The 112618-nt window shown below is 41.2% G+C and overlaps 3 protein-coding genes across 9 annotated transcripts in view; 1 reads left to right on the forward strand and 2 right to left on the reverse strand.

Annotated features, from left to right (window-relative positions):
- Nucleotides 1-6301, reverse strand: part of braf (B-Raf proto-oncogene, serine/threonine kinase) — an 18809-nt gene extending 12508 nt beyond the window's left edge. For both annotated transcript variants that reach the window (XM_034112384.2, XM_034112383.2), the window contains exons 1-9: nt 6128-6301; nt 3737-3838; nt 3361-3648; nt 2568-2671; nt 2150-2252; nt 1895-2043; nt 1101-1220; nt 871-1021; nt 225-264 (exon numbers count right to left, since the gene is read on the reverse strand). In XM_034112384.2, coding sequence (XP_033968275.1) covers nt 225-264; nt 871-1021; nt 1101-1220; nt 1895-2043; nt 2150-2252; nt 2568-2671; nt 3361-3648; nt 3737-3838; nt 6128-6277 — 1207 coding nt within the window. In that variant the 5' untranslated portion in view covers nt 6278-6301. The remainder of the gene's footprint in view (nt 1-224; nt 265-870; nt 1022-1100; nt 1221-1894; nt 2044-2149; nt 2253-2567; nt 2672-3360; nt 3649-3736; nt 3839-6127) is intronic.
- A 3565-nt stretch (nt 6302-9866) lies between these two features.
- mrps33 (mitochondrial ribosomal protein S33) lies at nt 9867-13747 on the reverse strand. 2 transcript variants are annotated; one of them, XM_034074849.2, is made up of 3 exons: nt 13581-13747; nt 12558-12777; nt 9867-10372 (listed from the first exon to the last, which is right to left on the reverse strand). In XM_034074849.2, exons 2-3 carry the CDS (start codon nt 12770-12772, stop codon nt 10267-10269), a joined length of 321 nt encoding a protein of 106 aa, XP_033930740.1. In that variant the 5' UTR covers nt 12773-12777; nt 13581-13747; the 3' UTR covers nt 9867-10266. The 2 variants fall into 2 exon arrangements, with proteins under 2 accessions (XP_033930740.1, XP_033930741.1); XM_034074850.2 differs by having other exon boundaries at nt 12558-12774; nt 13581-13746.
- A 6109-nt stretch (nt 13748-19856) lies between these two features.
- Nucleotides 19857-103770, forward strand: tmem178bb (transmembrane protein 178Bb). Of its 5 annotated transcripts, none has more exons than XM_071201814.1 (6): nt 19857-20066; nt 20724-20852; nt 21115-21762; nt 60740-60853; nt 100515-100652; nt 102620-103770. In XM_071201814.1, the coding sequence occupies exons 3-6, from the start codon at nt 21381-21383 to the stop codon at nt 102868-102870; spliced, it is 885 nt and encodes a 294-aa protein (XP_071057915.1). In that variant the 5' UTR covers nt 19857-20066; nt 20724-20852; nt 21115-21380; the 3' UTR covers nt 102871-103770. The 5 variants fall into 5 exon arrangements, with proteins under 5 accessions (XP_071057915.1, XP_033930850.1, XP_033930851.1 ...); XM_034074959.1 differs by lacking the exon at nt 19857-20066 and adding an exon at nt 20378-20586; XM_034074960.1 differs by lacking the exon at nt 19857-20066 and having other exon boundaries at nt 20378-20881.
- Nucleotides 103771-112618: the final 8848 nt, after the last annotated feature.

Here is a 112618-nt window from a genome sequence, read left to right on the forward strand (position 1 = left end):
TGCTGAAACCCTGACCCACAGATCTGAGTAAACACGTGTGCCCTCCAGCTACCGCTCTCACTGACCGATAACTAAAACAGAACAGACACAAATTATTGGGTCTGAACTTCACACACACACACACACACACACACACACACACACACACACACACAAAAGACCAAGAGCACGCAGACGCGGGATGGTGGGAAAAGTGCACAGAAGTCTCCGACTGTGATCCTTACCTCCATCCGACCTTGGCAAGCACTGATCTCGAATCAGGTCCTGAAAAAAAGAAGGGAAATTAATAGTATTTTCACAGAAACAACATTTACTGTACTGCATTGTTGTCCCTTTAACCATTATCACAGGAAATGTAGCAGCTTGAGGTGTGTTTTCAGAATGAATGCAAGAACTAGGTGTGTGTTCAAACTGAATGTGAATTGATCTAAAACCGACTTCACATGGACATTCCCAATTTGAATGGGCCAAAATGTATCACACAAGTTTTTTTTATTCTTCTACTTTAAGAACTTCCATCTAGCTCGTGTTAAAACGAGTGTGACACAACACACAGTAGGGCTATCAATTTCTAAAAGCTACATTTCCCATTTTGCACAATAAACCACATTTGTATTTATTGACAGTTTTTCACTGGCATCACCTTTAAAGAACCGGTGACACAAGTCTAAGGGATTTTTTGAGGATTATCTGGTTGTTGTTGTTGTTGTTGTTGTTGTGATGAATATGTGTGAATGCAGTCACTTCAGAAATAACAGCTGCTAAAATATAATGGAAAGATGGGGGCTAGATAGTATAAGTGCAGCTTTGAGTTGGCTAGCTCAATTCATAGTAAATGGTTGAGAAGAGTTGAATTGGGAGCAGACTCACGTCGATGTTGACAGGCTCGATGGTGTTGATATGGACGTTGGGGGCCGAGGACGAGCGGTCCCGCTGGCCAAACTGGTTGCGGTGGTCCTCCTCACTGGGCCGGAAACTGGAAGGGATGGGTATGGACTTGGACGGGGAGTGGCATATCGACCTGGAAAAAAACAATGTCGTTGAAATGCTGCAGTAGCACATGTGAAGGAGAATGACTGATGTGGAGGTGGAGGACTCACCCGGTGGAGTCAGATGGGGGAAGTGACGGACAGGCCTCAGACACGGGGGTGGTGCCCTCGGAGCAGACGTCCTCCTGGGTGAACGGGTGATGCTCGAAGAACTTGGACACTAGCAACAAGCTGCAGAACACACATCAGGGGAGAGTCTTTTATCTTGTACGTTTTTGGATAAACACCCATCACAAGCCAGCGTCTTTACATGCAGTGAAGATATCTTTAGTTAGTGTCGTTGTGTCCCTGGGCAAGACACTTCACCCCAAATTGCTCCTGTGGGGATTGTCCACAGTACTGAATGTATGCAAGTCGCTTCGGATAAAAGCGTCTAACAAATGACATGTAATGTAATGAAGTGAAAAAACGTGGCATTTTTAACAAATTCCTTAATTCTGACAGACATGTCACTTAATAACAAGATCATAGTATGGTTTGGCGACGCTGAATAAATGCGAAATGTTGTGCCATTTTTGCGGTTTATTTTGAAAATTCAATTGTTTGCCTTGTCGAGATATCAATTAGTTAACAAATTAGTTAGTTTCATTGAGCGGGTGGCATCATGTATGGCAGCCCCCGTCTCTGTATGAATGTGTGTGAATGCTGAGTTGTATATGTAAAGCGCTTTGAGGGGTCGCAATGCTGGAAAACCACATTATAAATGCTGTTTCCTGTTTAACCTGAGCTAATATATAGACAATCAAAATGTTTGGGCCGACAGTGGCCTGAAGCACTACATTGTACATCAAGTTTGATCTCAATCTGGTTGCTGCCTCATGCCCCCCCCTGTGTGTGGGACTTACTCTAGTTGGTCGTAGTTGACACACATGAGGGGGACCTCAGTGCTGCACCGCTGGTGGAACTTATAGCCACAGGTCTGACAGCGGAAACCCTGGAACAGCAGCTTTCTACAGAAGTCACAGAAGGCCAGCGTGAAGAAGGTCTTCCTGACCTGTCAATCAAACACAGAATCAGAACAAGCACAGAGTAATACGGATTAGATTATTCAGTAGATAATATTGGAGTCATGATCTGACATTTTTTCCAACAGTACTTACAAAGTTGTGTGTGGTGAGCGGCACATTCTCCAACACTTCTACATGTAACTCCTCTCCTGTCAGCCAGGAGATGTCTGTGTCCCAGCCAATGGGCTTGTTCTCTCTGAAACAGGAAGTGGAGATATGAGGGTGAAGGTCTGCACCTCAGACTGCAGCGTATTGAAATGTACGCTTTTTTATCAATCTCCAAAAAAAGCCTTTTGAAGCCCGCTGCTGCTGTGTCTATATGTGTTGGGTATATTTCTGACACTGGCCAAAAAAAAGGAAGTATAACGGACATGATCCAAATCTATTCAAGAACGTTTATATAGTAGTAAATTATGTATTTAGAAAGACCAATTTATAGAGTAGTCATCGAAAACGGCCACCATTCCAGGGTGACAGTTTTAAATAGATGATGAGTTAGCTACACACTTACCCGTCCTGCACCCTGTAGACCGCACAGCACTCTGGGATGAGGCCTCGCATCATCAGAGCTTTCTTCAGCGAGTCTCTCACAGTCATCCCACAGCGGGCCGGCACCTGAACACAACACAACAGAACTCAAAGGAGGAGCCAAACACACCAAGTCTAAAACTTTGACTGCAAAGGTGGCGTGGAAATGTTTCTTCTTCCATTTATACTGGTTTAATCACAAACCTGCAAAGAGACAAAAAGCTTAGACTATAAAACTAATGTTGGAATATGCAGGGCTACTCAGCTCCAAAACTCCAGCATATATACTCCTTAACCCAGTGAACCTATACTTTACAGATGTTAACTTTGATTTCTCTAGCCTGAACAACATCAATAATAAAATGATTCCCCCAAAAACACCTGGGCTGTGCTCAGTACAAAATGACTTTCTTATTCATATGTGTGTATTAAACTCAACAGGACATCAGTATAGGAGCCTTTTGACACAGATAGACACACACGGCCAAAGCTAGCCATGCATTTCTTTAAAAATGGTTAGAGAGGAATACATTTGGTAAACAAGTGGTAAGCATCTATTTGTGTCTTTACATCGCCAAAAAGAAAATCAATAATATAAAAAATAACAAAAGGATCAGCTATATCATTTTCTGTTTTCAGAGGTCTTTGTTCAAGATAGATTAAGACCATTTAAACCAACACTAATTTATTTTCAAATTAAAAATAAATGTTGTTTTAGCTTCAAATAATCTTGCACAATACCAATTTTTCAAATCCACATATGAAATCCGACGTACCACTGTTCTCTGTTTGTTGGGCAGGAAGACCCTGACGATGGGCTTCTGGGGGGAGCGGGGGTTAGCTCTGCTGGCGTCGAAGGGGGTCTGCAGGACAGCCAAGGTGTTGGGGGCCGAGGGATAGGCCTGAGCCCCCCCTGTGACCCCACAACCTCCCATGGTGACCTCCAGAAGGGATGGCATGGGTTCAGGAGAGCAGGATAAGTCTGTGCCGTTGCCCATGGCCTCCAGCAGCTGCTGCTCCCTCTGCTGTAGGGCGTCCAGTTTACTGGTGTACTCCTCATAGGCCTGACAGAGATCACACACCACAGATTGAACAACCTCCATACCTGAAGTGACACTTACAAGATGTACTGCATTCATTAACTCGTCTTACCTCGAGATATATGGAAGGAGGATTGTGTTCACCCCCAAACTTGTCCAGAAGGGCCTCTAAGTGTTCTTGTGTCAACTTTATCATCTGTTTGATATTCCAGATCTGTGAGGAAAGAGACCAAACAATATTTAGAAAATTCATATTCAAATTATGTGTGACCTTATGCCAAAGCAGACACTTCTGTACATCATTTGAAATGGTCACTGTGTCACATTGGACAGTAGTCAATTATTGCAATGACGTGGCCGAAATCAATGGCAAACTAGACGTTGTACCTGGACCAATAAGAGCTTTCACAACTTGAGTCCAACAGGTGAACAGGAAGTAGACGTTGATGACCGGTGAGATCTTTTATGGACCGATCCATCTACCCAATGTATTGTTTTTTATATTTAGCACACAGAACATATCTCTTGACACATTTTACATAAAGCAGGTCCAGAGCATACTCTATAATATGACCCACAATAGGACCTGCTAAATGAAACAAGAGAGGAAGCTGAGGTAGCTCCGCAGCTAGCTGTTAGCTGTTAGCCGTTAGCATGACAGTTTTATCTCATACATGACACTGTGTTTGTTTGATTTGATGGAAAAACAGATTGGCTATCTAGACTTTACTAAGTATGGGAATCAAAAGTCAGAGGCATGCAATTCAAAGTAATCAGAGAACTATGAACTGGTTTTTGTTTTTGATGCTTTCCATATGAGCAAGAACAACGACGTAAAGCCATATATTACAAGTAAATATAAGACCCATTTTTCGAAAGCCATATTTTTTGGGACTTTCTGACCCTTTAGAAAGTTGAGAGCACATGTGTCAAACTCAAGGCCTGGGGGCCAAATCAGGCCCTTGGTAGATTTAATTTCGGCCCGCAGGATAATTTCTAATTACTATTAGATCTGGCCCGCCGGTATATTGCATGCACACCTTCACTCCATCCTGAGGGTCTCCTCAGCTCAGAGCCTGACCCCAAACATTGATGAACTTGCACCCGAGATGAGATGCCAAGTATCCGGCTTGAACTAGCATCACAGAGCAGCACACTGAGTTTACATGGATGTTTCCTTCTGTACTTTTTTTCTTGCGATATCAGGGCATGTTTGGTTTTTTCTTTGAGGGAAATTGTTTTTTTGAAGCTGTTGTTGGCCTGTGGAAAAATGTAATCATAAGAAATGACTCGGGAAAAGCTGCAGATAGAGCCATAAGACATGAATACAACTGATTATTTAATGTTTAATGTTGTTTTTATTGGCAATGATTTAAGCATTGTTAGTTGCAGGTTTAATATGTGCAATAAGTTCATTTCAATAAGTTCTGCAATAAACATTGAACCAGTCCGGCCCTCGACTAGTACCCATTTTTTTTTTTTTTTGGCCCACTGTGTATTTGAGTTTGACCCCCCTGCTTTAGAGTCATCATGAATGATCCAGATTGACTGTTTTGATACTGCATTTCCTTCTGTTTTTATTTATTTTAGGACATCTGACATTACGTTATTTAAGATATCATTATATACAAACTTTTGCAAATGATGCTAAATGTGACTGTTAGTATTCTGCTAATGTGATGGTCCATCAGTGAGGCCTCTGACCTGCTGACTGGAGACAGATATCAGGCTAGGCTACATGGTCACTGTGTATCAAATGATGAGGTCACAGCCTGACTGGTGGTTCCGCCTGTGCGTGTGCGTGCGTGTGCGTGTGTGTATGTATACCTGGGGGCCGTGATTGTAAAGCCTGTAATATAAATAAAAGTAGCATGTGTAGCTAAATTACACCTCGAAAAAAAAAACACAAGCACGACTTGAGGTAGCCTCCTCCACCCCCTCCATCATCATCATCCTCATCATTATCACCATCATCACCACAACATTGAGGTAAAGGACCTCAGAGGATTTGTGATGCAAACTTTGGCCGCATTAGAATCCAATAAAAAGGCATTAGTAGCAGTGTAATTGCGTGTCTTTATTGCGTCAATAGCGGTGTGTGTGTGTGTGTGTGTGTGTGTGTGTGTGTGTGTGTGTGTGTGTGTGTGTGTGTGTGTGTGTGTGTGTGTGTGTGTGCTGTGTTGGCGCACCAGGCTACAGCTGCAGTGAGCCTGGAAGACGGAGCCAGGAGCGAGTGGAATAAAGCAGGCCCGAAATAAACACAGGCTCCGCCGAATGAAACCTCCTGTTCACATTAATATGTCGCATTTTCTCGGAAGCTGTGAAAGCATAGTGCTCAAATTAGTGGTTCATATGTCGCACATCGTTTTCCCCCCTGCACTGCATCCCCCACGAGCCATGTTACAGCCGGTGTTTCCTGAAGATTTACATCCAATTACCTCCGCTCGGAGCCCGTGCCCCATTCCCCAGCTCAGAGCCGCTACCCCGCCGCCGGAGCGCTTACCTCCTCATCCTGCGGACCTCCGGGGATCCCCTCCGTACAGGAGGAGGCCAGGCCGGCACCCAGCTCCTCCAGGCCCGGCTCCCTACCCGGCTCCGCAGAGTCTCCGTTAAAGACGGGCGGTGGGGACTCGGCGCTGCTCAACGCCGCCATTTTAAACTGCGAGGAACTGAGTGGAAAATAATAGAGGGAAACGCAGGATGGTGCTGAGGACAGGAGGGGGAGACAGAGAGACAGGAGGGGGAGACAGAGCACAGGACGGGGCTTCGAGCCTCTGGACTGCATGGGTAGCGCAACACTACTACAGTTGACTTGGCAAAACAAATATTTTATCATTTCTTACCAATGGTCAGAGGTGGGAAGTAACAATTCTGAGATATTTGTACTTCCATTTGATGCTACTCACTTACTCCACTAGATTTATTTTGTACCTTTAGTTACTTTACATATTTGGATTAATATATTGTGAAATATAATCAACATTTAAATAAGACTTAAGATACACCTGGAGTAAATGCACAAGCTACCCTGCAGTACAAAGTCATTAAAACTAGCTTCACCTTTACCAGCTTTGATAACACTTTAATGCATCACTAATTATAATCAAAACATATCAATATGATTCTGAAATTGACCAATTTGCATAATAAGTACTTTTACTTTTGGTACTTTAAGTATATTTTGATGATAATACTTTTGTGCTTTCACTTGAGTAACATTTTGAATGCAGAACTTATACTTGTAACAAAGTATTCATACACTATTCATTACCAGTGGTGGAAGAAGTACTCAGTATATCTTTACTACTTTCCACCACTGTTTATTACCATGCCCTAGATAATTTTAGGTCACTGATACATAGGCTATCAATTAAGGTTTCAACAAACACTTTCAAAATGGCCACAATGTAATACAAGAGATACATTAGAAAGAAAATGTTTTTTAGAGATTTCAAGAAGCATATAAACAAACAATGGATGTTTTTTTATATGAACCTCTATCCATGATGGAAGTAGATTAAAACAAATGAGTTAGATAAAGATTAGAGATCAAATGATGCATCCCGTATACTATAGCATTGAATCGATTTAGAGGCTGCTGTTGGAGCGGCCTTAAGGTGCTGATCCCAGTGGACATGCGTAAGGCAGAGGAGCTTGGATTTAATGATATAAAGATAGGACCCTCTGTATACTGGCCACCTGTCCCTCGACGGCTGTGGACAGATATCAACGTAGATCTTTCAATCAAAAAGTGAAATAGGACATGTATATAGAAAATCACCTAAGGATAGAACAATTATTTAAGCATCTCAAAAGATCCAGAAAGTAAAAGAGTGGGATTTGGCATTATGTACCTCATTTGAAAATGTGCCAGAGCAGAAAATTACCTGATGAGATATGATTGTGGGCACTATAGTGGGTGGAGGAAAGGGGGTTGGAACAGGTAGTTATATGCTCTGACTTTGTTTCTGCTTTGATGGCATTTAGAGGCTGGGAGGGGGGCAGGGCTAGACCTGATAAAGTAGGGGAGGTTTTAATGATGGTTTGTAAATTGGAGAGGAAGGGATGCAGTGTGGGTTTTTTATGGGTGCCAGCACATGTCGGGATTTGGTTTAATGAGGAGGCAGAAAGGGCAGCATAGTTTAGGCCGAGACAGGGTGGACGTACAGGTATCATTTGGAAGGATGGAGATGGAAAAATCAAAGACTTACAGACTGTGGGAAAAGTGGGCCAAGCAGAGAATGTCTGCTTAACTACCTGAGAATAACAGGACTTATAAGAATATGAACAATACAAATTGTAGGAAGTAAATAACACCACAAGATAGCAGTAAAGCAACATCAAAGGATGTAAGCTGCCGTTAAATACAAAAGAAGAAGAAGAAGGAAAATAAGAATAAAAAGACATGCGTAAGGGAATAATATTCCACACAGCCATCAGTGTTTTCTTGTATTAAACCCTTTGTTATCGTATTTAACCCAACTGCTCTTAAATTACAATCACTCGTGTAACACACCCTTAATACAAATGCATTTAAAATAATTGACTGACACTTATTTTCAGTGGAAAAAATGTTTAGTCACTAGAGCAGGGGTCACCAACCTGTTCGAGACTGAGACCTGAAAGATAACAAACTCTATGGAGGGCTACTTGTTTGATATAATCCTTCTGAAGAATATACATTTGCAGTTTTCCTTTAAATAATGAATATGTACTTAATAGGCTACATCATATAAGAACATGATTTTGACTTATTACTGTTTCCAATGGGCAACACTTTGGTTTGAAAAGTGGTGGGGACACTTTTTCTTCCAAAAATCAAACTGCATTGCTTCCCACCCTTTTTCTGTACACACTAGTTTCCCTGTTTGTCAGCAACACCTGTAGACACAGTATTTATAGAGCCAGGCTACACAATATTGTACACGGAACCATTATATATGTGGGGGAAATTATTATTTTTTTTTTTTAGGAGGCTTGCACATGCCTGTTCTCCTTGACTGAATGCTGAACATATTATAGTGTGGGGGGGATGTGAAGCAATCTCAGCTATTGACCTTATATCTAGTATTAGATGTGAAACACAAAAATACTTACACTGATTTATAATCTGAAATTTCAAACGTTCAATATTTCTAATGATTTTCTTTGTTTTACAGTTATAAAAAGCAACAGGCTTCTGAACCGCCCATCGATTACCTCTGCAGCTGGACAGCATGACGGCTCCTCTGATTCCTCTTCAGAGGAGCTCGACCCACAGAATGAGAGAGGCCACGGTCACCAAGACTTAAAACAACTATTTTCTGATATCAAAAGTTGTAAACTACTTTTAACTTTTTGAATACATTTCTGAGTGATAACATTTTCGTCTTGTTTTTTCTTTTGTATTTACGTCTCATAACTATCTGTACATGCATGTGACATCGCTGCAGCCTACATATGCTGATATCTTAGCTTGTCATGAAAAAAAAACATGGATATTACTTGATTATATCTGCTGTATGATGTCCTTTTGTTGTTCTGTTTATGCTTTTATGTTTCATGTGGAACTACTTGAACAGGTCTCCCTTGGAAAAGAGATCAATGATCTCAATGGGATTTTTATCTGTATAAATAAAGGTTTGAAATGAAATGAAATGATTATGCAGCAAAGGTTTAACGTTTTAAAAGCATTTTTGCAGCAAAAAAAAAAAAAAAAAACCCACACGAGCCAAACAGGAAAAAAGTAACTGGAGCAAATGCCTCATGTTAGAATGTTTGTCTTGTTTGAGACCTCAGCAAATGTAAAACCAGTTAATTTGTACACAATTCAGTTATAAGTAAGAACATATTATTAGTTTTCTTGTAAGAATAATAAATGTACTCAAAACCAAGCAAGCTTTTGTAGGTACCATTTAGTGCTGCGCTGCAGTTGGTCATCCAAGGCTTGAAGTTTGTAACCGTGAAATCCAACCACTGAAAGTTTTTCTAAATCCATTTATGTTATGCCCTGTAGGTTAGAATGTTGCCAAATAGGTTCCATAGCTGCTATGTGAGACCTCGTTCATACATCCGTTGCCAAAATGTTTTACCAGTCATTATTTAATGGCTAGAAAGAACACATGATGTTTGGCAAAGCATTACATACAACCCCATATTGACAGGAACAGGTAATACGATATGAAATGTATAAGATAATACCAATATGTTTGTTTTTGATACAGCCAAGTTTTTGAAAAGCAGGCAGAAAGAGCTTCGCTGTCTTACTGTACATTGATTTTTATTTTCAAAACACACAAGATGCCCGTTTCGTTACATCTTTTTCCAGTCGTTCCAATAACAGTTCTATCAAACATGGACATAATCTTCTTCTCGTCACATGTGTGGTCACATGATCCTTACCATAAACATGTTGAAGTATCTTTAAGGAAATATTTGAAACAATGTTCAACAATAAAAGCATGGAGTTCACTTCAGTACAACTGACACAGGATGATGTCATGCCGAGCTAAGGTATTCCCAACATAGAAAAGTTTGTGACAAAGGAACTGCATTTCCGACCAAAACAATGGAATTATTTCGGCATCGACATCCCGCAACAGTAATGTCCAAAGACAGCATGCACAGCGTCCAAAGCTGTCTGCCCAAACCAAGATATACTTCTCATTTCCTCTTGCTGGCTCTCTTCCCCTCTCCTTTCTTTGGCTTCCCTTTTCCTCTCAGTTTCCTCAGGCGACGCATCTCCTCCTTGAAGTCTTCATGCTCGTCTCTGAGAAGGAAGAGCACACATTTTAGTTAAGCTTTTATTATGATTAGTATAGGGTCCGGTAAAACACTCTAATTTGTTCTGATCACTTCCTGCATTGAGTTTCACATTCAAATCCTTCCAGCAGCTCTTAGGGCATAACATTTCTACATAGGCCTTACATTTTAAATGTAAGCATTGTTTTTTCATTGGCTACTTTACATGGTCAAATATTGGTTTTGAAAGTAAGGCTAATAAAAATGAATAATCACCAATATTCATGTTTATATGCAGCGGTCAATGTGGAATTTTGACCGTGCAAACACAGCCTCTGCTGTTTCTTATTTTAACCAAATTGAAAAGGACGCAATTGTATCATTTGCCCAAATCGGGAATCCTGTTGAAATCCACGTTGTTGTTTTTTTAAAAGGTGCTGAGGGGGGTGCAGCAGCCCCATCTGCGAGGCTCCACTAGCAAAAGCATGACATGGGACCTTTAAGATTTCTTTGGACCAGTACTTTTTATTGTGGAGACAGAGTTGAAAAAGGGAGAAGCCCCAGTTCATGGGCTGCCAGGTCTACCAATTGAGTGTGCAATACTGTTCAAAAGTGACGGTGTTACTTTTTTCAATGACAATTAAAGGTGGGGTAGGTAAGTTTGAGAAACCAGCTCGAGATACACTTTTTGTTATATTCCATGGAATGCTCTTAACATCCCGATAGCAATGAATATCTTAAGTGCTTTGACAAAAAATCCATTAAAAAAAAACGTCATCTGTGGAAGCCGTGGCGCTGTAAAAAGCACGACCAATCATTTTAGTCGGCCCGGCTAAAATAACTGGATGGCCTACCTGCCTGTCAGCCTTCCATCTGTGCACAAACTTATCTCGTGCCCTCATTGGTCATGTGCGCGTTCGTGTGTGTTGGAGATGTGTTCCGGCTGTGTATTTTCAAATTCTAGCGCACTCGAGCTGGTTTCTCCAAAATTACCTACCCCACCTTTAAGGGCTTTTCCTTTGGGCATGCATCTGTAACCCAGTCTTGCAAACTGGGACAATCTAACACAGTGGTTCTCAACTGGTGGGTCGCGACCCAAAAGTTGTTCGCAGACCCGTTTCGAGTGTGAATGAAGAAAAAAAAAATCAAACTTTTATTTTAAAGGCCCAATTTTCTAACGCTGTGCATGCAGTAGGCGTTGGACTGGAAGTAGCGGAGACCAGTAGTCACGTAGTGGTCATCTTCTCAATAAAACATCTTTGCTGATGTTTTTTCGAGTCTTCTGGCCAATCAGAATCAAGATTGTTGTCGGAAGTCCCCACGGAGAATAACTTTGGGGTAGAACTATTCTTTATACATCCATGGTTACAACTTCAGATAAAAATGAACAAATAATGAAATATGACCCCCGGTTTGATGATTGACAGGTCACAGAACAATGGGGGCTATCTACCCTTACCCACAATTTAAAGTAATTCACACAGACTATCTCCTCTTTGCTCTTTTCTATGTGAGGAGCAGCAAGCTGTCAGAACTAAGTGAAAAACAAACAATCGCATAAATTATTATTAATATGTCGGGTAGTAATAGATTTATTTATTTCCTTCTCAGAGTGTACCAGAATGCGTAGTTTATGTTAGTATTTCTAAAAATCTCCTGGGGGAGAATCCCCCCAGACCCCCTTCTGGAGATGGGTTTTCAGCATGCGTGCCTTTTTATACAGTTCAGCTTTGATTCCATCAACTTATAAACCTTTTTTAAAAGCATACTTTAGTTCTGTGAAGGGATATATGCACTGTACTTCACTTTAATTAATATTGTATGCTGAAAAGCGTATATATTACAGCACGATTTTTGTTGAATAGATTTGAGTGCTTCAAAATGTTGGGTCGCGATTTATTGACCAAGTAAAAAGTGGGTCCCGAGGCCTGACCAGTTGAGAACCACTGGTCTAACATATCTAAAAATACTCCTAAAACCTAATTAAAATAGGCGTTAAGTTGTAAAAGAGGCGCAAATATACAACTATTATAAAAAGATTATAACATTTAAATTAAAAAGTAATGATTACAAGATATATAAAAATACATATCCAAAAACAAGTATAGTAGTAATATAGTAAATCATTGATAAGTAAGAAAATATAAGAGTTTAAGAGAGTTTTTTAAAAGTGTGGTTTCTTTACTAGAAGATGTTGTGTTTCCAAAGCGTACCTGAACAGTCCCATGAACCGGAGCTTCTGGGTCATGGAGTAGTAGATCTTGTGCTGTGGGTACCAGTCATACACCTCCTTCCTCTGGGCCATGGGAGGCTCCTGGAACAGCTGCACCACCTTCAGCGATCTGGAGTCAGTTGGACGCGCCACCTCTCCGAAGATCTGTGCGCTCAGTCTGGCCATGCGCATGGCATAGCTGGACAGACTGGCCATGACTGCTGAGCAAAGCAGAGAGAAGACCTCAACCCTGAGACAGGTAGAACATTTATGCAGAAATACTCTGGTTCAAGCATCTCAAATGTGAGAGCATGTCATGTTGGCTATTAGAAATGTTTTACATATATATATATATATATATATATACTCTTTATAAAATTGTGATCCTATAGGATTATTATTTTATCAATACAATAATAATTGTAACCTTTATCTATTATCATTAATATTATTATTAAAGTTGGTAGAGCAGTTGGAGGACATATCTAAAGAAAGAGTAAAAATACGAGCTGTGAATAGTGTTACACTGTGTATTTCTAAAATATATGTTTTAAATTTAACAGTAGATATTTCTTTCAACCAGCTAGCCCTGCTCAAATAAAAAAACATGTTTTTTTAAATTGATTTCGTTTATTGCAGCAGTATTGCATTACATAAGGAATATTGAACATATTTGTTTGTACTTATTGTGGTAAAATGATCTTCAAGGAGCAATGCAAAATGTTTTTTACATTAAACAAAACCCAAGTACCCTCTGCAGTACCCCAACGTAGTACTCTACAGTATTAAAGAGACCATCTTGTCAGTATAATGAATGCTTAAACCTTTAAACAACCACACTGACTGAACAATGTGAGTTCATGTGGATGGATATGATTTGAGTGTATTTGAGTGTAATCTACTGGTTGTATTTAAGCCAGAAACCTTGATGAAACCCCCCTGGTCCCCTGTAACAACACGATGAATAACATCACTTCACATGTGTCCAGTTAGTCTTCTTAACAGTGATAACATGGTCTCTTACCTGAAGCCTGTGCGATAGTAACACCGTTGTAAAGTGACACAATGTGTAAACGCTAGTAAAACGAACCAAACTTTAGTTAAATGGCAGTAATAGTTACGTTTACTGACGTTTAGCTGGCATTAACCTTCACACGCCATACTGCCATCACAAGCTCTACTGCGCATGACTAGTTTTTCGTGAAGTTGATTGGTTGGTTGCTTTCACTTCCGGTTCAATGGTAAAGCGGCGATTTTAATCTACAACATGAAACATAATTTATGTAAAACAGATATATGTGTCAAACGTAACGTCAAATGTAACTAGTCAACGCTGATAGTCTGTCCTTATTGATAAAGTCTGATAAATATCGAATGCAGGAGGTCCGTCCTCCTAAGTGTTCCGACAGATGTGACAGCTTCTACTCAAAGTTCCAATTAAAGCCATTCATTATCTATTATTTTACACACAATAAATATTGTTCTAGTGTTATTGAGCTGTATGTGTTTATGAAAATAACCAATAGTATTTGTTTGCAGCACGGTGGGCGCGGCTCATTGACGTCATTAAGGTACGACAGGTAAAGCAACCTAGCTTAAAGGTCCCATGTCATGCTTTTCCAGTATTACCCGTCCCATTGTGTGTTATGAAGGTTTTTATGCATGTAAACGGTCTGCAAAGTCACAAACCCCCAAAGTACACCCTGTAGCGAGTAAAACTCTAACACAGAAAATACTTGTCTATGCTGCCCCAGAACGCTTCTTCTTCTTCTTCTTCTTCTTCTTCGTTTAATGGCGAATCGCTACCACTTGGAGCATGTATCGCCACCTACTGTTGATTTATTGAATCTTCATGTTACATCCTTGTCCTCAGACCTATGCCTCAGACCAGTGTTTTGAGAAACTTGAAGATCAGTTTGTGAACTTCATTTCTTGAGTTCTGGTATTTCATTTAACATATAAGTCTTGAATTATTGTCCATTTGCTATAAGGCTTCTAGCATTCCACTACAGAATGATAGAAACCATTAAGCTATTCACTAATCTGTTAATCATCATTATTGGAGCCTAGCATATCATGTAACATCTCAACAGTTATATCCTTTACCCCCAAACATTCACATGCTGCTTCCACTATTGTTTTCAGTCTTGACCTCTTTTTTGTACCACTTTTCCAATGAAGGCCACACATTTGTACTTAATGTAATTAATGCATCCTCTTCTATCACACACTTATGTGAACACTTTGTGGAGCTTTCCTTTGCCTGTGGGAGTTTGGGAAAATCTTTTGAAGAGAATATACTTGCTGCTACTTGGGATTTCCTAACTATGTTTAGTGATACCTGTTCTGTTGCTTCAGCATATGAGACTTTGTTTTGTACCTTGTATCTCTCTACCTCCTTTGCCTTTTTCTGCACTCCGCAGCCCTGATACGCATCACTATGTTCCTCACCACAGTTACAACATTTCAGCTTAGCTTCTGCAGCACAACTACCATATTCATGTTCCCCTGCACATTTTGGACACCTAGGCTTTGTTGCTTTGCACTATCTGCCACATGCCCAATCCTTTGGCATTTAAAGCACCACAGAGGTTTAGGGATGAATTCTCTTACTGGAAAGCTCACGCAACCGATCATTATCTTCTGTTGAATTTTTTCCTCAAACTGAAGAAGAACAGACAAACTATCCAATAGCTTTACACTTTACCCCCTTTAATTTCTTTCTTGAGTTCTTCAATACTGATTTCAATGGGAACTCCACTGATCACTCCACGCATTTTCCGATTTGCTCCGGGAACATGGCATTTAATTGGAACTTCATTCAGGGTCTTCATTTTCAATAAATGTTCCTGTTGTCTTGCGTTTATCATTTCTACCAACACCCGTCCTTTGCTCAGAAATCTTGCTTGTTTTATTGATCCAATTTTTTTGTGATTCGCTTTAGTCAGGGCAACTGGGTGTAATTTAGTTGCGGATTGTTCACCAAACTCCACAATCATTTTCCACTCTTCATTCTCAGTCTTTTTCTTTGTTCTCTTCATTTCATTCTGCGAATCAGACTCACTGAGACTGTCACTTGACATGTCTATCTTCGTCTAACTCTTTGTTCTTACTTCATTCCATCCTCTTTATCCTTCAGATGCACTTTCCATATCATTGCTTTCAATATTCACCACTCCAGGACTCAAAGACACCATTCCAGGAGCTCCAACAAGCCGTTTAGGACAGAGAGTGAATACACATAGATGCTGTATGAGAAACCAATGTGAGTTTGGAAAATTGCACGGTATAAATCTATTCTAGAACTCAACAATGGAATTATGATCAGTAGAAATGGCCATGACATGGGTCCTTTAAGATGTGATGTTAACAACGTGCTTGGCCGAATAAAGACTCACTTTAAATATAGTTGAACTCGCGTGTATTAAAGGTGGGGTAGGTAAGTTTGAGAAACCGGCTTCAGATACACTTTTTGTTATATTCCATGGAATGCTCTTAACATCCCGATAGCAATGAATATCTTAAGTGCTTTGACAAAAATCCATAACAAAATGTCATCAGTGGAAGCCGTAGTACTGTAAAAAGCACGACCAATCATCTGAGCCGGCCCGGCTAAAGTAACTGGATGGCCTACCTGCCTGTCAGCTTTCCATCTGTGCACAAACTTATCTCGTGCCCTCATTGGTCATGTGCGCGTTCGTGTGTGTTGGAGGAGGGGCTCTGTAAGGAAGTGGCAGATTTTTTCCGGCTGTGTATTTTCGAATCCTAGCGCACTCGAGCTGGTTTCTCCAAAATTACCTACCCCACCTTTAATTAGACAACACGACAGAAAATTCCAAGAATATGATTTTTTTTCTTCAAACCTTTCATATTTTAAATCATGTTCAAAATGTGCTGAAAGTAAAGCTCATCTGAGTATATAGTAAGTTGTATTCCTTTCTTTCATTGATCAGCCATAGACCACCAGAGTGTGTACTGTACATTAAATGTGTATATATTGCAGTTACAAATTATTAACAGAGGAGGGCGCCAGATATGAAGAAACAAAAAACTGCTACCATAGATTTTTCTAGACATTTTATAAGCTTCACCGGCCTGCACAACAGAGTGATGCGGCCTGACATGAAACACATGAGATATATGGGCCATGAGCACATAGTATCTCAAGGAGAGGTAATTCTGCAATGAGCACACTTTTGGGACTTGTCTGCTGTTGGGTTACACCAGAGCAGCTTTTAATTGAATAACCCTTACTGTTATTTTTAAGCATTTGTGCCCAGTGGCTCATTATCTCATAACCTGCCTTTCCACCAGTGGGGATACAAGTGTGAAGTTTGTCCAGAGATCAGAATTTGATTTATTGCTGGTGAGTATCAATATGATACAGAAAAGGCCATGGGGTCATTAAAGCCACTCATTTTGGCCACTTGGGGCAGCACAACAAGAGGTGAAGGCTAATATAATATCACCTCATAAAGTTGCTAAATTACATTTAGCCATCTGGGATTATACACTACTTTTTTCTTTCTATTAAAAAACGTTATTAAAAGGTAAATAAATGTGCCATTGAAAAAGGAATCAAGTTTTGTAGGACTTCAAACTGCAAATGAAGGCAAAGGAAAACCTTAATAGTAATAGCAGCGCAATAATAGTATAAGGAATAGTTGTAATTATAGTTTAGTAAAGTTAATATATAGCATTAACTAATTTTGCATAGAGCCCTGCCTAAAATGGCTCGGGCAAGCACTGCTCTAAAATGGTGTAGGCCCAGGGGCGCCGCCAGGGACTTTGGGCCCCATGAAAATATATCACATTGGGCCCCACCACCAGGCACAGGCCACTTTGTTTATAAATTACCTCGAGGGCCGTACCAAATGGTCTAGTGTTCCGTATACGGCCCGGGGGCCGGAGGTTCCCCACCCCTGCTTTAATATAAGTATTAGTATTAATATCATAACCAAAATGTCAGTGAATAACATTTTGTTTACAGACTGATCACTCAATGCTTCAAACTGTCCATCATCCTAAATAAACTAAAAGCAGTTTTTTGTTTTATATAGATCATTGGCTATGTGGGAAAATACTATGTTTGAAATGTATAATTTAAATTAGATTTAAATTATATTTAAATTATACAGCTAGATTAGTTAGCTTTTTTGTTATATATATATTGTATTCCAGTCTCCCTTGAGATATGTTAAGTGGCATGTCATTCAACACAATGCTGCTCACCTCCTTCAGTTGGGAGAAAAGCTGGTTCAGGTTCAGCCTTATGGGGGCACAGGGCTGCTGAGCCTAAAGATGGATCTGTTGGACCTGGCACCAGGGGGAGGGACAACTGATTTAGTATGAATAGGCGCTAAAAATGTGCCTGTATTTATTAAAGGTAGGTAGGTAAGAATGGAGAAACCAGCTCAAGTGCCCTAGAATTTGAAAGTACACAACCGAAAAAAATGTGCCCCTTCCTTCAGAGTTCCTTTTATGCCCCTTTCACACCAGCGCCTTTTCAGCTCCGGCTCGGAGCTGGAGCCTGAAAAGCGCCGGGTTTTCCTGTTCACACCGCAGCGGCGCCGGCTCTTAGCTCCGGAATCCGCTTCATTTCCAGCTCCAAAAAATTGTCGGTCCAGAGGCAAGAGCTTTGGAGCTAAGAGGTGGCGTCGCTTACGTCTCTCTTACGTCGAGGCGTGCAGGAAACTAAACCCACCTCCCATGGGTCGACTGTCATGCCTGCCTACAAGCAGTGTGCTTATAAACACACTTTATAAAGTCAGGCAACACTAACCAGGCTTCGTGTGATTCTGTTTATTTGTGCCTTACTTTGACCATCCGTTCACTGTTATCGATCATTGTGGAGAGAGGCAGACGTGTTGTTTTGTATTATTGCAGCTATCGGATGCAAGTAGTCAGTTTAGCTTCGGTTGCTATGCTAACATCACCCGTTTTATACCAGAGAAACTTTCATAACAGCGTTGTGATACCAAACAGTGTCAATTCAGACTGACACACATTCACACGCTAAGGGGAACTGGGGATATGCATCAGCTGCTTGTGTGAGTCGGACAGTGAATACTTTAGAGCGGCCGCTGCAGTGTGAGCTAACCGGGAGCTAACGGGAGAATACACTCCCGTGGAAGAGCAGCCAGCACTGCAGCGGTCGGTAAATGCTGCAGAAACACATTAATAAACAATGAACCACGGCACTCTGGAGCAAAGTATAAGGTTGGAGAAGTCGTTATTCAATTTATTCTGGCTTCGTGTGATTAAAAGCAACACGATCATCGACCCGACGCAGTTGTTGTTGTTGTTGTTGTTGTGAGCGCCGTAATGGCTTCCGTTGGGGAGCAAATCAGCGATGTAAACGGTGACGCCATGACTCAGCTCTGGGGCGCCAGTGGGCGGTGTGTACAGAGCGGGAGCTGAAAAGGGAAACCGGAGCTGAACCAGAAAAGCTCCCGCTCGGAGCTAGAAACTGAAAAGCGCTGGTGTGAAAGCCGCAACAGAGCCCCTCCTCCAACACACACGAACGCGCACATGACCAATGAGGGCACGAGATAAGCTTGTGCACAGATGGAAGTCATTTTTCCAAAAGTCCAGTCATTTTTGCCGGGCCAGCTCAGAGGATTGGTCGTGCTTTTTACAGCGCCACGGCTTCCACAGATGACATTTTTGTATGTATTTATTGTCAAAGCATTTAATATATTCATTGCTATCGGGATGTTAAAGGTGGGGTAGGTAAGTTTCAGAAACCGGCTCGAGATACACGACTTTGTGTTATATTTCATGGAATGCTCTTAACATCCCGATAGCAATGAATATCTTAAGTGCTTTGACAAAAAATCCATACAAAAATTTCATCTGTAGAAGCCGTAATACTGTAAAAAGTACAACCAATTGGATGGCCTACCTGCCTGTCGGCCTACCTGCCTGTCAGCCTCCCATCGGGGCACAAACTTATCTCGTGCCCTCATTGGTTATGTGCGCGTTCGTGTGTGTTGGAGGAGGGGCTCTGTCAGGAAGTGGCAGATTTTCTTCGGTTGTGTATTTTCAAATTCTAGCGATCTCGAGCCGGTTTCTCAAATGTACCTACCCCACCTTTAAGAGCATTCCATGGAATATAACAAAAAGTGTTTCTGAAGTGAATTACCTACCATACCTTTAAATATCAGCTAAAAGAGCAGTGAAATTAAAGACCTCTGAATTTTCTGTAAAGATATTAACAGTACTTAATGTCAGCTTAGTAAACAAAAAAACATTAGCTAACAGACTAATGTCCACCACTCATGGACCACACCCACCTTTTCTTGTGAAAAACTGGGTGACATACTGTCACCCTTTAGTCCCTCTCTCTTGTCTTTCTCTCCTTTCTCTTCTTTTCTTAGAGCCTGACTTTGTTGGTCGTTGAAACATGGTACAACACATGTATGTAGGCTAGCATCCCTCCTCACATGCTTTCACTCTCTGCAAGTGCCGGTGCCGCACCGCGTTTGGAGGCAGGACCAAACCATTACATGTAAATAGAAGGGGGTGTACAGAGGCTTTGGGTAATTAACTTTTGGAAGAAAATAAGTTAAATGAATCGTAAGTTTAGTGAGTAATTTATCAATATAATGTTCTATTAATGTTAATTATTGAGGATTGATGAAAGGTTACTTACATTTTTTTTCTTAATGTTCTGAACATTTTGGGCCCCCTGTCAGTCATGGGCCTTTAGAATCGTCCTAACTTTTCACCCCCTTACGGCGCCCCTGTGTAGGCCCATAATTGACCCAAACAAATGAAACAATTTAAGTTACTTTTTACAATCCAGGGTAGATACTGCATCATATTACACGAACATATCATGCTTTTTTGTATTTACAAAGAAGCTAGAGACTATATTAGTGGCTCGAAACTAGCTAAGTGGATAGTAACTAGCACTCAAACTTGTAGGCTATGTGTTGAATTAACGTAGCGGAGTTTTACGTTATGGCTACAACATTTGCCTTGGAAATGTATTGGAAGAACGAAGAAGTCATGGTAGTTGCCAAAATGTGAGCACAAGTAGTCAAAAGAGAACTTAAGTACAGTACTTGAGTTAATTTAGCCCACTTATTTTAAAAATGCCACCACTGTTAGTTTGTCAAATCAAATCTCATGTAGCATGTAAGCTAACTCGGTGCTCCTCCAGACAGCTGGCCGTTGATTGGTCCACGGACAGGCCGTCATCCTATCAGACGTGCTGGGGATGCTGACTGATCCCTCTCCCCTCTCCTGCTGATGGACTGCGGTCTGCATGGGCTCAATTTGGATAGACCAGGTAGGCTATATCTAAGCGGTTCCCGCCATGTAAGTCGTATAATGCTACTGTTTTAGTAGGCTATGCCATTGTATTGTAAATAGGCTTCTGCTAAATCCTGCTGCACGATTTCCTCTAGCAGTTTCTAAAGCTGCCCCCGTGTTTGTCCATCGTTTGATTTAGTGACGGTTTTGCAGTGAGGGTGCATTTGGTGTGAATGATAATATGCTTGACTAGACTCGAATGCTGTGCTTAGTGTGTTTGTTGGTGTCGCCCTGCTTAGACGGATGGATGCTGAAGATGAGATGAGATAAGCGTCCTCTGTCTCCGCCGAGCTGCTGCAAAGCCACGCAGGAAGAGACGTTGTCACCGCGAAGCCCACACCATCGGAATAAGAGGAATAAACTGTGTCCGGCAGTCAATGAGGTTTGCCTTCTCTTTCCACACCTCGATCATGGTGCTGCTCTCCAGAGGTGATGTGAGCTGAAGTCGCGGGGAAGCCGCAGAGGAGCTGTCCGTCTGTCGAGGTGCTGATGCGGCTGTGACAGCATGGCTGCCGGGAAGTTGCTGCTCTACGCCGGGCTCTCTCTTTCTCTCTGCGCCCTGGGCATGCTGGCTGTGGCGATGTGCTCCGACCACTGGTACGAGACCGACGCCAGGAGATACAGGGAGCGGTGCCGAAGTTTTTCCAGCCGCCGCAAGGACCCGGGCTTCATCTACATCCCCAACAACAGCCTGCCTCTGCGGGCCAGCCGGAGCACCCTGCCCCGCTGGGAGGAGAAGCTGCTGCTGGCCCGGAACCGGCGGCAGCTGTTCGCCATGAGCGCCGCGGATGAGTGCAGCAGGCAGTATAACTCTACAAACATGGGGCTGTGGAGGAAATGCCATCGAGTGGGCTTCGACCAAGAAATCGAAGACCAGATCCGGAAAGGTAGGAATGAATTAAACAGACAGATAAATAGTTATTGTTGCAGACATATCAGACACAATAAGGATGTGACATGTATCCAGAAAATGAATTATAGATTGGTGATTGATTATGTGACCAAAGGGCGAACAAGGGCATGGGGCTATTTTCTAACTAATGTTTGTCCACATCTTCACTGTCTATATGAGTGAGTGGAACGTCCTGTGGTATAAGCATACAGACTGTTTGGGCTCATGCTATGTTGCAGGAAAGGGGTGCATGTTAATTGTGACACTGGCTAAAAGTAGTTTTAGTATACGTGATCTTATTGTAGAAGTGGTGCTCGACCCTACAACTGCAAGTAATGACATAATCATTTCAGGGTGTATGGGCTTGTCAGTAACTCAAGGTTGTTTCCTTTAATTAGGTCATATATTGTCCATTAAGAGTAAGTTGATTTGTCCCAGAAGCCTTTGCTCTGTGTCTAGAGACTGACTGACAGAGGTCTAAATGTACAGTATACAGGCCTGTGGCTGTATTCACTTGCTCAGGTCCAAAAGTGAGATGGTTTAACTAAAGTAAATCCCAATTTCCCCCCACACTCTGACATGTGTAGCCTATAGTATTCTTAATGCTGGAATAATACAAACTTTACACAGATTAGTGTATCTGCTCAATACCCACAGTGTTAAAACTATATTTCTGACATAGAAGAGGGCCTAAGGGCTTGTTTTTTTATCAGGTAAAATACATAACATCTTCTGTTTGCATTTTCAAAACATTTAAATAATTGATTTATGGTGTTTTATATTGTTGTCCTCAGCAAACACCTTCAGTTTCTTTGTAAAGTCTTATTTATACATGTTATTTGAGATAGAAACTGATAGTTGGGAATAATAAGTCTGCTTATTTAACCTTTTAAAAACCTGAACACAAACAAACAAACTTGATGGATTTATTAGATTTGTCATTAACATTATATTATTGATCTATAGATGTTTTCCTTATGGCCATGAAACCTACTGAGCATTTCAAATGTAAAAACAATGTTTTAAGCCGGGTCAATCAAGTGGTCTTTGGTGGACAATCTATAAATTGGGTACACTGTTTGGATTACATCTGAATGATCGGTCTCGTTTTAATAATGGTCCAACAAAATGAGAAGTCGTAAGACAAAACCACCTGTCATTATTTTATACATGCTCTGAAATAAACATTTAACCCTGGGGTTCCCAACATTTCAGGAAACATGATGAAATATTACTGAGCTGAGCCAGGATACGAGGGTCATCATAGCAATCGCAGTATGAAACATGACAGTTAATCTATCGTTCAATTGTCGGTAAATCCTAGAGTTCATTCAAACAACCTCCGTGATTCCTGTTTTCCTGACCAACGTTAAAAGTAATCATATCATCTGAACTCAAATAGAAGTTTTGTTGTGGGTTCCCGGTGCTGCACTGACTTGTGTTGTGTTAGAAGACAGTCATGTTTCTGATGGAGGCTGCTGCATGAGGCGAGGGTGTGTGTGCTCTTTGAATACGTGCGTGTGTGTGCTGCAGCTGTGCTTTCCTTTGAGGACGCCTCAATGGTCTTGATGGCTTACCATCTGCAGTAATGGGCAGCCCACAGTGAGTGTGCTCAGTGATCAGATGAATGCCTCCATAGAGGGGTTTGATCTGTTCCAGCTCTCAGCTCCATCAGCATGGAAAAGTACAGCGCGGTTTGTGATAATGATGCATTTGACAATAACTTCACCTTGATGGGTCAATAAGGATGCAACCGTGGAGATTATATATGTGTGTGGGTGCTCTACATGAGCAATAGTGGAGTCAACTCTCACTTACAGCTCACATTCAGCTATAGTGACTTTCCAGAAGCCGACCGCAACGCCTACCAACATCAATTACACCTGTTAGCACAATTATTGTTACTATACTTATCTGCTCTACTACTGCCACACATCCCGCCACTTCTACTTCTATTCCTTCTAATACTACTGGTCCTGCTTCTTGTACTGCTAACGGTTCTACTTCTATTGCTACAACTGTTTCTACTGCCACTGCTACTGCTATTACGCATATTTAGCACATATATAAAGGTTTATCAAACACCAACCACACACACAACCATGCACACAATGTCAACAATCAGTCCATTACCATGGTTTCACTGGTTGATGAACTAAGAGAGGAAGTGTCCTTTTTATGTGTTAAGAAAAAAATCTTCTACAGCAAATAATTTCAGCAAAATGTAGGTCAATTAACGTGACATAACATTCCAGCTAGCAACATGTTGCCAACATGGCATTAAAATCAATCTTACATTAGATATTGTCCTAGCTAAACCTAGCTCTAAATTCCTTTAAGATAAGCTAATGTTAATATGATAAAAAACGCATCATTTCATCAACTCGGCAGTGAATTTGCTTGGTCGCTCCATGACATTTAGATTTCAACAGAAGTCTATGCGAGTGTCGTTACTCTCTTTTAAAAATGGATCCAGTCTTGATCAAAGTCACAATTGCAGTGTTAGTAAACAGTGATAGTTACTTTCTATCGACTACTTAATCTCTCTTTCATACTCTCTAACCAGATTTGCTCATTGTTGGATCAACTGAAAGAATAACAGTGATGGTGTTAATGACATTTATTGTTTTATTTGCTTTTGAAATATGTGTGTTTTACGATCATCAGGAAGTTCAATTGCTTTTGTCTGACTAGGGCCTGGTGGTTTTAAGGAGAGCATATTAAGTGTGTGTATGTTGATACATTATAATAATTGTCAAAATCGTTGAATTTCTATTTGTTAAACATTTCCTTAAATGCTCTTCATCAGAGCGTTGGGCCAGATATTCCTTCCAGGAACAAATGCCAATTGCAACCTTTCCCACTGGAAACAAAAGCCAGATTTAGTGGGTTATTGAACCAGGTGGGCAACTGGAAATGGAAAACCTTTCAACCCAAGCCAAATGTACAGTGACTTTCAGTGACATATAGCATTATGAGCCTTGTCTACTGTTTACATGTGTTGTAGAACGAACATAATACTAGTTTTTAAGGGATTTTGGGAGGTCAAAGGTCACTGCAAAGCCTTCCCCGCCACATGCTGTTTCACTTTTATCCATTTTAATCCCCACAGTCAAATCATAGCTTTACAAACGGTACGTTTTCTGTATCTACATCCACTTACCGGCCCGATTCTGCCTTTTCATAATGACTCTTCTTCTGTCTTACCATTTATGTCGAAATGACAGAGAGTAATTTAACATCTGTTGGAATAAGATAATTCAGTTTTTATATAAATAAACCGACACTCGTTTTTTTGTATGTGAGGGATGATTCATAATCCAAAGGCCCTTGATTATATCTCTGTGTGCAGATCAATACTGATTGACGTTTACCCTCATATGTTACAATTCCGATACTTCCAATTCCCCGTCGTCATCCATCCATCTAGCAACAGACAGATTTATAGAAGCTGGAGGGGGAGGGGGAAAGCCCTGGTCTTTATTTCAGTGTCCCAGTTACAGTTAGAGTAGCTGTGTGTTAGATTATATAGATTGGGTGAGTATAGTTTATTTGAACAGTGTTATACAGAAGATGACCAACTCATCCCATATTCAGACAACCGATCAAGTATTCCGCTTTATCCAACTAATATATAATATTCCTATGTGAGAAACATTTTAAAAACACATCAATGAGCAACACTAGGAGACATTTTCCTTTACTCCCAAGAACACATGGTTGTTTTGAACTCAATCCCAAATAAACCGTCCTTCCTTATACTTATCTTTGGAGCACTAAATGTGGAATATTCTGGAACCAAAGATTGTTCCCAACAAATGCAGTATAACCTTCTATTAGACTATGTTTTCTGAAAGCTACTGGCCCGCAGTACTAGGACGTACTGAGCCTTAAAAACATTTTTATTTGTGAGGCGAGATTTACATCTTAAATGGATTCAATATTCATGAAGCTGGGAGCCATTTTTACAGAGAATTTGTATACAAGAGACATACAAAACTCTTGTGTCCCACAATGGCTTTGTATTTACTTACTTATAACAGTGTAAAAATATTACTATGTACCATTTTTAGCTTCTCTTCCACTACACTTCAGAGACAGCTACATATATTACCAGGCATTACATTACATGGTAGCTATCATTTTAAATCACTTTCCTTATTGAGATTTTTCTTGAAAATGGTATGATCAGTTTGAACTATGGGGGTCATTGGCTATATAGAGTATTTATACTGTTGTTACTTATTCGAATGAATGCTTCATTGTGTATATAAAGTTAAATAAACATCAGTGTATATGTACTTTACTATGAGCTGCAGCAATAAATCAACTAATTGATAAATTGATCAATTGACAAATAATCTGAAAGTATTTGAGAATTGATTTATTTTATTCCTAAAGCAGAAATGGGAAAAAAATGGTTTTCTTGAATATTTTTTAATTTGGGTTTTTGGCTGATTAAAACATTTAAAAAACCAAAACCTTGATTTGAACGAATTGGGATTACACATTTTTAATGGGATTACATTTTTTTTTAGGAAAAGATAGATTGAAATAACTATTGACAGATGATTCGATAATGAAAATAATCATTACTTTCAGACCATAGTAAATACAACATATCTGGACATATTGATATTCTCACAGTAACTATATTATAGTAGCAATTCAACGGGACCTCATACTACAGAAACAGGATCTAGATATGTTCTGAGTTGACCTGCATGTTTGTGTGCAGTCATCCCCTCTTCTAAATAGGTCACTGCCATACAAGCATCTAATCATTGTTGTTAATTCACCAGACAACTCATAAACTGAACAGTTGGCATATGTCAGCGGTTTCTGATGCCGTGGCGTGAGCACGATATGTGACCTCCTGCTGTTGGAGCAGCTCGCTGACTCGTATTCTCTCTGTCACGTAGTACAAACCTCCTGGAGAGAGAAAGGGAGAGATACAACAGCAGCAAAGTGGTTAGGGATAGAGGATGAGGAGAGCCAAGGATGGCTGTGACGACGTAGATGTCAGAGAGAAGAGGATTACATAGAGAGGAGGGGGGGGGGGGGGTCTACTCATCTTACGCCATCTGTTGTCGCTCTTTGAGGAAAAGGCCTTTCAGGTCCCAAACAAGACACATTCACAGTCCCGTTCAAGCAGAAAGAGCAGGGAGAGGCTCCAGATTGGATTACCTCGCTCCCCAGGGGCAACGCATCATGGGGAGGGTTAAATTAGACACAACAGGAGTCCAAAGGTGCCGTATAGGTGCCCTGCCAATGAGCCTGCTGCCAAAGCTGCTCATTTAATATACACATGGGAGTGGTGAAGGGCAACGGGGCAGCTGCTTTCATTTCTAGATGACCGACCGGTGGATGATTATTAGGGGAAGTAAGCTGGAAGAAGATCAGCTTTCGATCTTTAGTTCCAGTGACAACAATGTAATGACATTTTTTCTAAAAGACTATATTGTGCTGTAGATGTTTTAAAAATGATTATTTCTGTGCAATGCGACACATAAGGGATGTCAAGTTTGATAACAAAAAACTTGGTGGAGTTAGTAGCCTGCTCCTCATCTCCGCTGCATGCTAGCAGCTTAAGGCTACATTAGTTGCTGCTAGCTTTATGGATTTTTATCTAACTAAAAACAAATGCACACATTTTTCTCAAGCTTATTAAAGTTAACCAAAATCCCTCAATGTTTGTCTTAACGTCAGTGTCGAAGACGGTCTGACTATTTTTAGGGCAGTAGCATTTGCAGAGAAATTAGTCGGAGGAAGGACAGCTAGTAAGCGCTAGCTGTTAGCTGTTAGCAACAGGTTGGCAGCACCTCATGCTTGCTAAATAGCAGAGCTAACTGTTACATTATGATACATGTATGCCCTTTTCAGTAAATAATAGTTTTGGGAAAAGCTAAATTAAATAATAATACTTATTAATTATTGTGATATGTTCAAATGTTATCTTATCACATCTAGCTTTGTCAAGACATTTAAATAATACAGTTGTTTGAAGGGTATTTCAAAAGGGAATTATTTTATCGTATCGTATTGGTTATCGGAATTTCAGTATTGGTATTGACTTAATCTTTCGGTGTCCTGACATTCCCCAGGCAGAAGTTTTAGAGTGTCGTTATTTATGTGTGACATGGTTTGTTGTGGCCACAGCAGCAGACACAGGGGTTCTCTCATCTTCATGGAAACACTTAAATTATTCAGACATAAGTGGCAGCCCTCCTCATTAGTGCCCCTGCAATCTGCAACCAGATCGAAAAGACAGCCTGACTAAGCCTGTTATGCTGCTCCAGCCATTTATACCTCCTGACTTACATTGACACAGTACATCCAAATAATGTATTCTCACTAGGTTTCAATGAAGCAATCCACCAAAGTATGATTGCCAAAATATTAACGAAGTATGTCAAAAGGCTGAGCCCACTTAAAATACTCTGAAATGCTTTTGGATTTTCTGTTCTAATCCTGATGAAAAATAAACTGTAAGCTTCAGGCACATTCTCACTTCAGGATGAATCAGATGTACTGGCTAGTTGTCTTTCTATAAATGAGTGGTGTTTTAGGTCTTCTGTGTGAAAGTCCTGTGGTTGTTGGACGCATCCCGGCACATCTTTTTATGATGCCAGAGTAAATGGACGGCCAAACACTTGCTTATCGCATCTAATATTGCTGCAGATGACTATTATAGTAAGTCGAAAGCCTGGTGCCTCTCGTACAGAAGCTAAAGGGTGCCTAGTGCCAGCACCAAATGCCGTGAGGCGTTTACAGAGTGTCGGTAGTGGAAATGAAACTGATAATACTAGAAACACTTTGCATACATTTGTAAAAGCTCCTGGGGGTTATGAAAGAGAACAAGGAACCCATTAGAACAGCTAAGGGTGGCATATAGTAGAAGGCTATGCAGTTTCTGTGGTCTGGAGTAACGGGGCAGGGATGGAGTAAAATCTCCTTTCATCAGCAGTTTATTTGCTGAAGAGCTGTTTCTTTGAATGATTGCCATTTTGGAAACCAACATGAGTTAATAAAGACAGAGCTGAGAGTAGCTTAATCATCAGTATGGTGTTCATTCAGTCCAGCACTCTCGCTTGTGTTGTTCTGACTATTTAGTGCAAGGGTAATTTTGTAATATGTGTACAGTACATTTGACTTCTGTTAAGGTTTAACTTTGCCTGTTTGTAAAGGCCAGAGCCCGAGAGCAGCGAGGGGCTGGGAGACTTACTCATCATGAAGTCAGTATGACTCCTATAACCACAGGCAGAGTAAGGAGAGGGGGAGAAAGAGAGAGATGTGGAGGACGAATGTGCTTTGTTTCCCCACAGCAATGCAAGCCAACATCAATGTGTGATGACCTCATGCTCTCTCCGACAGTCCAGCCATGTCAGAACACAGCTCCAGCAGCCTCAGGACATTCACACTCCCACACATACAATACACATGATACCTACTTGGATGGGTATACTGTACACACCACAGCACATGTAGAAAAACCATTATTTGCCCATCATAAATAATAAATGATGCCCTCAATGCACTCTGATACTGTCTCTTGACACACAACCATTGCCTCAGACTTGGAGATGCGGACTCATCCCGAATGCAAACCGCTCCAGTGCGTGCTGGAGGACACAGTCTGATGAAGCGAACAGAACCACATCACCTGCGTGGAGCAGAAGCTACATTTTGAGGTCCCCAATGACGCGAGGGTTGTTCATGGGTCCATCATTTGGGAGATTACAAACTAAAGGGAGGTAGACACAATGGTTAAGGAGACAAAGAAAGGAGCAACATAGAAACTTTAAGTGAGAGGCAGAGGAATATTTCAGAATAATGTTGTTCATGTGTAAAAGTCCATTTAAATGAACTGAGCCCACAGAAATGTCATGAGAGCAGTGGGTGGTGACATAAACACGCATCAGCCCTGTTGACTTCTTTCAGTACGTTTAACACAAACTGCCTGGCATGTGTCACGACAGCGTGAAATCCCCATGGAAACAAAGGTGTCCTGGACTTGTGATTGGCAGTCAGAGGCTTAATGGAGATGAGTGGGCTGGAGCAGAAGGCACATTTTTGACAGAGTGAGGAGGAGTTAACCCCGTCTCTTCACTCACGAACACACTGCCAGCTTCATGTACTCACCCTGCACCTTATGGGTGACAAGTGGACTTTAAATGTAACGCCTGTGGTTACAAACTCAAGGTTTGATGACATCGTGAGGCTTTCCAAGTCCAAGTTATACTTTTCTCTAACTTGCACCATTATATAAAGAGAGATTTTGACTGTCAATTTTCATCAGTAACATTGTGGGAAGGCCGAGAAAACGAGATTGCAAATACCGCTGCTTCTTTCGTGTAGAAAGGACCCAGTTGAGGTGGAGCTGAGGTGTTTTGGGCACCTGGCAAGAATGCCACCTGGACGCCTCCCTCCTGAGGTGTCTCAGGCACGTCCAATGGGAGGAGACCAAGAGGCAGATCCAGGACCAGGTGAAGGGATTATATCTCCATGCTGGCCTGGGAGCGCTTGTAATTACCCAGTCAGAGTTGAGTTGATGTGGCCAGGGAAAGGGAAGTGGTGTGGCCCTCTGCTGGAACTGCTTCCCCCGCAACCTGACTAGCGATAAGTGGTTGACGATGGATGGATGGATGGGTGGGAATTGTGTGAAGAGTTGGTCACAGTTATTCTTTTTGAGTCAGTTTCGCCTCGTCTTTGTCATGGAGAAGGTAGTTGTTGAATTTATTCTCATGGAAATGGAAATGTTGGTAAACCAGCCCTTTAAAGCACTTTACCTATAACCATTTTGGATTATAACCTAAAACAAAGAGCTGTCTATGAGCAACCGTTTGACTTTATTATCTAATAAATCACAAGTAAGTGCAGCAAGGAAAATGCTGTTTGTGTGCATCAGAAATGTGTGTTTTGTTTTGTTCATTTTTTTCCTGTTAATTTACTCATGAGCCCTTGGATTTGTCTTGCAACCCGCTGTTGGGGTTCTAATCCCAAAGTGGGGAAAGACTGCTCGAAAGCATTTATTCCCTTAGATGTAAAAACACCCCGATAACTAAACACAGTACAGTCAAGTTCAAAGAGTACAGTGCCGTTCCCACAGTGCCTGAAGCACTGCTGGGACTCAGACTGGGGGTAGAAACCCTGATTTGATTTCACATCAGTGGACATTTCCATTCTTCAGAAGGCAGATCCCTCTCCTGCGGCGCCTTTCCAGCCTCGTCTTCATCTGGCCCGTTTAATCAACGGCTTATCAAGTCAAGAGAGCGCTGTGGGTCTGTAGGAAGAGCCAGCATCAATCAGATCCTTATTCTGCCTGCCCAGAGAGAGACTGGCTGCCTGTGTGTGAGGGAGGAGAGCAGATGAAGGGAGCTCTGTGGCCACAGCTGCCTCCCCTCACAAGAAAGGCCTTTTTACTGCTCTGGACCGCAGGACAATACAAGAATTATGTCCCATAAAGGGGCCATTATTGTGCAAGTGGAGCATCCAGGCTGGATGTTAAGTGAAAAGTGGTAGTTATCTTAGCTCTGCCCTGCTCATAACATCGTCTCACACTCACTTAAAACATTGCTCATTTGCAATCACCGATTAAGGCTGGACGGATAGAGTGTGCTCGCTAAAAATGTAAAAAATGAACACCCTGCTCATCCCCTGGGTTGTGTTGTCATGGAAACGTGCGAAGTGTTTGACAGAGGGTGTTCAGGGAGATTGAGCCAGCATCTGATCTGAAACGAGGAAAGGAGCGATCACGACCAGTGTTTCTCTGAGAGGCAGGAGGTTGGACAACAAGGCTTCCTGCAACACATGACGATACACGTGGAAAAAGAGATTGGTTCCCACGGTGACACCTTCACTGTCTGGGTGTGTTTGCTCTGCGTGTTGTCAGGCAGGAGAATGAAAGGGATGGATTTCGTGGGAAAATATCTTTATGAAAAATACACTTTTTTATTCACATTGTGATTCAATTAACGGTGGGAAGGTCAGTATGAATCACTGATAGAGAGCAGATTATCTGCAGAGGGACATTTTCTGTTTCTTCAACTTTCTTTGAGCTTTTCTTGCTTTTTAAACAGCATCTGACATTAGTTTCCATAATATGTCAACATCATGTAAGTAAAGAGAATTCAATCAATCAATGTTTATTTATATAGCCCAATATCACAAATGTTACATTTGTCTCAGTGGACTTCACAGTTTGTACAGAATATCAGTATGACAATACGACACCCTCTGTCCTTAGACCCTCACATCGTACAAGGGTACATTCATGGGTTTGTTCATGTATGAAGCCCTTAAAGGGACCCTGTTATTCTTTTTGGGGGGTTCCCCTCTCCTGTGGTGTGTTCTGTAGGTTTCTGTGCATGTAAATGGTCTGCAAAGGCTAAAATCCCAAAGTTCCTTCCAGAGGGAGTTTCTCCCCCACACACTCCCCTATTGCCTGATATGTTTCATTGTAAATCCTGTATTAAGTTCAGAAACATCAGTGACATCACTATGTAACACTTGCGCTTCTATTGGTAAGCGCTCCAACACATTGTACGTGATAGGCTAAGGGGCGAGGCATCTTTAAATGGTTGACCACTCACAACAGAGCCGGCCAGCTAACCAATCAGAGCAGACTGGGTTCTGGTCTCAGACAGAGGGTGAAAAGAGGTGCTGCAGCACAGGCAGCATGAGAAAAGTAAAGACCTTTTTGAACATTAGAGCATGTAAACATGTCACAGTAGAGGCAGAACATACAACAATAAAACCCGGAAAAAAAGTCGTCATAGGGCCCCTTCAATTGTCCATGTGGCATGTGGGAAAATGCAGTGTTGTCAGTGGATCTTTTGTCGGATTGCTGCCACTGGTTATGGCACATTGGAAATGTTTCGATCTGACAGAATAATTGGATCAGCGCCTTCTCTAACTGTTACAAGAACACTCATATAATTGTGGTTATGGTTGGAGTTATGAGCTATGTTTGATTTGCTTGCATGGAACCTTCTCACTCAGCATGCAGTACAATAGGGTTCAGTTTGATCAAGCAGTCAATGATGCACAGTGACGATGCTTGCTTCTCATCACTACAGAAAGAAAGGCCTGAATACTTTGCCCCCTTGTAACCCTGTTTAAACCCTCACAAGGCCTTCGTCTCATTCTGCTTAACTGGTTGTTACCTTGAATAATCATCAAGCCCTCGGCTCAGCCGGCTTCTTTCATCTCTTTTTACCCCCTCATTTTTGCTCAGTTCATAAATACAACATGCAGAATGATGGGAGATTAAAGGGGTTTAAATGCAGATGGAGGATCAAGGATCTCAATTGAATGTTACTACGGATACAAGTATGTAAGAGTGACTAAAGTCAAGGCAATGTGCTACAATATAATGCAAAAGCATGTGTAAACTATATATTTTGTTTCTTATACCACAGTTATAACCGGAAACTTTAACACATCAAACAACATGCATGTGTTCAATCGCGGGACCTTCATTTTAGTGAAAATAAAAAGCATCCATGAAATGCATTGTACTCCCCCACCCCCATATTAGTTAGATATTACCTACGTTAGCATTAGCCAAGTAAATATACATTTTATTGCCTGAAATAATTGACATATCCTAAAAAGAAAATGATGTTTATAATGGAAAATATTTAAAAAACACTATCCTAAATGTATAAATATCTTCTGGCTTCCGGCTGACATGTTAAGGTAGTACTGTTCTTTGGACATATGAGTATTTGTCAAATCCTGTGAATGGTCCTGCTTACAGTCGGCATTACATCACATTGTAGTATTTTCCTTTGAAGCTGAAGCCACCTCTCCATTCTCACAGTGAGGTTAAATGAAATGGTGAGATATAAATATTCAGTGCATTTACAGTCATTATGGCCTTATATATATACAGCTATACCGCTGTGAGTGTGCATCAACAAACCGTCAACATGCCTACACAGGCACATTAAAACATGCAGCAGGCCTGATTCATGCAGCCTCTGAGATGCATTTAATTAGCGGCCCTGACATGTGGCTGAGGCTCAGCAGGCCAATTGAATAGCTTCGACATTTGAATGACATCCATTTCCCTCTGAATAATTGGCTGAGGCCGGCTGACAGGCTGAGATAGGTGTCGGGATCCAGAAAGCTGCCTCTGCTCACCAGGACCTCCTCAGCAGATACAGAAAAGACACACAGCCACAGGAACACACACACACACACACACACACACACACACACACACACACACACACACACACACACACACACACACACACACACACACACACACACACACACACACACACACACACACACACACACACACACACACACACACAGCTTTGTTTCTCTTGTCTTCACTCCATTATTTTATTCTGCAGTTGCTTTTGCTCTTTTGTTGCCTTTGTTTGCCAAATAGTTCTTTGTTTATTCAGGCAATTATACACAAACAGACACGGACATGGTGTATCTTTGTAAACCAATGCAATCTCGCTGTTTCCAAAAGCCTTTAACAAGAAGACACATAGTGTTGAAGAAGAGTAATACTGTAATACATTTGGTCCTGACCCAGATGGGGTTTGCAGCACAGCAGAGGACAGATGTGAAACAGCTGCTTCATTTTGTATAGCATACTTTCTGCTTGTGTTTGCTGGGTAACATGAGGCGACTTCTTTCATCATTATCCTCATCTGTCACATTTGTATGGACACTTGGATGTTCAATGTTATGCTATAGGCTATGTATGAGGTGGCTGCTAACTTTCAAGGTTTTAAAATCTTAAAAATCTACCCATATTTTGCTATAAAAGGTTGTGCTTACAGTTTTTCTCGATTGCTAACACACATTTTTTTTTTAAATTGCTCAGTTTCTCAGAACACTAAACACAATTCACAAAACCACACACCCAAAGTGCAAAACACCAGAACTGCGCTCAAAACTACATCAACACTTTTGCACCAAATATAACACACTTCATTCATAACACTAGATTGTTTGACCACCCAGCTACACACTGCTGAGCATACTCTAAAGCACTTTCATCTGTTATGGGCTGTGCTCTGTACATATAGGTTTCTGCAGAGATTGCTTGAGTTTACAGAAATACAGTAAATGAAGAAATACAAATGAGTTGTTGAAAAAAATCACATTGTATTAAAAAATAACATTGTGCAACATGCATCTCAGCACATAGTTACTATGCTTCGGATCTCTCTTAGGGTGATGCATTGTTTGCCAAAACCCAGTTTGTAACTGCTGCTTCCTGTGTCTCATTGAACATCCTTAGCCTTCCACCTACACCTCCTTGTTTCTCAGTCCTTCAGATAAACAACAAAGACATAGTGGTTGGTCAGTGTCTGTGTTGCATAAAAGTAAGTTTACCATAGTACATTATGCAGGATTTTTGTTATAGTATGCAACATGCCAACAATTCAATTACAGTAATGAAGTAAATACGTTTCACACAACGGATATAAGCACTGATATATCTGGTAACTAACCTGTTTTCAAGTCGTGTGTCGCCGCCGTGCGTTGCCGCTTGGAAGTGGGCGTGTCTTGAGCTTGGGGAGTTTCCGCGACCAACAACCAATCACATGAATCTCTCCTGTCAATTGCATAAAATGTTTTACATGTCACACTTTATATGATGAACATTTATGACATTAATGTCTATGGTGCTATTTTTCGCAACATTCCATGCCGGCTAAATACTGTCTATGCCTGCTAGCTGTCCATTCAAATGAAGTACACTGGATATAAACTCCCCAAACAGGCGAAAACCGACCAGTTTCACCCACTGTCTCTGCCACCTCCCTCCATGCCTCGCTCCTCCGGTTTGTATCCCGGTAGGTGAAGAGGGACTGATCATAAAGCACCGGGTGATTCCCTACCGCTACGATTATTTTCTCCTCCATTTTTTGGCATATGAGGAAATGCGGTCTGGCTCTCCCAGGCAGCATACACGCGGTTTGATTGGCTTTTGCGCTTGTACTGGCAGATTTGCATAAGCGGGATTTGATTGGCTGACGCCTCCGTCGAAGCATCAAAAGTAGAACATTGCTCTACTTTTGCAGCGAGCACCACAAACTAACCGTAACCCTAAAACTGCAACAAAGTTGAAGAACTTCATCTAGAAATACAATTTGTAACCAAATGTATGTGGTCGACACCCATGGCCATTAATCTGCGGCTCTAACAGCCTCCAGATGTTGGCACCTCCTGTGGGGATTTGCCCCCATTAAGAGAAAAGAGCATTAGTGAAGTCGATTACTGATGTAATAAGGGTCTGGCTCTCAGTCTGTGCTTCAGTACGTCCAAAAGATGTGATATAGGTTTTTGTGCATGTAAATGGTCTGCAAAGACTAAAATCCAGTTCCCTCCATGGTAGTTTCTCTGTAACACAGGTTCAGAGCAACACAATTACATTTTTCAGTTCCAAACTAATATTGACAATAGTAAACTTTTAAATAAACAAAACATAAACGGTTCCATCTGGGTTTCTAGTTCTACTGACACTAATTTCTGCCCATACAGCTCTCTCCCTTTCCCCCTCTGCATTCTAAGACTCTTTATCGTCAGACATAGATGATAAAGCTATATCATCAGGGTGGTGAGGAAATGTGGCCGTCTCGGATCAACTGCTCTGCCTTCCATAATCTTTTTATTGATGCCTGTGGCTCCAAGCGACGCAGTCAGGTGTGTAGGATGAGATAAAGAAAGTGGAGATTGCTACCTACATTTTTTCATGATGGAATGTCAAACATCAAGGTGATCCAAGCCAGGAAAACAACTCTGGTAATATCAGGAAACAAGGCAATTAAACCAAACTTGGCACTAATTTAAACTGACATGCATCGAATCAACTGAATCAGCTACAGTAATTAATTATCTGAAAATGACTTCCATTTATGTTCGCACGAATGGGATTCATCCAATAAACAATAAGCGAGGAGGAAAGGCTTTATAATACTTAAAGTTCCTTTCATTAACCTCCCTTTAACCTCCATCAAACTTTTCCTTGTCTTTAGATGTGTGGAAGTCAATGGCTGCCAATGTTAAAATGTAATCAAAATGAAAATTATGTTTGTGTATGTATTTAAAGGGAGCATATTATGCCAATGTTCAGGTTCATATTTGTATTTTGTGCATCTACTGTGATATGTTTACATGCTTTCATGTTCAAAGAGGGAACTCTGGGATGTTAGCCTTTGCAGACCATTTACATGCACAGAAACCTATTTAACACACTACAGGAAAATAAAAAAAGGGCCCTTAAAGTATGAAGATAAATGTGTTCCTCCATGATCACTGAAGAAACTCCATAAAGGTCAAATAATTTTTTTGTAAGGTTGCAAAACTTGTGGCAAACTACGGTGTAGAAGATCAACATTGAACTCTAACTTGTAATGTTAAATGCAATAAAGTTTAGTATTCACTACTACAAAAGAAGAGCCACCTAAATGAAGCTTGTTCATGTTTCTTGTGCAATTAACTTTTGTACCATCATATCGACTTCTCAGCCCACCTCTGCCTAACTGTCGCCTACAATGTTTTGTTACGGTATTTAAAAATGCCATTATGAAAAAGGATACATGTACTTATTTATCATCACCTCTCCACTCTGTGCAAACATGACTCTGCTGGTGATGTGACTCACTGCCAAGCTTTCGATCACATCTTAAGTTCAGTGACCTGCTAATGTAGGAGCTTAATTCTGAGTTTCCATGGCGATGGATGACTCAGTGTGGGGTTGCATGCTGTTGTTGCACACTTAGCCTTCCTCTGTTGAACATGAGGGTCTAATTGTAATTTGATAACACAATTGGGAGGAACATTTCATCACTAAGGTGGACCCAGGTGACACATTAGACCCTTTTTATTGTCTAACCTTCAGTGACTGTATGGGTGTGAAGTGGTATTACATTTGAATGCCTCTTTCACTTTCCAAGAATGGAGAAAAGAAAGAGAACCCACATCTGATTCCACAGTTTCAGAGAAGTAAGTATATGAGTTACCTTGGTTGGTGATTGGCTAATGGTTACACAAGCCAAACAAATCGTTATGACATCATAGAGTGGCCAAAAGCTGATCAAATCATTTTCAGACAGGTTTTTATAGAAATGGATCGGGACAAAAAGAGATTTCATTTCAGACTACAAGAATTGATTTAATCACATTTGATAGGGCTCCATGTGCTGGAAATAAAGTAGCTGGAGGTCTGTTTCCAGCCCGTGGGCTGAGCCAGAAAGACCATTTCCCTCTAATTCAGTGATCCAGCACAGCCCGGAAACTTCCATGTGAACCTTCCCATCGTCCTGCTCACGGTAGTTGTGTTGCGTCTGATTTTTTCCGACCTTTTGCAAACCCCCAACTGATTACTCATTTGTTATTCCAAAGCAGCGGCGGGGTAATCATAGTGCGGGCGATGTGCAGCCGATACGCCGCCTTGCCTCAGTATGCGGCTCTCTTTGTCAGCAGGCTCCCTGCAACAGGCCTGGCTGGGAATATCAAACAGGAGGGAAGAAACAGGCACACAGGAGCAGCTGCAGTTCATTTATGTCACATTGAGCACAGCCAGGTGCACGGGCCTCAGTTTTACAAACACGGGTCAATAACAAAGTCTAGTCTGCTATCAGGCCTGCAGGCAAGTCTCAACAGGATTCTAACGTTCACACAGATCCGGTATCAGATGTTTTCTAAAGAGCAAGGTCAATCTGAGTCTGTGTTTTTCAGTTAGCTATCACTGAGTGAGGTGGGATTCTGAAGGTCAATAATGCAATTTCTTGGGGATATTCGGAAATAAATTATGAGTAAGGGGTAGTTTTAAATATTTTGAAGAGCATTCAGTAGACAACCTTAGTAGCATTGATCAATTCCCTCAAGAAATGTGGAATAAAATGTGATCAAACTGCTTCATGTTACTGTATAACAGATACATTGGGTGGACCAATGTCAATCAACAATTCAAGGCCTGTACAAAAGGCTTACCTATGAGAACATGGACGTATAAATAGAACTATGAAAGTGAGCAGTATTTTCATTCTTTCAGTCAGTCTGGGTTGTTAAAGTTCGATTGCAGCGTGTTGCAGTTGCAGACTTAGCCACATTCAGAGTGATACAATCCATTGCATGCTCTCTGGTCGTGAGATTGGTTGGCGCTTTTGCGGAACATTCCACAGCGCCACACTGTGCTGTTATCTGCCATTTTAGGAGCCCTCCTTGTGTCGCTGCAGCTGGCATCCCAGCGCATGGCAGGAGATGTATGACTGCTGCTGTGTGCTCGGATCATCGCTCTGAAGCCGCACCTCCCTTTAAATCCCAGGGAAACAAAGGGATACATTGAGGCCACAGTGTCTTGATTAATGAAAATGGCACGCTCCAGAAAAGCGTAAGGAAGCATATCATTACAAAAAAATAAGAGACGCTTTCCCACTCCATCATCCCTCGGCATCTTATAAGAGCTGTACAGATTGGAGCACAGCAGCGTGTGTGTGTGTGTGTGTGTGTGTGTGTGTGTGTGTGTGTGTGTGTGTGTGTGTGTGTGTGTGTGTGTGTGTGTGTGTGTGTGTGTGTGTGTGTGTGTGTGTGTGTGTGTGTGTGTGTGTGTGTGTGTGTGTGTGTGTGTGTGTGTGTGTGTGTGTGTGTGTGTGTGTGTGTGTGTGTGTGTGTGTGTGTGTGTGTGTGTGTGTGTGTGTGTGTGTGTGTGTGTGTGTGTGTGTGTGTGTGTGTGTGTGTGTGTGTGTGTGTGTGTGTGTGTGTGTGTGTGTGTGTGTGTGTGTGTGTGTGTGTGTGTGTGTGTGTGTGTGTGTGTGTGTGGCAAAGAAGTGCTGATGTTATTTTGTCCTGACAGAGGAGAATAGTATTAACTGTTGCCCTTCAGGTTAGGTTAATGAGGGGTAAGTCATTAGACTCACACTAGCTAATTAATTGGATAGCTACAGGGGCACACATGGGGACATTATCACAGTTGGGATTGTTAGGATTTCAGTTTTTCCCCCACTTTGTTCTGCAAAAAAATGCATGCTTAAATCTGACATCGACAGTGTTATCAGTAAATCCTGTGTTGGTCCGTTTGATAGAGTGGCGAAGTCCCTCCCTTTCCGGGGGGCTCCATGGGACCTTATTTCGGAAAAAGTATGTATTGAAGTCAATGGAGAGAGAAAGATTATCTTTCGATCCCGTTTGAATTGTTCCACGAATTACAGATATGATGTTTGTCAATTTAAAAGGGTTAGGGTTAAAAAAATAAATATGTGTTGTAAAAATGTGAAGTAACACTTTTTTTGTATGAAACCGCTCAATGAACGACATCTCCAGTCTCGCACCACACACCAAGACGGCCGTCACATTGAAACATTTCACTCCTTTCTTTCAGAATGAGGTGAAAAGTATTAAAAGAGGTGAAAATCACTACTCTAGTTATTCGGTTCCGTAAGAGCCAGCATGCGGGACCGGGATTCTGAGATTTGTAGTCTTTCTCGTAGCGTATTTTTCATAGTCTTATATTTCAACAGTTTTACGACAAACTGTGACTTTTTTGACATGGAAATAATTTTTTAAGATTGATAAACATCATACGTGTAATTCGTGGCACAATTCAAATGGGATCGAAAGATACGTTTTCTCTCCCCATTGACTTCAATACATAATTTTTCCGAAATAAGGTCCCATGGGTCGGAAGTAGATGGGCGGGACTTCACCTCTCTATAAGGCTGCCTTTGTCTGATTGACAGCTGTCACTCTGGCCCAAATGACCCAAACACCAAAGCCAAACTGGTTTAGTAAAACTTAAAGATTGATATTGTTGTGTTTTGTGCTTGTCGGCTGCATTGCCATTTTCTGTTGACCTTAATATTACTGCAGTTCCCCCCCGCCTGAAACGCTTCAATTGGACTCCTTTGTTTGCTTCCGTAACAAAGTGACATCAATTTGTAACACTTGTGCTTCTATTGGCTAGCGCTCCCAAAACTGGTACCTGATAGGCTTAGGGGCGGGACATTTCTAATACATCTCTAAGCAGTTGACCAATCACAACAGAGCCGGCCAGCTAACCAATCAATGCAGACTGGGCTCTGGTTTTAAACAGAGGGGGAAAAGAGGTTCTACAGAACAAGCAGTATGAGAAAAATAAAGTGCTTTTTGAACATTAAAGCATGAAAGCATGCTCAGTTGAAACACAATATGTTAATATAAACCTGAACATGAGCATAACATGTCCTCTTTAGTCAGGGTTAGGTTTGTTAGTAGAGTAGAGTTTAGGGTCAGAAGTAACTATATTCAGGTTTAAATAAAAACATCTGCAATATGGTCAGCATAGGGACTATCTGATGGAGTATGACTACAGTCAGTGGAAGGCGCTTACAGCTGTGATCAGACCAGATTGTGTGCTTGTGTGTGTTTCAGAAGAGGCAGCTCTCATAACATATTCGCTCCAGAGATCTATGACGAACATGGCAATCTGACTAATTAAATATAGTCCACCTGTCCGTCACACCTATACTGCTTCCTGCACGTCTCTTCCTCACTGAGCTGCTGTCTGTCGGGGGGGCCCCAGGAGACCACAGGCTGCCTGGAGCTGCTCTCACACTAAGATAGCTTGCTGTGACAACATGAGCCCATTATGTTGGGAGGAAATGGGATGAAATGTCAGACACATGCTAAACTCAGTGTCCTCACTCGAGCCCAATCCTACAATACAAACATTGCCTGGTTAAAGATCTCGAGACTTTTTCTTGGTGGAGCATTTTATGACAGTCTGATTGATATTAAGATCTTTTTTTCATCAGACCTGAGGACAATAAACGTTGATAGGAACACATTCAGCTAAATAAAAACTACACAGAACTGAAAACAGTTACAAGAATCTGAAATGAGATTTGATTATAAAGCTTTAAAATATCCCACATGGACTCGAGTTTGAGGGCGGTTTGCGGAGCTATTCCATTTAAAAGACACCAGTGCTGCTAACATTACAGAGGGATGTCTGTGGCTAGGAAGAAGTTACTGGACTGTGTACCGGTACCATTAGATTTAAATGAGAGAAGAGATGTCAGGTACTTTGGAAGCTTCAACAGGAGAGCTTTATAATTGAATAACATGAAATGACTATTCCTTCTTGACTGTAATGAGCTTTATCTAACCGCTTGCTACAGAGAACAATGACATTTGTCATTTGTAATAAAGCATAATGACACACAGTGTTAAGTGTTGATGCGGCCGTATGATAATGCTGAATAGTTCCTAAGTCAAGGACAGAAATGAAGGTTGAGTGCACAATATTTTTACGGTTGGAAGAAGACAAATGTGGGGGGGGAGGATGTGGCTCAGTGGATAAGTGGCCTGGTGTTCGGATCAGGAGAGTACTGGTTCGATCCCCACTGCAGTCAGCATGGCGTTGTGTCCCTGGGCAAGACCCTTCTCCCCAAGTTGCTCCTGTGTGGATTGCCCACAGTATGTTAGTCGCTTTGGGTAAAAGCCTCTAACAAATGTAATGTAATGTAGACGACTGTTCTTTATACAAGAAGCCGAATTGGATTTGTAACTTTCGGGTGAAATGTTGAACATGAATCCTGGAAGACTCTTTGCTGTCAAACCAAATAAAGCCAATACTGAGTAATACAATAGTATGTCGACCTTCATAACAGGATATAAAGTCAAATACATTATGCTCCAATCCATTCCCAAGGCTGCTCAGAGTAGCCGAAGTCCGTGGTTCTTTTGTGAGTGAAACTGCAAAGAAGTTACAAAGGAAATAGTCGTTTTTACTACAGTAGTAAAAGCAACGGCTTATAGGGAGTCAATCTAAATGTCATTATTAAATATAGTACAATTTGTAGTCAAAATAATATCATGGCTCTACAGTCTCTACCCCTGATTATTAGAAACATAGCTCCAGATCAAATAAACAAGGTTTTCTTTGCGTGTATTTTATCCAATTCTATCTGGATTACTGTGATCAAATGTTTACACGTGAGCAATCTCACTGTAATTACGAGCTGAAGCTTCAGGCTACGGAGGACACACAGTCATGTTGGCAGGAGATATCCGTGCACATATGCTCACTCAAATGTCAAAACCACTGTCAGCCCAGTGATAGGGACCATGTGTCAAAATGTGCCAGCAGCCTCCAGGATCTGCTCCTCCTCCTCCTCCTCCTCATTTTGGAGTACTGCATGCTGGGATTACAGGGTTTTAAATAGTGCCAGGCTTAGACTCAAATCCGGTGTCGACACAACGCTTATTTTACAAGTCAAATATGATGGAGTGCTGTCATCATTATTTATTTATGATTCTAACCGATTCCACACTCTAGGGACGATGCAAGGAAGGGGAATAAGAGAACCAACATCAAAAGAAGATGAAGCTAATCAAAACAGAGCCAGTGACACAGAACCGACCTTATCTCAGAGACAGGGCCAAAACCTTTTTATTGCTGATGAATTCACTTTTACTTCCAATTCCCATCTTTCACTGCTCATGCAGTTTCGATTGTGCACGCCGAAGGGCACTGTAATTGGACTTGGCCATTCAGGCTTGAAAATCAATTCCATCAATATGTGAAATAACACTCCCATCTTCTCTCGTGGTTTAGATTATCTACCATCACTCCACTATTTTATACTGCTATGCTCTCTGTGGGAAAGCCAAGGGAGATTTACACAACAGCATGCAGAGACATCCAGAAGCCTGAAGTCTGGGAGACTTCCATATGTCTTGTTATTCCTCTGGGTGATATGTATGTCCCTCGCTGGATGGTGTTGGCCAGTTGGTCACTGTCAGATATGTCTACAACTATGACGGATTTCACTGTTCGCTGCAGTTGTTCTGGGTCCTCAGGGTTGTTTTCTCACATGCCAACTGTTTATTGTAAAGAGTGGTTCAGAAGGAATCCTGAAGCCCCCAAAAAACCTAGCATTTTACCAGGGGCGCAGATACAATTTCATAGTGACACTGATCCATCCCCCCCATTAAAAATATATATATGTTAAAAAAATATTCTTTTCAATATATATATTTGTTCACAAGATCGTTATAATTAAATCATCTTAGATAATTCTGATGTGCCCACCCAGGGGTTAATGTTACTTATGATTGTAAAACAAACCGTGATGTAGTTTGTGTCTAGCATCACGTAGCTTTTCATTTCTGCCTATTACATTTACGATCCTACAATCTTACAAACGTGTGTTGGCCACAACGCTTTTTTCTGTAATATACCGATATCCAATGGGTAAATCCCATTGCTTTTTGTCGAGGCTAGCATCATGGCTACACAATGACCAGCAGTGTTACAGTATAGAACAGCAGGCAGATCAAGGTAAAACATGTGAAGGTGTTTACCACAGAATAACTGCAGGTTACACCAGGGTTGCCAACTTTGGGTACCTGGCTGGAGTGAGATTTTGATATCATGGGTTTAATTACACATATGCGCACTAAATGACAGCTATCGTGTCAGCAGCGGGACCTTAGCATATATATATATATATGATATATATACAATATATACAGTGTTTCCCCTACCATTGTCTTAGAGCGGCGCTGCGCCCCGCCAACGGAGCCCCACGCCCCCCCTGAAATTGAAGGTGTAAAAAAAAAATTATACATTTTGTATATACTGTATATGTATATATAGCAACTAATCTATATCTACTGTCACTTTTCACATTGAACATGTGCTCTTTTATTAAATAAACTAAACACTTTCATTTTAAGTTGTGAGTTTAGTGTTTTTGACCCTAAGAAACACTGATGCATTAATCAATAACAATAATCCACAGCTCCTCTCTCTATTAATTAACGCACTCTCACTCTCATATACTCTTTGACTCTATTTTGCCCTAGTAGAACAATAAGCAGCAGACTTTTACTTTTTATCATTTCTACTGGATCTTAGATCTGCGCATGCGCAATACGGGTCGGGGATTGACCAACCGGCTCCCACTGCTCTGCTGTCTGTTAACGTTGTTAAGAGTGGTGGGGGCGGATCGACAGCTTGAGCAGCTGTCAACTCAACATTGTAAATAACCAACCAAAAACGATCGCCGGTTCATCTTGTTTTTGGAGTGAGAATAGTTTGGGCAGCGTGAGAGCGTGACATTGAGTGAAAGCGTGTGTCACACGCCAGATGCGAGAGTTGGCAACCCTGGGTTACACTGTCTACACGAACACAGAGGAAAAGGATCAGTGAAGGACCATCTAGGCAAGTATTTGTGTAAAGGTATAGCACTCACTGCTCTCCATTATCAAAGTGTAAAATGAACCGTAGGCACTCTGCATGTGGGCCAGCTCTGTGATGTAATTCTGGGTTAGCTCGCTGCTCAGAGCTCTCTTCTCTTGGCTCGAGCTGTCTCACATGTGTAGACATGATGGCATGACACACATTCAGGAGACTGGCCAGAGAAATGTGTGGACATTCATCTCCCACATGACGTTCAACGTCTGTACCTTGCATTGGCATGCGTAAATAAAACATGTTTCTCAATGTATCTCTTTCAAATTCAAACCAAACATATTATGTGTGAGTGTCGTCTATGATATGACTACCCATGATATGATATGAGTTGATACATTCAAGTCAGTTGACTAGGTGGGTGTTTTGCTGAGTTTCCCTCGTTTGAAGAGTGTTTCTTGTGGCGATGCACTCTGTGGTTGGGTTGAGGTGACAGTAAGAAACACACTTTGACACAGCACAAATCCCTGAGTTACCGACTACATCCAAAAGATAAATAAAGCAATGTCATCATCCAAATCAATGCACACTAACTGTTAGCAAGCTCCTTAGCTGTTTTGGAGCCTCAAAATGGATATTGGGGAACTATTACTGCTGTTAAGGCATTTATACAAATCTGGCAACATTCTCAAAACCACTTCTTTGTTAGTGAGGGCTACAGTAGGTGCACATAAGGAACACATTTGTCCATGACACACATTGTCTCGCATGTTATTAACCTTAAAACAAAGGTCTTGCCTGTGTCAATAAATGCTTTGTTGGCGTTGAATATATTTATATCCGTTTCTTGGTTCCCAAAAAACAAAGGTTAGCCGCACCTGAGGGCTACCTCTGACATTTATTCATGAAAACCTGAAATTGTGCAAAAGCAGCGTGAAAGCAATGAGACTGTTGGTTTGCTTTCTACTACTGCAGCGCAAAGCACCCTGCTGTACATTATTAGACTATTAGCACATTATTTGCGGGATATATGTTAGCATAAGTGGGCTTAGTAAAGTCAGTAAATCTTAAAGGGATAATTATTTCTGTCTGATATGCAGCAGAAGGGCATTAGCCCTCTGTACACTCACCAGCCTCTTTGCTGCTCCAGGGTTACGGAAACATGCTGTGCTTAATGAGTAATTTGTTTCCACAAAAGGAGCAGCCCTTGCTGTCATCATTGAAATTAAATAGTTCTCAAATTAACATAAAAGCTCATTTGACACAGCAAGAATGCAGACAGCAGCCAGTCATGTCAAAAGCTGGACAATGGCCTAAATGTTAAAAAAAAAGTCTGTCACAACCTTGCAGCTCCTCCAGCACAAATCAAAGTGAACCAAAACACGAAGAAGATCAGCAACTCCTGGAGAATAATTGACTAAACTTTAAAGCTGAATTCAGCAAGATTTTTCCGTTAAAGTGCTTCCAGCTCTCTGTGGCTGGAACGAAGAGGAGAAGCCGGTCCCCACTGACTGTCACACTGCAGATTCATTCAATGAATCCCATTTAATTCTGCTGAGGTACTGCCACTGTTGCTAAATTGTCTCTGGAAAGAGGAAGCATTCAATACTCCTCGACTACAGGCAGCTGCCTTCACTATCCGGAGACTTTGATGCAGAGCTGACCAACACTGTAGTGGGGTCAAAGGGAATACATGTTTTATCGTGAGGAATGATCATGGTCAGGGTTTAAATAAGGTAATGTTAACTGTTGCTAGGAAACAGGATGTGAACAGCGGTCGGCTGTTTCGAGGTAGCACCCTTTTCCACTTGCTTCCATTCAATTCAATTAATAAGTCTGGTCAATTGACAGTTAAATGTTAGCATGTGTCGTAATAAGACATTTTGACTACTGTCCTTTTCGTGGGCAGCAAACAACATATTATAGATATACCTGCAGCCTTACCAGCTGTAAGCCTAACAAGCTATCCAGATGCAATTCCTCCGTGCTTATCATCTGTCTGCATCTCTTGGAATGGAAGATATTAATACAGATATGAATCAATACACATATAGTCTATACACACATCCTGTGCAGCCGTTGATGGAGAACTCAATGTACTGATGGACATGTCTATTCAACGTTCCACTGCACTTTGTCAATTAGACGGTTTAGTTTTGCATCCTGAAATAAAAACAAATCTGGGTCAAGTTGCAGTAGACCGTAGTTTGGGTTTGTGCAGAATGCCCCTGTGTTTAGCTAGCTACGATTCTCTCTTGTCTATCAGAAGTCTGCAATGATTTTGGCCAGCGTGGAATATCGACTGAGGAAGGAGTGGACTAAGATAGAACCTACCAGTACTATCTAGGACTCTAGCTAATAGAAAACCAGTAAAAAGCAAGTCCAGTTGAGTAGGGGAAATGCAGCAATGCGGCTATGTGTTTAGTAGCAACAGCACAAAGCATAAGACAAGTCTGTCAGAGACTATTGTTTTACATCCACAGTTTTGCAGTGAATTACTATGCAACCAGTTGGGTCATTAAGAATGGAGAATTGGTCTGTTTCAAACTAGGGTTAGGGTTCACTGCATTTAAGTTCAAATGAAGCCATTTTAGTTTTGTAGTTGGACAGTTGATTATTATTTTCTTAGTCATTTTACCTCCTCTGTTTTAATTCTCCCTGCTGTAATACATGCACCAACAATTACTTAAAGGACCACTTTAAAAGCCTGCAGTTGTGTTGTGTTCAAGGTGTGTTTAGAAGCTTCCCACTGAGCTTTGCAGTCGACGGCGCCAGGTGTTCTTGTCTTTAATTGGTTATTACTGAAGAAGTGGGTCTGGCATTCCTGTGTGAGGCAGAACTAGGCCAGCGAGACGTTGACAGGTACATACTGTGATGGACTCAACAACCTGCAATTCATTTGGAGCCAACAACACATATGGAACCAACAAAACTCATTTGTAGATGGGATTGGTATGAGTGTCGTCAAAACATATATGATCGAGGTGTAGATTTATGTTGCGAGGGTATCAATAGAGGTAAAATAACAGCTGGAGTGTGTAAATACAGGGTGATAAGGATGTGGTTCGAGCCCCCTTTGCTTTACTATTTTAAAGCCTCCAGCCCCCATCGAACCCCTTACATCGTCCCAGCTGGGAGAATGAAGCATCAATCCACACCATTCTGATCCCATTTGTTTTAGTGTGGGAGCAGGGAAGAGGAAATAGGGAGAGACGAAGTGGGTCACACAAAAAAATGAGGCCACGCAGGGCTTGAACTGTAGCAAGACCTCCCATCTGGCAGAGAGCCGGCCAACCTATCTGACATGGGCACGCATGAAACAGGAGAAGGCAGCTGGCTCAGGTTTCCATTTGGGATGTTTCCCAATCTGTATACAGCTTTCCCCAAATGATGAGTTTTATAATCCTCAATTTGTTCTGTCAACTTGAGAAAACTTGTAATCTATCACAGTAAATATATCATGATTTATATATTTTGATCTGTGGAGTTTCCCGTTATCCCTATATGTCGGTGAGATGTGAGATATGAGAATAGGCAGCTTGACAATGTAACTTTAATGAGCTACATAAGTAAAGAATGGATGTGGTGAAAATGAGAGTATGCAATAATATAAATATTCACAATGTTAAAGCAAGATTGAACACATTTCTTCTCTGACAAATTGAAGGCAAACCCTGGTTTCGTAGCCTAGGGTGACTAATTTAAGCAAATGTTAACCGTACACACTTTAAATACATATTGCTGCATTAAAGTCTACGTTTAAGCCTTAGTAATATAAATAAAATATGCTTATCACTTGCTTAAAATACTGTGATAAGCTGCATTGTTTTAGGTTAGGAGGATTGGAAAGGACAGTTGAAGGTAAAAGGAATTGTTATAGGACGTATGCTGTGCCTACACTCACCATCCAAACTGGAAGAAAGCATGCATTGCATCTGAATTTGCATACAGTTGGCAGCATGTATGCAAATGAAAATCGCTCCATCTAATGCTTGGGTGTTTCCAGCTCTATACCAATAAAGCAGCACTGACTGTTGTTTTCTGTTGCCTCACTAAAGTCATTTTGTTACGCAGTTTTAAGCGTAATGAGACTGCTAGCTGTGTTTGGAAAAGGATGCAAAATATAGTTTGAAGTGAAAGGAGGACCCGATTGATTTCGTAACCTTCATTCATTATTACTGCCAATGGTTTGTTTGTCTGTTTGTTGGTTAGTTTGCTCTATTATTCAGCAAGATGATGGGAAAACGACTGGCCTGATTCTCATTCAACTTGTTGGAAGGGTGAATCATGAACCAATAAAGAAGCATTGCTTACTATTATTATTACAATGCAATGCCTATGAGGCCGGGTACTTACATACATCAACATATTGCTAAATATCAGCATCAGATTAGTCTTAATATTGGCAGATACAGAACCTAACATTTAGGTCTCTAATGAAATCAGGGCAAAAAGAAAACGTGAATGGGACACCCCCAGTTCATGACCATTGTCACGTGGCGGTTATTGTGAGCTGCAGAATGTTCTAGTACAAATAGAAATGCAGGTCCTGTGTATTTTCAAAGCCTTAAAGACACATTACCAAAGGTCAAGCAGTACTGTGGGTTCCTTCTTTACCCTACGCTAAAATACAGCCCTGCATAGCCTACATCCAGGAGGCAGTACAGAAAAGAGCAAAGATACACACACAAACAAACAAACACACAGCCTCGCTTCTTCCGTGCAATCACTTCCAGTCGCAATCAGCAGCAGAAAGGAAATGGTGTCTGGCTCAGAGATGTTTGCAGAAGGCTGAAGGGCAATTTGGTTCAAATGACTTAGTTAGAAATCCATTTGGGAGAACAGGAGCAATATGCCCTGGTCTCAGCGCTGGAAGGACTGCTTCTCTGCGTAGGGATGTTGGTCTGTTGTGTAGTATAATGTGTATGTTGTGTAGTATAATGTGTATGTTGTGTAGTATAATGTGTCTCCCGGTGCAAAATGCAGTGCTTTGGGGTCCCTGGGAGCTGTCATTTGCAGAGAGGTAACTCACTAGTGAGGAAATAAAACGATGAAGGTGCGGAGCAGCTTCAGGAAGAAGGGAGCAGATGGTGATTGATGTCGAAGGATATTGAATCTATCACACAACCCCGGCATCAGATTACTCCTCACCCTCGTTCTCTGCTCTCACACACATCCCGACACAGTGTGATCCTACCCAGTCGACTCCTGTGGTTGTGTGATTTTACAAATATTGATCCAGCAATGAGATTATTGTCCCAGAATGATATAGTGCTGCATATACTCACATTTTGTCAACAGCAACTGTGTCGCCTCTAGATCAGTGGTTCTCAACTGGTCAGGCCTCGGGACCCACTTTTTACTTGGTCAATACATCGCGACCCAACATTTTGAAGCACTCAAATCTATACAACAAAAAATCGTGCTGTAATATATACGCTTTTCAGCATACAATATTAATAACAGTGAAGTACAGTGCATATATCCCTTATATCCCTTCACAGAACTAAAGTATGCTTTTAAAAAAGGTTTAATGAGATGATGGAATCAAAACTGAACTATATAAAAAGGCACGCATGCTGAAAACCCAACCCCAGCAGGGGGGTCTGGGGGGATTCTCCCCCAGGAGATTTTTAGAAATACTAACACAAACTATGCATTCTGGTACACTGAGAAGAAAATAAATAAATCTATTACTAGCTACCCGACATATTAATAATATTTTATGCCAGATTGTTTGTTTTTCACTTTGTTCTGACATCTTGCTGCGAGAAGAGTAAAGAGGAGATAGTCTGTGTGACTTACTTTAAATTGTGGGTAAGGGTAGATAGCTCCCATTGTTCTGTAACCTGTCAGTCATCAGACCGGGGGTCATATTTCATTATGTGTTCATTTCTATCTGAAGTTGTAACCATGGATGTATAAAGAATAGTTCTACCGCAAAGTTATTCTCCGTGGGGACTTCCGGCAACAATCTTGATTCTGATTGGCCAGAAGACTCGAAAAAACATCAGCAAAGATATTTTATTGAGAAGATGATCACTATGTGACAGAAGTTTTCAAAACCGTTTATGGTCTCCGGTACTTCCAGTCCAACGCCGACTGCATGCACAGCGTTAGAAAATCGGGCCTTCAAAATAAAAGTTTGACTTTTCCCCCCAAAAAAAAAAAATTACAATTTTTTTTTTCCAATTTTGTTTTCTTCACTCACACATCCGGGACCCACTTGAAAGGGGTCCGCGACCCACTTTTGGGTCGCGACCCACCAGTTGAGAACCACTGCTCTAGATTATAGTTATAAATTGATAATAAATATTACACCTGCATCCAAGCCTCCCCCATACAGAAGAGGATTATGGCCACATATGGAAAAAAAGTGAGATCTGACCAAAAGTCTAATTATTTTTGGAGTTCTAAGATTCAAGTCAGAATTCTTAGAATAAAATATTTCGGACTTTTTCCAAGCAAATCTCGGAATTCTGAGAAAAAGAAAGAAATCTGACTTTTTAGCCCTCTTGCATACCCTCAATTATAACCACGTTTGCAAGGGAATATCAAGCTGTGAGTCTGTTTTAGATTAGATTCCAATCTATTGTCATTGCACATACCTTTCATATTTAATTTTACATACATATGGTGCTAAATGTTTGTGGTAAGAGACCTTTAATACTTGGTTTTCTATAAATTCAACTTCATATGATTCTTTGATTTGCCTGTGTTTCTTTTAAATTTGAGCTATATCATAAAGATGTCAATGATAACAATTCTGGTTGAAGATCCTCCATGGTCAAAACTATCTCGGACCAATACTTATAGTATTGCAGCTTTGAAGCAAACACATGAAGGTTTTAAATATTGGGGTATAACAACAGTTATACCTCTCAAGCCTCTCTTTGGTCAGGCTCAGTAGTCACGTGCCACTGTAGGAACAGCTGTTCAGTGCTGCAAAAAAGCTGTTGACCCAGTCAGTTCACATCCTCAGTGACCCAGACTTGTTGAGCTTGTTTTAGGGTGAATACATGATTGCTCCGCACAGGTAAAGATTTGAAGCTGGTCGAGACTAGGCTGCTGATTTCTGCTTTTTAAACGATGTAATGAACATTGTGTGAGTCTTATCTTTTTATAGATATTTAAATTGGAAGACGGGATTTCCTGAAGCTAAATATATTTGAGGAAATGCGCAGGGATCACAGGATGTGCTTTTGTCTTCACTCTCCAACCTATGTTATGTTAGTCACTGCTTTACAACTAAGAGGATTTATGTAAATACGGTATACCAGCTCATTCAGAAAGAACATTTTGTGTAGTCATAGTTGGACCTGAAGTTATTTACGAGGCTGTAACTGCTACATTTGGCAACACAGATATAAACATAACTAGAGACAATAATGGTAGCTGCAAAATTAGGGAGCCTACTTTGTGGTTATACTGCATTGTTAAAATAAAATCACAACGTTTTAATGGTAGTAGAAGCAGGTGCAGTGGAAATGACTGTATTACATTTTAGTACATTATACTGAATGGCTCAAAATTAAACAAACGGGAGCAGTTAAGAATAAAAAAGAAACAAAACCGCTTCTGTAGCCGTCACCGTGCATCATGTAATTATCTTGTGTGTGTTTTCGCAATTAAAATACAGTGCAGGATCAGTTCAGTGTAAGGACATAGGTTCTTGGTCACCACTACCATTGAACACGGGCGCTACAGTGCTGCACTAATCAACCCTGAAATCCCTTATCAGTAGCTAGTCCCAGCCCATCTGATATTGCATCTTGTCAGACAAGCTATTGACAGAACGTCTTCTCAGCGTAATGCACATGCATGTAGCGCTGCTATCTGACACCCAGTGTTCTCTGTGAAAGGGTTTGGGGGGAGGATAAAAGCACAACATCTGCACCCTCCTCCCCTCAGAGAGAATGATGTGGTTTTCAGCTCTGAGTGTGGTAACTTAAGCCTCTTTTCTATTAAAATCGGTCATGGAGTAAACAACAGGTTACTTCAGGGACATCATCAACGGCTCTGCAGAGGAAATAAAGCAGACGCTTGGTAATTCAGTTCTGCAACATTGCACTAGAGCACTTTTCCAAGTTGGCATTGCTATAAAGGGACTGCACATTGTACTGTGGCAAGTTTAAGCTCTATTCTGGTAGAATAAAGCAGTCTCCAGCCCACCGTCAAGCTTAGTGCGTACTTATCCAGCACCTCAGCTAGAGGTGACTTTGCATGAACATTCTGAAGTATTTCTTAATCGTTACTCGAAAACTTGCGTTAAAACTGTGTAGTATGGTATTGGCTGTGGTGTCATGCATGCAACTTAAATGTGGCATTATGTGACATGTATTTAATATAAATAACTTCCATATCCTTCTATGAATAATATCGATAAATAAATTATTGTCCTGGAAGCAGATTCCATAATGAATTGCTAATTAGTGAGTCCATTTAAAACTTTGTTCCTCAACAAACTATTGGAATAATACCATACAATCTGGTATGGAAGTTCATGGTCTTCAGAAGATGGTTCGACTTACATTTGGTGACTCCCCTTAACATTTTGAAAGGAACACTCTTGTCCAAAATTATCACTTGTCAATATATATTGTTTACAAAAACATAAATAACACGACTTTATGCGTATTGGTAACATAATATGGGTGGTATTGCTTCCAAAAGCTATCTCAGATATTTAGAAGTTGGACAAAGTGAGGGAATTCAACCCCAACATCCCAACACTGAATCTGAGGGAACAGAAGCCTCAGATTGCTTATCATAAGAGGAAATAGGAAGGGTATATTTCAAGGTTGTTATGTAAATAAGTTATTGGGCTTTTTTCTCAACTTAGATTTGTTGGAACATATTTTAAACTTGAATTGACTGAAAGTGGGTTTATTAACGCATGAACACTAGTGTGTAATATGTTTACAGATATATTTAAGAAGTACAATACAAGCTCAAATTTGAATTGTGGGCCGCATTCCATTATACTTTTTTAATTAGCTGATTCAAAATGGCCCGCGGCCCGCATTTGGCCCCCAGGCTGTAGTTTCGACACCCCTGGTCTATTCTATAATTGAACCATTATCAAATTGTTTGGTCAATGTATTGAAGCTGTTTTGACATTCAAAGGCTGTTGGTTGTCTGAGGCAATAAAAAGCCAATAAAACTTCAAAATCTGCTCTCTGACAGAGCTCACTACCGATGGGGATTCCCACATTTCTTACAAGCTAGAGTCTTTGGTCCCCTGCATGATGTGAAAGCACGTTTCCTTTGAAGTATGAGAGATGTACCACAGCACCTCTTGGCGTGTCAATAACAGGAAGAAATGGTTGTTTGCTCCTTTCATCTGGTAAAAAACTGTCGAGTTAATGGACTCCAACTACTTGTCAGGACAGGGCCCGCAGTCCCCACTTCCCACTCTTTAAACCAAAGTACTTTTTCTACGATACATCCAATCCTGTCCTCATTGCAGCAGAGGAACAGCCTTTTAAAACCCTACAATGTCAGTGCACATAAATGATCCTGTAGATGTTATCCCCTGATGGCTTCCGTAACGTATATGTGAGCAGTATGGAGTATCAAGCAGTGGTGAGCTGCTTTCAAATGAGCGCTTGGGCAATAGAAGCTCTTTGCCAAAATGCTTTGATGAGCCTTTTGTTAGGGTCATCAATTTTATTGGCCCATTCAGAATCGCTCTAGGTCTCATCAGGAAAATCAATACCAGCTTCTGCTACAGACAGATCACCAGAGCCATCTTTCTGCTCAAGCCGTAATATCAGCAGAGTGTTTTTTTTAAAGCCAATGGGATTTCACAGAGTTAGAGTTTAGATCTTCCAACAGTAAACAGGGAAAGCAGCTCTGAGGCAACATGAGACGTCCTCTGGGAGCCTTAAGGCAAGCCTTCACTGAGTACATGGATTACACTTAAACCTCATTGATTAATCAATATTACATTATGATGCCAGGGACTAAGGTCAATGAGGGTAAACATTTCTTGGAATGTATTGAACAGAAGCATCAGCTGTGAAAGATGAAGAGGAGGACATTTAAAACCAGAGGACGTCCACTACTCCTGTCCACATGTCATAGTGTTAATGAGTAGTGCCTTGCATGGTGTGAATGTGTGAATATGAGCAACCATTTGTAAACTGCTTTGTCCATAAAGGCAGGTAAGTGCATTCCATTTACCATTTAATAGGATATCGGAAGGGATATTTTGAACCCTATAGTTTGGATTTACTGCTTACTGGACATATTAGTCGAGATATGGGAAAACAAGAAGTTTTGGAGAGGTGGAGCTCGAGGGATGCGTTTCCAGTGAAACGCATCCCGCGTTTCACTGGAAAAATACATAAATCAAACAAAGGGATTTACAACAGCTGTACTCCTTTTGACACACTACTATCTTTACAATAGATCAAATATTACAAAACCACAACCAATGGACACATTTGAAGTGATCAGTGAAACTATTGAAATTGGTTTCCTTGGATACAGCCGTCATTATAAACAAGTGGTTACCATCTACTGTACTTCAGCTTTGGTTTCAATAGTGGCTTTGCTTGCTCACACACTTTTGACAGGCTAGATCTCATCAGACAAGCTGTTTATACTCTAAGCATAACTGCTCACTCTTTTGCTTGCACTATTCAAGCCTAAATGTGACTCAATATATATTTTTGACCTCCTGTTAAGACAACTTCTTAGCTACCAGTTTATTAAATGAGGTACTACACATTTTTATGTTGGGATCCTTTTTAAAACCTGATCTTAAGGATTAGTACCGCACTGTAGTAAATACACATTTTAAGTTGAAGTTATTGTTTTAACATAAATATTGTGACAGCAGCAGTTATGTTGTGAATTACGAGTTTTAAAAAAAGAACCGCTTTTAGTAAATGCACGGTTCTAAATTAAAGTTGGCGTGTTTCAAGTGGTCAAATTGCAAAACAGCAAAAAACTGTTTCCATCAATCTATACCCTTTAATTTTAAATTAACTGTTGAAAATATGTGAGGCTATTACGGTGATTAAAATTAGAGGTTATTTTGGTTTTTATTAATAACTGGCAATCTCTACTGCACAAGCCTACAGTTTGCACCGTGGTTTCATCACATAGTCTCTTTGTGTGAGCAATGGGGTTCCGACTGCCTACTGATAAAGATAGAGTCATGAATGGATCATTACCATTGTCAGCAGTTATGGTTTGCTGTGTGTGTGTGTGTGTGTGTGTGTGTGTGTGTGTGTGTGTGTGTGTGTGTGTGTGTGTGTGTGTGTGTGTGTGTGTGTGTGTGTGTGTGTGTGTGTGTGTGTGTGTGTGTGTGTGTGTGTGTGTGTGTGTGTGTGTGTGTGTGTGTGTGTGTGTGTGTGTGTGTGTGTGTGTGTGTGTGTGTGTGTGTGTGTGTGTGTGTGTGTGTGTGTGTGTGTGTGTGTGTGTGTGTGTGTGTGTGTGTGTGTGTGTGTGTGTGTGTGTGTGTGTGTGTGTGTGTGTGTGTGTGATCCTGGTTGTCTCCGTTAGTGCAGTTCAAACCTCCAAGGACTCCGATAATGCAATTTTCAGTAAGCCACGCAGCCTTGCCGGAGATAATTAGAGCAGATATGCAGTAACAGTGTCAAAAGGGAAGCAGCTCATTCTCCACCAGCCAGAATATTACAGTCGACATATGAACATACAGTATTAGAGCATGTACAAACATTGTAAAATACCATTAAAACGTTTTGACGCGCGGCTTTGTCAATGCGCAATTCAAACATGCTTAGCAAATAAATCATGATGTACATGTTATGGATCCGCTCCACTAAGGAGATAAAAATAGATGAAGACATCGATTTGGGTGGCTTGATGAGGAGGCTGTAACCTTTCGAAAAAAACAGTGTCATATTTCCATCATGTTTTCCACATCATTTCATTTGTATGTTGAGTTGAGCTCTTTTAATCACATACTCTTTGTGTGTCCTCTTCCTCGATGATTAGATGGAATTCAATTGGAGAAATAGCGCCACAACTGGTAACCACAAACCGCACAACTCATTCCATGTGCACCCATATTGGTAGTTGGTGAATCCACATTTTATTTTCCCCATTATCTGGACATTTAGTCGAATTTTGCATCACATTTGCATTGAAACTTAGCTATAGGAGCAGAGTTGGCTGTAATCTTAGGCGCGTTCACACCGCAGTACTTTTCCCACTTTAGTTCCGAAATAGTTCCGAAATGTTGCGTTCACACCAAAAAGAGCCGGAACTCAAATTAGTTCATGAGAACCTTTTTACCCCCTTTTCCGTCCTTGCTAGAGAGCAGGGGCTTTCGTGGGAGAAAAAGGTTCCTATGTCTGATTGGCTGGGCGGATTGCAAACCACGCCCCGTAAAACTCCCAAAAAGTTTTGTGAAGCCGCCATTTTATTATCCTCGCATTAGCATTAGCCCAGCGGGCGGCAGTATATGCCGTGAAGTTGTTTGCGGCCTGCCAGTAAGCCCAAAGCAGAAGAAGAAGAAGTGACGTCAGCGGCTTCATTTGCCTAATCCACCCCCAGGGACTTATTCCGGTGTGAACGCGATCTGTACTTAGTTCATGAGAACTAAAGAGTTCTCATGAACTAAGTTCTCATGAACCTTTGTGGGAAAAGTACCGCAGTGTGAATGCGCCTAATATTACTTTAGTCGGTAACGGAGTAGTATAACGCGTTACTTTTATAATTCAGTAATCACACTACAGTTACTAACATTGCCCCGACACGCGTTACATCGTTACTTTTATAAAATAATCACACTCACTGACAGAAAAGAGGGGTTTCCGCCGCAGGTTTATATGCATGTAGGCCTATGTAATCTGCGCGACTTGCGAGACCACATCTCCACGTGCAGTGCTGCATAAACATGGAGAGTCTTTTCATCTGTAAACTCCCTCAACGGGGCCGCTCGCTCTCTTTTGTTGATCACCCTCTCACGGGTGAACAGTTCAATGCCCCGCTTCATTGTAGGAATTCTGCCATGTCTCTACCACTTTAGTTTGACCATCTCTGTTACTAAGTTATGGAATACTAAATAAATAAGTAATTAGATACCTTACCGTTACTGCGCTCATAAAGAATGATAAGAATAATGCGTCTTGAACTGGTTTAATTAATTAGTGTCTTCTTTACGTTTCACAGACTGTTAGCTTGTTGTGGTAGACTGGTAGCCTATTTTAGAGCATATAAAAAGAAAGACTTGTGTTATGTCTTCCTTAATGCAATAGTAATTGGGGGTGCAAGTGGAGTCTCGCAGACGCAAAACTGTGGCGCGCTTACAATGTAGGTGCACCGCAGTCTGCGTGATCTGCCTGTAGGGAGGGGCGGGCCGGCCTTGCGAGTAAAGTAACGAGTAAAGTAACGAGTAAAGTAACAAGTTACTTTATGTAGAGAGTAACGAAGTAGTGTAATTTATTACTTTTTTTTTAAAGTAATATGTAATATATTACTTTTTTTTAGTAACGACCCCATCTCTGTATAGGAGTCACCAGGTCAATTATATCATGGACATTGCAGTTGGACAATATGGGTTTAAGACCATTGAGCACCAGAATATCCCCATCACAAGTAGTAGTTTCTTTAAATAATAATAACTTTACCTTAGTATGCGTTATTCTAGGTAGGAAGGAAATCCAACAACCGGACCTTTTTCAGCTGTTTATTACTGGACGTCAACATTTTAAGGTTTATTCTCTTATTGGCTATATAATATGAGTTAGATGACTGTCTTCAAACTACTAAATGAACTAAAACTTCCACTGTGTTTTCATGAGAGGGTTAGCTGTTGCAGAGTCCTGCACGGGTCTGATTTTCAAGACCCGCTCCCGCCCCGCACCTGCGACGTGCAATACCGAACCCGCCCCACCACCCGCACATATTGCCAATTAATTCCGCAATCCGACCCGACCCGTCGGCACAAGATCCGCAAACCGACCCGAACCCGCATATCCTATATGAGCAGTGAAAACGTGCAATTATTAACACACGCAGTTGCATATTTGGCTCAAAAAGCGTGGGATGTTGGTTATTTTCTCCATCTAGGATGACACCAAAAGCCTCCCAGACGTTGGATTTCGCTCTTGAGGAAGTGTTATTGACAATACTGTATTCTCCGAGCTCCGCCTTCACCTCAGCCATTTCGAATGTGGCGTGCTCAGCAGCAGATTGATGCGCTGCAGAGGTTATGATTATGCGCGGTCCCGCGGGGGAGAGGTCTGAGGATTTAAATTATTATTTTAAGATATTTATTATGCAACACCCGCGACCCGACCCGCATCATCTTTGTTTTACCCAGAACCGAACCCAGAAAAAAGTGTTTGAAAAAATACCACCCGCGTATCACTTTTTTTGCAGGACTCTGAGCTGTTGTACTGTTGAACGCTGCTAGGGTTAGGGTTAGGGTTAAATATCAAACATAAGTCTGTTTTTTCTTAGTAGATACATTGACATAGTGGAGCCAATAAGAGAAGAGCCATCAGAATGGAAAAATACGCTATTAAGATCTGGTGGTGGGATCTATGATTGGTCATGTATTGACGTACATATACTGAACCCTGGTTCGCGGAGGACACCAAAAAAGTCCTGGAAAGACGAGGTAAACTTAACTAATGTGCATTTAAAAAAGAGGAATAGATTTGGCGAAAACTAAAAGGTACCACCTTTCATTTAGCATGAAGCACTGAAGGATAATTTAAAAAAGAAAGTCGAAACTGAGGTCATAGAAAACTATTTCTGCTAAAAAGTTAGCAATGATTGAGAGTCAGACCTAAACATTTCAGCTCACACTGCTCTGTAACTTTTATTCATGTGCCTTTTGTTATTCATGTTTTATTATCTTTGCTTTTAAATGAGTGTCTTTAGATGCCATTTTATAATATGTTTCTTAATGCTCTTAATGTCTTTCATTTTTGTAAAGCACTTTGAATTGCCTTGTGTTGAAAGGTGTAAATAAACTTGCCTTGCCTTACATGTGGGACCTTTTGCACAAAAGTTAAGGCACCTTGGAGAGACCGGTTGTTTGTCATTGTCTTCAAAAACAACCATAATGAGTGGTTTTTAGTCACGCTAGCAGTGGGGATCTTAGTATGGCTTCATCAGTGGCACTTCAACGGTCCTGACTGGAACATCTTTTGGATGCCATACATGTTGAATCACGCATAATAAAACAGAGAGAGCAGTCATTACTCACACAACCTCTTGTCAGGCAAGTGTAAACCCAAGTGGTTATAAGTGTTTGGCCAAACAATCAATGCTGTCTTTTTGCACCTTAGAAAACTTTGATTGTTGTTCCACCATTGTGCTTCAGTATTTCTACATCTCAGTGTGTCTCCATTCATTCAGACATCTTTGTGACTGTCAGTTTGACTCAGGTCTACATTAGCAGTGAGTAATTTCATCTATCCTGCACACATCACCCAGCCAGGGGACTCTTAGAGGGTTTTATAATTATACACTGAACAGCTCCCTTGACTGATTCGTTAATAACTTTTGAAGAACACATCATTTCTCTAAAAGCTTTGTGTTAGTCACTGTAATAGAAATACGTGTTGGAAGGGTTTTTCAGACCCCATTCAAAAGAGACTCATACAACAGCAGATTGCTATTGTTTCGGGAAAGAAGAGTTATTTGTCAGTGTCAGTGTATAATTAATATCTGCAAACATAGCCTCGTCAGCTGATGACACTGTGGAATAAAGCTATCTTCATTCTTGCTCTGTGTGTCACCAGTGGGGATCTTATGTAATAACTCATGAGTCAGTGATTTTTCTCTATTGAAAAGTAAATTGTAAATTGTTTTTTCTTTACAGGTTCCATTACAAGGTGCTCCTACATCAAGTATCACTACTCCTCGGCTACGATACCTAAAAACATCTCCCCCAACATCTCCAAGACAATAAGGCAGGACGAGTGGCACTCCCTCCGTAAGTCTGCTACGATTTAATTCTTTCTTGACAGCAAATTACTTTTTTTATACCTGGAAATGCATTAGACTGATTACATTTCATTTCTCTAACAGAAATACAGAATGTTTTTAAATAACCAAGGAAGATACATAGGAATACATTAGCCGCAGAATTATTCAATGCTCTGTCCTATCTTCAAATGTAATTGACTTTCCTCCCTTGAGCTTTCAGTGCCAGCTGTTAATCTTAAGTAGGAACGTGTCATTGTGTTCAAACATAGAGCACACTTTAGCCTTCATTTCATGTGATTTCTTCATTTGCTCTGGAAGTGTGCTGTACTATTTCATTTTCACTGCCCTCCTGGGGTTAGGGTTAGCCGCAAAGTGTTTACTTGATTTAACTCTTTGTTGTCGTAGTTCATTTAGGGAAATTGTTGCAGGAATCAAACCAACCACATTTCCAGTAAGGTGCAATCTCTTTAAGTAGTATGCCATTCTGCTGGTCAATGATCAATTATCGTTGATGGTACTTTTATTTCAAACTGCATTCATCCATACAACCACTTCCCGTTCCTCTGCAAAACATTTCATGTGCCATGTGTTACAGACAATAACCACCAACCCTTTTTAAAGAAATGCAGTTCAAAACTACATATAGGAAGTATGACAATAACTGAAAAACTAATTTAGAACTGGAATACTATTAAAAATCCTTAGATATTGTGTCCATCTTGACTCTGTAAATCTAGCTGCTCTTGGTGACGTGACCTTTTTTTTACTGGATCAAATCCTTGCTCACATTGGGTAGAGGCGGGGTTCAACCTGGACCCTAAGTCACCACCCTTAGATGTTAAATGTCACAGATGTTAGGTATCAAATTTAATGTAAAGTTTTTCATGACATGTTTTAAACCCATGCATGGTTCCAAGGGCACACATGCTTATGGAGGCTCTGTGGCAAAGATCGTCAAGTTCAAGGACTAACAACATTGACATGGTTTTGCAATTGACTGTGCAATCCAACCTAGGCTTCCTCAATAATCTTTGATAGTTTGGTTAGTGAGTTAATCAGTCTATTCAACCACCTGGTTATGTTTCCAAGGATTAGTTCCAGAGCAAAAGACTGAAGACTCAATTCATCCTCATGTCATTGTATACCTTTGATTGACACTTTGTTCAAAGCTAAGTTGACCAACTGACTTTTTTTTTAGAGCCATTATCAGGTTGTACTGTACATTGAAAGAGTTCAACAGTCAAAAGCATCTTGATATGAAATTCACAAGGATTAATTCTCCATTTTGGACGTTTACTGAGTTTTCCCCTTTTCATCCAAACTCAGTTTCAAATGTCAAATTTGCACATCGTATATCTCAATTTATTGTAATGACATTTGCTAAAAGCAATCATGTTCCTCAGGGCATACATCCTTTTTAGTTTACAGTTTTTACACCAAGGGCTTTTCCTTTTGTAGCCCCTCAAAACAAAAGTTATATTTTGTACTCTTTTACTTTCAGTTACGATATAGGTTGAGTCATACTAACTGCGTGTTTGTGTTTTATTTGTCCATAAGTCCTTCACCTGTAGAAAATAGGCTTAATAGTTGAAGGGCTTCCTCTCCTCAGCTCTGTGTGCCTGTTAGATATCAGCAGAAGTGCTGTCAGAGGAATCTAACGAGAATATATCTCCTTTAAGATACCTGCCATTCATGTCCGTTGTAGCTCTGGGCTTGTTGTAGCTGAGTGGAAACACACTTTGACCTCAAACTGTCACTGTCTTGGTCTCAATAGCTCTCGACTGTCAAGTGACAGGCTTGGGAAAACACATCGTCTCTCTCTCTCCTAACGTCAGAAGACTGCTCTGTTTCTTCTGCCTTATTCCCACCATGCATCTCTGTTCTACAAAGAAGAAGGAGAAAAAGGTTTCCGTTTAATGGCTTATCAGCATCAAATCCATGGTAGATGATTATATTATGTTTGGATTATTGTATTAATTGAAAGGTTTATTTCCAGGCATTTTATTTTATTTACCATCCATTGAAATAGACATGCCTGAGCAGAAGCCACTGTTGCTTGTCTGCTGTTGAGGCATACAGTAGGCTTTCAGAGGACCTTTTTTTCCTCCAGCCTAAATTGGCTAAATCAGTGAATTGCATTTGTTGAACCGTTTATAGCATTACACTCAGCTCTAGACCAAAAGTTTCCCACCAGGAGATCATCGACCTCAAATAATCCATTGTAGATGGGCTTTTTACTTTCAGCCAAGGACAAAAGCGATAACATTATTGTGCTTAATGAAGGAGCTGCTGTTGTGTATGCAAATGCTCTGAAAATACTTAAGTTCTTCTTCATTTTCTACTTGGGTTGTGACTCATATTCATCGGGACAGAAAGAATGTGTTATATCTTCACTATCTTGGCTAGCTCTGGAAAACACATAGCTTATATTTATGGCTGGAAGGTCACCCCTCTCCAGTCAGAGATGTTTAATGTCCTTATTACCAGGCCTATCCACACAGCATCTTATTGTGAGATAACTCCACTCCTCTAACCGATGGCCCTGTCACTACGATGTGGGTATGAAAAGAAAAGGAAAAAAGCAATAGGCAAAAGGGTGAATAAACAATGCCCTGTCCACTGAGTGAGCCGATGTGTTCACTGCCGAATCAATGAGAAGGGCCAGATTAAATCACAGCACTAAATTACCCACTAATTAGAAATTGCATGTAGGCTTTGAACTGACGAGTCTCAGTGGATCTGATCTAATACACATTCAGATGGACCGTCCTGTAAAAGCTGGTTTCGTGACTATCCGTGACACACGACTAAAAGTTTCAGCTCTGTTCACTCCAGCGGAAAACCTATGTCTGATGTTGCATGGCAGCTGGATTCCCATAATATCTCGACATAACACAGATCGTGAAATCACACACATTTCCATCTTGTCAGTCTGTGTCCAATCCCACATGGCTGCACAAAAATCAGCGTTCTACCAGGAGCCACTGACAGCGAATATAGTTACACTTGATAGGAGTAAAACAATACGTCATGGAAAGACAAATGCATTTACATCTTTTTGACAATTGGCCCATTTGTCTAAGGTTGCATTTGATCCAAATCAGGCATTGAGGCGATAAGCATAGGCTCGTAAGAGTGTACCTATAGGCAGGGACGGTTCTAGGGGGGGGGGGGGCAACAGGGGCCAGTGCCCCCGTAACACTGACCAGGGACCCTCCTGTGGCCCCCCTCCAAAAAAAAGGTTCGAATATTACGATTTATTGGGACTAAATCAAATCAGAGACCCGGATGTACAGTGGAGATTCAACTGTTCATAACCTTATAAAAGCAAATATTGTTTATGTTTTTTAATTAAATTGTCACTTAAAGTTACTAAAACAAATACTCTAAATGAAAAAAACTACTGAAACAAAGGACTGTAACTTAAATGTACTAAAACAAATACCTTTACAAAAACAAATACCAATTACTGTATTTTATGTTTATTTTACACAATTACTTTATACTGTCTTTGTCTTTTTAACCCGCTTTTATTATGCCTCTCTCATGAAATAACTGGCCCCCGCCTGGCCCACCCAGTAAAGTTGGTCTAGGACCGCCACTGCCTATAGGCCACAGCAGTGTGACGTCGCATCGCGTTTCTTCAAAGGTTAATTCTGTTTCAACTTTGGGGCACATTTTCTTTTTCGCCGCACTTCCCATATTCAAATAAAAAGGGAGGACCTGCGTTTTCACCGCCTGATTTGGTCTAAATAAGCCTAACACACTCTGTGCAGCAAGACCTTGGAAGTGGAAGACCAACTACTGCTTTTCACGGATGAGTAACTCCACTTCAGCTCAGCCATTTAAGACTGTTTGCTCAGCAGGCAGCAGAGTTTAATAGTTTGCTGTTCAACTTCAGAGATGTCCTGGACCAAATCCACCCACAGAGCCTCAGGCCTTATATGGATTAAATAAGAATGACAACCTAGTCTTGACTTTCATGAAGTGTGTGAAATTGAGCTCAGGCAGGCCTGACAATTCTTCCCTCTCCCATTACATAGATTTGAGGAAACCGTGGGGTGACATTGACACCGCTTCAAAGACTCAGATATGAACACGATACTCATTTGTTTCCGTCAGTCAAAAAAGCTGCAGAGGCACCACAACCAAAACCCTCTTTTCTGTTGCTGCTGAACATCAAAGCAACAGCAGAGAGTACACAATATCCCTTCTGCCACCCCCATTGTCTGTCACAGATGCAGACAGCACAGCAGTGAGGATGCACACATTTTTTGACACTGGCTTTTAGAGAGGAAAGGATGAAAGGAGGTTTTCTCATACTGCAGCTTAGGGATTGTGTTACTTCAAAAGAAAGCATAAATTGTGAGCAGGGGAAAGCTGTCAATGAGTGACAGCGTATAATCCAAGGTAGCAGCTAAAGGTTGTGGCTGAGGCTAATTGTTCACCAGGCAGCCACTCCCACTCAATCTCATCAAGCTGATGTGGCTGCTGCAGTCGGTAGATTATGCGCTGAGCGGGCCTGCATGAAGATGACAGGGATTTAAATCATTGTGAAGCATTGATTCATTGCCATTTAAAATCGTTGTCGCTGCTTTAATACTGTAAACCTGATAAGGTAGATCCTCCAGCCTCCACCCCATCACAGGCTCTTTCACACTTCCAAACAGCACAAACAGAGAGTGTGTTTTTGGCTTTCTTGGCTTCAACTAGTGTGATTCGTCAGTTGGCCAATCTATGTTGTACTTTCCGGAGTTTTTGTGGCATTATTTAAGTTTGGATAAGCTGATTTGGAGAAAGCAGCAAAATAAAGATTGATTTTGAAAGTATCTAACTAGGAGATTCAAGCCAATCGTATAATAATTTTGAAAAAGGAACTTTGAAGATGCAATAGACTGGTATGCTGAGTAAATGTTTGTTTTTTCTGTATGGTCTTGTATTTTGGCAGAATAACAAGGACCTAAAGTCAGAATATTTTTAAAGCTTCAGTTCTGACTGTACCTTTTTTTCTTGCTCTCCAGAAACTGAGTACTAGAAGTACAAAATAAATGTGTCTACATAACAAATATAACATGTCTATAAAGGAACAAGTGTTACTTCAGCTGTGGCTCAGGAGATAGAGTGGGTCGTCCACCAATTGGAAGATCACCATTAACTAGGGGTGTAACGGTTCACAGAATTCACGGTTCGGTACGTTCCTCGGTTTGGAGGTCACGGTTCGGTACGAGTTCGGTACAACAAGAAAAAGTAAAAAAAAACTCCCAAATGCATAATTCCAGGTTTGTTGTTATTTATTTTTGAACAGTAGTGCAAGTTTCAGTATAAAAATAAGGAACTCAAACATTTTGAATAATTGTACTGTACCACACACACTCAGATGGCCATATTATCTATAATGGCTGATGTCAAACAAAAAAGAATGTCTTGAAAATATTGCACAATAAATAATAAGAAAGTGTTTCAAGGGCGCATAGCCGTTGAAATATGTCAATAGCTTCCGTTATTTATTTTGGTCTCTCGGCTTTCATGTCTATTGGCTTCTTAAAAACAGCAGTTCAAAAAGCTGTTGAACTGCTGTTGTCTTCTGCCGGGCTCCGGTGATTGGCAAATCTGGATGATGCCTTCTGATATGATTTAGCATGTTTGGCGTGTGTTACCATTTGCATGCCGCACCGCTGTCGAACAACGCCGACACACCGTCCTCGTCCGATCCACCACTCGCACTCCATCGTTATTGTAGTCCACAGGGAACCCGAAATGTTCCCACACAGCTGATTTAAACGAAGAAGGTGGGTCTTCTAGCTCCTGTGTCTTATCTGAAATCGTAAGGAGCCCCCTAGGGGACATGGAGAAGAAAAAATAATAGTATTGCGAGATCTCGCAAAACCCCGTTGCAGTTTGTAGACGGTCCCTAAGCACTCCTCTCCCTCCTCAAGCTGCAGATTGTGACCAATTATTGATGTTTAGCTCGGATGACGGCGCGTATCAAACTGTTCTGATCAAAACGACTCTGTAGCTCGTTGTCTACATTGCTATGATTGTAAAGTAATGTTGTTTGCATTTTTACAACGTAAAATCTCGTCAATCTCGAGGATTCTGGCTTCCAAGCCAATATTTCAAGGATACTACGTCATTGAGTGCCGCCGAAGTACTGTTCCAATCTCCAGTATACTTGGAATTCCACCGAGGCCGCGTCCTTGGTTTGGAGGAAATTTCGAGGCTGCACATGGGTAGACTTCGCGTCCTTAAAATCCCTACAATGCTTTGCGCATGGACCAATTTCGAAAACCCTTGCGGAGAATGGCTGAACCGACGCAGCACACATTTAAATGGAAGTATGTAGTGGCGTAGAACATGTGTTGGTAAATATGTTACTTTGTTACATTTGTTATCACCAAAAATGTGTTCTGTGAAAGTAAAGCAAGTTCATAATTAGATAGACATCGTGAGGTATTTATTTTCAGTACAGTTTATGTTGAAACCGTTAGAGAGAGTGGCACACTTGTTAGCCTGTTCCATTCCTCTTTGTTTTCTGAAGCCGTGGCTTGGAAGTATACTTGCTTCGTTTCTGAAGTAAGTGACTTGGAAGTACGCGACTACCAAGCCAGCATCCTCGAGATTGAGAAACGGCCACCGACAGTGTTTTCTTCTTGTTCTTCATTTGTTGTTTAAGGGCGGCTGACAAACAGCTTTTAGGCGCAATACCGCCCCCTGGATAGTGTAATGGATACTGCCCTGAGTAACAGACTTGTTTCCCACTCATAAGCCTTAGCCTTAGCCATTAGTTTATGATTGTGTGTGAATGGGTGAATGATGAAATGTAGTGTAAAAGTGCTTTTAGTGGTCGGAAGAGTAGAAAGGCAAGTACATTTCCCATTGTATTCAGAAAATCCTCCATTCACATGCAGGTAATTGGGCACTGTTAGCATCTTTCGCTGAAATAGCATACAGCTGTATTTGCACTTCACACACTACAGTCATATGTTTGAGATTTAAAAGTATAGCTTTTGCTTTGCTCCAAATGGGCTATGGGCAAGTTAGCAATTTCACACAAAGCAATGTTCTTTATCATTGTTGTTTGGAGTTTTTTTCAGTAGCGTTTTTAGGTTGAGAAAGAAAAGGTAGTTAGAGAAAACTTCGGGCCCATGCAAAAGTCTTGGTGTGGAAGAGATGTTAGGCGAAACTAAAATATCTCATTGGACACAAAGAAGCTTAGTGTGTTACCATGGTATCCCCATAGAACGCTTGGTGAAGACTATTTGCTACATCCACATCTGTAACATTTCTACAAGGACTTATGTGATAATTAGGGTTAGGGTCTGAAGTCAGTCTGACATTCCCTCTGCATTTCCTTTATCAAATTTGAAACCCATTGTACCGCCATCTACATTTAACACAGTCGGGTATCAACTATATATACATTGTAATTATTTACGTCTGTGTCTGTGCTTTTGCCTCTCCAGTGTGTGAGTTGGTGACGGCAGGGCCTAGTTTTTGCAAAGAAATCTTCAAATGATTGGCCTGAGGGCATCCCTTTGATGTAAGGCATATCGAATGATCATCACTGTGTGTACTGTGTAAATTGCTTTGGAATTGTTGGGAGGAATATTGTTGCAGATTGGACAGAGGCTAGCAGTTTCCTCTGCTTACAGCCTTCAAGCTAAGCTAAGCTAAATACCTCTCTCTCAGACTGTGGGACATCCATCAGCTATCAGCAGCAGGAATATGTGTAGTAGGCCTATCCAGTTATTGATGCACAGCCAACACAGAGTGGAAACCTCTATTAAATATTTAGAGGGGCAATCCACCAATGTTAAACATAAGGATCAGTTTACTATAATTGTCAAGTACAACCTGGATGATTTCGTAGTGATGTCCTCATGTTAGTTTTAGAGTATTGAGACTACTTACTGTTAACTTACCTAAGTGGTGCAGACTCTTTAATGAGAGCTTAAGATTGAAATGCTTATCAATAACGGACAGTTTACTCGGTAATATAAAAAAGCAGATTTTTGCTAACGATTTTTGTCTATTTTACCACAGATTTTACGCTACATCTCAAACTTTTTTTGCACTAACAAACCCCGAAAGTTGAATACAGCTCCAAAAGGGCTCAATCCAGCATTGGTTTCATTATATACACATTATTTTTAAGTATGTTCCAATCCAGAATTGACCGCGATAAAAACCGAATTGGCTGTTGATGATTACAAACTGGGCCAAATGTCTACAGTCTTTTAGGGATATTTACTTGCAATAATAATAATACACATTTATGATCACAACATAACCTCTTTTGTTTCTGTACTGACATTTCTTATCAGTGGACATATACTTCAAATTCACTGTGAACTGTATCTAGGATAGATCAGCTTGTAATACAGTATCAACCCAGTCAACGCATCAGTTGGTCTCCATAGGACAATTACCTTCTCAGCTGCATTGTATAGTGTCCTATTTGCTGAAAAGCAATGTACTATATGTTCAGACGTGACTAGAGAATGGTAAACAGATACAATTATTTATGAGGTACAAGAATCACCGAGCTGCTTTTAGGAACATCCTGTATCGAATGTCTATGGGACACATTCTGCTGGTTCTCCACACCATCAGTCTTTCCTAGCCAGAATCCTCATGATGTTTTCCTGCCACGTCGTTCTCTCTGTACTTTTGACAGGGACAGGTGTTGAAAAAGTTTCCTGCACGTTCTCTTCGGCGTCTGATCTCAAGTTAAAGAAATTATGCTAAGCAGCAGGCAATTATGGTGATAATAATTAGCGGAGAAATCAGTTTGTTTCCATATTTAGACATGGTGAAGGGCCTTCTGATTGGCATGACGAACTCACAAACACGCTCACACACTATCTCAGTGTCTCTCATACATAATGTGGATCTGAAGGCATGGGTGGAGCAGCAGCAGCAGACATTGGTATGGGTTCACTCCCTCTTTTTGCTGATGATTGATGGGAAGTACAATTACACTTAATTAATAGGGCGGAAACACTGCGGAAGCACATAGCTGGAAGTCCTAGATGCACATCATTACACTTATGTTTCAGGCACTCTAGATTAGAGGAAATCATATGTGCCCAGCCATGTGACCGCTGTGTCCGGAAGCCCAGTGATTCATCACTGCTCCTCCGTATGAAGCTTCAGTCCCGAGGGAGGAGCTGTGAACTGTCTCAGTCCAGCAGGACAACCGCCGTTTCTACTGCAGAGGTTGAATAGAGAGTCTGATATTTGTCACAGCACAAATAATGTGCTCTGAACTTGGTCAAGTCATAAGATGTAGACATATGTTGATGTCATTTGACCCTGTTCTGATTGGGCTCATTGCTACCTTGTCAAATATGCCAGTTCGGTCAATGAGACAAACTATAGGCACGTACCACTATAGTTAGGCTCGTGCTGGGCTACCTCTATTGGCCAAAGTATTTAATTATGATGAGAGCAAAGAAGTTACTCAGTTGACTAAAGATTTAATGAAAAAGTCTACAGAGGGATGAGGTCCAGGTAAATCAATTGGTCCAACAAACACAGGACTTTCACCCAGTAGACCATGAGTTTGTCTTAAGTGAAACCAAATGTCAGTATTTCCTTATTTTAACTTACGTGACATACTTGAGTCACAACGTGAAAGTATTTTAATACCAAAACCATTAGCGTAATTTACCAAGTACTTCAGTTGCCTAAAGCTTACAAAATAAGGTGCGTGATTTACACAACGTTAAAAGATTACATTAAGGGGTTCTGACCAATTGTCTATGTGACACTAAATTCGAGTGATAATCTGTTGGTTAAGCATCTACTGTGCATAAGAGGGGGGCTATCCCTGCAGTGCAGAACCTGTATGGGGAACAACCATAGACTGTATATATATAAAGGGAACAACACAACTTGGTTAGGTTAAGATTTTGATTTCAGTTAAAATAAGTATGTTTGAAGTACTTGGTTGGGGTTAGGAAGATATGTGGTCTGGGTTCAACTCTGAGGACTGCGATGATAGACTGTTAAAGCCATGTTGAAAGCTGGCTCATTAATATTCATAACAATCTGCCTTAAGAAACTATGATTATCCTCAGAGACAGCAGGGATGGGATCTTTGTGGAAGAGGAAGGATTTAAGTGGCACGCAGTTTGATTCTTCACACAGAGCACTGACGGTATGTTGAATGCAAACATCATACAGTTTCCTCCACCTCTAACTGGACCTCAGAAACAGAATTGTCCTCATCTGGACCTGGATTACGCGATGAGGGCGGAAGGCTGACGTCAGACCTATCACATGGCTAAAGGATCTCATCCTTTAAAACAGCTGTGGATTATGAGACTTGCTCTTCTGCAGTCTAAGTTCATTTATTGCTCCAGCGGGGGATAATATTTCTCTGCTTCATAGCTGTGATGGATTAATCATAAAGGAAACAGGAAATTATAAATTGAGGACTAAAGAAACTTCTCAAGAATATTCTATTTTTCTCGAAAAATCTGAGTTTATGTTTCAGAAAAACTATTTATTTTGGAAGAAATATGGTCTCAGAGAATTGGATTTTACCCTTGTGTTTAGTTTATTTGATGTATTCTATCATGTTTCCATTTTGAATGCACTGTTGTATTGCAATATAGAAAAGCAAATTAAAAACCTTTTTAATATGGCTTTTAATTTAGGTTAACTTTAAATTCTCACTCTCTCATTGTCCATGTCTTACTGTGTTTTTTCTGTTTTGCTTTTATTCTACATTTTACATTTTCTTTTTAAAATTGTTTTATTTGAACATATTTACATTTCTTAAATATCAGCTTTAACTCAAGGAGATTTCATTAGGATCACTGTAGATGTTTTATATTGTTCTGTATTTATTTGTATATTATTTTAATAGTGTTGTTATGTAGCACTTTGGGCTGCTTTGTGCATGAAAGGAGCTATTCAAATAAAGTTTATTATTATAAAGTTTATTAATATTCTGAGTTGGTATGGTTGGAGCAGTTGGTCAACAAACATGGTGTGTATTCGTGGAAGAATGTTCTTCTTAAAAGTGTGGCCCCATTGCATTGGTTTCATTTACATCTATTATATTCCCAACCAGTATGTTACTTGGAGACAGAGAGCAACGGTGCATTCTCAAGTTTCTAGGATTCATTTCATTTCCCAAGTTGCAAGTGTCGTTATGTTTCGTAAACACATCTGGCACATAAAGTTAGTATAAAGATGCACAAGATCTATAATAGACAGGGTTTGATTCAAGGTTTCTCGCTTCACATACAGTAGTTCATGATTTATTACACCCTCGGCTTGAATTTATTTATTTGCAAGATGTTGTGAATTGAAAAATATAAATGACGTTTCCCAATCTATGTTCCATATTTGACTACTGAGTCATCTCAGGGTTTGCATTGATATTTCGGTCAATAATGAGTTATAATATCACGTTATTTATTTCTATGGTTAGATTTCAGGACATGTATTGATTGTTTTGTAATCAATACATGACCTTTTTATTATTGTTTATCTCATCCATAAAAAAAACAATATAAATGAGTGCTAGCTGCATCTCTGCTGATGAAATGTAAATGTGATCATGCTTTCTGAGCCCGTGTATCATTACTTGGTAAATAATGAGCGAGAATGTTACACAAGGACAGCTGGAATAATTAACTGAACTGATTAAAAATGTATTTAAATTAAAGTAATCATATATTTCACATACTTCTGCTGTCTCTTCGGTGGTGCATTTAGAATATAATGCCGGTGTTAATCCTCTCTTTTCTGCTCTATATTGGTCCATGTACATAATCCTTTTCTGCATGTGAGCTTTTGCTTCAGCTCCTGGAAATAGCACTCCCTACCTCCATTCGAAGAACTGTGCCACATCTCCAGCACACACAGTCAAGTGCATGAGTCATGGTAGCCCATGGATCAAACTGGCAGAGCTCTGGGTTAGAGGATTTGTCTATAAAAGGCACCCTTACTCTGTAATAACCTCACCCACTCACAGATAACTCTCTTTTCGCTAGATCAGTCAATGGGAATGAGGAGGACTCTTGCTTTCACGGAGCCTTTGTAGCCACCCTGAGTCCATTTACTTTGACTGCCTCTGTCCTTATAGCCATGTTATGATGGTTTCACTTGCCTGACTGACTGTATATTAATGATAATATATACAGAAAGTCAACCGTGAACTGTGTACATTTTTAAGGCTTGAGCCATGGTTTTTTGGGCCATTCCTGTCATTCCAAATTCTTATGTCTATGTTTAAAGTAGCCTTCGAAGCTAGAGTCAGAACATGGTTAGCCTAGCTTAGCGTAACCACTGGAAACAGCTAACCAGTAGATAAAGCACTTCCTGCATAAATGTTACACTATCCAGTTGTTCCTTCTAATTTTTTTTGGAATATAGGTACAATACTTATCCATATTTATTGATTTGCAGGTCAAAGGAAAACTAGTCCTTCCCGTTTGAACTTGGTTCTTTGGTCAATGTGAGGCACTGAGTAGTTAAGCAGGGTATAGCACATTTGATTCTTCCTATATAATTAATGGTTGAAAACACAATTGTGGAGGTGTCTTGTTAGCATCAGCAGTATAGGAGGTCTGGAACAGAGCCAGCCTTGGCTCATATTGCTTGTCTCTAAAGACAGTATGTGTAGATGTACTGTACAGTTTATCAACAGTTCTGCTGCTGCCAAGTTTCAGTGCTGCAGTGTTTATACTGTGTGGCTGTTTTTCCAAAGACAAAGGATGGAGAATAAAGGTATTCGATTTACATTTGATCAAAAATGGACTATGAGTTATTACTTAGTACACAAAACAAAGACAAAATTGTACTCACGCTCTGTGAGTAAAACAATGATGCAACATACAAAGGTGAACAAATCCCTTTAGCAATATTATCCATGTGTGTGAGTCAGACTAGAAGTCTGTGTAGTCTGGCTGTGTACAGCTCAGTGTGATAAGCACTGTAATCTAACTTAAGTAGTATAGCCTGGCTAATTACTATTGTAAACAGGCAATGAGAATCAGAAGCTAAGAGATACTCTGTGTTCAGCATCAGCTGCAGTAGATATCACAAGTGTGGGACACGTTCCATCTATTTGTCCCTTATGTGTTCATTTTCAGGTTTGATTTTGGAAAGTAAAATAACGCATGAATCCCAACCCTAACTCCGAACACATTGGTCCTTTTAGTTTTCTAGGAGTTAAAATATTTTTGTGTAACAAAAGGCCTTATGTTTGTAGGCTAAATGTCCTAATAATAATGTGGCGCTTTTCCGGTCTTTGCGACCCCTCAAAGCACTTTTACACAATCAGCATTAACCCATTCACACAAGGTAACACCTGGGCAGGGAGACTCACATTCACAAACACTAACATATTGTGGCTATCAGGAGCAATTCAGGGTTAAGTATTTTGCAAACGGACACATCACCTTGATGACTGCAGCTGCTGGTTCTGAACCACCGACTGACCAATGGCAGGATGACCTTCTGAAAAGAATAGGAGCATCTATTCTCTTGTTTGTCCATAGAAAACACACCACTGAAACGGCTAAGATAATCAAGTCACGAAGCACATGGAAATACAACATGCTCAACTGATATAATATGCCTTATGACACACAAACAAAATTGACAGTCGTCAGCTTCTCATTTACAGCATGGGGCTGACTTCACTTGCCGGCTGAGGGAATTTAGTTTCCTCATGTTCGCACAGAGCCACGAGTAATTGGAGAACTGAAAGTCCCATCTCATGGTTGTCTGCTGCAGAACTTCACAGACTTCAAAGCACTGCTAGGCTACACCTAACAGAGACCCCCCCTCCTCTCTGTCTCCATTCAGACACTCTTCTCTGTGACAGAAAACATCTTCCTCCACCCCCCACTGACTGTACTGCACAAAGCTGTGTATTTATGATCAAGTGATAGGCTAAACATTGCCCTCCGTCGCATCATCTGTCCTCTATTTTATGCTCGGAGCATTTGCATGGGTGAACTGTAGGACAAGAGTCCACAGAGGCTAAACATTTAAAGTACAGTAAACAGAGCCACAACATTTAATTTAAAGGAGAATACTCTGGAGATAACCATTGAACATAGTTCACTTCAGTTTGTAGGGAGGAAAAGATGCATACACACCTGCTGAACTGATCATCGTAATGAACACTAAGACCTTGATGATATTTAGACATATGGTAACCAATACTCTTTCAGTCAAATGGATGAAATGGATCATACACCGTGAAACGTGGGGTAACAAAAAGTAATCATAATACGCTAACGCTAATATGGTATTGTCCTTGATTTGCTGTTGTTATGTAGTATTGCTGATACTGTAACTCAAATAGTCCTTATAATTACAGTGATAACCCTAACCCTATTTGCTTTAAGTATCGCATAAATGTAGCATTTTAAGGGATTTATTTGTATTGGACTGCATCATATACGGTAGAATATATCTTTCTACATAAAACAGCAGCAAAAATCTAAATCAAAACAAGGAACCAACCGAAACCTTAACGACAACAACAGCAAATCAGAAACCTGTCTTTTAAATCAAATATTTTTGGAAAGCACTGAGAGAAATGTTTGCCTGTCACCAGGGGCTATAGCCTGATGGGAGAACTTGATTTGTCGGGTTACGATTAGGGTTAGAAAGTACACCTTTCTTCCAAAATGAAGCCTACATGATTTCTGGTAGGTACCTACACTTTTATATACATTTGAGTCGTTTAGATGTTTGGGTTATCTTTGTCTGTAACAAAGGTCAGACAAAGTGTAAATCGGTTGCATGCAGTGATCATTTCAAGTTATACAAGGTAATGAAGCGGCTACTTTTTCTTCTTCTTAGAAGGTAAAGTTGTGTGTGTAGTTGTAGCCATTGCGGCAGAGGAAGATGAGTACGCACTGCATTTTCCTCCCATGAAGTCCCAGCTAACCGTTAATCCTTTTAGTCACATCACAGAGCTTCTGTATGCACCGGCTCAGAAATCCTCAAGTCACTTACCCTGACTGAAAAAAGAAGAAAAAGAAGAAGAGAGAGAGAGCTTAGCTTACTATGACAGAGTGCCACACAAGATTTCACTGTGCAGTGCTATTCTGCTAGTTTACTGCAATTAGCTCAAAGTTAGCCACCTAAAGAGCTGCTCTTTTCTCTCCCTCCATCATATGATGCGTTTACTTTCGGTTAAACTCACAACTTTGTTGAGTAATCTCTCTCCAGAGGAGCACTTGAGAGATTCGCTCGTGTTGAGGTCTTTGTGTTTTAAACCATATCAAATCAAGTTTTATTTATATAGCACATTTATAAACGATTTTTGGTCGAGCCAAAGTGCTGTACATATAATAAAAATAGCCGACACTTTACAGCAAATACAACAGCACAGATTGTTCAGAATATCAGTATGAGAAAAACGACACCCTCTATCCTTAGACCCTCACATCGTACAAGGAAAAACTTCCAGAGAAAACCCACAGTTTAAAGGGAACATGGGAGAAACCTCAGGGAGAGCAACAGAGGAGGGATCCCTCTCCCAGGACGGACAGACGTGCAATAGATGCCGTGTGTAAATCGAAGAGATAATACATTTGACAGTATATAGACCGAATGTTAGGAAATGCATGTGTCTGTAATGAGAAGATGAATCCACGAGGATGTCAGCTACAATCCTGTGGAAGCCATCAGGGAAGCAGCATGACGAGACCCAAGGCAGGACCGCAGAGACAGGTTCAGCCACGACCCGAAGTCCACGACTTAATCCAGAACTCAGGATAGAGGATCCAAGACACAGGACTCCGACTCGACTCCAGATCCCGGCGTAGATATAGATACAAAACAAGAAAAAAGATTTGGCTGGGTTAATCGGAACAAGAGAATACACAGACAGAGGGAAAAGGTCATTGGATAAAAGTTATTCTTGATAACCCTCTAGAAAGATCTCATGAACTTCCCCACTCAATCTATCAAGACCCGAGCAGTTCTATTAGAAGTCCAAGGTAAAGGCACAGGCCGGCGCATACCGCTCATGGAATCCCTCACCATATGAACTCTGACCCCTCAAGTGTACAAGTGAAGAGACACCATGTGTCAGCTCCTTTTTAGAATAGTATTTCTTCTCTTCTCTGAGAAACAAGGGTATGAAAAGAACAGCCAGAAACAGAGGAAGAGAGGCACAACGTGACTACGTAAATGCACTCTCCTAAATATTAAACGAGTAAGAGGTGAAAAATCACAAAGCCAGAAATTGAAATGAAAAGGCACCATCATGCTTCCCCTTAGAATAGGGTGGAAATTATGAAGACCCAAATTATAAAGAGGGGACATGGGATACTAGTGAAGAGGGACAACAGTGAAAAGGCCCAACGTATCCAACGTACTAGCACTCTCCAAAGAGACAGAAAGTCAAAGTATACGCCGAGAGGCACAACGTGACTACGTAAATGCACTCTCCTGTATAAATTAGTTCAAGGGAAAGGGGGTGAAAAACTAAACTAATCAAAAGAAGGAAGTAGAGAGGCCTAAATGCCCTCTCCTAGATTCAGTTAAAGGAAATAACTGGGGAACAAACAAGTACAGGAGGAAAGGCCCAACGAGTCAACGTCAACACACTCTCCTAGAATAGTTCAAGGTAAACAGGGTAGGAAGAATATAGTAAGAAACAGAGCTGAAAAGGCGTCCAAGAACGCTTTCCCTCTAGTCCAGGGTGAAAATGTAGGATAAGAAACCGAGATAGAGAGCACAACAACAACCTATCTCTTCGTCAGATGCACTCCCCCGCCTGGATAAGCGACTCTGTGCCCCATCCCCCTCTACCGGACCTTAGATCCGCAGAGGGAGAGGGGAGGGACCAACCCCAAGGGGGGGTTTAGGATTTTAAAAGAAAACCCAGCAGAGATCCAAAAATGGATGAAGAAGTAATTACAAAACATAAGTTATGTTATTTTACAATTATACATATCATTTAGTGACAATGTACACAACTACTGAGAATTGAAAGCATGGTGACATTGTTGTCTGACAGGGAAAGAAAACTTCCTTTTCAATTGAATCTCAACCAATGACATGACAGCTGTCCATAATATAACCTGAAAGCATTTCATGATTAACTACAACTCTTGATTTTCAGTTGCTTTTTTAGATGTATTTTGTATAAACAAATGCAAGTACATGCAACAACACAACATACATATCCCGTGACAGCATTTTTGTGATAAAGTTGCTGTTCCAAAAGGATGGGAAACAGGAATTGCACATTTAAACAGCTTGGTTAAAACTTTGAGGAAAAGATGAGCAAAGACCATGCCTTAGTAAATCCACCCATCTTTTCATGTAAACAGATTCCCTCTTAGGGAATGCTTTTGATTGAACTAGGAGCACTAGGTGAAACAGAAAGAGATTGTCTGCCCCTTTCCTTTGAACTTGAGCTTTAAGAAGAAAGCTTTCCCTGCCATTATTGGCCATATCCTCTCTAAGCTTTACATTGTGCGCTGTTTACCGGCGTAGGGGCATGTCAGTTGGATGAACAAACAATGCAACCGTGCCTAGGCAGACTAAAATAGCTTCAGTACATTCGCTGTCTCTACGTCTTTTTAAGCTCTGTGCACCATGCAACTGTAATTAAAGTTGGTTTAAAATGAGTCACTATATAGGGCAGATAAGAGAGAGATGTGTGTGTGGGTGGACAGATGTTGAATGGAAGCATCACATAAGCCAGTCCCACAGCATTGCTGTATACACACTATTTCAGTGCAGTGGAGAGACTGTCCGGCTTTAGAGCTGCGTGGCATCAGGGTTTGTCAAGTTGGCTTTTCAGCACTGCTGCTTATCTCCTCATTGCACGTGGGCAGGGATTCACAGTCTGAGGAACCAAGGTCACATCCCTTCTTCTCTCTCTGTCGCTCTCTTTTTCTATCCTGTTCTCTTCTTCTTTGTCTCTGGCTCATGAGAATAGAAACAGTCCTTCTCACATAAAACAAGTGCTGACAAAGGACAAGCTCCTGGGAGCTGAAACAGAAAAGACAGAAACTGTTGTGAGACATGTCAAGATGTCACTTCCTACCTCAGTTCACCCCAGTACTGTTTGATTTACATATATAAAGAAAAATCTTTATCCATCCTGTAAAAAGTCAACATTTCTAGCCAAATCCTTCTTGATAATTTTCTTCATTTTACCCCTCTCTGGAATGCCTTCACAATAACAGCCTGTGTATGCGCAATACAAAATAAGATATCAGTCTTGCCTTCTTCAAAAATGTTTAATTGATGCCTCTATTGGACATTTAATTTGTAATATTACTGCCAACAACCTCACCAATATGCGATGCCAACTGAGGATAAACGTACATACATGGCAAGCAAGGGGACATTCTGAACTTCATTACTGTAAGACTACACATCCTATAGTTATATATTCAATCAAAATGTATGTTAGAATTGGAAATGTGTTTTCAGGATGTGGTTTAAACTAGGGTTGCCAGAAACTGACCATGATCAAAATCGATTATTCGGCAGCCCTGGCGAATAATAATCGATTATTCGACCCCCCCCCCCCCCCCCCCCCCCCCCCCCCCGGGAGAAAAAAAAAAAAGGACGGAAAAAAAAAAAAAAAATCAGACAAAAGGAATTCCGTTGTTGTCTTTACTGTAACATGTTTAACAGCACAAACAACAAACAAGCATGTCATCACAACGACGTGGCCTTGAAGTGAAGTTGGTAATGGCCAGCTGTGCTGCGTCTTTCTCTGTAACCTCTTTGGCGTGCTTCGCACTCAAATGCGAACGCATTGTTGAGGTTGAGCTGTGATAGACCAACGTCTTTTCGCAGAGCTTGCATTTAACTTCCTTTGGACTTGTAAGTTCGAAGTAGTTCCACGAGGAGGAACTCTTTTTACCTGCCGCTTTGTTCATCTTTAGTCGCACGTGTGAGGGAGAGGGGGGGCGGGGTCGGTGTGTAGCTGCTGCAGCAGCAGTCTGCTCTGCATGCAGGCTTCCTCCAAGTTTACAGTAAAACAAACTGGTGGTGTGACCAATGGCCATTTACAATTATTAATACTATTACTATTATTAGCATATATATATTTATATATATATTTTGGTTGAAACTAAGCCAGAAAAAAAAAAAAAAAAACATAAATAATAATAAAAAAAATTTAAATAATAAAAAAAATATATATAAATAAAATCGATTTTTAAAAATAATATTCGATTATGGAGACTGTAACGAATATTCGAATAATCGAATAATCGCTGGCATCCCTAGTTTAAACACAACACTATTATTAGTTGGTAAGTTGGATTTGTTCATTATCTGATCCTGATTTTTCGTATGAAATGTAATTTCAAGTCCTTACTGTTCAATTATCATTTATAGTTTATTCATTATATATTTAAGTTTATTAACTTTTACATGGATCAGGTATGAATGGTTTTATTGTATGGTTGTAAGGTATAAACATTTAAGTAGTTGGTTGGTTGGTTGATTTGTTGATTTGCTTGTTTTTTGGATGGAATCTCATTTTACATTTCGGTAAAGGGGCTTGGTTGAGTTTTACCATATCATATCTGTCAACAGACCAGATCACAAGGTCCTCCTGAATAACAACGAAGCGTTGCTCAAAGAACAGGAGAATAAACTCTGTCAGTCTGTTGAAGTGACTTCAAACAGGAACTGGCATACGGGTGGGAGTCTTCCGTCATAAAGCTGAATCTTTTCCTCAATCCTTCCCACTCACATCAACTCTCTCCGTCTGGCTTCCCCTCCTACAGTTTTAGTCTCGCTCTCACCCTCTCTGCTTTGGGAAAGAGACAACGTCCTCTGTAGTGATAAGAGAAGCAGATACAGCCAGACATCTCCGGAGACTAAGTAGTTTTTGGCTTAGCGCCAACAATCAATTGTGCAGGATCATGGGTTGTGGACATTTTGCCATACAAAATCTACTTACTTAGTCCTTGAACGTAACAAGTCCTACCACAAGTGTGATACGTCCTTCACATCATCAGTTTATCTCTCCTGGAGCTGCGAGCAAAAGTGTATTTATTGCCCTCTGTCTCCTTAATCTATCCCTCACAATTTAAGTAGTAATTACTTCCACCATCTTCCACTGCCGCTCACTCTGCCACTGTTCCTCTTCTCTCCGCACTCATGCTAGTGCCAGCCGGCTTCCTATTAAGATAAAATCACAGAGTATTCCAGACGTTCTTCAGTGGCGGAAATGGAAGCACTTCAGGACTTTAGGTTCAGCATAGATTAATGCCAAAAGGATGAGGGTCCTCGATGTAACTGTAGAGTGTGTTTTCTTGTCCTTGAAGACTAGTTTGAATTTTAGAATCTCTTGTTTAAAATGAAGGCGGTCTGCATTTGTCGTAAATGACAGTAGTAGATTTAAGGTTGGCAAATGGCAATACAGCAATAGTTTAATCAGGTGTTGACTTGGGTCAGGGGTTTTGTCATCTAGGGGATTCAGGTATAAACCTTGTCCAGCAAATATGGCAGCTTATAACAGGACCACACAGAGGCTAGTGTTGGGGTTTAGGGGATTTGAGGCGGGACAGAAGAAGGGTTAGGGTTAGTTTATTTTTGAGGGTTCAATTTGCATACGGAGGTTATGTCGAATGGCATTCAGTTTTAGTTATGGAACAGAGTCACTTTGTTTGGTTTTGTAGTGGTTTCTTTTTTACATCATGGTGGTATCCATTTTGTCACATTGATTTGGCTTCTTGTGTGGTTACTTCTCATTCTTCATGGCAGCATCTTAGTTGGCTTTTTTGGATTTTCTGAGTAGATCTTGTTTCTTCCAAAATGATAACCAGGTCTACTCCTTTTGCCAACAATTATCCCAAATCTGTTCTGAACAAATTGCACCTGTTTTATATTGAGGCCTAAAGAGTGTATAGTGTGTAATATTGAATGTTTTAGCATTTCTTATTTACAACAAATAGCCTTGTTAAGTGGTACTCAATTTAACATAAAGGTGTTCATTTGTCCATTCATTGTTTTAAAGGGGACCTATCATGCAAAATGCACTTTTTGATGTATTCTATACATAAATATGTGTCCCCAGTGTGTCAGGGAACTCACTAAGTGTCAGAAAATAAAACCCTCTCTCTTTTCCTCCGTACCCAAATCTCTAAAAACGGGGGAACAACTAAGCTGATCCAGATTTGCGTCCGATATGACATAATATCGGAAATGTGGATCGACGGCACTATCAGAAACGTTGCTATCAGAAACAATGCCCGATTTGTTTACATTAGCAAGCATCGCTAACACTCAGAGATAACCTGTACTGGAAATAAAAAAAAGGGACTCACCTTGTAGTAAACCTGCAAGAGAAAAAGCATTTGAGCTCCATACTGTTTCAGAAACAATCCTTGATGTGGTTTGGAACATGATATGGCCTTTAATCACGGCAGCATTTAGCTTTATCTCCGGTATAATTCTGAGCAGGCATTAGCTCCCCCTCCTCCCCCGAACCTGCAGTTCTCTAACAGGCCTGAAATAGAGGGATATCAGGGATGTCTAAAATGCATGATCTGTTTGGTATTTTGACAAAAACACATCATATACATGTTTTTTATATTTTTTTATTAATGCTGTCAAAATTATCGCGTTAATGGCGGTAATTCATTTTTTGAATTAATTGCGTTAAAATATTTAACGCATTTAACGCATGTGCAGAATGGCCCGCCCCATATATCCCACCAGTGGCAGCGCCAGGGTATGGCTGGGGTAGGATATATCCATACCAAGAAATGGCTTAGCCCCACCATGAAAAATGATGTTAAAGTAAGCAAAATAAAGTCTGCCAACTCGCGCGGAGTAAATTGCACAGACAGCAGTTAGTAAGATTGATTTCAGCAGCCACTTGTCTGGAAATACTGAAGACCAGAAACGGTTTTGAAAACTTTTGTCACGTAGTGATCGTCTTCTCAATAGAACATCTTTGATAATGTCTTCTGGCCAATCAGAATCAAGATAACGGCGTGGTGTTGTTGCAGGAAGTCCCGACGGAGAATACTTTTGCTGTAGTACAGGGGTGCACATAACTGGTACGCAGGTTATGTGCGTAATCTGAAATGCGTACCGTCACAAAGCGCATTTGCGTACCGACGTACTTGTGAAGCTTTTCCAGAAGGCGGTTAGATCACCGGACGACAGAGTCGGTCTCCGTGTGCACAGACAGGGCTGCTGTTAACGTCGGTCTGTACAACGGAATTGTGCCAAACTCTCTGTGGTCACGAAGTACTCCACTAGCCCCCCCTCTGTCGACTTTCCTGAAGTACTCCCCCATTGATAGAAATCAACACGTAATGAATTAAGACCCCACGGTTTGATGATTGATAGGTGTGTGGGCTGTCTTTCATTTTGACACGCAGACATTTTTTATAATAAACATAGATACTGTATGTTAAATGGATATATCCGCCTTCTTTCATTTATCTTTCCATTCCCACAACAATATACATAAAGAAATGGCATATTTTGGACATAGTTCGAATGGTGATTAATCATGATTAATTAATTTTTAAGCTGTGATTAATCTGATTAAACATTTTAATCGTTTGACAGCCCTAATTTTTATATATCTGAGACCCATAATATATGCCTAAAAATAGCATAATAGGAGACCTTTAAGGGTGGGAGGAGTTATGGCTGTATATGTTCCCAGTGTCTTGTTCCCTCTGCCCAGGTATGCTGCATTGCTGTAACGAGGAGGTGCCTCACGAGGTGCACCTGGTAATGAAGTGCTTAAAAGAGCCAGCAGCAGAAGAGGGAGGCTTCTGCTGTGGGGACTTTCTGCCTCTCAGCCTAAGAGTTTTATTTATATTTTGTATTCAGTCCTTTTGGAATTGATTGTTTTAAAGGTGTCTTCCTGCGGTGTATTTTGGTCAGGAATGGATTTGTGTTGCCTAGGGGTGTGACAGTATAGATATTCATGATGCCCAAACATTTCCAAAAAGTATATTCTTTGGTTTGGGTAGGAAGAATATATTTGAATGAATCAAGTCCAAATCTGTCCACATCGCAACAACAAAACATGGAGAAGTTACGAATTTCAGTCTCACAATTACTCTCCAGTGGGTAAACCAGACACTCAGGAAAATATCAAATGTCTTCCCCACCCAAATACAGGTGTCAACTGACCTACTGTACATCCAATACTTTGGTCCAGATTAACATCCAACTACCTACCAGATTGCCATGAGATTAAGTATTGATATTCATTATCAGGATGAATCCACCAGGTAAAGATTTATCTTGATCTTGGGTGAACAAAGTATTTCTAAAATGACTGATATCATAACATTTCCTCTTTTTGTGTCCCAGTGATCTTTGCTTTAGCACCTCTGGCACACTTTCATTTTTCATGCCCTATTTAGTGCGGATTACATCAAATATGATGATTAGGTTTCTTCTCTTTTGTTCAAATCATTTTCAAAAAAGTGACATCATTGTAAACATGGATATTTTGACTTTCTATAAAAAAGGTTGCGTTGATGTATTTGAGGTGAGTTAACCGCATCCGTTATTTAATTTACTTTTTGTGTTCCTACCCTTGCTAAAGCTTTCATCTCTGCACATCCCTTCAAAATGAGCGATATTCTAATTTACATGCTCAGAGAGGCAGATATTAACCCCCTCTCCCTCAATCCTGCCTTTGAATCATTCAAGCAGTTTTCGGGGTCCAGGCTGGGGCGTCGCTCAATCGTTGACTTGGCATTGGTCCTGGATAAGATTAAGAAAATCTGCTCTCGAAAAATGCTGAGTCACACAAGTGCCGTTTTATCGGCAGTGCCAGTAGAGTGGCCCGTCAAAGGGACACAAAACAGTTATTAAGACAGCAACATGCAAAACCAACACTGAGGATGTTGTGCAGTGGTTGGATGTCAGCGCCTTTGCTCCATCTGCACTTCTCATTAAGAAGAATCATATTGTATATAAGCAGATGAATATGCCTCACAGCTTGGCGAGGGAGGGATTCAGCTTTCTGAGGCACCAGATTGAACTTGAAATTTGGTTAATTAGAAATAAACTATTGCTAAATAATAAAGTTAAGGAGGTTTCTTTTAAAATTGTACACACAATCTAGCAAAAAAGACACTGCAACGATTTGGACTTGATATTGAATATTTCTGTACATTTTGTAATCTTCAAGAAGAGACTATTGGCCATTTATTTTATGAATGCTTGTATTGTAGAATACTGTGGTATGATGTAGAATGTTTTAGTAGGAAAAAGACGGGACAAAAGGTTCAACTCCAGGACAAAGACATTCTTACAGTATGTACTTCAGGGATGATAGTATGGATGCAGATTTTGTCTTGTATTTTTAGGGAAATTTCATATCCATAAAAATAAATGGGCTGACTTCAAAACCACATTTTGTACATTTTTATCAAGAATTTAAACAATATATTAGTACTATTAAAAACATTAGGAATAAGAAGGCAATCAAAACTAATTTAATATTTTAAAAAATATTTTATCTGAAGTATCAAAAATGTATTTTTTCTTTCCTTTTTTTCTTTTGTATTTATTTACTGTATGTAATGTCTTGTTGCTTTGAATGTCTGCCCCTGGACTTTGTCTGTTGTATGTCAAATGTATGATGTTCATGTATGACAGGGGTGTCAAACTAAAGGCCTGCGGGCCAAATCCGGACCACGACTTAATTTGATGTGGCCCGCAAGAGCTTGCAAAGAATATAATACGTTTATTATTATACGGTTACATGCAGCTTTACAGAAGCTTGTTGCCCATAAACTACATGTCCCACAATGCATCTCATTTTGTGACATACACACTGAAGAAACTTGCAATTATTTGCCCTAGGCTTCTGCTTTCAGACGTAGTTAGTTATGAAGCTATTACCCAATGCAATAATAATCCAATGCAGAGGCAATAATGTAATGTAATACATAATTTTGTATATACTATATATATATGTATATTTATATAGTCTTAAAGTTCCAACCGGTCCTTTGAGTGCAACCATAATGCTGATGTGGCCCACAATGAAATTGAGTTTGACACCCCTGATGTACGACAATTTAATAGATGAATAACAAAAAAATAACAAATAAATAAATAAAATAAAAATCTAGCTCAGTGGGGAACCATGTGTCCGATGTTCTCCAGAAGACTGCTGTCAGTGATAATAATATGCTTAGCCGGCTCCCCCAGGCCCCTGACTCAACCTGCAGGGGTGCTCACAATGCTGCTGACTTACATACCGTGAAATCACCCATATGGCCCCCACCCAAGATGAAGGCAAGAGGCTCCCCCACGGACCCACAGGGTGTGTTGGGAGGGCTTCCTCAGCAAGTAGCACATTATGTTTAAAGACTGCTACACTCCCTGCTGCCAACTCATCCTCATCACATCCACCTTTCCCTCCTCCCTGCTATCTTGCGTAATTTGATTTTCCGAGTCCATTGTTTTCTCCCCAGTGGCTGTTGGCATGGGGTAATGAAATTAAGCTCCATGTCCCCCTCCCCAACAAACAGGCAACCTTTGTGACAGGGCCACAAGCTTCTTCAGCAAATCTCAATCTCACTGAAACCTTGTCCTCTACCAAAACCTCTCATCAATCAATCAATCAATCAATCAATGTTTATTTATATAGCCCAATATCACAAATGTTACATTTGTCTCAGTGGTCTTCACAGTGTGTACAGAATATCAGTATGACAATACGACACCCTCTGTCCTTAGACCCTCACATCGTACAAGGAAAAACTTCCAAAGAAAACCCAGTTTAAAGGGAAAAATGGGAGAAACCTCAGGGAGAGCAACAGAGGAGGGATCCCTCTCCCAGGACGGACAGACGTGCAATAGATGCCGTGTGTAAATTGAAAAGATAATACATTTGCAACATACCAAAAACAAAAACATTTGCAACATACCAAAAACATACCAAAACCTCTCATCTGAAATGCTTAGTCACACCGATCCCAAAAAAAAGACATGTACACAGTATTGACTCTTGATATTAACTCTTGTTGTTAGCTTTACATTCAGTCAGACATGCAGCCTTGAATTTGAGGTTTGTCTTTCAAGGTTAATTTAGATAAAATTCTACGACTAGTCTGCCTAAAATGGTAATTCCTGTTTCCATCATTCCTATAAGTAATGATGCTCTTTAAATTTCATTTAATTTCAAACCTTTATTTAACCAGGCGACTCCCAAAAAGAGATCATCGATCTGTTTTTCAAGGGAGACCTGCAGCAATTAGGTGAAGACATGAAGAGATAAAAACAGAAAACAGAAAAACAAAAAAGGACATCATACAACATAGTTACAGGTTTACAATGTACATACCTAACGACATTTACAGGTACCAACAGTATCAGATTGCATAGCATCTATCCGAGCTTTAAAAACATGCAGTGGAACTAAATTGCTCAGTTTCCATTATTGTTGCAGACTGTTCCAAGCAAGAGGAGCTGCGCACATAAAAGCTTTTTTCCCTAAGTCAGTCCTGTAACAAAACCACATCATGAGATCTCAGGCAATAGCTACTTGCAACTCTCTGTGTGATTAGAGAGCATATATAAGATGGTAGTTTACCCAACATAGCTTTATAAATAAACATGTACCAATGACTGAGCCTCCGTACAGTGAGTGAAGGCAAACCTGCCCTGGCATACAGGATACAGTGATGAGTTAATACTTTACAATTAGTAACAAATCGCAGTGCACTGTGATAGGCGGCATCTAACTTGATCATGCAATGGGCAAGTGCATTCATATGGATCAGATCACCATAGTCCAGCACAGGTAAAAAGGTCACAGAGCCTTTTCCTGGCCTCAAGTGAGAAACAGGACTTGTTTCTGATAAAGAAACCTAGCTTCACCCTCAGCTTTCTAAGCAGATTATTGACCTGAAGTTTAAAAGAGACGCAATTATCAAGCCAGATACCCAGGTATTTATAACAGGCAACCACTTCAAGTACTTTTCCTTGCGTAGTAACAATATCCAAAGTGGTCTCCGGTGTCTTTTTGGCTTTCGAAAATAGCATTACCTTAGTTTTATCATCATTTAAGATAACCTAAAACAGAACCTTGGGGAACACCATTTGTAATGTTTAACCACTCAGAAGACAGCCCATCAAACTGAACACATTGGGACCTTTCAGAGAGGTAGTTCACAAACCGGTGGATATCGATTTAATGGCTTTCCAACATTTTCTAGGATTATTCAGGTTTTTTTGGTAACTGACAGATAGTACTTAGACTTAGCACTTTTGATTTGCGATGTGAAGCTATTTCTTAGCTGCCTAAAACGAAGCCATTCTACCTCTGAGCCTGATTTCCTAGCCTTTGCCCAGGCCTTGCTTCTCTCATGTAGGAGACTAGACAATTCAGCAGAAAACTAAGGATTGTCTCGCCCCTTCACCCTAAATGTACGCAGGGGTGCATGTCTATCAATACTTTCCATAAAACCAAGATAAAAATAAGACCATGCAGTTTCAACATCATCACACAGATCGATTTTTCCCCAATCAAAACCATACAGATCATGTACAAAACCCTGCTCCACAAAATGTTTTGCGAGGTTTACCCTTTTCAAAAAAGGATATACTCCAGGTGCCCACTGCGGGCGGCAGAACAGACCTGAATCCAGTCGACTTCTCAGGATGACGAGAGAACTTCTCACTGTCCAAAACAGCCAACAGGCACAGCAGAATCACGATAGGGGCCATTTTCCCAGACCAGCACAGCATCCGTGATGTTTTCGGGGGAAATCCTCCTCCGCACAGCAGCACAGGACAGGCGGGAGCAGGCCCCAGCCCGAACGTGGAGCCGCTCCGGTCTCTCCGCGATGTCCCCGGGGTAAATCCTCCTCAGCACAGCAGCACAGTACAGGTGGAAGCAAGCCTGCGCTACAGCAGAAACAGGACAGGTGTAAAGCAGGCACCAGCCCGAAACGTGGAGCCGCTCCGGTCTCCACGCCGGAGGAAGAGAGGCAGCCCTGCCCCCCACTTTCCACGCTCCGTGAAGCGGATAAAACAACGGCTCTGTGCCCGGTGTTTAAACATCTCTGATGGGAACAGCTTGATTTTTGTGTGACTTGGCAGAGAATAAGTTGTAAAGTGTTACTGTTTCAACATTAGGTGTTTGTCACTACACATGCAGCTGCTCCATTCTCCGCACACACACTCACACAGTCCACCTGCACACGAAAAAACATGCTGATATTTGGGAACATTATGACAAATCGCATAGAGGAAATATTGAAGTTTAACCTCCAAATGAAGTTATTTGGACGATCACATAATCCATTGGTTTATTTCGAATCAATGCCGCACTCTCACATTTTTTTGGATTACTGACACCACATTAACATTTTATTAAGGGTAATGCATTTGCAAAACCTACAAATTAACATCCCCGACAATTATGCGTTCTCATTTGGCTACTTTTTATTATCCACCACTTTGAAGGCAACCAGGCGAAACACATTGGTTTCACTCTTTCCTTTCTCCCCACTCTTCTTCTGCGCAGAAGACAAACATATAAAGTGTGGAGACGTATCAAAGGCAGATTACAGTCAATACATTTCACTTTTTATCTTTCTGATTGAGAAAATACAATTTCTTCACATGCACCAAATCCCACTTCCCCTTTTATGAAATAGCGTTTAATTGTACCATCGGTCCTGGAGCAGAGCACATAATTAAAAAGGGAATTGCAGCGCAGAGCTGAACAATGCAACCTATTAAGCAGCAGAGAAAAGCAGACAGACAGTAGCCTGACATTTGCTGATACAGTAAACAAAAGTGCAGTTATTATCCGCACTTATTCACAGCACAGCAGTCGCAATCAGGAGGATTCAACGTAGGCTCTCGTCTTTGAAGACAGAAGTTGTTTTGATCATCTATGCCTCTTATTCCCCAATCATTCTAGCTTTTCTTCTCCATTTGTACAGTTAGGACATTTATTGTCTGCTGAACATTTCATTATTTCCCTCATTTATGTCTAGTTCCAGTGTTTCTCTTGCCTGTCTCACTGATTGGCAAGAACTCAGAAGACAATGAGACGAACAAAAGATCAATGAAAGCTGGTTTTACTAAGAGGCGTCAGCTGGACTTTTACTGATAGTGTTAATATTACATTGAGCAACAAATGCTTACATGAGGATTTCTCTAAATATGTTCCGAATATGTTTTCTGTTTGACCAATTCAATCGCCATCATTATTTTAAAACAATCTTTAATTAACTTTGACTGAAAACAAAAATATTCTTTTGAGGAATTCATTGAGGATACGAGGCCATCATAAAAGAACATGCATCCTCTTATCCACAGCTAACAATGTGGAATATTTACACCAAATAATATATTTCCCATAAAAAAAGATGGAAGACGTGATTTCATGTGATGTAAAAATGACATAAATAAATGAACAGTGCACTAAAAGGTTTGATTGCTTCTTGTACCGTCTTCTCTCTGTGCAGAACACTAGCATAACAGTAACACCTGGAGTATATCCTTTTTTTAAATTCTCTTTTTATTCAGTTTCCAAGTGATCATTGATTGAGTGATCATTGATGTGTGCTTTCAATGAAAGCACACATCAATGTATTACATCTTTTGTGGACAATACAGAGGCAGGACTCACTGACCTTTAAACTTGCTATAAAATATAGTATGAACATGAACAAGGTTATGAGGGTGTACCTCAATTATACTATTGAGGTACTTGTGTAATTGTTTAAGGTTTGGGGCTAGGGTATATTATACCAGAAAATCCACTTTATGGGCGTACTGACTTAAAGGTCCCCTATTATACTGTTTTTCATCAATATATTATAGGTCTCCGATATATTCAAAACATGTCTCTGAAGTTTTTGGCTTGAAATACCAAACAGATCATTGCAGCATCCCATAATCCCCTCTGTTTCAGCCCTGTTTCAAAAGTGCTGATTCTCTTGTGAAAATAAGGAGCCCCTCCCCACGCCCCTCTGAGAGATATTTGGTTAAAAAGAACACCATGGTGCTCTAGGAGGAGATTCAGGTGATAAGGTGGGGGGGTACCTTGGTTGCTGATTGGCTAATGGTTACACAAGCCAAAAAATCGTTATGACATCATAAAGTGGCCAAAATCTGATCAGCTCATTTCAGACAGGTTTTTATATAAATGGATCAGGACAAAAAGAGAGAGAATCTTTGTTCCTGAAACTTTCAGAATCTCGGGGACACGTGTTGATGTAGAAGAGACATGAAAAAGTGGATTTTGCATAATAGGTGACCTTTAAGGGTTAGGGTACCTTTTAAATATACCCGAAAATCCGACAAATGATGGGCGTACTGACTTAACATACATTATCAATCTTTCCCATCTTTTAAAAAAGATTCCCTGTTGCGATCTCAAAGCAAAAGTAATCATTTCCATCTTAGAGATATCATAAACAATGTCAATCCACTCGTCCACCATATGTTTTCCTGGTTTTAACCTGGGGTCTATCTACTGTATCTCTCATGCTTTCCAAACTTCAACTGATATGTAGTCAAATGCAGAGGCATGACATCTGACAGCTCCCAGCTCCAGCCATCACACTGGCCTGTGTGTCCTGTCTAAATCCTGACTGCTGCAAAGACCTATAGACCAAGACAGACAGGCTGACAGCTGCAGAGGCATGCTTCAAACTGTGCGTCCGGGTTTAAACACATCTCCCAGTGAGGTATCCGCATCAGACCCGTCAATGCTCAGTCACCCATAAACCAGAGACAAACTGTATGCAGATAGTCAGAGTCAGTTGTCATAGCACATGTTGTGAAACTGAGTCAAATGCAAGACTGAATCAGCAGCGCTTTTTCAAACTGTTTTCCATTCATAGACTGTTAGTGATCTTGCCAATGTGGTGCAGCATTGGATGGACACTGCTAGACGAGAGTGTCACTTTACAGGGGCTACATGTATTTGTTGGTGCAGTAAAAGCCCAAGTCTCAGTTGAAATTGGACATAGTGTGTGTCTGAGCAGTTTCACCCTAGATAGTTAGGCAGAATTGTATTTTTGTTTAGAGGAAAGGATCTTTTTCCTTTAGGCAGTACAAGACAATAGAAGTTTGTGCACCTGGATTTGTATGTACCCTAACACCAGAGCTATAGTATTGGGATCGTGTTCTGGTCTTGATTCCTGTCTCGAGACCCCTTGTTTGGAGTCTTTCTCTTGTCTTGAATTTGTACCTTGTTGGATTCGGAGTTGTCTTGTGTGATAGTGAATTAGTATTATGGGCAACTTATCCACACAAATTGTGTATTATGTCTGTGCAAAAGAGCAGAGGATAACAATTGGAAATAAACGTTTGCCCATCATGGTCGAAAACAGGATTTAGTTTAACTTGGTTATCCTTGGCTTTGAGATTGGTCTTGACTCTGACTTGACTTAACCTTGGATTGGACTTGATTAAGTTGGTCTCTAGACTGTAGCCCTGCCTACAATCCATTACATGTTTTACCTTCAACAATACAATACAATTATGCACCCTTACAAAATATGTGCCTTTTCATTGGTTGGCAGTAACACCATTGTTCATTTGTGTTATCTTTAGTTTGAATAAATGGTTTTCTGTAATTAGGTAATTCTTTGTAAAGACTCCTTGTCATATTCCCCGAGCCAGTTTGTGACAGTACTCCTCCTGTATTTCTATTTCGGAGCTGGCACAATTTGTCCCAGTGGAACTAGGGGAGTTCTTGCTTTGTCAAACACTTAGTATTCTCAGCTGGAAAGACTCACAATCTCCTGTCACCGGTTGTCTACAATGACAAGCCGTGTGCGTGCGTGCGTGTGTGCGTGTGCGTGTGCGCGTGCGTGCGTGTGTGTGTGTGTGTGTTATTTTACCCTGCCTCCCAATGGTAGGTTATTCCAAGTCAAGTCAGGGATAGATTTCTCACTTAAATGCAGGAGACCCACCTCTGGATGATCGTAGGTGGCCTGAGAGCGAGTTGGTCCTAGTCTTCTCCTGATCAACATGCACAGTCTGTCAAAACCTTCATGGACCATTTCGGTAACCATATATAACCACGTTTAAAGCCCCTTCAAAGAACCAGAAGATAAACAATGTAAAGGAGGTAATGTCTGACAAAATGACACCTGATAGACGCCGGTTCCCTGCCCTCATGATCTATATAAACAGATATCCAAATACAAATGTAGAGGCAATTAGAAAAAAAAATGAGTTTGTGAGTGTTCTGGTTTTTCTTTTTTAGTCAGAATAGTGTTATATTTTAGCTGGCTTTGGTTGCATACAGGTAAACAGTCCCTTTGTAAAGCATGAGCTTATTGGACTGTTTACAATGAAAGAGTCTTGACTGCGAAATCCATTATTTGAAAGTTTATCGTTGGCCACACTGGAACACCAGAGTATTTGCCGTTGTCCCCAGAGGCTAAATCGCTCTTAGATAGATTGTTAGCCAATTCGTACCGAGATTGCTTCCAATCCTTTTATAGGTCCCTTTGGTGCAACAGTGAATCTCCATCTCTTAGAACAGAGAGGATAGAGTGGTGCAGGGATGACGTATTTTTGATAAATGCACGTTTTGTTTAGCTGGATAATCTCCACATGTCTACCCTACTTTTATAATTTTCGAATCATAAATCTAATCGCCAGAAGCAAAACGCTAACATTATGCTATAAACGAACTACAGCAGAGGCGCACGACTTCAACATCACACCAACTTAAGATCGATATTCAAAAATACAGATTCAAAATTGTACAAGTTGAAGCGTTTGTTTTAACAGTTTGCAAGAGTGCAGCTACTTGCTTTCAAGCCGAACAGGGGCAAACAAACTTAGCGGGAGTGTTTACTGTTCGGTGTAATGACGTAGAACGTCCTCGACAACTTCTTTAGTCCTATTCAGCCACTTGTTAACAACCATCGTTTTTCAGACACGTAAACTCTTCAAAAAAATCACCAGTGGGGTCACTGCTGATGTATTTCATGTCGTAGAACAAAACGTGATCCGTCTCTTAAATTTGTGTCAACCACAGACCTTATTTCGAGCTATTTTCCAAAATCCTATGGAGAAATCCCATTGACTCTGAGACGAGGGAACCCGTAGTGGTAAAATGCTAACTCACTTCCGGGTTTTAGGACTCGTCACTGCACCACTCTATTGTGGAGATACCTTTTAAAATCACCCTAAAGTTCCCTCAAGTTCATCCTTCTGAGACATACTGTGTTAAGAATACTTTTCAACTTTTACCAGCAACTGTCTTCATCCTTTTGGCTAGATTGATATGAATATTGCCGAGAATATGCATTCATATTAGGGCTGCTCAATTATGGCAAAAATCATAATCTCGATTATTTGGGTCAATAATTGTAATTGCCATTATTCATTGACTTTGAAAACATACATTTATTGGAGAGAAAAATGTGAACAGTATGTTTTTAACAGTTGATTACCCTGAACTTTAAGTATAATTCAACTGAAAAACCAAAAAAAAAATCATAATAATAATAAAAAAATAATCGTTTTATTTCGATTACGTTGTTTTCGTAATCGTTGCAAGCCATAATCGCGATTAAAATACGATTAAAATACGATTAATTGAGCATGTATTATTGAAGAAAATAACAGAATAACACTCTGCCACTGACTGTCAAACGGCTCCCATGCCTCACTGTAAAGGGCAGGGGTCACCATGGTTACAGCGTGACTGACAGGTCCCCTGACAGGGAGTTCCACATGAGCTCCTTCCTCGTAACGTCGTGCCGAAATGACTCGAGGACAGTAAGCCTGGAAAATGCTTCAACACGCAGCATTTATTTTCTATTAATATCATTTCCTAGAGGTTGTTTCCATGTCTGTCGCAATAACGCATAAGAGTATTATAGGATTAGTGAGAACATCTTGCATTCTGCGCCATTTTCATGCGTTCTTCATGTGGAATGTGTCATTCATGGTTTATTTTGGGCAACTAAGAGAGTTTAGTTTGAAGGGTACTTAATCCTCTGAGAAATGTCCACCATCAAGGGACATTTTGAAACATATAAAAGTGGTTTGGAGAAAAATATTATTTGGAAAGGTAAGGGGTAGATTAAATGTTTTAGGAGACGATATCAAAAGGCAGATTAATACTCAATGCCATTACAGTGGATGTTGGGTGTAAAGGGGAAGAGACGGAGGACCATGTACAGCATGTACTACATGAGAGGGGGTGCGTTTTTTCTCTTCCAACATTTATGCTCTGAGGCCAAATGTTTTGACCTTTCTCGCCCCACCACATGGTCCCCTCTACCCGAGCGCTGTGTAAGCCCCCGGCCTCCTCCTTACTCCCCCACGCTCCTCCCTGCAGAGCAGCTCACCCGTGACACTCTAATCTACTTGGAGAAGTGGAGTCCGGGTTTTTCGCTCGCAGCTCTTCTTCCTCCTCTCTCCTGCTTTTCATGATTCGTCACTGTCATTACCCTCCTGCAGCGCACACGGCTGTCCTTGTAGCAGAGCCCGGACGTATTCACACACTCTGTCTCTTTGTTGTCCCGACTGTGTGGATTTGCCCATTGGATCAGATTTATAAAACTAAACTTGGATTCAATGTTTAACGTGATGGTAAAGAGGCAGTTTAGAAGTCTCTGCAGTTACTTACTTACTGCAATCTCGACAAAGCTGCTTAATCTCCACCTTCTCACAATCCCACCAGTGCTTTTCACTTTTTTATTCAAACATGTGCATCTCATAACAAAGCAGTATTAAACTGCCAAGACTTTGAGGAAATTGCTTTTCTTTTACCATGGAATTATCTGAGAAGGCTTCAGGCAGTATCCTCTTTAAAAAATAAAAACAACCATTGCATCTTGCCATAAGCTTTCTCTATGAAACCTACTAATAAAACCTCTTGTAAACCACTGACGTAAGCTCAGCTAAATCAACTCTGCAGGTGTACATTTGGAGGTTGATGTAACCCAGAGTAAATGACTCATGTATTTAGCTCTGACTAATACCCTTCACTAATCAAGACTGATGGGGAAAACAACATAATGAAGAACAGGAGATAAGGTACTGAGTCTTAATGCTGTATAGTTCTTATATTTAGCTCTTTCCCTTGTTGCTCATCTGGAATGGAATATGATTTGGGAGCAGCGCTTAATTTGTAAAACAATCCTCAATTTTAAACGTTATTGTGTTTTTTGTTTTTGTAAGTCATAAATCATTATTCTTTTCTTGCTTTGTTCAAACAGACTACAGGTGAGTTTGAGTCTCCTCACCCTGGTTATTTTTTTTTCAGTAAAGAGATATTACAGCTATCTATCCTTTTCCTCAATCAAATCCTCATCGCTGCTTAATACTGTATCTTTGCCACTAAAGCCACACATTACATGTAGAGTGTGCTTGTACTGTTATCTGATTCCTACTCTGTGTCAGTAGCGTGGCGTGGGAAAAAAATTAGGGGAAGCCAATAATACCTCCTTTCTTTTGGGTCGGGGGTGTGGTGGTCAATGTAATAACGTAACCAGATGAGTTACCCGGCATCATTTTACACACATTTGTATCATACAGATGCAGGACTTACATACGCCTGTTATCTAACCGACAGGTCCGCACGCACTCTCCAGCCCAAACTCTAATAAGCTATTCACAAACTAAATCAGGAGACCTTTAACGTTTTACGTCCGACTCGCTCCTTTTTTCCTCTCTTTACACAGCTCCAGTTTGGGCATTGGCCTGTCATCAGATTGTATTTTAGTTGCTGCTGTAGCGGAAGTTTAGTACAATTATTTTTGATTAAATACTCCAAATCTCCACCCTCCATAATTGCACTTGCTTCAGTTGCTTGCTACTTTCTAATGGCGGTGAGAGTGGTGCAGTGACACTATATATCTTCTATCGATTAGATTTATGATTCGAAAATTATAAAAGTAGGGTAGACATGTGGATATTACCCGGCTGAACAAAACGTGCATTTATCAAACAGGTTCGTTTTCCACTGACCTTATTTCGAGCTATTTTCCAAAATCCTATGGAGAAATCCCATTGCTTTTTTGTCGAGGGAAACTGAGCGCAGCTTACTTCCGGGTTTTAGGACGCGTCACTGCACCACTAAGTTGATGCGATTTGATTGGATTGTGAGGCATGGGAAGCCAGCCGCCTCTGGCTTCCCTTGGCATGGCCCTGACCAATCACAGGTTGGCAGGGTCATGACGTGATGTCACGTCTGATTGGTCAATCCCTCCATTTTTTTTCACCAAGGGAAGCCAATTTCGGCTGGCCTCCTCTCGCAACAGAGAGTGCAATCTACTGTTTCACCATAACATCTAGAGGGGCGCTGTTTCACTCTTTGTAAAATATTCAATGAGAATGGGGGAGAGACTAATTTGAAATTGGTGAAATTCCTACCTAGTTGGATTTTGGATTTCCTCTCGGTTTGTTATCCCCTGCCTGCTAGCCCCAGGCATGCTAGCTCCCTGCCTCCCAATTCCCATTTTGACCCCACGCGCATCGGTGTGTTCCGTTTGGAGTCGGCCCTTGCTTCTGCCCCAGTTCCTGCTCCTGTCCAGGAGCCGTTCTCTGGAACTCGTCTGGCTTTTGGAGGTCCACGGAGCCTCCAAACGGCTGCTAAAAGGAGGAGTCGCAAGTCCAGGCTAGCAGCCCGAGCCCCAAGAGCCATGGTTCCGGTGACAGTACTGGCCCCTACAGCCATGGTTCCAGCCACGGTTCTGGTCCCAGCAGCCACGGTTCTGGTCCCAGCAGCCACGGTTCTGGTCCCAGCAGCCATGGTTCCGGCCACGGTTCTGGTCCCAGCAGCCATGGTTCCGGCCCCAGTTCTGGCCCCAGCAGCCATGGTTCCAGCGTCAGTCCTGGCCCCAGCAGCCATGGTTCCGGCCCCAATTCTGGCCCCAGCAGCCATGGTTCCGGCCCCAGCAGCCATGGTTCGGGCCCCAGTTCTGGCCCCACACAGCCATGGTTCGGGCCCTAGTTCTGGCCCCAGCGGCCATGGTTCCAGACTTAGTTCTGGCCCCGGCAGCCATGGTCCCGGCCCCAGTTCCGGCCCCAGCGGCCATGGTTCCAGACCTAGCGCTGGCCCCAACTGCCATAGTCCCATCTCTAGTCCCATCTCCGGTCCCTTCTCTAGTCTCTTCTCAAGTCCCAACTCTAGTCCCATCTGAAGTTCCCTCTTGAGTCTCCTCTCCAGTTTCTTCTCAAGTCCCCTCTCGAGTCTCCTCTCCAGTTTCCTCTCAAGTCCCCTCTCAAGTCACCTCTCAAGTCTCCTCTCGAGTTCCCTCTCAAGTCATCTCTCGAGTTCCCTCTCAAGTCATCTCTCGAGTCCTCTCTCAAGCCCCCTCTCGAGTCCCCTCTCCAGTCTCTACTCTAGTTCCTACTCAAGTGCCGTTAGAGGTTCCGCTGGGGGTCCTGCCAACTCCATGTCCTGTCCTGTTGGGGGTCCCGCCGACTACTCTCCTGCCGGGGGTCCTGCCAACCCTATGTGCTGTCCCGTTGGGGGTCCCACCGACTACTCTTCTGCCGGGGGTCCTGCCAATCCTATGTCCTGTTCCGTTGGAGGTTCCGCTGGGGGTTCTGCCAGCTCCATGTCCAGTCCCGTTGGAGGTCCCGCCGACTATTCTCCTGCCGGGGGTCCTGCCAATCCTATGTCCTGTCCCGTTGGGGGTCCCGCCGACTACTGACTACTCTCCTGCCGGGGGTCCTGCCAACCCTATGTCCTGTCCCGTTGGGGGTCCCGCCGACTACTCTTCTGCCGGGGGTCCTGCCAACCCTATGTCCTGTGCCGTTGGAGGTTCCGCTGAGGGTCCTGCCAGCTCCATGTCCAGTCCAGTTGGAGGTCCCGCCGACTACTCTCCTGCCAATCCTATGTCCTGTTTCTCTGGGGGTCCCACCAACAACTCTTCTGCCCGGGGTCCTGCCAACCCCTTGTCCTGTTCCGTTGGAGGCCCCGCCATCACCTGTCTCACCGGGGGTCCTGCCAACTCCTGGTCCTCTTCCGTGGTGGATCCTGCCGAAGCCTGTCCCACCGGTTCCTGTTCGGCCGATAACCGGGTCCTGCCCAGCCTCCGGGGCTGTCTGGTCTTCGCCCTCGAGCCCGGCCCCCTGAGAGCCGCGGTCTTCGCCCTTGAGCCCGGCCCCCTCAGAGCCCGGCCCCCTCAGAGCCGCGGTCTTCGCCCTCAAGCCCGGCCCCCTGAGAGCCCGGCCCCCTGAGAGCCGCGCTCTTCGCCCTCGAGCCCAGCCCCCTGAGTGCTGCGGTCTTCGCCCTCGGGCCCGGCCCCCTGACTATTCCTGCCTCTGCCTTCGCCCTCATGCTCGGCCCCCTGAGTTCGCCCGCTGTGGCCTTCGCCCCACCATGGACTCTGCCTTGTCCCCGGGCCGTCTGCCCGAGACCCCCACCTTGGACTCTGCCTTGCCCCCGGGCCGTCCGCCCGAGACCCCCACCTTGGACTCTGCCTTGCCCCCGGGCCGTCCGCCCGAGTCCCCCTTCTCGGCTTCTGCCTTGCCCCCGGGCCGTCCGCCCGAGATCCCTTCCGGGTCCTCCACTGTGCTCCTGGGCTGTCAGCCCAAGACCTGTCCTCCAGACCCCCTCCACCCACCCTGGTGGCCCTAGTTTTGTAAACTCTGTGTCCTCTACCTGGTGTTCAGCATTTGGAGTTCAGTCCTATAAGCTTGTGAGAGTGTAACACTCTGTTTAGTTTTGACTGTGTATTTCCTCCCACTTCTCTCTGTGGTTTGTCAGTTTATTGCTCTTTTTTACGAGGATATGCCTGTAGCAAAACGGCCATCCACTCCACAGCCAAAGCACTACAAACATTGAGTTTACAAAAGTCACATAATCAAATGCATCATCATCATCATCATCAACCGGCCATCTGTGTGAAACATGAGTTTTTAGGGATGGAAAGAGAGTGACCAGGTTAATGGCAGGACACACTATGTTTTATGTTGTCAGCACTTTGTGAAACGTCACATTAGAATAAATCAGGTCCCTCTGTGCTACGTGGGTCTTCAGTTTGTCTTTTTGTGTTTTGGTGTGGCAACATTTGTTACTAAATCACAATTGGGTCATTTATTATGATTTAGCTAGATGTTAGAACACATTTCCTCTGCCTTGTAGTGAAAGCTTGATGTGGTTTGTGTCAGTTACACTCAGGATGTGGGAGTTTTGCTCCACCACTGTGTCAAAATGCATCTGTACAGCTTTCTAAGAACTGGACTGGTGTGTCTATGACTCATTATGGACTGGTGGGGATGAATCTGTTGTGTTTCTGCTGTCAGGAAGTGTTCAAATGTATTATACGATATGATAAGATAATACTTTAATGGTCAGATCAAGTCTGAAATTTGACTTGCATCACAGCAGCTCCATGTGTAAAATAGATAAAATATCAAGAAACAATACATGAAAAACAAACAACAAATGTTTAACATAACGGCACAATCACTGAGAGAAAACATGCTCAAAGACCCTTTAGCTCTGTGTTTACTCTGAGGGTTGACTGATTCACAAAGCAGTGCTTCAGTCTGACTTTATTGAATCGTGGGACCCTGTATCTCCGATTAGATGGTAGTTCATATTCGCTGTTCAGAACATGGTTTTGACCCGAGATGATGTCGTTGGACAGCCTTATTAGGTTGTTATGACAAAATCACGGATGTAAAGAACAACAGTTATGAGTGCTATTCTAGCGATGTTAATCGATGTCTCTCCTTTTGTGTTTCCTCAGACTTGCGGCGGATGACGGCAGGTTTCATGGGCATGGCGGTGGCCATCATCCTGTTCGGCTGGACCATCGGAGTGCTGGGCTGCTGCTGGGATAGAGGCCTCATGCAGTATGTGGCCGGCCTCCTCTTCCTCATGGGGGGTGAGTCACACTCTGGAGAGGTCGTAAACTGACTAGCTAGGCTAACCCCTTTCCTATGTTAGCTCCGTGCTTTTGCGACCATTAGAAATGCTCAAACTAATGACCGATTACACAATTCCTGTGACAAGTTGGAAAGAAAATATAATTCTAATGTGGGAAAGTGTAGTAATTTCAGTGAGCATATCCAGCCACTGCATCCCTCAAGGACACACACACACACACACACACACACACACACACACACACACGCAACCCTGTGTGTCCTAGTTTCTGGCAGTGGGCAGTCAGTAGTAGCCTCACACACACATTGACATGCTGTGTGCTGGCAGAAGGCGACTGCACACTCAATTATGATGGGCTGTGGATTAGTGTTGTGCCCTACAGTTGTATAATGAACAGGCAATTAAAAAGTCAATTATTTTGCTTGGCAATAAAGGCACAAGAAATAGCCTGGGTCAGTCTGCAGTGGCCAAATCACTGCAAAGCCGCCCGAAGGGTCACAGCTCTCCCAAAATTAGGCCAAATGTAGCGCTGTATCTCCAAATGCTCCTACTAAACACATTCCAAAGTAATAGATTCATTCAGATGGGATAAAGTTACTAAAGCGTTTTGCAATTTGAAAAGTAAGAGATGTCAGCGGTTTGGTGGCCTGTTCTCCTTGAGATCTCTTGGGTTTTTGCCAAGAGTTAAGTGTAGCAGAGAGAAATTGGACCACAATGTAACGCAGATCATAAATACCTTCAAGGAGAGACTAAGTGTGCACCATCGTTTCCATTAGCATTAACTATGGTATGCTTTTCACCAATTACATTTTCGGCAATAAACCACCATTTGTAGTGTTTAGTGGAAGATACATATCCATATATCTTGGTTTAATATGCATGAGGTCAACACTGACTTAAAATCACAAGCTGGCATGTGTTGACGTCCTCAATATTTAACCATATCAACATATTTTCCCATGGATCATTGAAGGATGTGACCTTGCACCAGATAACGAATAGATGTCAGGGTTGTCACAGATTGGATTTAATTTAATTGGATATGGAAATGCTTTCTGACATGGCCAACATTTTATCTCACATGCCTTCCCAGATATATCATTCTGTCAAGGACAACATGAAACATGGCCACTATAAGCTAGTGAGAAAAAACAATAAAACCCTGTCCTAATGAATTAAAATCCAGCATCTTTGCTTTTTTCTCTTGTAGATGGGTTAAATGTCGACAAGTTTTCCACAACCTGTACTTCTTTCTCTGTTTAATGGTGGATTTCTGCCAAGTCATAGGTGTATCCTATGACATTATCTGACAAAAATACGCTTTTCGTAGCCAAACCGGTTGATAGTTTTGATTGTTTGCCAAAACGATTGACTGGAAACAGGACTTATTTTAAAGGTCACCTATTATGCAAAATCCACTTTTTCATGTCTTTTATACATAAACATGTGTCCCCTCAAAGTTTCAGGAAAAAAGATTTGCTCACTTTTATTCCTGATCCATTTATTTAAAAACCTGTCTGAAAATGAGCTGATCAGATTTTTGCCACTTTATGAGGACATAACGATTTCTTTGGCTTGTGTAACCATTAGCCAATCACCAACCAAGGTAACCCCCCCCCACCACCTTAGATCAGATCAGAATACCTTTATTAGTCCCACAGAGGGGACATTTGCATCGTTACAGCAGGAAAGAGCCACAGACAGCTTAATGTTACATAATGTTAAAAAAAGTACTAATAAATAATATAATTTAAAAAAAGAAAAAAAATCAAATCAGCACTTTTGAAACAGGGCTGAAACAGAGGGGTTTATGGGAAGCTACAATGCATGACCTGTTTGGTATTTGGAGCCAAACACTTCAGAGACATGTTTTGTATGTATCTGAGACCTATAATAAATGGCTGAAAAACAGTATAATAGGGGACCTTTAATGTGTTCCGTCAACGTTCTGTTTTGTCTTTGCAGGAACGTTCTGCATCATCTCCCTCTGCACCTGCGTTGCCGGCATCAACTTCGAGCTCTCCCGTTACCCAAGGTACCTTTACGGCCTGCCTGATGACATCGGCCACGGCTACGGCTGGTCCATGTTCTGCGCCTGGGGGGGTCTCGGCCTCACCCTCATCGCTGGCTTCTTCTGCACCCTGGCTCCTTCTGTCCAGCCCATTCCCCGATCCACCTGCCCCAAATCCAGACAGGAGAACGGCACCGTCTGCTAAAGCTGACAGCGTTTTCGACGCCGATAACAAACAGAGAAACAGTTCCACATCTTCATCCTTCCACTCATCTCCAGTCTTTCCTGGTTACAGATTTCTTTTTTTATTTGTGTGTGTGTGTGTGTGTGTGTGTGTGTGTGTTGGGTGTCTTGATGATTTTGAAATTAACAGAAAAAACACTGAAGAACTAAAGAAATATTATCAAAAATGTGAAGTTGTGCTTGTTTTGTTGTTGTGGAGCAGACACCGAAATGGACCTTGACCAAGAAAAAGGTTTCGAAGGAGATATGTGGAGACAATGAAGGACTACATTTTGGATTGGTGATACCGAGAGGGGCTTTCGACCCCTGAAGGTGACGGACAATGGTGTTGAATCTGGGACCAGCTTCTATAAACTGGCCTACTGTGAGTGTGGAGAACTCAATAACGCAACAGTATTGGACGAAACAGTTTAAATTGTTAAGATCAAGTTTCTGTTGGACTTCTTGGAGCCTCCTTTGGGATAATTCACAAGGGAATGGACCAGACTTGAAACTATTTGACTTGCTTGGATCATGTTAAGTGGCCATCTGTTCGAGTATCTATGGTCCCTAAAATTGGGACATGCGAGCAGCGAAGAGACCCAGGACTTCCACTGTTGTACATTATTGTACAGAATATTCTAGAGACAACCAGGAACCGTCATGTTGGACCATTTTCATTCCCGTGCAGGTGCATTTCATTCTGTCTGATGACCCCATCTGCCATTTAGCTATTGTATTTATACATGCATTCCTCTTTTATTCGACGTGTATTATCCTTTTTATCGAGCTCTCCATGTTGTGAACGAACTGAGTGTACGTTCGGAGCAAATGTTTTTCCATCGTGTGTGTGTGTGTGTGTGTGTGTGTGTGTGTGTGTGTGTGTGTGTGTGTGTGTGTGTGTGTGTGTGTGTGTGTGTGTGTGTGTGTGTGTGTGTGTGTGTGTGTGTGTGTGTGTGTGTGTGTGTGTGTGTGTGTGTGTGTGTGTGTGTGTGTGTGTGTGTGTGTGTGTGTGTGTGTGTGTGTGTGTGTGTGTGTGTGTGTGTGTGTGTGTGTGTGTGTGTGTGTTTTGCAATCTCTACAGAGAAAAGTTGTACAAAAATGATCATAGTGACAAAGTGGAGCCCTGCCTTGGGGATGTATAAAGGCAGGAGCTTTGAAGAACAGAACTGCACAATGGAGAGATGTAGTATCCTGTTAAACCCAACTGACTTCTGCCTTGTCATCTTTTTCGGGAGATTCCCAGCCCACATGGCAGATCAAGAAGAGTTTGTTTTAAAAGGGAGAAGCATATTCCACTCTCTGCTGCCCTGAGCAACTGTGGCAGGCTCGAGTAATCGCATCCGACGACGCTCCGCCTTTACTTCCTGGGAATGTGTGAAGCTCTGCTGTTTCTCTGAGTGTCTTTATTTTTCAGTATCAAAGTCCAGGGTTAAAAGTGTTCACCTTACCCAGCGAATACATCTAGACTGAGTAAGAAAGTGTTCTGTATTAGCAAGATTCTTCAAGGCCTCAGCCCCCAATCACAAGTCAGAAATCAGAGTACACACTAACATGGACTTGAATATTTGTATGTACATTAGGGATGATGATAATAATCGAATTCTCACCAGGACCAACTGGTTTAGATACGGACATCCAGTCATTAGAACTATACAATACAGGAAGCAGTCAATGGGATCCTCCAATGGAACTATCAACTAAAAAGACAGTGGAGCTAACCCAAAAACAAAACTTAAACTTCGATTTCTTTTTTTGTTTTGCTTTTAGAATTCAACATTAACCATGTGTTTATAACAGTGACAGCTTTCACTATACTTTTTCAGCTTGCGGGTTCGTAACAACTGGAGGCGGCCATGATATGGGTTGATAAAATGCGAAACAGTTGTTTACGGAAAGAATGCGTCAACATGTGTCACTAACCCTAACAAACAACAACAATCAAGTCATCATATAATGTAATCCAGGGACTATCTGTCAATAAAATGAAATAAATAATCGAAGTTCAAAATAAAGTGGAGTTTTTGTGAGGCAGTACATTACATTTGTCAACATTGTGTGATGGAGAACATATTTAGGGCCCAGTAGTTAACACTGCTTTGGTTGTCACTGTTTTTAATCTGTTGGTTAACATATTCAATGTAAACCACTAACCTTGCCGCTAAACCTCAACTAGGGACCAGGAAAATGGGATATGACAGTCAGTGTTTTTAATAGTAATGTCGTTGTTATCTGAAGACATCAAACAGGGTTTTTTTTTTTTATCAGAGCTGTATTTTCCCATTATCTGGGGATACTCATGTTCTTTCATGTCTGTTTCATCATGGAAGCCTTCAAACAGGCCTCTTAGACGAGACCAGAGATCATAAACTGGGGTATATTCTTTGTCTTTTTTCCCAATGCCTTTTTTAACGTTTGGTATACATATTTGGGATAACGCAAGTGGTCAAACTCAATGTCAGAACCATTAAGAGGAAGCTGGTAAGCACCCTGGCATGGATTTACAGTATGTTAGATGAACAGATTGAACCACGACTCACCCAAACAGCTGGACTCCCTTCCAGATGTCTACCAACACATCAGCCCAACAGCTGGGTCACTGACTACGAAGTTTAAGGACAGCGATACTTCAACTTCCATTGTGGACTGATGGTAAAAACTAGAATGATCTATCAACCTTTAACATCAGTAATGTGTCTGTTTAGTAAACATTAATACAATTGTAGAAAAAAAGAGGAAAATGTTCAACTGTGGAATGTAAAATCACAACAAAATAAATCTCATCGGTGTATTTACTAAAACTGCTGATTGTCGTGAATTAGTGAGAAAAAGTCTTTGGTAAAATGTCATTTTACGGGGCAACAGGAAGAGTGTTCTCAACAAGAGCAGAGGATGGTTACCTTAAAGGTCACCTGTTATGTAAAATTCACTTTTCATGTTTCATGTCTTTTATACATAAACATGTAAACTTGAAACTTTTCAAGTTCACGTTTCAGGAAAAAAGATTCTCTCTCTTTCCATTTATATAAAAACCTGTCGAACGAGCTGATCAGATTTTGGCCACTTTATGTCGTAATGTTTTTTTGGCTTGTGTAACCATTAGCCAATCACCAACCAAGGTAACCCCGCCCACCTTATCACCTGCATCTCCTCCTAGAGCACCATTGTGTCCTTATTCAGAATTCTTATCAGAATTCTCTGAGTTTTTATCAACTTTGGTACTTAAAACAGATAAAGTAATTATCGTAGGTGACTTTAATATTCATGTTGACGATGATAAAAAATAGCCTTACTGTTGCATTTAACTCTATATTAGATTCTGTTGGTTTTTGTCAGAGTGTAAATAAACCAACCCACTGCTATAATCACACTCTCGACCTTGTTCTGACTTATGGTATTGAAATTGAGCAACTATTAGTCGAACCGCATAATCCTGCTTTATCCGACCATTTCTTAGTAACTTTTGAAGTACTGTTACGAGACTACAAAGCATTAGTCAAAAGCTCCTGCAGCAGAAACCTATCTGTTAGTGCTATAGCCAAATTTAAGGAAGAGATTCCACCAATACTTAACTCGATAGCATGTCTGCATGTAAGGGAGGAAACGTATACAAAATGTACACCACCCCAAATTGATCATGTTGTTGATAGTGATATAGATGCGCTGCGAATACAATTAGACTCTGTTGCTCCTTTGAAAAAGAAGAAAATAAAACAACATAGATTAGCTCCATGGCATAATGCCGAAACCCGCAAAATAAAGCAAAAGTCGAGACAACTTGAAAGGATATGGCGTTCCACTAAACTTGAAGAATCTCGTTTAATTTGGCATATTACTCTCAATGAATATAAGAAAGCACTGCGTAAAGCGAGAGCAGCCTACTACTCTTCATTAATAGATGAGAATAAGAATAATGCAAGATTTCTTTTCAGCACTGTAGCCAGGCTGACAGAGAGCCACAGCTCCATTGAGCCTTCTATTCCCATAGCACTCAGTAGTAATGATTTTATGTGCTTTTTTAACGATAAAATTGTTACTCTTAGAAACAAAATTAATGACCTCTTGCCTTTGACCAGTATAGTGTAATCAACAGCTCCCGGAAACGTAAGTTCTAATATTACACTAGATCAGGGGTGGGGAACCTCCGGCCCCCGGGCCGTATACGGCCCGCGAGACCATTTGGTGTGGCCCTCGAGGTAATTTATAAACACACGCAAAAAAGAAAAAAATTAAAGAAATCTAGACCGCAAAATAATTAAACAAGTGAGTGCCTGTTTTTCCTGGCCAAGGTCAGGGTCCTTGAACACAACACAAGCCTAACGTGTCATCACGTGGTATATGTCTGACAGGGTGTAGTTCTGACTAGGGTGACCAGATGTCCCGCTTTGCGCTGGACTGCACAGCATTTTCACGACTTTTGGTGCGTCCCGCAAATTGAGACGATGTCCCGCATATTTCATTTTGATTGGCTAAAACGCTTTTCTTTAAAATCAGATTCATCCAATGGCTGTTGAGAAAGCAGGGAAGGCTATCATCAGGGGGCTGTGTTTGCTGTCAATCAAACTGTAACACACGGCGGGTGCTGGTCAAGTGTTAACCATAGTCTATGGTGTTAACCAATGAGAGTAACTCACTCACACACACCCCGCCAAACAACAACAACAACGAACGCAGGCGACGCAGCAGGTTATGGAAAATGGAGGAAACTGAAACTACAGCTAAGAAGAAAAGAAGATGCACATACAACAAAGACTGGGAAGACACTTACCCGTGGGTGAAGCCAGTGCAGGGCGACTCTCAGAGAGTTTTTTGCAATCTTTGCAAGAGTAATTTTTAAATTTCACATGGCAGTGAATACGACGTCAAAAGACACAGAGAATGCGATTCTCACAAGAAACGTGTCGCTCAAAAAGAGACATCCCACTCTATGGAGACATTCCTACTCAAACCAAAAAATGATGGTCACTCAGACAAGGTAACAGCAGCCGAAATAACCAGTGTTTACCATAGTGCAACACTCCCATTCATACCGGTCAAATGACTGGTAACAAGCTAGCGCCGACCATTTTTCCAGACTCTGAGATAGTAAGGAAAATGTCATGTGGTGGTACAAAAGCAGCGTCCATAATAACAGATGTGCTTGCCCCTGCCTCTGTGGAGAGTTGTTTGACAGAGTCAAAGACACCAGTGGTTCTAGGTGACAAAATAGCCCACACACTGTGTGTGGGGGCCCACCTTCTGTTGCTGTGATGGACAAAACTGAAAGCTAATTTATTTTATGTATTATTATGTTTCTGTTCCCTCCTGGCCAGTGTTGGTTTTATTTTATCTATTAATTTATGTTGTGCCTACTTGTACAGGTAATACACTAGTTGAATTAAGAAGATGCATTTATAAACACTTGAAGTGAATAACGCCTGCTGCCTTGGTTAGCCTTAGTTTTCTTTTCTTTATTAAAAAACTGCATTTTGACTTCACTTTCTGCTCTGTTGTTATATATTTGTTACGGGGGGTTTTTTCGGGGGTTGGGGGGTGCTGTTGAGAGGGTGTCCCACATTGTCCCACACAACCATACTCCTTGTCCCACATTTGGTTTGTTGGGATCTGGTCACCCTAGTTCTGACGGGGAGCATCAGAACGCAGCTCAGCTCCGGCACTTCCAAAAATTGCAGTACCGATAAGGAGCCGTACACATGCTGCAGTTTTTGCGTGGCTGTGTCTTAGTTGTAAGCCCAGTGTCGATCTGTTCATCTGTCATACTGATCATACAGTCAACAGGGTTGGGTTGTAACGGAATACATGTAACGGCGTTACGTAATCAGAATACAAAAATCAAGTAACTGTATTCAGCTCGCGTTACATTTGAAAAACGAGTAATCTGATTACAGTTACTTTCGTAAACCTGAAGTGAATACATTTTGGATTACTTATTGGAATTATTGGTGTAAAGATTTCCTCACAACATTTAATATTCATTACTAAAGGTACAGCCGAATCATCACAGCGCACAAAACCTATTACCGCCGCAGATGGGCCAAAAAAGCGTTTGAAAAAAAATCGCGGGTCCGCTCGCTCAGTAAAACAATAACAACGAAACATGGAGGAACACAAGTCTGCGTTTAAATCGCGTGTGTATGTGTGGTTAAAACACATCAGCCTGCGGTCGCTCTTTAGCCTTACTAATGATTATTTCTGAAGGTAAACACAGTGAAGGCGGTGCGTGAAAGGCACTGCGAGCTCGTCTTCTCAGAGTCTGAGTTAACCCTCCCGCTGCCTCCTGGTGCTGCAGAGATTTCATGAAGTGAAGGAGGTTTTCCTTCTATAAAACAGCATGTGGGCAGCAAATACCGTGAGAGTCACGGATATGAATACATAGATCAAGGCAGATTGGTGCACACACTCTCCTCTCCTGTTTTGCCAATCCGGTGCTTAAACAAATATAGCTCTCCACCCCTGGCCGAAATGTCCTTAAAATGAAGTCCGAGTTCGACATTTTAATTAATGTCCTGCTAACACTGGCAGGACAGAAGGCGACACGCCCGTTCTAAGCCGTGTCCCTCACTCCTCACATCCCAAGCTGCATCCCCAAAAAGTGTATTATGTTGTTACATCGTTTCAGATGTGATGTTTCAGGTGTGCTCTTGATAAGCCATTAAAACAGTAAAAACACGTTTAGTTTCCTTTTGCTTTTTGTGTCTCCTGTTCACCAAAACATACCCATCTGTGATGGAAAAAGAAAGTAATCCAAAAGTAATCTAAAAGTAATCTGATTACGTTACTTTTTAAAGACACGTAACTGTAACTGTATTCGGATTACTTTCAGAGCCATGTAATCAGTAACTGATTACATTTACAAAGTAACCCTCCCAACCCTGACAGTCAATAACTTTATTGTTATTAGCATCTGGTTAGCTCGCTATGCTAACGAATATAAGAAGCTTTTTCTACAACTAGTGAGGTAAAGGCACATCTTTATATGATCATTATAATTATCAAAAAATAAGAGAATAAAGTAAACGGGTATAAAATACTATATGACAGTACAAAAAAGTTGAAAAATCTTCCCTGACCCCCCTAGAGGAGGTTAGGTCCCCCCGACTTAAATCATGTTGACATGGATAGGAGTCTAAATACATTTGCACACATCTTGTGTCCATATCTTTCTGTTTGGGTGGTCATGCCACAACCGTGCACGTGCATGCATGCGTGAGTCATGGCAAGATATCTGGATTAAGAGGTTGCTTTTCCTTTGCACAGCATGAAAGAAAGGTGAAATGAGTGGGCTGTGATTTTAGTATTTTTAAGCAGAGGTTAATAATTTGTACGGCCCTCGGAGGATGTTGAAAACATTGAAATGGCCCTTGAGAGGAAAAAGGTTCCCCACCCCTGCACTAGATAGTAAACTAGAATGCTTTTCAGCCATAAACCTTGAACAATTAAATTCAATGATTCTCTCTTCCAAACCATCAACGTGTATGTTAGACCCAATTCCAACTAAGCTGTTGAAGGAAGTTTTTCCATTAATTAGCACTTCTTTATTAAATATTATGAATATATCTTTATTATCAGGCTATGTTCCACAATCATTCAAAGTAGCAGTGATAAAACCGCTTCTTAAAAAGCACAACCTCGATCCAGAGGTTTTAGCCAATTATAGACCTATTTCTAATCTTCCGTTCCTCTCAAAAATTCTTGAGAAAGCGGTCGCAAAACAGTTGTGTGATTACTTAAAAAACAATGATTTATTTGAAGATTTTCAGTCTGGCTTTAGAACACATCATAGCACAGAGACAGCTCTGGTTAAAGTCACAAATGACATTCTAATAGCCTCTGACAAGGGACGTGTCTCTATTCTTGTTTTGCTCGATCTCAGTGCTGCATTTGATACTATCGACCATGATATCCTATTGCAAAGACTAGAGCACTTAGTTGGCATACAGGGAACTGCTTTAGGCTGGTTTAGGTCCTATCTATCTGAACGCTCTCAGTTTGTACGTGTCAACGATGAATCTTCCACGCAAACCAAAGTTAGCTATGGAGTGCCACAGGGCTCAGTGCTCGGACCTATTTTGTTCACATTATATATGCTTCCGTTAGGCAATATTATAAGGAATCATTCTGTAAATTTTCATTGTTATGCGGATGATACTCAACTATATTTATCAATCAAGCCTGATGAAATTAATCATCTAAATAAAATTCAAGACTGCCTCAAGGACTTAAAAACGTGGATGACCTTAAACTTTTTGATGTTAAACACGACCAAAACTGAAGTTATTGTACTTGGCCCGAAGAATCTACGAAACAAATTATCTAAGGATATACTAACTATGGATGGCATTAATTTGGCCTCCAGTGAGACTGTAAGGAATCTTGGTGTTATATTTGATAAGGATTTATCCTTTAACGCCCACATAAAATCAATGTCAAGGACCGCCTACTTCCATCTACGTAACATTGCAAAAATCAGGCATATCTTGCCTCAAAACGATACAGAGAAACTAGTCCATGCATTTGTTACTTCAAGGCTGGATTATTGTAACTCTTTATTATCAGGGTGTACCAAGAAGTCAGTCAAGTCGCTTCAGCTGATTCAAAATGCTGCAGCTCGTGTACTAACCAGAGTTAGGAAAAGGGACCACATTACTCCTGTTCTGGCTGCCTTACACTGGCTCCCTATAGAACACAGGATATCATTTAAAATTCTTCTTCTCGCCTACAAAGCCCTTAATGGGCAGGCGCCATCTTACCTTAAAGAACTCATTATACCCTACTGTCCTACTAGGGCATTGCGTTCCAAGAATGCAGGGTTGTTGGTTGTTCCTTGAGTCTCTAAAAGTACAATGGGAGCCAGAGCCTTTTCTTATCAAGCTCCACATTTGTGGAATCAGCTTCCAGTTTGTGTTCGGGCGGCAGACACCCTATCCGTTTTTAAGAGTGCGCTTAAGACCTTCCTTTTTGATAAAGCTTATAGTTAGGGCTGATTAGATTCAGCCCCTAGTTTTGCTGATATAGGCTTAGTTTGTCGGGGGACATCTTACTTCTTCCTTCTCTCTGTCTATACCCGTGTACACTCATGTTCCGATTAACCCAGCTTCCCCAAATGTCTTTCTTTTTGGTGTCTATATACGCTGGTATCCGGAGTCATGGATGATTCTGCGCTCCTGTGTCCTGCATCGCGAGCCCTGGATCTTGAATCGTGGCTGTGGTCCTGGATCATAGGTCTTGGATGGATATCCTCGTGGATTCATCTTCCTATTATACACACATGCATTTCCAAACATTTGGACTACCTATGTTGCAAATATATTATCTTTTCAATTTACACACGTCATCTATTGCACGTCTGTCCGTCCTGGGAGAGGCATCCCTCCTCTGTTGCTCTCCCTGAGGTTTCTCCCATTTTTCCCTTTAAACTGTGGGTTTTCTTCAGAAGTTTTTACGATGTGAGGGTCTAAGGACAGAGGGTGTCGTATTGTCATACTGATATTTTGTACAAACTGTAAAGTCCACTAAGACAAATGTAATATTTGTGATATTGGGCTATATAAATAAACATTGATTGATTGATTGATTGATTGATTTTAAACCAAACATCTCTCAGAGGGGCGTGGCCAGCAGCAGCTCATTACCATTTAAAGCTACAGACACAGAATCAGCCCTTTTGAAACAGGGCTAAAACAGAGGGGGTTATGGGATGCTACAATGATCTGTTTGGTATTTAGAGCCAA

This window comes from Pseudochaenichthys georgianus, chromosome 23, assembly GCF_902827115.2.
Source record: "Pseudochaenichthys georgianus chromosome 23, fPseGeo1.2, whole genome shotgun sequence".
NCBI lineage: Eukaryota > Metazoa > Chordata > Actinopteri > Perciformes > Channichthyidae > Pseudochaenichthys > Pseudochaenichthys georgianus.

What these genes read in the sequence shown, in the direction of transcription:
- mrps33 (XM_034074849.2), bottom strand. Translation starts at nt 12,772, where the DNA reads ATGGCCAGTCTGTCCAGCTATGCCATGCGCATGGCCAGACTGAGCGCA. An exon ending in CGGTTCATGGGACTGTTCAG is followed by an intron (nt 10,373 to 12,557) that starts GTACGCTTTGGA and finishes CTTCCTTCTCAG; the next exon opens with AGACGAGCATGAAGACTTCA.
- tmem178bb (XM_071201814.1), top strand. Translation starts at nt 21,381, where the DNA reads ATGGCTGCCGGGAAGTTGCTGCTCTACGCCGGGCTCTCTCTTTCTCTC. An exon ending in CGAAGACCAGATCCGGAAAG is followed by an intron (nt 21,763 to 60,739) that starts GTAGGAATGAAT and finishes TTTTCTTTACAG; the next exon opens with GTTCCATTACAAGGTGCTCC. An exon ending in GGACGAGTGGCACTCCCTCC is followed by an intron (nt 60,854 to 100,514) that starts GTAAGTCTGCTA and finishes GTGTTTCCTCAG; the next exon opens with ACTTGCGGCGGATGACGGCA.